General features: G+C 38.5%; 2 protein-coding genes, 1 long non-coding RNA gene, 1 other non-coding gene and 1 pseudogene across 14 annotated transcripts; 2 read left to right on the forward strand and 3 right to left on the reverse strand.

Annotated features, from left to right (window-relative positions):
• Positions 1 to 3,411: 3,411 nt before the first annotated feature.
• Positions 3,412 to 10,901, reverse strand: LOC132681723 (uncharacterized). Of its 7 annotated transcripts, none has more exons than XR_013557652.2 (3): positions 8,448 to 10,901; positions 7,841 to 7,999; positions 3,412 to 6,347 (listed from the first exon to the last, which is right to left on the reverse strand). It is a non-coding gene; the product is annotated as an uncharacterized LOC132681723 (long non-coding RNA). The 7 variants fall into 7 exon arrangements; XR_013557647.2 differs by having other exon boundaries at positions 3,412 to 7,534; XR_013557648.2 differs by having other exon boundaries at positions 3,412 to 5,789; positions 6,148 to 7,999.
• A 73-nt stretch (positions 10,902 to 10,974) lies between these two features.
• On the forward strand, positions 10,975 to 84,783 carry LOC132681721 (uncharacterized). Of its 5 annotated transcripts, XR_013557644.2 has the most exons (8): positions 10,975 to 11,186; positions 12,489 to 16,145; positions 23,786 to 23,882; positions 26,196 to 26,354; positions 67,871 to 68,080; positions 79,607 to 79,775; positions 81,714 to 81,812; positions 84,473 to 84,783. It is a non-coding gene; the product is annotated as an uncharacterized LOC132681721 (transcript). The 5 variants fall into 5 exon arrangements; XR_014138118.1 differs by lacking the exon at positions 12,489 to 16,145 and having other exon boundaries at positions 67,919 to 68,080; XR_013557645.2 differs by lacking the exon at positions 12,489 to 16,145 and having other exon boundaries at positions 23,789 to 23,882.
• Positions 84,784 to 85,006: 223 nt separating this feature from the next.
• On the forward strand, positions 85,007 to 88,358 carry OR2Y1 (olfactory receptor family 2 subfamily Y member 1). Its single transcript, XM_078443055.1, has one exon. It carries the CDS (start codon positions 86,107 to 86,109, stop codon positions 87,037 to 87,039), a length of 933 nt encoding a protein of 310 aa, XP_078299181.1. The 5' UTR covers positions 85,007 to 86,106; the 3' UTR covers positions 87,040 to 88,358.
• An 11,315-nt stretch (positions 88,359 to 99,673) lies between these two features.
• Positions 99,674 to 102,263, reverse strand: LOC132680468 (vomeronasal type-1 receptor 4-like; annotated as a pseudogene).
• A 16,256-nt stretch (positions 102,264 to 118,519) lies between these two features.
• On the reverse strand, positions 118,520 to 119,507 carry LOC132680213 (vomeronasal type-1 receptor 4). The gene has a single exon (XM_060634005.2). The coding sequence runs from the start codon at positions 119,420 to 119,422 to the stop codon at positions 118,520 to 118,522; it is 903 nt and encodes a 300-aa protein (XP_060489988.1). The 5' UTR covers positions 119,423 to 119,507.
• Positions 119,508 to 144,179: the final 24,672 nt, after the last annotated feature.

Raw genomic sequence — 144,179 nt, forward strand, 5'->3', positions numbered from 1 at the left:
CACTGAACAGCCTTTCCTGGGATGTCTGTGGATCCCTTTATCCTGGGCAGTCAAGAGACCTTCTGCTTAGGGCGGGGGAAGGAGGGAGCAAAGGCCTTGTCCAGAGATAGGGTCCTCCTGAAGATGAGCATTCTACCCCGGGGCAGGGATTCAGGATCCACACTGGTGGGATGGTACTCAAGGTTACAGATACCAGGGACTGCCTGGGAGACAAGGAATGCCTCTCTTGAGTCTTGCTGGAGCTGTATTCAGTGGGACAGACCGGCCTGTAACGGGAGATTCAGTTCCAGGACTCCAACTGGGATTTGAGCCTTATCCTGGTCCCTGAAGGCTCACGTATCTGAGGACCCCGCTCCCCCCAGGGCTCCTCCCATCCTCCACCTTCTCAGTGGATTTAACCTCCTGGAACAAAATACTGATGCTGGCAGATACCTTACAGGTGCCTCACTAAAGGGTGAGTAATAATTTTTGCTCTATGGATTCCTGCCTAACTGATGACTCATGCATTGCCAGGATGAGGGGAGCCCCAAGGGGAAGAGGAAGGCTCAGGCTTCTGCCACTGCCTATTCCTCCTCACCTGGAAATGACTGCACGGAGCTAAAGCACCATTGTCTCATGCATGCCCCCAGTTTCTGCTGGTGGCCAACTTACATATCTGGGGGGAGGGGAGACCAAAGTCTCAGAGTTCCTAGGGGGACACCCATGTCAGGTAGCTTTTGCACAGGGACCAGGCCCCTTGGGAGGCTGGATCATAGCAGCAGCCTCATCATTGCCAACCTCACCCCTCCAGGGACTGGCTCCCTTAGGGAAGCCATCTTTAGATGTGGCTGACTGCAGAAGCTGGGTCAGACTGAGGTTTGATTGTTTGCGAAGACAATTTTGTTCTTTGAGTTGTGGCTTCCATCTGGTTGTCTGGTTGTCTTTCTCTTTATGGTGTTGGTGATCATTGGTGATTATTGCTTACATCTCAGTTTTCATGTGTAAATGCAAAGTAGTGATAGTCTATCATTCTTTCTCCAATTATTGGCTGAGATACTGCTATAAATCCAACCATCCCCTCATCAGGTACCTGGCTGCTTTTCTCTTTGTTTCACTCAACTTCACCCTATCTAGGAGTCCTCTTGACTCTCATTTTCTTCACCTTGAACATATAATCTAATGATTTATGATTCTAATAGTCTTATGAATCTATGATTTATGTCAAAATCATAAAATTTGACATTTATGTCTCCTAAATATTCCTAAATTCCCTCAGGTATATCCAGATCTTACACTGCTATGGATATGAATATGGATATGGATATGATTTTTAGATAAATTCCCCTCTGATAATTTCCTCACTAAAATAATAAATGCATGTCTTAAGGTAACCTTGCATATCCTCAGTGGTACCTGTATGGCAAAGTGGGAAATCCAGACTATATGAAGAGTACATGACTTGTCCAAGACACAGCTTTGGAACATACAGTTGATCTCATTTTGACTTCCTATTCCTTCCAGCATGTCCCTGGAGCCAAGGGTCAGTAATGGTTTTCTGTGCTGTGCCTCAAAGAGGGAGATCAGGTTGTGAGCTTACTTGGAATCCCTACTTTATCTTGACAATGTTTTGCTTGTTAATCTCTGATTATTAATTTCTTATTCTTTTTCCCAGAGAACCCAACACCCCATCAATTGGGCCTCACTTTTTAAATAATTTTTAGATTTTTTAATGTTTATTACTTTTTAAATTTTATTTATTTTTATTGTTTAATTTTTTAAATTTACATCCGTTAGCATATAGTGCAACAATGATTTCAGGAGTGGATTCCTTAATGCCTTTACCCATTTAGCCCATCCTCCTCCCACAACTCTTCCAGTAACCCTCTGTTCTCCATATGTAAAAGTCTCTTATGTTTTGTCCCCCTCCCTGTTTTTATATTATTTTGCTTCCTTTCCCTTATGTTCATCTGTTCTGCATCTTAAAGTCCTCATATGAGTGAACTCATATGATATTTGTCTTCCTCTGACTAATTTCACTTAGCATAATACACTCCAGCTCCATCCACATAGTTGCAAATGGCAAGCTTTCATTCTTTTTGATTGCCGAGTAATACTCCATATATATATATATATATATATATATATATATATATATATATATATATATACCACATCTTCTTTTCCGTTCATCCATCGAGAGGCATTTGGGCCCTTTCCATACTTTGGCTATCATTGATAGTGCTGCTACAAACATTGGGGTGCATGTGCCCCTTCGAAACAACATACCTGTATCCCTTGGATAAATACCTAGTATTTAGGGTAGTTCTATTTAATTTTTTGAGGAACCTCCATTTGTTTTCCAGAGTGGCTGCACCAGCTAGCATTCCCACCAGCAGTGCAAAAGAGATCCTCTCTCTCTGCATCTTCGCCAACATCTGTTGTTGCCTGTGTTGTTAATGTTAGCCATTCTGACAGGTGTGAGGTGGGATCTCATTGTGGTTTTGATTTGTATTTCCCTGATGATGAGTGATGTTGAGCATTTTTTCATGTGTCAGTTGGCCCTCTGGATGTCTTTGGAGAAGTGTCTATTCATGTCTTTTGCCCATCTCGTCACTGGATTATTTGTTTTTTGGGTGTTGAATTTGATAAGTTCTTTATAGATTTTGGGCACTAACCCTTTATCTGATATGTCGTTTCCAAGTATCTTCTCCCATTCTGTTGGTTGCCTTTTAGTTTTGTTGATTGTTTCCTTTGCTGTGCAGAAGCTTTTTATTTTGATGAGGTCCCAGTAGTTCATGTTTGCTTTTGTTTCCCTTGCTTCCAGAGATGTGTTGACTAAAAAGTTGCTGTGGCCAAGGTCAAAGAGGTTTTTGCCTGCTTTCTCCTCAAGAATTTTGATGCTTCCTGTCTTACATTGAGGTCTTTCATCCATTTTGAGTTTATTTTTGTGTATGGTGTAAGAAAGTGGTCCAGGTTCATTTTTCTGCAGGTTTCTGTCCAGTTTTCCCAGCACCAGTTGCTGCAGAGACTGTCTATTCCATTGGATATTTTTTCCCGCTTTGTCAAAGATTAGTTGGCCATACATTTGTGGGTCCATTTCTGGGTTCTCTATTCTGTTCCATTGATCCGTCTGTTCTTGTGCCAGTACCATACTGTCTTGATAATTACAGCTTTGTAATACAGCATGCAGTCTGGGACTGTGATGCCTCCTTCTTTGGTTTTCTTTTTCAAGGTTGCTTTGGCTATTCAGGGTCTTTTCTGGTTCCATACAAATTTTAGGATTGTTTGTTCTAGCTCTGTGACGAATGCTCGTGTTATTTTGATAGGGATTGCATTGAATATGTAGATTGCTTTGGGTAATATCGACATTTTAACAGTATTTGTTCTTTCTATCCAGGAGCATGGGATATTTTTCCATTTTTTTTGTGTGTGTGTGTTCTTCAATTTCTTTCATAAGCTTTCTATAGTTTTCAGCATATAGGTTTTTCATCTCTTTGGTTAGATTTATTCCTAGGTACTTTATGGTTTTTGGTGCAATTGTAAATGGGATCGATTCCTTGATTTCTCTTTCTGTTGCTTCATTGTTGGTGTGTAGGAATGCAACCGATTTCTGTGCATTTTATATCCTGGATCAGTTCTAGCAGTTTTTTGGTGGAATCTTTTCTTTATAACATTTATAGTGTGAACATTTATTTTACTTTATTTTTTTAATTTCATTTTTTATTTATTAAAATTTACATCCAAATTAGTTAGCATATAGTAAAACAATGATTTCAGGAGTAGATTCCTTAATGCCCCTTACCCATTTAGCCCATCCCCCCTTCCACAATCCCTCCAGTAACCCTCAGTTTGTTCTCCATATTTATGAGTTTCTTCTGTTTTGTCCCCCTCCCTGTTTTTATATTTTTTTTGTTTTTGTTTTTTTGTTTTTTTATATATTTTTTGTTTTTATGTTTTATATTACTTTTGTTTCCCTTCCCTTATGTTCATCTGTTTTGTCTCTTAAAGTCCTCATATGAGTGAAGTCATATGATTTTTGTCTTTCTCTAATTTCACTTAGCATAATACCCTCCAGTTCCATTCATGTAGTTGTAAATGGCAAGATTTCATTCTTTTTGATTGCCAAGTAATACTCCATTGTGTGTGTGTGTGTGTGTGTGTATATACATATATATATGCATATATATATGTATATATATACATACACATATACACATATACAGATATATACGCATATGCATATATACACACACACACACATTTTCTTTATCCATTCATCCATCAGTGGACATTTGGGCTCTTTCCATACTTTGGCTATTGTTGATAGTGCTGCTATAAACATTGGGGTGCATGTGTCCCTTTGAAACAGCACACCTGTATCCCGTAGCTAAATGCCCAGTAGTGCAATTGCTGGGTCGTAGGGTAGTTCTATTTTTAGTTTTTTGAGGAACCTCCATACTGTTTTCCAGAGTGGCTGCACCAGCTTGCATTCCCAAGTTTTTGGTGGAATCTTTTGGGTTTATCATATTGACTATCATGTCATCTGTGAAGAGTGAAAGTTTGACCTCCTTCTGGCCGATTTGGATGCCTTTTATTTTTTGTGTTGTCTGATTGCTGAGGCTAAGACTTCCAATACTATCTTGAATAACAGTGGTGAGAGTGGACATCCCTGTCTTGTTCCTGACCTTAAGGGGAAAGCTCTCAGTTTTTCCCCATTGAGGATGATATTAGCGTTGGGTCTTTCATATATCGCTTTTATGATCTTGAGGTATGATCCTTCTATCCCTACTTTCTTGAAAGTTTTTATCAGGAAAGGATGCTGTATTTTGTTAAATGCTTTCTCTGCATCTATTGAGAGGATCAAGTGGTTCTTGTCCTTTCTTTTATTGATGTGATGAATCACATTGATTGTATTTCAGATATTGAACCAGCCCTGCATCCCAGGTATAAATCAGACTTGGTCATGGTGAATAATTTTTCTAATGTATTGTTGGATCCAGTTGGCTAATATCTTGTTGAGGATTTTTGCATCCATGTTCATCAGGGAAATCGGTCTATAGTTCTTTTTAGTGGAGTCTTTGGTTTTGGAAAATGTTTATTATTTTTGAGAGAGAGAGAGAGAGAGAGAGAGAGAGAACGAGTGCAGGAGATGCAGAGAGGGAGGATCCAAAGACAGCTTTGTGGTGATAGCAGAGAGCCCAACGTGGGGCTCAAACCCATGAACCATGAGATATGACTGAAGCCAAAGTCGGACGCTTAATAATGAACTGAGCCACCCAGGTGCCCATTAATTTCTGATTGATTCTTAATTATTATAATTGTGAAGTGTAAAAAAAAATGCAAGAAAAGTGAATGAAAGAGATAGAAACAGAGGCAGAGCCCCACTGAGAGAGAAAAAAGTTCAGGGTGTAGTTAAAACAAAGTAGATTTATAGCCAAGAGTTTTCCTAGAGACAAAGAGGGACTCTCCATAATAATGAGTCAGTTCATTAGGAAGATATAGCAGTTTTAAATATATATACATATAATCATAGAGCTTTAAAATACATAAAAACCTGAAAAATTAAGGGAGAAATAAATAAATTCACAATTATAATTGCAGACTTTAAACAGTAGAACAAGGTACAAAACTATGAAGGATATGGTAGGTCACAGTGACAGCATCCTTTACCTGAATTCACATTCATTTCTACAACAATATCTTCAAGGACTGCAGAATACACGTTTTTCAAGTGCACATGTGTCATTCAGCAATACAGACCATATGGCAGGCCATAAACAAGTCTTAAGAGACTCCAAGCAATTGAAATCCTACAAAAATATCCAAGAAAAGCAAAGAACATTTGGAAATTGCAAGACTCACTAGAAAATAACCCATGGGTTGAGGAAGAAATCACAGGGTAAATGAGAAAATAGTTTAGACCCAATGAAAACATAACATATTGAAATTTGTGGAATGCGGTTAAAGCATTGAGGAAAATTTATAACTTAAAGTGCTTATATTGGGAAAAAAGAAATGATCAAAGCTCCCACCTTAGGAAGTTAGCAAAAGAAGGCAAATTAAATGCCAAGCAAGTAAAATAAAAGAAATTATAAAGATTAAAGTAGAAATTAAAAGAAATAGAGATGAAGGATAGAGAGAAAAAACAAATAAAATTACAACTCTTACTTGGAATGTATCAATAAATGTGCCAAGGTGCTGTCTAGATCAAAACTGACAAGGGAGGCCTGGGGGTATCCAACTTTTGATTTTGGCTCAGGTCATGATCACAGGGAAATGAGATCAAGCCCTGGGCTCTGATCTGGGTGTGGAGCCTGCTTGAGATGGTCTCCTTCTCTCTCTGTCCCTTTCCCATGCTTGTGAGCTCTCTTAAAAAAAAACAAAACAAAACAAAAAAAAACCAACCAACTTCAACCCCCCCCAAAAACTGACACAAGGGAAAAAAGAAAAGTCCATATAGTTCTACAATCTACTGAAGATATTACATTTATAATTATAAACATCCTCACAAAATTTCCAGATTCAAGTAGTTTCATTTAAAGAAATAATATCTATCCTACCTGTATTCTTTCCCTCCCCTCTCCCTCCCTTTCCATTCTTTGGCATCTCAGTGGCCAGTGTTGAAGAAATATCCTTGTGTGTACTCCTTACCTATGACTACTATGGAATAGCTTTCTAGGAGTGTGATGGTTGAGCACGTTATTTTCTATATTTTAAGTGTTAATTTCTATTTCCAGGTTGCTTTCCATTTTACAATTGCACCTTCAATGTGGGAGAGTACACTTGACTGCATCACCACTTGCCATATGGGTCTTTATGCTTTTTCATTTTGTATCAGTTTGATAGGCCTAAGTAAGGTGATGTCTCATCATTTTATCCTAATTTCAACTTGCATTTCTCCACTAGTAGGAAAGTCCTTTTCAGATATGTGCTTGTTATTTTGTTGAGCTCCTCTGTGAATAGGATACCCAGATGCTTTGACTGCTTTTCTCTTTTGTTTTCAATTTGAAAGATCCGTATGCTGTATATTATTCATATTATCCATGTACCTGACATACACACATACTCATTTTCCCCAGTCTATCTTTTCTTCCCACGTTATCATATTTTTGCCTCTCATGCTTTTTATGAGTTTAAAAATTTATTACATGGTTAATAAATGGCTTTTGTGTTTAAAATTTGGTTTGTCCTGGGGCCCCTGGGTGGCTCAGTCAATTAAGTGACCGACTCTTGATTTTTGGTTCGGGTCATGATCTCGCCATTGGTGGGTTCGAGTCCCGCATCCAGCTCTATGCTGACAGTGTGGAGTGTGCTTGGGATTCTCTGTCTCCCTCTCTCTCTCTGCCCCTCCCCTGTTTGCACACACTCTCTCTCAAAAATAAATAAACATATAAAGAGTCCCAACAGGAAAAAGAGGGAGGCAGGAGACTGAGGTCAGAGTCAGAGAAGGAGAAGTCACTGGATGACACTGGAAGCAGATGTTGGGGTGATGTAGGTGTTGGGCTTCAAAGGTGCAAGGAGCCAAGAGTGGAGGAATTCAGATAGCCTCTTGAAGCTGGAAAAGGAAATGGGTTTTTCTTTAGATCTTTCAGAAGGAACACAGCCCTGCTGACAACTGATTTTAGTTTTGTAAGACAAGTCTAAGACTGCTGACCTCCAGACTGTGTGGTAACAAATTTGTGGGCTTTTTTTAAAGTTTATTTTGAGAGAGACAGAACGTGAGTTGAAGAGGGGCAGAGAAAGGGAGAGAGAGAGAATCCCAAGCTGAGTCCGTGATGTCAGTGCGTAGAGCCTGACCTGGGGCTCAAACTCACAAACCATGAGACTATGACCTGAGCCAAATCAAGAGTCAGATGCTTACTTAATTATGGAGTTTGCAGAATCCCAAGATCTGCCATCTGCAAACTGGAGACCCAGGAAAGCTGGTGGTGTAATTTAGTTGGACTCTCAAGGCCTGAGAACCAAGGAAGCCAATGGTGCAGATTCCAGTCTAGGTCTGAAGGTCTGTGAACCAGGAGCCCTGAGGGCAGAAGATACATGCCTTAGCTCAAGCAATGTGGTAGAAAAGGGGTGAATTCCTCCTTCCTCTGCTTTTTGCTCCAGCAAGGCCCTGAAGGGATTGTACGATGCCCACCCACATGGGGGAGGGCAATCTACTTCACTGAGTCTGCTGATTCAAATGTAAATCTAATCTAGAAACACACATGTTCCCAGACACATGCAGAAACAATGTTTAATCTGAGCACCCCATGGCCAGGTGAATTGACACATGAAATTAACCATCACCAGGGCTCTTCACTTTTTGGCAGTTGTTCTACAAAAAGTTTATTTTTCTTCAGATTTTTTTCCCCATGGGTGTAGACAGGTGTCATTTATTTTCTGAAAACACATATATCATATATACAAAGATATATGGTGTGGTGCATGCAGAGATGTCTACTACCTATCAAGGAGGACTTGTCACTCACCTGGGAGGAGTTTGTTTAGTGGACAGCCCCAGGCTATGGGTTTCAGCAGTTGGCTTCGGCTGCAGAGAGATGGCTCCTGAGGTCAGGCTCTTCCCTGGCAGCACCTTCCTGTGCCTGGGAGAGGTATGGGTATAAAGATCTGGTCACCTGGTGTTGACCCAGCTAACTCTGATGGATCCTGCTTGTTCTGGAGTCCCTGTCAGCTGGCTGAGGTTTTGTTAGCCCTGCATTATGGTTTGACTTTTCCCTCTACCCAAGCCCACTTTTGCTTGCTTGCTTTTATAGACGTTTATCCCTAATTGCTTCCCCTCCTACCCATGGTCTCGCCATCATCTGCTCTGAAGGACCTTGCCTGTTACAAACTGTATGTATTCTTTTAAACCCTGTTTCCAGTTAATTTAGCCATTTCAATGTTTGTAGCCGTTTCAATGACAAAATACTCACAGCACCATTTTAAATAATTGCATAGTGGTCCATTATACGGATCTTATTTAATGCGTTTAAACAATTGCATGTTTTTCTTAATTTTGCTATGATAACCAATGATTCTGTGTAATCCTTTACTACCCCCTTTCCTGCTTGTCAGAAATTTAAGGATTAATCCCTAAAAAAGGAATAGCTAGATCAAAGTGGTTGCACTTCTAAGCTTTTTGATTCCTTGTTCCAAAAGGTTCCCAGAGAGAGCATCTCATTTTTAATCTCCCATCTGGCAATTTATGATGGGTGTTATCTATTTTTATAACACTTCGCAGTCTGGTAGGAGAAACAATGTTCCATTGTTCTAATTTGTTCCTACACTACTCGTAAACCCAGCTGTTTCTGTGATTCTCCAATTACGAGTTTCACCATTTTGTGAGGTTTTCTCATTATCTTCGAAGTCACCAAACATTAACCACAAGGGGGCGCTGTTCCCCTGTCAATGTCCTGCGGTTGTACACTCTCCAGCTGCCTTTCTGAGCCAGGACTGAAAAGTTCCAAGCAGGGTTTACAGAGAATAAGTTAACAGCATTAATACCCACAGGCGGAGACTCTGGTTTCTTAAGTCGTTTTTTCAACCCTGGTCAGTTACATCTCTGGTCAGTTACATCTCAGGCGGGGACCCTGAGCCTGCAAAGGGTACATGTCCGCGCCTTCCGCTCACGGTCCCTAGAGTACCTAGGGCAAGTCTCAGGAAAGAACCCCAGTACCCCACCCGCCAGCTCTGGGGGGCGCCCCAGGGGTCGTGTGCAGGGCAGCGCTCCAGGAGCTCTGTCTACAGGGCCTCAAGTGGGCCCAGTCAAGGGTGCAGATGAGGCTCTGTTATCAGGAGGTTATGAGGGGCAACCAAAGGGTTGGGGGTCTGCACTCGGACCTCTTCAGTATGGAAAGAGGGCAGCAGGATCTGAGTGGAGCGATCACGCCCCCACCCCCCCTTCCCCGCAGCTGCCCGACCTCGGCTCCGCTCTGCTGTGCACTGGTCCTGGAAGAAATGAAGTCTCCCTGGGGTCCTGCCTGGGTCTGAGTCCGAGGCCGCCAGGTGCGTGAGCTGGGAAGGGCCGGGTGGGGGGGGGGGTGCCAGCGAGCTCTGAGATGGGCAGCATGGCGGAGATCATGGGGGGCATCAAATAGCTGGGGTTCTGCTAATGCTGGACGCAATACGGTTGGAACCACAGATGGTCTGACTTGCCTGCCCTCGTTCCAGGCTCCAGACTCCTCCCATTCTCGCCTCTGTCCCCAGGCTCTCTTCCCTACACATTCTACCTCACCCCATTCTGCAGTGTTGGGTCTCCTCTCAGAGGGCCTGGGCTCAGGCCCCGCTTCGTTCCCTGACCGGTGGATTATCAGAGTGGATAACTGTCTGGCTGAGAGACCGCAGGGACTAGAGGCCGTTCTGAGTCGACTCCGGGTGGGTTATCCCTTTAGGGGCTGTCTTTGTCCAGTACCAATAACCCTGCCTCCAGGCTAATAGGCGGCAAAGGGCCTATAGGCACGACAGGAAGTTATTTCAGGGAAGCTGGCCCTCAGAGGCCCTTATGGCCATTATCCGGGTTTCCCCGAGAGAAGGCAGACCTGGGGTACTTGCATGGATCACCCTCCCAAGCACTGAAGAGAGGACCAGTCTCCAGCTTCGGAATTGGGGAGGGTGGAGGAGGGCACCAGCATAGTCCACTTCTCAGGGAGAGTGAGTCTCCGCTCCCAGAAGCTGGGTTGAGTGGCACCAACAGTGGGTCCTTCGAAAAAACACTTCGCGCGCCAAGAGAGTGGGCTCTTCGTCCTGGGTCTACCTTGTAATGGCTGACCTCGACGATGCAGCTTTACCTTTCCCAACCTCAGTTTCCAGAAGTAACGTGGCAGCCCATGGGGCTAATGGGGAGGTTCAAGACCCACCCCGAGGTAATCCGGAACAAATTTAACCAAACCCGTCACCTTGTTGGAGAAGGCGCCTGCGCAGGCGCGCTGGACACGTCCGCCCAAAGGCTGGCAGATGGAAGCGACCGCAAGGGCCCCTGGGGAGTGTAGTCTGTGCCGAGAAGGGGCAAGAAGAGGCGGAGCTTCACTGGGAGCCTACCCCGGCCGTGTTTAGAGAAAACAGCGGATGAGCCACCAGTGGCTGTGGTTCAGGAGGCGTGGCTTTGTCTTTTCCGCGGCGCCGGCGGCAATCCCTGTGCTCAAAGGATTCTGGGTACTGTGGTCCTGGTCCCTTGGCAAGCAGGGCAGTGATGGGTGCTGGCCCACCCAGCCTTTGGTCGTGTGGCGGGAGTGAGTCTGGGGGAAGGGGAAGATAGTTGGGAGTGGCTAGGGTTGGGTCTCTGGCAAGGCTTAGGGTTGCTTTCCCAAATTGTTCTTTTTATTTGTGGGTGTGGGTGGGTAAACAACTCGCAACTGGAGGAATGAATTTGAGGAGTGAATTAGAGGAATGAATAAGGGGTGATGTGAGGCTCGGCGGTGAATCCTAGGGTTGCAGGGCACGTCTCCGGCCCCGGCAGGGGCCCCAGGATTGCGGAGCCACGCTTTTCTTTTGAGGCCGGGTGGCGTGCGGGACCGTTCTAGGCCACTGTAGTGGTGGCAGTGGTGGCACGTCTCTAGTTCTCTCTTCACGTGGTATTTGGGGCTTAAGTTGGAAGACCTTAGGGGTTTTGTGGTGTTGACATAGTCTTGGTTTGGGAGCAAACATCCCCTGGTGGTGGTTAGGGGCGCTGTGACTCCTGTGGGAGGGGAGGTGCGTGAAACCTGGGCGGTGTGGTGGTGGTGGAGCTCTAACCTGACTGATGTCAAGGTGTTTGGCAGAAGCTGGCTGGGCCCGTCGCACTGGGAAAGGGGTGCTGTTTGGTCATGGAGATTTTGGGATTGGAACAAAGGGGATTTTGGAGAGTGGAACGAAGTTTGGCTTAGAGGAAACTGCTGAATATTCCCAGGTGCGAATGGGTTGGGGTGGGAGTAGGTCCCTTTACACGCGTGTTTTTGGGTGATCAGGGCAACTTCTCTTTCTCCAGGCTTGCTGTCCCATGGTTTGTTGCTGGTGGGGGATATTGGCATGGTTCAAACGTCTTTGGGTTTGGCTGGAAACCTGGATGACGAGTTGGTTTGCCTGGTTCTGCTTTAGACAGTGGCTCTTAATTAACTGGCCACTCCCAGAGTTAGGACTGTGAGGTTGGTGGTGGCTGGGTGGGGGAGGTAGGGTGGTGGCCCCTGGGTCCAGGACTCTTTGTCACAGCCCCTAGGTGGCTGTTAGATGGCACCTGATTTACAAATACAGGCATCACTGGTGACTTCAGGCATTGGAACCTTTATTTTTAACCTTATATTATGGAAAACATTCAAACATTCACTTTAGTAGAGAAAATAATACAAGGTCTCCTTATGACTCTATCTCCCAGACCCTACACTTATCAACTCATGCATGGTCAACCTTGTATCCAAACCCCCAACCTTACTTAAGGACTGGCTCACAGGTTGACAGGTTAAGTGCATGGCCTTTTACAGAGCTCAGCCACTTTTTAGCTAAACTAATTTGAGCAAGATACATGACTTTAACTGTGCTTGGTTTCTTTATCTGTAAAGAGTGGATGGTAAATAGGACTGTTCAGAGGCCTGAATGAGGCAAGCCATGCACAGTGACCAAACAGTCTTTGGTATATAGTAAGTATTCAGAGTGTTAACTTTTTTAAAAAACTTTTTTAATGTTTTATTTACTTTTGAGAGAGAGAGAGAGAGAGAGAGAGAGACAGAAAGAGAGACAGAGTGTGAGTGGGGGAGGGGCAGAGAGAGAGGGAGACACAGAATCTGAAGACACAGAATCTGAGCTGTCAGCACAGAGTCTGATGTGGGGCTCAAATTCATGGACTGTGAGATCGCGACCTGAGCTGAAGTCAGATGCTTAACTCACTAAGCCCCCCAGGTGCCCCCTCAGGAAACAGACTCTTAATTGTAGAGAACAATGTGATGGTTACCAAAGTAGAGAGCCATGGCAGGATGGGTGAAATAGGTGATGGGCATTAAAGAGGGCACTTGTGATGAGCACTGGGTGTTGTATGTAAGTGTTGAATCACTATATTGTACATCTGAAACACTGTACATTAACTGGAATTTAAATAAAAGCTTAAACAAAAGCAAAAGCAATAAACAGAACAGAAACCCCTATTCATCCAATATGAATTGGCACACATTATGACCAGGTTCTAGTCTGGAATGCTGGATTTTTACTTTTTGATTTGTAAAAATTGGAGAAGAGTCTTAGAATTGCTGTGGGCATCTGAAGTCAAATCCTTTCAGTAATCAGGCCCTGGACCATCTCTGTCTTTTGAATGTCCACATGTCCTTAGTGGTCCTCACATTGTTTTGAGGCTGGACACTTCAATTCAGATTTAGTTTACACATTATATTTGAGGGGAGATTGTCCCTCCAGACCAGGCAACTTTTGTGCCACTCAGTCACTGTTTTTATAAGGAAGTTCCCTGTGGACATTTCCACCTATGGTTTGTTATCTTCAATAGGAGAAAACAGTGTGTCAGATATTTATATCATAAAATAAGTGTAGCAGGGCAAAAAGGCTGACTATAATTACAGCCATTTATAGAATGGCTTCTGCTGCTTACTTGAAAGATTCCTAGTCTGACTAACACTTAGAAACTCTACTGGTATGAATTTTCTGGATTTCAGTTATGGGTAAAAGAGGAAAGAAAAATCATTTTTGTAGAGGATTTATTGGTGGGATACAGAGCTTTTGTTGGAAACCTGCCACATGTGTTTTGGAGGGGCAAGTCTTCAGATCGGAGGAGTGGCTGCTTCATCTAGGACCGCTCTGACAAAAACTGCTTTCTCTTGAGCAGAACCAAGCCAGAAATCCATTTCTGTGTTGATTGCCCTCTGGCTTTCTGCAGTCAACCTTTACTCGGCCAACATGTTTGGCTCAGCCATCCCCCTAGGATCGTCCCAGTCTTGGGTGCAGAAAACCACCTTCAGCCAGGGGATATTTGCCAAGAGGATCCAAAGGCACAAGAACAACAACTTTCTGCACAAACCCGCTAGGGTGGCCAAGCAGAAGCACATGAGACAGAAGACACCGAGTCCTTGTTATGGAGGACAAGTAAAAGCAGAGGGTCCTAGCAGCACTTTGCAGCCCAGCCCTGGGACAGCCTCTACACCTTAGGGAAGGAACTAGATAAGCAGTGGCAGGCACAGAGCCCAGCCTGGTAAAGAGGGCAATCCCTGAGGAGACAGAGGGCTGAAGGGGGTAGACTTTTCAGGATGTGGACCAGTCAGTTGGGCAGAGTGTGAGAGGGATCTTAGCCAGCAGTTAAACCTCCCTTGTATGGGGCACACTCAGAGGAGAGGCTCTTATGGGCAGGCTTTGGCAATGAGTCATCCCTCTGGAGACCCCAGGGGATGCATGTGAGGGAGCGGCCCTGCGTGTGCCGTGAGCGTGGGTGAAGCTGCAGTTGGAAGTCAAATCTTTGCAGACATCAGAGGTCACACTTAGGGGAGAAGTGTTTTCTGTGCTGTGAGTGTAGATGGATTTTTACTGAGAAGTTGACCCTCATAGCACATCCAAGGATGCATTCAGGGTAGAAGTCTTCTGTGTGTAGAGGTGTGAGCATGGCTTTAGACAGCTGTCAATCCTTGTGAAACACCACAGAGTACACTTGAAGCAGAAGTCCTTTCTGTGCAGGGAGTATGGACAGGGCTTCTGGCTGAGGTTCGGGGTCCTCAGGCACCAGTACACACATGTGGCTGTGCTGTGCCTTCTGTGCACGGAGTGTGGGTGTGGCTTCAGCTGTAAGTCAGCCCTGGTCAGACCTCAGGGAACACACTTAGGAGAGAAACGCTTTGTGTGCAGGGTATGCAGGCTTCAGCTCTAAAAGGGGGAGGTGTCTTGAGACACCAGAGAACACACTTGGGGAAAGAGCAGTGGCCCTTTGTGTGTAGGGAATGAGTGAAAAGTTTTAGCTGAAAGGTGGCCCTTTCAGACACCAGCAGACACTTAGGAGAGAAGCCCTTTGTGTCTAAGAAGTGTGGGTAAGGCTTCAGCCTGAAGTCAAATCTTGTCACACATCAGAGGAAACACTAGTGGGAGTGTTGCGGAGGCTTTAGACGGAAGCAAGTCTTAGGGCGCCTGGGTGGCTCAGTTGGTTAAGCGTCCGACTTCGGCTCAGGTCATGACCTCATAGTTCTTGAGTTTAAGCCCTGCATCGGGTTTGGTGCTGACAGCTTGGAGCCTGCTTCAGATTCTGTGTCCCTCTCTCTCTGCCCCTCCCCCATTTGTACTCTTGTCTCTCTCCCTCAAAAATAAACATTAAAAAAATTTTTAAAAATTTTTTCTAGGTGGAAGCAAGTCTTTGTCAGACATAGAATGTGCTCAGGGGAGAAACAGTCTGCATGCAGTGTGGATGGATGGGGCTTTATTTAGAAGTCACATCTTAGGATATACAGAGGACAATTTGGTCATCACTACCCCCACTGCAGGATAGAGATGCTTCAGTATCAGTTTCCTGGCCCTCTACATGCCCTGTGGATGTGAACATGGCATGGGAAGCAGTAGAAAAATGGGGTTTTTCTTGTCAAGGAGATAGTCAAACTGTGGTCTGATTTCTCTCTCTGGGTCATTTGTTACAACATGAGTTCTTTACAGAACTGTAAGTGTACAATTCATTTATTTGTCTGTGAGGACAGAAGACATCAGGACTAGCATAGAGGACTCAAACTCAGCCTTTGTTTCCTCCAAGAAATTGAACTCCTGAGAAAAATGAGTCCAGAGTCACATTTGTATATTCGTTATAGGACCCAATAATGCAGAGACATGGAAGAGAGTTCCAGGTGTGGGAGACAGGTCTCCTGGAGGCTCTTGTCTTTCCATTTGGATGAGCTTTTCAAGGTTTGTTTAACAAGCAGCTTCCGCAGAGGTGCCTGTGTGGCTCAGTTGGTTAAGCATCCAACTTCGGCTCAGGTCATGATCTGACAGTACGTGGGTTTGAGGCCTGCATTGGGCTCTGTGCTGACAGCTCAGAACCTGGAGGCTGCTTTGGTTTCTGTGTCTCCCTCTCTCTCTGCCCCTCCCCTGCTCACACTCTGTTTCTCTCTCTCAAAAATAAATAAACATTAAAAAAAATAAAAACAACAAAAAAACAAGCAGCTTTGCAGAGTGTCTTCCTCTGGAGCAGAAAGCAGCTTTGTTTGGTTTCCAGGATAATAGAGAATATCTTTCTCCAGGACAAAGTGTGGGTAGGTTTGCTTGTAGCCCCTGTAAAAAGATTGGGGATTTTCTAGGCTTGGAGATTCTCAGCTGTGACACAAACCCATTGTGACCTATCCACCTGATCCCATCCTCCATGTCACTTGGGGCATGGGGGGGGGGGGGACCATGAGCAGGAAGCTCATGTTGTCTGTTGTGTCATGAGTAATAAAATCTCTTTTCTATGGCCCTGGAGTCTGGGGTCTTCCACCAGAATCCATGAAACTGGCAAGCTAGAGTATGATGAAGTCTGATTTTGCATATACTTTTTTTTAAAGGGGGTGTGATTTAAAAAAAAAAAAAACTTTATTGAGATGTAATTCATAAAAGTCATACCATACCATACCATAAAAGTCACCCTTTTAAAGTGTACAATATTTTCAGTATATTCACAGAGTTGTGCACCCCTGCATCCAAGAAATAAATCCCACTTAATTGTGGTGACTAATTCTTTTAATGTACTGTTGAATTCAATTTGCTAGTATCTTGTTGAGAATTTATGCATCCATGTTCATCAGGGAAATTGGTCTGCAATCTCCTTTTTAGTGGGGTCTTTGGTTTTGGAATCAAGGTAATGCTGGCCTTGCAGAATGAGTTTGGAGTTTTCCTTTCATTTCTTCTTCTTTTGTTTGTTTGTTTGTTTGTTTGTTTGTTTGTTTTTTTGGAACACATTTCAAAAGAATAACTATTAATTCTTCTTCAAATATTTAGTAGCATTCCCCTGGGAAGCGATCTAGCTCTGGACTCTTGTTTGTTGGAAGAATTTTGATTACTGATTCTTTACTGGTTGTGGGTCTCTCTAACTTTTCTGTTTCTTCCTGTTTCAGTTTTGGTAGTTATAGGTTTCTAGGAATTTATTCATTTCTTCCAGGTTGCCCAATTTGTTGGCATATAATTGCTCATAATAGTCTCCTATAATTGTAATTCTGTGGTGTTGGTTGTGATCTCTCCTCTTTCATTTGTGATTTTTTCTATTTGGGTCTTTTCCTTTTTCTTTTTGATAATTCTAACTAGGGGTTTATCAATTTTGTTAATTCTTGCAAAGAACCAGCTCCTAGACTTGTTAATCTGTTCTGGATTTTTTTTTTTTTATTTCAACATCATTTGTTTCTGCTCTAATCTTTATTATCTTCATTCATCTACTGGTTTTGGCTTTATTTGCTGTTCTTTCTCCAGCTTGTTTAGGTGTCGGGTTAGGTTGTGTACTGGAGACTTTTCTTCCATCTTTAGGAAGGCCTGAATTACTATGTACTTTCCTCTTATGACTGCCTTTGCTGCATACCAAAGGTTTTGGACTGTTCTGCTTTTATTTTCATCAGTTTCTGTGTATTTTTAAATTTCTTCTTCAATTTCCTGTTTAGCCTATTCATTCTTTAGTAAGATGTTGTTTAATCTCCATGCATTGGTGATCCCTCCAAATTCTTTCTTGTGATTGACTTCAAGTTTCATAGTGTTGTGGTCTGAAAATATGCATGGTATCATTGCAATATTTTTCTACTGGTTGAGGCTTCATTTGCGACCCAGTATGTGATCTGTTCTGGAGAATGTTCCATGTGCACTCAAGAAGAATGTGTATTCTGCTGCTTTAGGTCGAAATGCTCTGAATATATATGTCAAGTCAATCTGGTCCATTGTGTCATTCAAAGCCATTGTTTCCTTATTGATTTTCTGCTTAGGTGATCTGTCCATTGTTGTAAGTGGGGTGTTAATGTCCTCTACTATTATGATATAGTGCTCTTCTTCATCTCTTATTACAATCTTTGTTTTAAAATCTGGCTTGTCTGATATATGTATGGCTACTCCAGCTTTCTTTTGATGTCCATTAGCATGATAGATCATTCTCCATCGCCCCACTTTCAACCTGGGGGTGTCTTTGGGTCTAAAGTCAGCTCTTGTAAGCAGGATCTTTTTTTTTTTTATCCATTATGATACCCGATGTCTTTTGATTGGAGCACTTAGTCTATTTACATTCAGAATAATTATTGACAGATATGAATTTAGTGCCATTGTATTATCTGTAAAGTTGAATTCTTTTAGATTGTTTTTGTTCTTTTCTAGTCTTTGTTGCTTTTGGTCTCTCTTTTGTTCTCAGTGTTTCTTGTGGAGCTGGTTTAGTGTTGATGAACTCATTTGGTTTTTTGCTTGTCTTGGAAACTCTATCTCTCTTTCTATTCTGAATGACAGCCTCGCTGGATAAAGAATTTTTGGCTGCATGTTTTTCCCATTTAGCCTGTTAAATATATCATGACACTCCCTTTTGGCCTGCCAAGGTCTGTGGACAGGTCTACTGCTAATGTATCTTATGTATCTACCATTGTAGGTTAAAGACCTTTCATCCGTAGGTGCTTTCAGAACTCTCTTTTTAAATTTGTATTTTGCAAGTTTCACTATGATATGTTTTGGTGTTGACCTGTTTTTGTTGATTTTGAGGGGAGTTCTCCGTGCCTCTCAGACTGAATGCCTGTTTACTTCCTTGGATTAGGGAAGTTCTCAGTTATAATTTGTTCAAAGAAAGCTTCTGTTCCTTTTCCCCACTCTTCTTTTGGGACTACTATGATACAGATATTACTGTGCTTCATAGAATCGCTGATTTATCTACGTCTCTATTCATGATCTAATAGTTTTATTTTCCTCTCCTTTTCAGCTTCATTATTTTTTATAGTTTTATTTTCAATATCACCTATTCAACCCTCATACTTCTTCCATCCTTATTGTGATTACATCCAGTTTTTATATTTTATACATTCAGTTATAGAATTTTTTATTTCAGTTTGACTAGTTTTTAGGTCTTTTATCTCTGCAACAAGGATTTCCTTGGAGTCTTATATGTTTCTTTCAAGCCCAGCTAGTATTCTTATGACTATTATTCTAAATTCTTGTTGAGATATATTACTTATATCTGTTTTGAGCAAATCCCTGGCTGTGGTTTCTTCTTGATCTTTCCTTGGTGTAGAATTCCTCTGTCTTGTCATTTTGTCTAGGTGTCTGTATTTTGCGTGTTAAGAAAGCTTGTTATATTTCCTGCTCCTGAGTGTAATGCCATATGAAGAAGGAATCATACACCATCAAGGGCCTGGCACCTCAGAGTTTTCTAGTGTATGCTGTGTGCACTCTGTCCTGTGATTTGGCTGCTCTTTGCCCCAGTCAGTACTCTACAGAGTTCCTCCTTGCACACAGTGAGGAATGTTTGGATCTTTAGGTGTGGTTTGATTTATTTGTTAAAATAAGCCTGATTAAAAAAAAAAAAGCCTTATCCAAGAAAGAAAAGGAGAAGAAACAACAACAAAAAAAACCCAAATATACAAACAAAAACTATGCACTTAATTCCAAAGAAAAAGAACACAAAAAAGAAGAAGAAGCAGGGACAGGGACAAAAAGAAGCCTGTTGCAAAAAACGAGAAAATGAAATAAAAAAACAAATGAACAAAGAAACTGTAAATCTGATTAAAAAAAAATAATAAGCCTGGTCCTATTTCGACCAGAACTGAAGAACTGAAGCTTACACTTTGGAGCACTCTATGATCAGTAGACTTGGTGCATGAGGACGGCTCTTTGTTGGTATGCTGGGGGATAGGCCTGCTGTGCTGGCTCACAGTCAGACCTACTCTTATAAAGATGATCCTGTAGAGTGCAGTGGGGTGGGGCTTGGTGTAAGCAGCTCCAGCCTGGATGGGTGGGCACTCTGTTACTCACTGAAGTCCATCCATTCTGGTGAGCAGGAGAAGGTGGTGTCACCTGCTGTCCCATTCTGGGTGGGGGAACTGGCACCCACCACTGTTCAGGTACCCCTCACAGACAAGTGAACAATCTTTTCTCCTGTGTTCCAGACTTCTGTCAGATCCCTGTCCTTAACCCTTCTGTGCCCAGGACATTGACACACCTGGAGCCTCAGCTCTCTTGTATTTTGTCACTAGCATGTGACGGGGATTCAAAATTCCAAGTATTAAAGGACTTGGCAAGGTGAGGACCTGCTTCCCACCTCTGGAGGAGAGTCTTGCAGCACTAAGCCTAGTGCTATTCTGTCCCAGGAAAGGCATCTCACAGCCACATAGGTGCCTGGAGTTTATGGTGAGCACAGTGAAAAGCTGTGACCACTTTATCAGCCCTCTGTACATGCCTTTGTTCCTTGTTGTTGAACAGCCACTCAAAAGTGCCACCCGGGTCTTTTGTCCTTGGAGAGGCTATGTACCCTCTTCCAAATGCACTCAGGGAAGGGGAACTTTCCCTCCGAGTGTGACCCAGGGGATATCCACATCACACTGTCCCCAATCCACTCCCAGGCTTCCCCTCCTCCCCAGGAGCACCACTCTCCTTGTGGATCTACTCCAGCAGACTTCCAAAAACTCAGAATTTCAGCCCCACTGTTTGCCAAAACTTGTGATATTCAGTTCCTCATGATTCCTGTCGATGGTTTTGGGGGAGTGTTTTTCTTGACAAACCTGACATGCTGCTCTCTCTTCCCCCACCTCTCTCTTCTCTGCAAAAAGGGTTCCCACTCCTCTGCACCACCATGGCTTTTTTCACCCCCAAACCCCTTCCCCACACCATGAACCTGCCATGTTCTATCCCTCAAATTTTGCATATTGTTCTCTTAATCCTCAGATTTATTTCCTAGGTGTTAAAATGATTTGATGTTGATCTAGCTGTGTTTGAGATTAGCCCAGGGTCCCCCTACCACACTGCCATCTTATTCCCTCCTCATAACTTAGAGTTTTTTGAATATACAAACAAAACTGACAAACCTTTATTGAGATTAAGAAAAAAAGAGGTAAGGCTCAAATAAAAAAATCAGAAATAGAAGGTGGGAAGGGGACATTAAAACTGATGCCATACAAATAAAAAAGAATTTGAATACTATAAACAATCATATGCCAACAAATTGGATAACTTGAAGAATGGATGAATTTCTAGTAACAACCCACAAATATTGATTCATTAAGAAATAAAAATATTTGGGGGCGCCTGGGTGGCGCAGTCGGTTAAGCGTCCGACTTCAGCCAGGTCACGATCTCACGGTCCGTGAGTTCGAGCCCCGCGTCAGGCTCTGAGCCCCGCGTCAGGCTCTGAGCCCCGCGTCAGGCGCTGGGCTGATGGCTCGGAGCCTGGAGCCTGTTTCCGATTCTGTGTCTCCCTCTCTCTCTCTGCCCCTCCCCCGTTCATGCTCTGTCTCTCTCTGTCCCAAAAATAAATAAAAAACGTTGGAAAAAAATTAAAAAAAAAAAAAAAAAAAAAAAAAGAAATAAAAATATTTGAACAAATTTATAACAAGTAAGGAGATTGAATCAGTAATCAACCCAGCAAAAAAAAGCCTAGTACCAGATGGCTTCTAGGAGGATTCTACCCAACAGTTGAAGAAGAATTAAACTGATTTGCAAAATCTTACTAAAAATTGAAGAGTAGGGAACAGTCCTAAAATTATTTTATGAGGCCATCAGTACCCTGATATGAAAGCCAGACAAAGACAGTATAAGAAAAGGAAATATGGATTGATGTCCTGGATGAACTGTAATGCAAAAACGTCAACAAAATTCTTACCAAACTGAATCCAATAGCACATTTAAAGGATTATACACCATGACAAAGTGGAATTTATTCCTGGGACATAAGCATGGTTCTACATACAAAAATAAATCAATGTAAATATACCACATTAATTTAGAGAAGCCAAAAACTACATTATCTCAGTTGATGCAGAAAAAAACTTGACAAAATTCACCCTTTCATGATAAAAACACTCAACAAACTAGGAATAGGACACTGTCAACATAATAAAGGCCTTGTATAAAAAGCCCACAGCTGACATCATATACAATGGTGAGGAGTGAAAACTATTCTAAGAACAGGCAACGGTGCCCACTCTTGCCACTTCTGTTCAACATAGTACTGGAAATCCTAGCCAGAACTATCAGACAAAAAATAAAAGGAAATTGGAAAGAAATAAGTAAAATGATCTTTGCAGATGCCACGATCTTGTATGTTGAAAGCCCTAAAGAATCCACTAATAAACTCTTACAACTAATGAACAAATTCAACAAAGTTTCAGGATACAGTACACTCAAAAAATAGTTGTGTTTCTATATACTAAAAATGAAAAATCTGTCGTAGACTCTGGGTCTAAAGTTCTTTCTTGTCTAGCAAGAGAGCAGGATGCAGGATCAGAACATGAGAGATGGCTACTGTCTGGGAAAAGACAAGAGCCCCGAATAAGGGTCCTTGCCCCTTTTTTTATTAGGATCAGAAGGCTTACAAACACGGTGATGGCCGTGAACAAAGAGACAATGAATCTGTGAACATTAACTTGAGGATGTGAGGGAAAGAGGGTCTTGAAGATATTCAGGGTTAGGGGTTTGGGTTAATACAAAACAAATACCTAATGCCGGGCAGTCTGGTGGAAGGTTGTTTACAGCGACATAAGGCACTACCTCTGTTCATCTTAGCTAGTCTAGGGGATGAGACAGGTAGGGGAAATAGCCTCAGAGTTAACAAGGCTCTCTTTCATTAATCATTTCTGCTCTGGGCTGCTTCACCTGCAGTGCAGCGGTCCATAGCCCAATTTACCTGTTTACCTCTCTTGGTCCTTCCTGTGAAAGCAGCTTTCTGCTATAGTACTAAATTGGGGGGTGCTTCCATCCTGAATATCTAATCTTGCTTATTTCATATACCTGTGTTCTATATTGGTGCCTTTGCACCGTCCTATTTTTGGGCCTTTGCCCCTCCCTCTCTATTCTGGGGGCTGTGCACCCCCTTTCTGTTCTGGGGTGCCTTTCACCTCCCTATTCTTGGTTGCCTTGTCTTGATTACCCAAACTCGGGTGTGAGCATCCTATGGCTTTCAATTCTTTATGCCTTGCTAACCCATTGATGTAAGCCCAGGGAATTTGTAAGCTTATTCCCCACAGTTCCCCCTTTTTGTTTTTCTCTTTCTTTCTTTCTTTCTTTCTTTCTTTCTTTCTTTCTTTCTTTCTTTCTTTCTTTCTTTTTTTCGTGTTTGAGGACTGTCACGATGAGCTCCTGGTCCTTCTTTTGCATTTGGATGGCTTGGAGGGTGATTCTGCAAAGACATAAAAAGAGACACAGTAAAAGCATTCTGCTTCCCAAAGTTATCCAGAATTTGAGATGGGTGCTAGCCGTAAGTGAGAAAGGATTTAGGTCGCGCCACATTTCCCAGGAATCAGCCCATTCATTTTTAAGCTGATCCTCTGCGTATTGTAGCTGTTAGCGCAAAGTCATATCTAAATCTTCTATATTGTCAGAGAGATAGGAAGACAGGACACTGCGAAGGTGTGTCTGGACAGCATCCAAAGCTTGGGAGTGATTAGAAGGAATGCCAGTCATGCAGATATGCTGGTAGAATCACAGGGCAGTTTAGAGTGGAGGAACAAGTACTCTTGTCTTTTCCAAATAAATTCCATTGCAGCCTCAAGAGCTTTGAGGTGGGCCAAAGCTTGTTTATCAATGGGAGTTTGGCTTATAAATTCTTTGGTAGTGTTGACTATAAATTTATTAAGGACATGGAACGTTTGGATAGTATGATGCAGATTGACTGCAGTTACAGTGGCAGAGGTGATAATACCTACTGCTGTGAGGATGCCCATGATTAACAGGCCAAAAAAATTTTTTTTTCCTTACAGCAGAGTGCCAGGGTTGAATAAGCTTGGAAAGTGCACCTAGTCCTGATGGATGTATATATGGTACAGTGCTATTAACAGGAACCCAGGTTGAGATGCAGTAAGTTTTAATTGGGTGATGTTATCATTACTTATTTTTAAAAATTTTTTTAAATGAAATTTATTGTCAAATTGGTTTCCATACAACACCCAGTGCTCATCCCAAAAGGTGCCCTCCTCAATACCCATCACCCACCCTTCCCCTCCCTCCCACCCCCTATCAACCCTCAGTTTGTTCTCAGTCTTTAATAGTCTCTTATGCTTTGGCTCTCTCCCTCTCTAACCTCTTTTTTTTTTTCCCCTTCCCCTCCCCCATGGTCTTCTGTTAAGTTTCTCAGGATCCACATAAGAGTGAAAACATATGGTATCTGTCTTTCTCTGTATGACTTATTTCACTTAACACTCTCCAGTTCCATCCACATTGCTACAAAGGGCCATATTTCATTCTTTCTCAATGCCACGTAGTATTCCATTGTGTATATAAACCACAATTTCTTTCTTTATTTCTTTCTTTCTTTCTTTCTTTCTTTCTTTCTTTCTTTCTTAATTAATTAATTAATTTTTTTAATATATGAAATTTACTGTCAAATTGGTTTCCATACAACACCCAGTGCTCATCCCAAAAGGTGCCCTCCTCAATACCCATCACCCACCCTACCCTCCCTCCCACTCCCCATCAACCCTCAGTTTGTTCTCAGTTTTTAACAGTCTCTTATGCTTTGGCTCTCTCCCACTCTAACCTCTTTTTTTTTTTTTTCCTTCCCCCTCCCCCATGGGTTTCTGTTACGTTTCTCAGGATCCACATAAGAGTGAAACCATATGGTATCTGTCTTTCTCTGTATGGCTTATTTCACTTAGCATCACACTCTCCAGTTCCATCCACGTTGCTACAAAAGGCCATATTTCATTTTTTCTCATTGCCACATAGTATTCCATTGTGTATATAAACCACAATTTCTTTATTCATTCATCAGTTGATGGACATTTAGGCTCTTTCCATAATTTGGCTATTGTTGAGAGTGCTGCTATAAACATTGGGGTACAAGTGCCCCTATGCATCAGTACTCCTGTATCCCTTGGATAAATTCCTAGCAGAAACCACAATTTCTTTATCCATTCGTCAGTTGATGAACATTTAGGCTCTTTCCATAATTTGGCTATTGTTGAGAGTGCTGCTATAAACATTGGGGTACAAGTGCCCCTATGCATCAGCACTTCTGTATCCCTTGGGTAAATTCCTAGCAGTGCTATTGCTGGGTCATAGGGTAGGTCTATTTTTAATTTTTTGTTATCATTATTTATGCAGGACATAAACCAGCCTTGGGAGGTAGAGATATTAAATTATTTTCTAGTTGTTGGCTCTGTAAGGTGGAGGTAGCAAAGAGAACGTAGAGAGAAAGGACACAAATAGTGGTCCGTGTAAATCGGTTATTGTACAGGGAGGCCCAAATTAGGTTAGCATGTTGTTTTACATAAATTTCGCTGTGGCTAATAGTACAAATAAAGAAGGGAAGACCTAGCTTCTAAAGATTAACAAACCAAGGCTTTTTTTTTTTTTTTTTTTTTCCAAGCCAAGGTCCTTTTAATTTCCCCTATGTGCAGAAATTATAGGGCCGGACAAGGCTCCGTTTTTCCAAGAATTATCCTCCCTACTAGGCTGGCCAAAGGATATGGTCTTATTGAATATTTTGTTTCAAGATGTCCTCTAGGACCCCTGTCAATAATAGTCCAATTACCCCAGTGAAGATTATGCTCAGTCTCTCCATAACAGGTTGTCCAAGGAGTATTATTCCAGGGGTGGTCTGAATATTTGAGACTAGAGCAAGCTATAACATTAGGAGTATGAGATATGCTTGTTTTTTTTTGAGGTATATCAAAGCTTATGGCTGAGAAAAAGGGAAATTTTTCTGGCCTTGTAGAAGTTTTGGGCTGTACATGCGAAAGCCAGCTGATTTTTAGTTTGAGGCAAGCAGAAAAGTTGTTGAGTTTAGTAACACACATAGGAGGTGCTGAAGTAAGCCACCATTGAGGTCTTGGCATATAAAGTCAATGCTCTTGTTCAGTTTGGAAGGGCGGGTTAAGATTGGCTCCTTCCATGAACTTTGTCATTATTGCTAATAGGAATATCTCAGGCTAGGAGTGTTAAGCTATCAAGTATAGGTGGGTTAAGGAGATGAACCCAATATGAATATTGAGCTTGGCCTGGACAAATGAGGGGAAAGGAGTAGAATCAGGCTTACACATATTGAATTTTTGTTAATGACAGAAATCATGGCTATCATATGTGAATTAGGGGTATATGCAATATCGTTGTGTTGTAAGAGGATGTCGTCTTGGTTAGACATGCATTTAAGGATTCCCCATGTTATATCAGGGGCAAGGACTTGCATTTGTGGAGTGGCTTCAAGATGAGGAGTCCATGAAGAGGCTTCTTCCATCTTGAAAAAAGGGGGCTAGTGGCTGCTCACTCAGAGTCATTCTCTGGAAGTGTTGGTTCATTGGAAGATATCCTGGAGGTCTCCATGACGCCATGGTAAGGCTTCACCAAACAAGAGAAGTCCAGAATCTGAAAGAACAGAAGCATATCTTTGACCCTAGATGAGAAGTTTAGTGGGCCCAGTCCATTAGGACCCCCCTTCAGGGGTTTTGCATGGCACCATAGGGTGAAAGGGTTTATCTTATTTTGAAGAATGTCACTCAACTGCAGCTAGTCCTTGAGTGTTGAGATTTAAAAAGTTAAGAGTAATCCTAGCAAGATCAAGAAGGAGCTGAGGTTGTAATGCAGACAACCAGGGGTATCTCCCACTTTTTGTTTTTTAACATGTTTTTGAGCATATCATGTGCTCATTTTACAACTGTTTGGCCTGGTGGATTATAAGGAATGGTTAATTCTAACCAAGGCTTAAGTAAAACAACTTGAAAGGGTGTGTTGTCCTGTTGTTTTACCCTTTTTGTTAAAATTATTTATTTGCTTATTTATCACCATTAACAATAATGTATTTTTTGTGTGTGTGGTTGTTGTAGGATGTACTAATTTTATTTTTGCTCAGCAGTAACTTACATATTGATCATTGGCCATTGAGGGAGGGGGCTAAAGAGCCAAAGTTAAGGTCTATTTTCCTGTCTTTTTTAGTAATACCCATATAAGTATGTTTCAGTCACGTGGATACCCATTTATGGCATACAATGGGATAAGTTTAGTAAAATGGCTCCCTTGTATCTTAGTAAAAGCCCTTCTTATATTATCCATCCCTTATATGGCATCCATTCTTTTGCCAAACAGGAACCACGCAAATGTGGAGGATTTGGAGGCTGGCATGAAGAGTATTGTTATCATTTTCCCAGCCTTTGGATCAAAGGAGGAGGAATCTTTATCTTAACCCTGTGTACTTTTAAAAACCATTTATTTTAACCTTAGTCCATCCTGACCACACATAAAATTCCTTTTTAAAGATTTTCCCTCATGAACCTTTTACAACTTTTCTTTGCACTTAGATTTTGTCCCAACCCATTTTTCTCAAAATAGCCAGTTTCATTTAAGACAAAATTACTTTATTTTGCCTTTAACAAAAATATATTTCCATTTCTTATATCTTTCTTTTGTATCTCCTACTTTTCCACATAACAGAGTTGCTTTTGTGTTTTTTTTGCCCCAGTTTTAACTACACTTAGCAGAATTTTAACTCTTAGAAACTTTAGTCTCCAGTGAAAACCTAAGTAGTGACCAATTGTGAATTATCTGTTACATGAGAAAAATTTTGGGGGGACACCTGGGTGGCTCAGTCAGTTAAGGGTCAGACTTCAGCTCGTCATGATCTCACAGTTCATGAGTTCAAGCACCACATCAGGCTCTGTGCTGACAACTTGGAGCCTAGAGCCTGCTATGGATTCTGTGTCTCCCTCTCTCTCTGCCCCTTCCTGATCACATTCTGTCTCTCTCTCTCAAAAATAAATAAACCTTAAAAAAAAATTGGGGGCACCTGTGTGGCTCAGTCAGTTAAGCAACTGACTTCAGCTCAGGTCATGATCTCATGGTTCTTGGGTTCAAGCCCCATGTCAGGCTCTGTGCTGACAGGTTAGAGCCTGGAGCCTGCTTCAGATTTTGTGACTCCGTCTCTCTCTGTCTCTCCCCTGTTAGTTCTCTCTGTCTCTCAAAAATAAATAAACGTTAAAAAATTTTTTAAAAAATTAAAAAAAATATTTTTAGGTGGTAGACTTATGAATCCATTAAGCATAAAGCATGGATTTAAATATTCTCAGTTTATTTATTTATTCATTTATTTATTATAAGAAGTCAGAAGCATAAACCTATTTAGTAAGCAATGCTTCAGCATTCCATTAGATTTGAAAGAGGCCTAAATGTCCAAAGAACTTAATTCAATTTACCATTTAAGCAAAACGTTAAAGTTTTAGGTTACCAAAGACCCTGAAATCTGTCTTAACAATTATCCATGAAAACTATGAGGCAAAGGTAACCATTAAGTCATCCGTTTGCTAACAAATTGAAACAGAGATAAAGTGAGCTTATTTGACCTGTAGTCAACCTTAGTAGAATAAAGTTCTATAATTTAAAAGACATGCCTGTCTTAATAATATTTTATCTGTGCCCCCTTGAAAGTTTACCATTGTTAATTTTTCCCCCATGGAACCAGTGAGGAAATTTAAAGTTTAAGGGGGTGTTTTTTGCCTTTTGACAGAGTGGGGAGCAAGGAGCAGCATGTTGTCTGAGGCATTGAAGAGCCAGATTTGCAGGCCACACCCCAGGCAGTGCAGAAACAGGAGGAAGGGGAAGGGAAGGCAGAAAAGGTGAGGTGCTGCCTAGAGGCCAGAAGGCAGACTGAGGCACCGAGGGCAGAGAAAAGAGTTCACGTAGTCCTAAAGCCTATCACCTCAGATAGATGAGCAGATACTGATTCTTGTTTTGTTTTGTATTATTTGTTTTGTTTTGTTTTGTTTTGTTTTGTTGTGTTTTCCACTAGTGGAATTAGGCAGTCCATGTTGGGCCAGAGAAGACAGGGAAGTTCCCTGAAACAAACGGAGTTTCAGCAGCTGCTTGGGAATATTCCTTAAAATCTCTATCCTGAGGTAGACTAGCCAGAGACAGTCGGCTTATCATGGTTATTAATCCAGGGAATGAATGAGGGAGAAGCCCTCACATATAGTTAGAGTAATAAGAGTGTATAGAGAAAAACAGTAAGAGAGAGAGTGTTAGAATCCCCTATATTAGGGATGGCCTGTGTAAAATCCACTGCACTATTTCAGTGCATTGTTTTACTTGACAGTGATTGGAAGTTGGGCTCACTGCCTTGTTTGGGGATACTGCCCCTTGTCAGACAGTTGTTTAAAAGACACCTGAATAGCAGTGACAAAGTTCTGCAAAGCATGAGTCATGCAAGCATCATTAAACTCTTGAGCACAGATAGCATACTGGGGTGGGGTCCGAATGATGCTCATAAGAGAGCCCCAGTCCCAGGCATACATGGAATGAGTGCCACAAATATTTTCTAAAATACCGATTGTAAAAGGGCTGTGATGGACATACAGGTGAACTGATTTTTGCAATTCTTTTACAATTGGAAAGACCAGCCCTTCACGGCCACACTGCCCATTTTGCCTGACAATGGGAAACAGCTGGAATTTACCAGCCTTGTGGGCTTTTTAAATGTACTTTTGCAGTGGGGTGAGGACTTTATCAGAGCTGGTCGGTGAGGTTTTCAGAGGCTCCATATCGTCCCACCCTTCTGGGGGAGGAGGAGTATCTTCTGGCTGTAAAGGAGCCAGAGGCTCTAGTCCAGTCAGTTCAGTCTGACTATAGGGGGAAAGAGGTTTTTCCTCCTTTTTAAATAACTCTAGGTCTTCATATACACAGCCTGAGCTCAAGCAGGGAAGGGTGGTGCGGATGATGGACCGGGTGAGGATTACTTTAGGGGGGACGTTAGCCCCTTTAGAATGCCTGGCCTTTACTGTTTTTCCTACTCATTCTCATACTTTAAGGGAACCAAGGACAATTTTGTTGGTTAGCCAATAATCTAAGGAGAGCCTTATAATTTAGACTAGTCCCTGCTGTCTCCTAGGGACTGAAGAATTTGAATATAGCACTTTTGTTCAGAGGCTAGGGAGTTTCCCATGATAGATCTCTCAAAAGTTCTGCAGCAGCGAATCCTGATATAGTTTCACTTTATCCCTTACCTTGTCAGGTAGAGACTGTACCCAGTGCATTTTTTTCTTGGAGCTCCTTAACCGTTCCCCAGTGTCCTGCAGTCCTTCTGTGGCACCATCTGGCCACATGGGCTCCTTGCCCATTTCAGCCCATAGTCCCCTTTCCTCTGTCACATCGGGGTCACCATCTGTCATAGACTCTGGGTCTAAAAAAATCCAGAAAGTAAATTAAAAAAACCTTTACAATAGTACCAAAAGAATAAAATACTTTGGAATAAGCCAAGCTGGTGAACAATCTGTACACTGAAAATATAAAACATTCTGAAACAAAGGATTTAAGATGGTGAAGTAGGGGAACTCTGGGCTTTCCTCATCCCTCAAACACAGCTGTGTTTAGGTCAGATCACTTGGAACACCCAGGAAACCCATCTGCACACTGGCAGAAGGGTCTCCATGGTTAGAAGGAGACAGTGTGGCAGGTGTGAGGTGTGTGGAAGTGAATTGGGAGAGGAGAGGGAGCCCTTTCTGTAGAGAAGCAAAAGGGAGAGAAAGAGAGAAAGGTGCAGAGAGTGCAGTGTTAACTTTGCATAAGCGGAAAACCTCTTGGGACCACGGAATATGGAGTGAGAGGTACTGAGCATTGCAGGTTTTTTGTTTTTTGTTTTGTTTGTTTGTTTTTTGCAAAGAGCGTGTAGAGCTCAAACTCTGAGGATTTGGAAGGGCATGATTTTCTCTGATATGGAGCTGTGGCAGGAGCTCCTGGAGAGGAGGGAGCAGGCCCCAGAGTGCATAGTACAGTGTAGGAATCTCCTGAGAACACTGGGGGAGAACATTCCCCTTCCTGGAGTACTTTTGGAAGAGAATATATTGCATCTTCAAGGACAAAAGACCCTTTAGGCACCAGCAAAAGGCCTTTCATAAGCAGGAGACAGAGGTGCCCACAGAGGGCAGATAACCTGGTTGCTGCTGCTATTAGCAGTGATACACCATGGATTCTGAGCAAGGCAAAGGTGTGGAAATGTTTTTCTGGGATAAAGGACATCAGAAAGGTGCAGAGTGGCTCTACTCTTGACAAGGGGAGCAGGTCTGCATGGCGCTTGGTCCTTTACAATTTTGTGTTTTGAATCCCAGCCTCTCGCCAAAGAAAGACTCAGGTGAGCTGTGGTGCAGTGGATGCTGCCTGCCATTGCTATTCTGTGAGGGATTTATGAAGGGGGCGGGGGGCGGGGGGAGGTTGTGAAGTCCCCTGTCCTGGAACAAAAGAGTGGGGTGTCTCCAATTTTCCCCTCAACACCAACACAATGGGACTTCAGAGAGCAACATAGCAGCCATGAGTGAAGGCAGGATCCACTTACATTGAATCCAGCCCCCCTATGTCTGCAACTACTTATTTATGGGGACAGGACTGACTCTGAGCCAGTGTAGAAGGCCTTTCATCCAGAAGACCAGTACAGGCCGCACCCTGCATGCACCAAGTGTACTGAAAATAGAGTGCTTCAAAGCCTTACCTGAAATTCTGGTGGAAATAGGACTAGGCTTATGTGTTCCCCTTCTCCCCTCTTCTTTTGTTTCCTTTAGAATCAGGCTTATAGTTTTTTGTTAGTTATCTGCTTTTTCATTTCTTTTTTTCTCTCTATTTTTTTCTTTTTGATCAGACTTTTTTTTTCCTTTTTCTTTCTCCCCACCCCTCCCCCCTTTTTCTTTGGAATCAGGCTTAAAGTTTTTTGATTCCTTTTTTTTTGTTGTTCTTTTTCCTTCTCTCTCTCTCTCTTGAATCAGGTTTTTTTTCCCTCTTTTTTTCCCCAGGCTTATTTTAACAATAAATAAATAAATAAATAAATAAATAAATAAAAGCACACCTAGTTAAAGGTCCAAACATTGCCCACTGCAAGCAAGGAGGAGCTCTTCAGAGGACTGACCAGTGGGAAAGAACAGCCAAAACACAAAAGCACTGTGCACACAGCATATAGCAGAACACGTCCTGGAGTCCCAGGTCCTGGACAGTGTATGACCCTTTCTTAATATAGCATTATCTCAGATGCAGGAAACATAACAAGCTTTCAAAGCATGCAAAAGATAGAAACTTCACCCAAATGACAAGATTGAGGAATTCTTCCCAAAAGAAAGGTCAAGAAGAAATCACAGTCAGAGACTTGCTCAAAACAGATATAAGCAATATATATGAACTAGAATTTAGAGCAACAGTCATAACACTACTAGTTGGGCTTGAAAAAAAGCATAGAAGGCACCATATAAACCCTTGCTGTAGAGATTGGAGACCTAAAAACTAGTCAGGCTGAAATAAAAAAATGCTATAGCTGAGATTCAAAGCCAACTTAATACAGTCATAATGAGAACTGAAGAAGCAGAGGTGAGAATAGGTGATATAGAAGATAAAATTATGGAAAATAATAAAGCTGAATAGAAGAGGGAAAGAAAACTATTAGATCATGAAGAGAGACTTAGGGAACTTAGTGATTCTATAAAACAAAACAATATCTGTATCATAGGAATCCCAGAAGAAGAGTGGGAAAAAGGGACAGAAAATTTAATTGAACAAATTATAGCTGAGAACTTCCCTAATCTGGGGAAGGAAACAGGCATTCAAGTTCAAGATGCACAGAGAACTCCCCTCAAAATCAACAAAAATAGGTCAATATCATGACATGTCATAGTGAAACTTGCAAAATACAAAGATAGAGAATTCTGAAAGCAGCTAGGGACAAAAGGTGCTTAACCTACAAGGTAGACACATAAGGTATGTCCGCAGAAACTTGGCAGGCCAGAAGGGAGTTGTGGGAAGTATTCAGTGTGCTGAATGGGAAAAATATACAGCCAAGAATTCTTTATCCAGCAAGGCTGTCATTCAGAATAGAAGGAGAGAGAAAGAGATTCACAAACAAAAACTAAAGGGGTTTGTGGCCACTAAACCAGCCCTGAAAGAAATGTTAAGTGGTATTCTTTGAGTGGAGAAGAGAATAAAAGGACCAAAGACTAGAATAGACCAGAGAACATCAACAAAGTCTAGAATAGACCAGAAAGAACAACTCTATGGATAACACAATGGCACTAAATTCATATCTTTCAATAGTCTCTCTTAATGTAAATAGACTAAGTGTTCCAATCAAAAGAAATAGGGTATCAGGGATGCCTGGGTGGCTCAGTTGGTTAAGCATCCAACTTTGGCTCAGGTCATGATCTATGGTTTGTGGGTTTGGGCCCTGCATCTGGCTCTGTGTTGACAGTTCAGAGCTGGGAGCCTGCTTTGGAATCTGTGTCTTCCTCTCTCTCTTCTCCTCTCATGCTCATGCTCTCTCTCTCTCTCTCAAAAATAAATATATATTAAAACCAAACAAAACAAAAAAGAAATAGGATATCAGAATGGATAAGAAAACCAAGATCTGTCTATATGCTGCCTACAAGAGACTCATTTTAGATCTAGAGACGCCTACAGATTTAAAGTGAGGAAGTGGAGAACCATCTATCACGCTAATGGACATCAGAAGAAAGCTAGGGTAACCATACTTATATCAGACAAACTAAATTTTTATTTTTTTAAGTTTATTTATTTTGAGGGAGAGAGAGAGAGACAGCAAGCAGGAGAGGGGCAGAGACAGAGGGAGAAAGAGAATCCCAAGCAGTCTCCTCACTGTGCAGAGCCTAACATAGGGTTCAAATTCACAAACATGAGACCATGACCTGAGCCAAGATCAAGAGTCAGACACTTACCTGATTGAGCCAACCAGGCACCCCTCTGACAAACTAGATTTTTACAACAAAGACTGTAGAGGACTCTGGGGGGCTCAGTCAGGTAAGTGTCCCACTCTTGGTTTCGGTTCAGGTCATGATTCTGGGGTCCTGGGATCAAGCCTCAAATTCTGCACTGAGCATGGAGCCTGCTTAGGATTCTCTCTCTTTCCCTCTGCCTCTCTCCCCTGAGTGTGCTCACTCCCTCTAAAAATACTACTAATAAAGTAAAACAAAGACTAACAGGAGATGAAGAAGGGCATTATATCATAATTAAGGGGTCTATCCATCAAGAGGATCTAACAATTGTAAATATATGCCCCCCCATTTGAAACACCCAAATATATGAAACAATTAGTAACAAACTAAAAAACCTCATTGATAATAATACAATAATAGTAGGGGACTTTAACACCCCACTTACAGCAATAGACAGATTGTCTAAGCAGAAAATCAACAAGGAAACAATGGCTTTGAAAGTCACAGTGGACTAGATGGACTGTTTCATCCTAAAGCAGCAGAATACACATTCTTCTTGAGTGCATATGGAACATTCTCCAGAATAGATCACATACCGGGTCACAAATCAGCCCTCAAAAAGTATAAAAATGTGGAAATCATACCATGCATATTTTCAGTTCACAGTGCTATGAAACTTGATGTTAACCATAAGAAAAAACTTGGAAAGCCCTTAAATACATGGTTAAAGAGCATCCTACTAAAGAATGAATGGGTTAGCTAGAGAATTAAATAAACAACAACAACAACAACAACAACAACAACAACAAAACACATGGAAGCAAATAAAAATGAAAACACGGCAGTCCAAACTCTGTGGGATGCTGCAAAGGCAGATCTAAGAGAAAAGTATATTGCAATTCAGGCCTATCTCAAGAGGCAAGAAAGGCCCCAAATACATATTCCAACCTTACATCTAAAAGAGCTACAAAAGGACAAGAAAATAAAGCCTAAGCCCAGCAGAAGAAGGGAAATAATAAATATCAGAGCAGAAAGAAATGAAATAGAAGCAAAACAAAACAAAACAAAAAAACACCCACAGTAGAACAGATCAATAAAACTAAGAGTGATTCTTTGAAAAAAAATTAAAATAAAATTGATAAACCCCTAGCTAGACTTATCAAAAAGAAAAGAGAAAGGACCCAAATAGATAAAATAACAAATGAAAGGGAGGAGATCACAACCAACACGACAGAAATACAAACAATTATAAGAGAGTACTATGAAAATTATATGCCAACAAACTGGGCAACCTGGAAGAAATGGAAAAATTTCTAGAAACTTAGAAACAACCAAAACTGAAACAGGAAGCAACAGAAAATATTAACAGGCCCATAACCAGCAAAGCAATTGAATCAATAATCAAAAATCTCACAACAAACAAGAGTCCTGGGTCAGATGGCTCTCTGGGGTATTCTACTAGACATTTAAAGAAGAGTTAATAACTATTCTTCTCAAATTGTTTCCCAAAAAAATGGGAATGGAAGGAAACTTCCAAACTCATTCTTTGAGGCCAGTATTACCTTAAATCCAAAACCAGACAAAAACCCCACTAAAAAGGAAAATTACAGTCCAATATCCCTGATGAACCTGGATGCAAAAATTCTCAACAAGATACTAGCAAATCAAATTCAACATTACACTGAAATAATTATTCACCATGATTAAGTGGGATTTATTCGTGGGGTGCAGGGCTGGCTTAATATTCACAAATCAGTGTGATACACCACATTAATAAAAGAAAGAATAAGAACCATATGATACTGTCAATAGATACAGAAAAAACATTTAACAAAATACAGCATCCATTCTCGATAAAAACCCTCGACAAAGTAGGGATAGATGGAACATACCTCAACATCATAAAGGCCATATTTGAAAGATCCTAAGCTAATATCATCCTCAATGGGGAAAAACTGAGAGCCTTTCCTCTATGGTTAGGAGTAAGACAGGGATACCCCACTCTTACCATTCAACATAGTACTAGAAGTCTTAGCCGCAGCACTCAGACAACAAAAACATATAAAGGGCATACAAATCAGCAAGGAAGAAGTCAAACATTCAATATTTGTAGATGACATGATATTCTATGTAGAAAACCCAAAAGTCTCCACCAAAAAATTGCTAGAACTAATACATGAATTCAGCAAAATCACAGGATATAAAATCAATGTGTAGAAATCTGTTTGCATTTCTATACACCCATACCAAAGCAGCAGAAAAAGTAATCAAGGGATCAGTCCCATTTATAATTGCACCAAAACCATTAAGATACCTAGGAATAAACCTAATGAAAGAGATAACATACCTGTATTCTGAAAACTATAGAACACTTATGAAAGAAATTGAAAAGGACACAAAGAATTGGAAATGTATTCCATTCTCATGGATTGGAAGAACAAAGATTGTTAAAACATCTATACTACTCAAAGTAATCTACACATTTAATGAAATCCCAATCAAAATAGCTGCAGCATTCTTTGCATAGGTAGAACAAACAATCCTAAACTTTGTATCAAATGAAAAAGACCATAATAGCTAAAGCAATCTTGAAAAAGATAAACAAAATTTGATGCTTCATGATTCAAGATTTCAAGCTATATTACAAATCTGTAGTCATCAAAAGAATTTGATTCTGGCACAAAAACAGACACACAGGTCACTGCAAAAGGATAAAAAACCAGAAATGGACCCACATCTTCAACAAAGTGGGAAGAATAGCCAATGATAAAAAGACAGTGTCTTCAACAAATGGTGATGGAAAAATTTCACGACGTCATGCAGAAGAATGAAAGTGGACCACTTTCTTAGACCATACACAAAAATAAATCCAAAATGGATGCAAGGCTTAAATGTGAGACAGGAAATCATGAAAATTCTAGAGTAGAACACAGAGAACAACCTCTTTGACTTCGGCTGGAACAACTTTTTTTTTTTAAATATAATTTATTGACAAATTGGTTTCCATACAACACCCAGTGCTCATCTCAACAAGTACCTGCCTCAATGCCAATCACCTACTTTTCTCTGTCTCCCACCCCTATCAACCCTCAGTTTGTTTTCAGTATTTAAGAGTCTCTTATGGTTTGCCTTTCTCCCTCTGTATAATTTTTCCCCCTTCCCCTCCCCCATGGTCTTCTGTTAAATTTCTCAAGATCCACATATGAATGAAAACATATGGTATCTGTCTTTCACTGACTTATTTCACTTAGCTTAATAGCCTCCAGTTCCATCCATGTTGCTGCAAATGGCCATATTTCATTTTTTCTCATGGCCAAGTAGTATTCTATTGTATATATAAATCACATCTTCTTTATCCATTCATCAGTTGATGGACATTTAGGCTCTTTTCATAATTTGGCTATTGTTGAAAGTGCTGCTATAAACATTGGGGTACATGTGCCCCTATGCATCAGCACTCCTGTATCCCTTGGGTAAATTCCTAGCATTGCTATTTCTGGGTCATACGGTAGCTCTACTTTTAACTTTTTGAGGAACCTCCACGCTGTTTTCCAGAGTGGCTGCACCAGCTTGCATTCCCACCAACAGTGCAAGAGGGTTCCTGTTTCTCTACATCCTTGCCAGCATCTATAGTCTCCTGATGTGTTCATTTTAGCCACTCTGACTGGTGTGAGGTGGTATCTCAGTGTGGTTTTGATTTGTATTTCACTGATGAGGAGTGATGTTGAGCATCTTTTCAAGTGTCTGTTGGCCATCTGGATGTCTTCTTTAGAAAAGTGTCTATTCATGTCTTCTGCCCATTCTTCACTGGATTATTTGTTTTTTGGGTGTGGAGTTTGGTGAGTACTTTATAGGTTTTGGATACTAGCCCTGTATCCAATATGCCATGTGCAAATATATTTTCCCATTCCGTCGGTTGCCTTTTAGTTTTATTGATTGTTTCCTTTGCATTGCAGAGGATTTTTTTTTATCTTGATGAGGTTCCAATAGTTCACTTTTGCTTTTAATTCCCTTGCCTTTGGAAATGTGTTGAGTAAGAAATTGCTGTGGCTGAGGTCAAAGAGGTTGTTGCTTGCTTTCTCCTCTAGGATTTTGATTTTTTCCTGTCTCACATTCCGGTCCTTTATCCATTTTGAGTTTATTTTTGTGTATGATGTAAGAAAGTGGTCTAGTTTCATTCTTCTGCATGTTGTTGTCCAGTTGTCCCAGCACCATTTGTTAAAGAGACTGTCTGTTTTCCATTGATATTCTTTCTTGCTTTGTCAAAGATTAGTTGCCCAAACATTTGTGGGTCCAATTCTGTGGTCTCTATTCTATTCCATTGGTCTATGTGTATGTTTTTGTGCCAATACCATACTGTCTTGATGATTACAGCTTTGTAGTGAGGATGAAGTCTGGGATTGTGATACCTCCCGCTTTGGTTTTCTTCTTCAATATTACTTTGGTTATTTGGGATCTTTTGTGGTTCCATATTAAAAAAATTATTCACCATGATCAAGAGGGATTCACTCCTGGGCTCAGGGCTGGTTAAATATTCACAAATAAATCATTGTGATACATCACATTAATAAAAGAAAAGATAGGAACCATATGATCCTGTCAATTGATGCAGAAAAAGCATTTGACAAACTACAGCATCGTTTCTTAATAAAAACCCTCAAGAAAGTCAGGATAGAAGGAACATACTTTAACATCATAAAAGCCATTTATGAAAAGCCCATAGCTAATATCATCCTCAATGGGGAAAAACTGAGAGCTTTCCCCTTGAGATCAGGAACACAACAGGGATGTCCACTCTTACCTCTGTTGTTTAACATAGTGTTGGAAGTGCTAGCATCAGCAGACAACAAAAGGATATCAAAGGCATCAAAATTGGCAAAGATGAAGTCGAGCTTTCACTTTTTGCAGATGACATGATATTATACACGGAAAACCCGATAGACTCCACCAATAGTCTGCTAGAACTGACACATGAATTCAGCAAAGTCGCAGGGTACAAAATCAATGTACAGAAATTGGTTGCATGTATACACTGATAATGAAGCAGCAGAAAGTGAAATAAAGAAATGGATGCCATTCATAATTGTACCAAGAACCATAAAATACCTAGGAATAAACTTAACCAAAGTTGTAAAAGATCTGTATGCTGAAAAGTATAGAAAGCTTATGAAGGAAATTGAAGAAGACACAATGAAATGGGAAAACAGTCCATGCTCATGGATTGGAAGAATAAATATTGTCAAAATGTCAATACTACCCAAAGCAATCTACACATTCAATGCAATCCCAATCAAAATTGCACCAGCATTCTTCTCAAAGCTAGAACAAACAATCCTAAATTTTTATGGAACCACAAAAGACCCCGAATAGCCAAAGTAATATTGAGGAAGAAAACCAATGCGGGAGGCATCACAATCCCAGAGTTTAGCCTCTACTGGAACAACTTCTTACTAGACACATTGCTTAACGCAAGGGAAACAAAAGCAAACATGAGCTATTGGGACTTCATCAAGATAAAAATCCTCTGCATAGCAAAGGAAACAATCAACAAATCTAAAAGGCAGCCTAAGGAATGGGGAGAATATATTTAAAAATAACATATTTGATAAAGGTTAGTGTCCAAAATGTATAAATAACTTATCAAACTCAACATCCTGAAAGCAAACATCACAGTTAAGAAATGGGCAGAAGACATGAATAGACACTTTTCCACAGAAGACATCCAGATGGTTAACAGACACATGAAAAGATGGTCAATATCACTCTTTATCAGGGAGGTACAAATCAAAACCATGATGAGATACCACCTCACACCTGCCACAATGGTTAAAATTAACACACAAGAAACAATAGGAGTTGGTAAGGATGTGGAGAAAGGCAAACCCTCTTGTACTGTTGGTGGGAATGAAAACTGGTGCAGCCACTCTGAAGAACAACAGTATGGAGGTTCCTCAAGAAACTAAAAAAATAGAACTATGCTACCATCCAGCAATTGCACTATTAGGTGTTTACTCAAGGGATACAAAAATATATTTGAAGGGGTACATGCTCCCCAATGTTTATGGCAGCACTATCAACAGTAGCCAAAGTATGGAGGGAGGGAGCCTAAATGTGCATCAACTGATGACTGGATAGAGACAAACTGGTATATATATATATATATATATATATGTATATATATATATATATATATATATATATATATATATATATATAACTCAGCCATCAAAAAGAATGAAATCTTGGCATTTGCAACAATGTGAATGGAGCTAGAATGTATTATGCCTTGTGAATTAAGTCAGTCAGAGAAAGACAAATACCATGATTTCACACCTAAGTGGAATTTAAGATACAAAACAGGTGAATATATAAGCATCAGCGGGAAAAGAGAAGAGAGGGAAACAAATTACAAAAGACTCAATAATAGAAAACAAACTTCGGTTGACAGAGAGAGGCTGGTGGGAGATGGGATAGATGGGTGATGGGTATTAAGGAGGGCAATTATGATGAGCACTGGGTGTTGTACGTAAGTGATGGATCACTGACACCAATATTGCACTGTGTGTTATCTAACTAAAATTTAAATAAATTTTAAAAAAGAAACAAAATTGTGTTGTTTTATGCTAAAAAATGTAGGATAAAAAGTATTATGTAAATGTGTCAGATGATTAATAAAACTGCTTTGTTTTTCTGGAAAAATATATTCTTAAATAAAGAAACACAAATAAAGGGAAAAGTATTTGTTGTTCACTGGGAGACTTGCTATTGTTAGGATGTCCATTCTCCCAAAGTGATCTACAGATTCATAGCAATCCCTATCAAATTCCCAAAGGCATTTTTTGTAGAACTAGAGAAATCTCTCCTGAATTTCATATGGAATCTCAAGGGCCTCTGAATAGCCAAAACAATCTTGAAAAAGAAAGACCAATTTGGGAGTCTTCATATTTCAAGATTTCAAAGCATATTCCAAAGCTATAGTAATCAAGAGAGTGTGGTATTAGTATAAATAATAATAATAAAAATAACAAAACATAAATAATAAATAATTATCCATTAGACCAATGGATTAGAATAGAAAGCCTAAAATTAAAACCTGTGAATATGGTCAAATGATTTTTGACAAGGGTACCAACACCACCCAATGGGGAAAGGCTACTGTCTTCAACAGATGATGTTGGGAAAACTGGACAACCACTGGCAAAATAATGAAAATTAGTCCTTAGGTCACATCATATACAAACATTAAGTCAAAACGGATTAAGGACTTAAACCTAAGACCACTAGAAAAGTCTTAGAAGTATATGTAGGGGAATAGCTTCATGACATTGAATTTCACAATGATTTCTTGGATATGACACCAAAACCATAGGTGACAAAAGCAAAAACTAGACAAATGGGACTACATCAAATTTTAAAAATTCTGCACATTAAAGGAAATAATCAAGAGTGAAAAGGTAACATAGGGAATGGGAGAAAATATTTGCAAAGCGTATATCTGAGAAGGGGTTAATATTCAGGATGTATAAAGAACTACAACTCAACAACAAACCAAATAACCATTTAAAAAATGGGCAAAGGATTCGAATAGATATATCATCAAAGAAGATATACAAGTGACCAACAAGGATGTGAAAAGGTGCTTAACATTAGTAATAATTAGAGAAATATAAATCAAACCTACAATGAGCTATTGTCTCACACTCATTGTATGAAAAGAAAAGAAAAAGAAAAAAAACAACTCTTGTTAGGATGTGGAAAATTTGAACTGTTGTGCATTGTTGGTAGGATACAAAATGGTGCAGCTGCTATGGGAAATATTATGATAGGCCCTCAAAAAAGTTAGAAATGAATTACTGTGTGATCCAGCAATCCCACTGCTGTGTATATATCCAAAAGAATTGAAATCAGGATCTTGAAGAGAAATTTGCATTACATGTTTATTGCAGCCTTACAATTAGCTAAGAGGTGGAAGCTAACCAAATAGCCATCTTTGGATGAATGGATAAAGAAAATGTGGTATATACATACAATGCATGTATGTATACCTTGTATAAAGTCTCAACAAGGAAGGAAATCCTGTCACATTCTGCCTTGTGGATGAACCTTGGTAACATTATGCTAAATGAAAGAAACCAGTTACAAAAAGACAAATACTGTGTGATTTCACTTATATGAAGTAGCTAAAGTAGTCAAACTAATAGAAACAGGATGATTTCCAGGGTATAGTGGGAGGAGGAAATGGGGGAGTTTTTGTTCAATTGGCATAGAGTTTTAGTTTTGTGATATGAAAAAATTCTAGGGATCTGTTGCATTATTATGCATACTTATGAACATACTTAACTGTCTAGAACTGTTCATGTAACAGTAGGTAATATGGCGAATTTTATGTTATGTGTTTTTTTAACCACAATTAAACAAAAAAACAAAAAACAAAAAACAAAAACACTACTGAAGCTTGCTCAAGAAGGAATAGATAGCCTGAATAGCCATAAGAAATTAAAATCCCACACAGTAAACTCCAGGCACAGATGGGTTCATTAGTGAATCTTATTAAACATCTCGGGAAGAAATAACACCACCAGTTATGTTCCAACTTTTCCAAAAAAAAAAAAAATTAAGGGAAAAGAGTACTTTGTAACTCATCTCATGAGGCTGGCATTATCTTTGTAAATTAGACAGACTTTAGAAGAAAACTCAGACCAATATCTCTCGTTAACATAGACGGAAAATTCTAAACACAATTTTAGCAAATCAAATCCAACAATATATTAGAAACATAACGCATCATGACGATGTGGGGCTTGTCCCACATTGATTAAGGGTTGGCAGGATTAAAAATCAATCAGGGTGCCTGGGTGGTTTAGTTGGTTAAGCCTCCAACTTCGTCTCAGGTCATGATCTCATAGTTTGTGAGCTTAAGCCCCCAGGTTGTGATCTGTGCTGGCAGCTCAGAGCCTGGAGCCTGCTTCAGATTCTGTGTCTCCCTCTCTCTCTGCCCCTCCCCCCACTCGCACTCCATCTCTCTCCCTCTCTCTCTCTCAAAAATAGACATTAAAAATTTGCTTAAAAGATTAAAATTCAATCAATATAATTCACATTAATCCTTTAAAAATTATTTCAGATGCAGAAAAATCACTTGTCATTATCCAACATCCAATCACAATAAAAAGTCTCAGCAAACCACAAATAGAAGGGAACTTCTTTAATCTGATAAAGGTCATCTGCGAAAAAATTTCAACAATATCATATGTAATGGTAAAAGACTAAATACCTTACCCCTAAGATTAGGGACAATACATGGATGTCCACTTTCACCACTTCTCTCCAACATTCTTCTGGAAATTCAAATTAGTGTAATTAGGCAAAAAAAAAAAATCCATATTGGAAAGGAAGAAGTAAACTATGTTCACAGGAAACATGATTATCTATGTAGAAAATCTAGTGGGTTCCACAAAATAGCTATTGAAACTGAGTTTGGGGAGAATAAAGAATGATATATAAAGTCAATTGTATTTCTATAAAATAGCAACAAACAATAAGAAGTTAAAAACAAAAAATCAAAACCATTTACAAGAGTACCAAAAATATGAAATACTTAGGGATAAATGATAAAAGATAGAAAAGGTTTATATGCTAAAAAAAATAGAGAAATTAAATGTGGGGAATAAGTTTAGGAATCCCTTGGGATTTACACCAATGGGTTAACAAGGCATAAAGAAGTACAAAGCCATAGGATGCTCACACCCAAGTTTGGGTAAAGAAGATTAGGCGAATAAGGATAGAGAAGGGGGGCTTAAGCCCCAGAATAGAGTAAAGGGGGGCTGGAGCCCCCAGAATAAAGTAGGGAGGGGCAAAGTCGCCCAAAATAGGGAGGGGCAAAGGCCCCAATATAGAACATAAGTATATGAAATAAACAAGATTAAGTATTCAGGGGGGAAGCACTCCCAATTTAGTACTATAGCAGAAAGCTGATTTCATAGGAAGGAAGGACCAAGATAGGTAAACAGGTAAATTGGGCTACAGACTGCCATTCTGCGCTGCAGGGTGAAGTTGCCCAGAGTGGAGATGATTAACAAAAGAAAGGTGCCTTGTTAAGTCTGAGGTCACATGTCCTACCTGTCTCATCCCCTAGACTAGCTAAGATAAACAGAGGTGGTGCCTCATGTCCGCTGTAAACAACCTTCTACTGGCTGCCTGGCACCAGGATTTTGTTTTTTATTAACCCAAACCACTAACCCCTAATATCTTCACGACCCCCTTTTCCTCACATCCTCAGTTAATGTTCACAGATTCATTGTCTCTTTGTTCATGTCCATCACCATGTTTGTAAGCCTTCTGATCCTAACAAAAATGGGGCAAGGACCCTTATTTGGGGCTCTTGTCTTTTCTCAGACATTAGCCATCTCTTGGCTTTTCATCCTGTGTCCCACTCTCTTGCTAGACAAGAGAGAACTTTAGACCCAGAGTCTATGACAATTAAAGACCTAAATAAATAGATTAACATATTTTGTTCATGGATCATTAGTTAAGATTATACTTTTCTGCAAATTGTTCTATAGTTTCAATGCAATTCACAAGAAACTTGAATTTTTTTTGGTAGAAATTGAGAAAATGACTTTAGAATTTATTTGGAAAGTATAGAAAGGCAAAGGCACTAGAATAGCCAAAACAGTTCTGAAAAAGTACAGTCAGAGAACTCACATTTCCAAATTTTAAGACTTAATAAGGTACAATAATAAAAATGGTGGGGGTATTGGTTAAAGAATGGGCACATAGATTGGTAGAACAGAAACTTGCACCACTGATGTTTCATAAAGACAATTCAGTAGAAGACAGATAGTTTTATCTGTTCACAAATTGTGCTAGAATACCTGGACACCTGTACTTAAAAAATGAACAATATGTACCTCACACTTTGCATAAAAATAACTCAAAATGAATCAGGCTTAATTATATACAATGACAAACACAATTATATTTACATAAAATTATAAAACTGCTAGAAGAAAATGTAAGAAAATTTTCATGACCTTGACTTTAGATATGAGTTTTTAGGTACAGTAAAAAAAAAAAAAAGCACAATCCATGGAAGAAAAAATAATAATTGCACCTTATGAAAATTAAATCTTAAAGGGAAAAAAAGTCACCAAATGCCAGTGTGTGATCTCTCTCACTCCACCCCACCTACAGCCACCCAACCTCAGTGGTGAGCAAAGTCAGACTGAGAACAACTGAGGGGCAGAAGAGGGAGGCTGGTGAAGGCCCTAAGGTTAAATCTTAATGTCCAAGATATAAAACATCCATGAAATAAAAATATTCTTTAAATATCCCAATATTATATAAATTAATAAGAGAAAATTAAGTTTATCCAGAACTACTTCAGAAAACCAGGAGATAAGGTTTCACATGTATGAAGTGAAGATCCCTCTAACCTCTGAGAAAGTCTATTACAAATGTGCAACATAACCACACTGAAGGGGATCTGGAATAAAAAACAACAACACACACACCTAAGTAAATTTAGAAAATAGTTATTATTTTGACTGCACAATATAAGGCTAAAGACAAAAAGAACTGTATACAAATGCTGTACTTCTCACAGGAGTATGGTTTGGAAATACTATAATTACTTCAGGTGTATTCTAGGGTTGAATAAATAGAGGTGTGTATGTGTGCATGGATTCATAGATATACATTTTCTAGCTCTGTCTGCTGAGAGGGCCTAAGACCAACTCCAACAGCAGTGAGCACATCTACTGACCAGATCTTGGTTTCTATGTTGCATTACCCAGTAAAAGAAAATGGGGTTTGTTGGAGAAGTGGTTGATTCCAGGGCTGGGGCAGGGAATGTACAAAATGATCTTAAAATATCCTGTGGTGCCAGAAAATAAGTACTTGAAAAAGGATGGTAATTTTCAAAGAAACTGAAACTAAAGATTAATGGCTCCTAATTACCTATGAAACAATCTGAGTAACAAAATAAGAGATTATAGTATGGTATTATAACTCACAGAGTAAAATAAACATCACTGAGTCCATGTTGATATAAAAAATTGAATAAATAAATGGGAGAGAGCAGAAGTTTTCCTTACAGGGAAATTTAAATGATACATGTTGAAGAAATGAAAGGCCTACAAAATCATCACTAGACAAAGGCCACAAGATTAATTGTTTCAGGCAAGATCTGGTGATGAATGATGAAACCAGTGAGCAAAAGTTTTAGGAGAAACAGGTATTTTCATATTATCAAAGATATCCCATAATTACAAAGGAGAAGCTATATTTACAGTGAAGAAACCCAGCAGAGGCCACCATAGCCAAGTGAAGGACATCACCCAAAAGGGACATATCATGTACCCCCAGATATGAGGTGCTGAGAATACATCACTTCTGTGGTACTCTTTAAAAAAATCCATAATCTCAGGGTGTCTGGGTGGCTCAGTCGATTAAGTGTTGGACCCTTGATTTTGGCTCAGGTCATGAGATCGAGACCCGAGTAGCGGTCTGTGTTGACAGTGTGGAGCCTGCTTGGGGTTCTCTCTCTCCCTCTCTCTCTGCCCCTCCCCTGGTGGTGTGCAACTCTATCTCAAAATAAATATATAAACTAAAAAAAAATTTAAAAATGCATAACCTCAGGAGAAAACAATTGATAAACTATAATTAAGAGGCACTCCACAAATAGCCAATCAACCAATACTCATCAAAAGCTTCAAGGTCATGAAAAACAAGCAAATACTTAGGAACTGTCATAGACTAGAGGGGATAAAGAAGCCATAATAATTAAATTCATTCTGGAATACTGGATTGGGTCCTGAAACAGAAAAAGAACATTAGGAAGAAAAACTGGTGAAATTTGAATAAGATTTGTGGCAGTAGTAGTGCACCAATATTAATGTCCTGGTTTTGATAATTTTACTATGGTTGTACAAATTTTAACATTAGAGGAAACTGAATGAAAGGCATACATGAACTCTTCACTATCTCTGCAAACTTTCTCTAAGATTGTTGTTAAATAAAAAGTTAAACAGCTGTAAAAAATTAAACCTTAAAAAGTACAGCTAAAAGAATAAAAGATAAGCCACAGACTAGGAGAAAAATTTAACAAATGTATTTAATAAAGGACTTCTGGAATACTAAAATAATGGAAGTCTTGTTTTAATTTAAATTTTAGTTGATTAACATACACTGCCATATTGGTTTCAGGAGTAGAAGTCAGTGATTCATTACTTACATACAAATAACTGAAGTCTTAACAATAATAAAATCTAATCTAAAAATGGGCAAGAGATCTGAACATTTACTACCAAAGTAGATCTATGAATGGCAAGTAAGAGTATAAGAATATGCTCAATATCATTTGTTATTTTGGAAAATTCAAATTAAAACAACAATGAGACACCACTGTCTACCTATTAGAATTGCTGAAATCCAAAAAAATGACAGTATCAAATGTTGGTGAGGGTGCAGAATAATAGGGACTTTCATTCATTACACCCAGAAGGTGGGAAATGCAGAATGGTACAATCACTTTGGAAGACAGTTTGACAGTTTCCTATGAAGGTAAACATAGGCTTATTACATGACCTGACAATCATGATCCTAGTATTTTTTTCCTTAATATATTTTATTTGAAAATTTGACATGTTACTTTTTATAAATTTAAGGTGTACAGTGTTTTACTTTGATATATTTATATATTTAATATGATTGCCATTGAAGCAATATTTGTCACATTATGTTATTATATAACAATATTATGTCTATAATGCTTATACTATCCATTAGATCTCTATGAATTATTTACTACTTTTTATAAATTTGTGACCTTAAATACCATCAGTGTTATGCCCCCACCTCCCATTTCCTGGTAACCACCATTTTACTCTGCTTTTTTCTTTTTTCTTTTTTTATATGTTTTATTTTTCTAGATTCCACATATAAGTGATATCATACACTACTTCTCTTTGTCTGACTTATCTTGTTTAGCATAGATGCTCAAGGTCCACCCATGTTGTCACAAATGATGGGATATCCTTTTTCTCATGACTGAATAATATTCCATTGTGTATATATACCACATCTTTTTAATCTGGTTATCCATTGATAGGCATTTGCATTGTTTCCATATCTTGGCTAATGTGAATAAACACGTGATAAACATGGGTGTGCAGATATCTCATTTAAATTCTGTTTTCATTTCCTTTGGGTATATACCCAAAGTGGAATTGCTGGGTCATATGTTAGATCTATTTTTTAATTTTTTTGAGGAACATTAGGAGTTGAACCAATTACATTCCCATCAACATTGTATAAGTGTTGCCTTTCACCACATCATGGCCAGTGCCTTTTGTTTCTTGTCTTTGTGATGATAGACATTTTAACAGGAGTGAAGTGATATCTTACTGGGGTTTTGATTTGCATTGGTGATTAGTGGTGTTGAGCATCTTTTCATGTGCCTATTGAGCATTTTGATGTCTTTTTTAGAAAATGTCTATTCAGTTCTGCCCATTTTTGAATCATATTGTTTATTTTTTATACAGTTATGTTCTTTATATATATTGGATATTAGCCTTTATCTAATATATGGTTTGCAAAATTTTTCTCCCATTTGGTAGGCTGTTTCATTTTTTAATTGTTTCTCTTGCTATGCAGAAGCTTTTGAGTTTGATGTAGTCCCATTTATTGACTTTTGCTTTTGTTGTTTGGGCTTATGGTACCATGTCCCAAAAAAAATTACCCAAACTAATATAAGTGAGCTTCTTTCCTATATTTTTGTCTAGGAGTGTTACAGTGTTAAGTCTTATGTTTAAGTCTTTGATCCATTTTGAGTTAATTTTTGTGAGTGGTGTGAGAAGTTCCAGTTTCATTGTTCTGCACGTATTTCTCCAGTTTTCACAGCACTAGCTGTTGAAGAGAGTATGCTTTTCCCATTAGGTTCTTGGCTTTCTTGTTGAATATTAAGTGTAGATATGCTGGTATTTATTTCTTGTCTCTCTATTCTGTTCCACTCGTCTATGTGTCTTATGGTATCAGTACCATATTGTTTTATTACTATGGCTTTGTAGAATAGTTTGATATCAGGAATTATGATAAGTCCAGCTTTGTTATTTTTTTTTAAGTTTTTATTTAAATTACAGGTAGTTAACATACAGTGTAATATTAGTTTCAGGTGAGTAATTTAGTTATTTAACACTTATATAAAATGCCTGTGCTTACCACAACACATACAATCCTTAATCCCCATCACCTACCCAACCCATACCCACACCCACCTTCCCTCTGGAAACCATTAGTTTGTTCTCTATAGTTAAGAATCTGTTTTTTTGGTTTGCTTCTCTTTTTATCCTCCCATGATCATTTGTGTTGTTTCTTAAATTCCACATAGTGAAATCATATGATATTTGTCTTTCTCTGACTTATTTCACTTAGCATAATACTCCTTAGCTCCATCTATGTTATTACAAATAGCAAGATTTCATTCTTTTTATGACTCAGTAATATTCCATTGTATATATACACGAGATCTTTTTTTATCTATTCATCAATCAGTAGACATTTGGGTTTATTCCATAATTCAGCTATTGTAGATAATGCTGCTATAAACATCAGGGTGCATGTATTCCTTCGATTTAGTATTTTCATATTCTTTGGCTTAATACTTAGTAGTACAATTTTGCTGGATCATAAGGTAGCTCAATTTTTAACTTCTCCACTGTTCTCCAGAGTGGCTGCACCAGTTAGCATTTCCACCAACAGGGCAGAAGGGTTCCCTTTTCTCCACATCCTCACCAACACCTGTTGTTTCTTGTGTTGATTTTAGCCATTCTGACAGGTGTGAGGTGATATTTCATTATAATTTTATTTGCATTTCCCAGATGATAAGTGATGTTGAGAATCTTTTAATGGGTCTTTTGGCCATCTGTATGTCTTCTTTGGAGAAATATCTATTCATATCCTCTACCTATTTTTAATTGGATTATTTGTTTTTGGGAGTTGAGTTTTAGAAGTTCTTTATATATTTTGGACACTAACCCTTTATTAGATATGTCATTTGCAAATATGTTCTCCCATTCTGAAGGTTGCCTTTTAGTTTTGTTGAGTGTTTGCTTTGCTGTGCAGAAGGTTTTTATTTTGATGAAGTCCCAGTAGTTTATTTTTGCCTTTGTTTCCATTGCCTCAGGAGACATATCTAGAAAGAAGTTGCTACGGCTGATGTCAAAGAGGTTATTGCCTGTGTTCTTTATTTAAGATTTTGATGATCTCCTGTCTCACATTTAGGTCTTTAATTCATTTTAAATTTGTTTTGTGTATGGTGTAAGAAAAATGGTCCTGTTTCATTCTGTTGCATGTTTCTCTTCAGTTTTCCCAGCACCATTTGTTGAAGACATAGTCTTTCTTCCATTGGGTCTTTTTTCTTGCTTTGTCAAAGATTAATTGCTCATATAGTTATGGGTTCATTTCTGTTTTTTCTATTCTGCTCCATTGATCTATGTGTCTGTTTTTATGCCAATATCTTAGTGCCTTGACCTCTACAGCTTTGTAATATTTGAAGTCCAGAATTCTGATGCCTCCAGCTTGTCTTTTCTTTTTCAAGATTGCTTTGGCTATTCAAGGTCTTTTGCTGTTCTAAAATACAAATTTTAGAATTGTTTATTCTAGCTCTACGAAAAATGCTGTTGGCATTTTGATAGGCATTGCATTAAATAGATTTCTTTGGATAGTATAGACATTATAACACCATTTGTTCTTCCAATCCATGAGCATGGAATATTTTTCCATTTCTTTGTGTCATCTTCAATTTCTTTCATCAGTGTTTTATAGTTTTCAGAGTACAGATCTTTCACCTCTTTGGTTAGGTTTATTCCTAGTTATCTTATGGTTTTGGTACAATTGTAAATGGGGGTTGATTCCTTAATTTCTCTTCCTTCTGTTTTATTGTTAGTGTATAGAAATGCAAGAGATTCTGTATATTGATTTTGTATCCTGAAACTTTACTGAATTCATTTATCAGTTCTAGCAATTTTTTTGGTGGAGTCTTTCAGGTTTTTATATATAGAGTATCATATCATCTGCAAATGGTGAAAGTTTTACTTCTTTCTTGCTGAGTTGGATGCCTTTTATTTCTTTTTGTTGTCTCATTGCTATGGCTAGAACTTCCAATACTATTTTAAATAACAGTGGTGAGAGTGGAGCTCCCTTTTGTGTTCCTGATCATAGAGGAAAAGCTCTGAGTTTTTCCCCATTAAGGATGATATTAACTGTGGGTTTTTTGGTATATGTCCTTCAGTATATTATGTATGTTTCCTTTAATCCCTATTTTGTTGGAAGTTTTTATCATGAATGAATGTTGTACTTTGTCAAAATCTTTTTCTGCACCTATTGAAGGGATCATAGAATTCTTATGCTTTCTTTTATTAATGTGATGTATCACATCACATTGATTTATTTGTGAATGTATCACATTGATTTATTTGTGAATTTTGAACCACCCTAGCAGCCCAGGAATAAATCCCACTTGACTATGGTGGATGATTCTCTTAGTGTACTGTTGGATTGGTTTTGCTAGCATTTTGTTTATTAATTAATTCATTCATTCATTCATTCATTCACTCACTCATCTAGCTAGCTAGTATTTTATTGAGAAACTTTGCATCCATGTTCATCAGTCTATTGGCCAGTAGTTCTCCTTTTTAGTAAAGTTTTTATCTGGTTTTGGTATCAGGGTAATGCTGGCCTCATAGCATGAATTTGGAAGTTTTCCTCCCTTTTCTATTTTTGGAGTAGTTTAAGAAGTAGTTTGGTAAAATTCACCTGTGAAGCTGTCTGGCCCTGGACTTTTGTTTGTTGGGAGATTTTTGATTACTGATTCAATTTCTGTGCTGATTATTGTTACACTCAAGTTTTCTGTCTTTCTGTTTCAGTTTTGGTAGTTTATATGTTTCTAGGAATTTATCATTTCTTTCAGGGTGTCCAATTTGTTGGTATATAGTTTTCATGATATTCTCTTATAGTTGTTTGTATTTCCGTGGTGTTGATTGTTACTTCTCCTCTCTCATTTGTGATTTTATTTATTTGCGTTTGTTCTCTTTTTGGTAAGTCTGACTAAGGGGTTATCAATTTTATTAAGTTTTTCAAAGAACCAGCTTCTGGCCCCATTGATCTATTGTTTTTTGTTTTTGTTTCCATATTATTTATTTCTGCTGTTGTCTTTATTATTTCCCTTCTGTTGGATTTAGGCTTTGTTTATGTTCTTTTCCTGTCTCCTTTAGGTGTAAGGTTAGGTTGTTTATTTGAGATTTTTCTTGCTTCCTTAGGTATGCCTGTAATGCTAGTACTTCCTTCTTAACCATTTTTACTGCATCCCAACTGCTTTGGACCATTGTGTTTTCATTTTCATTTGTTTCCATGTATTTTTTTAAATTTCTTATTTGATTTCCTGGTGGACCCATTCATTGTTTAATAGCATGTTGTTTAACCTCCATGTATTTGTGGCCTTTCCAATTTTTTTCCTGTGGTTGATTTCAAGTTTCACAGCATTGTAGTCAGAAAATATGCATGGTATGATCTCACTCTGTACTTGTTGAGGCCTGATTTATGACCTAGTATGTGATCTATTTTGGAGGATGTCCCATGTGCACTTGAACATAATGTGTCTTCTGCTGCTTTAGTGTGGAACGTTCTGAATATATCTGTTAAGTCCATCTGGGCCAGTGTGTCATTTAAAGCCATTATTTTCTTGTTGGTTTTCTGCTTAGATGATCTATCCATTGTTGTAAGTGGGGTATTAATGTCCCCTGCTATTATTGTATTATTATCAATGAGTTCCTTTATGTTATTAATTATTTTATATATTTGGGTGTTTTCATGTTGAGTACATAAATATTTGTAATTGTTAAATCTTCTTATTGGGTTGTCCCCTTTATTATCGATTATTTATCTCTTGTTACATTCTTTATTTTAAAGTCTAATTTTTCTGATATAAGTATTGCTAATCTGGCTTTCCTTTGATGTCCACATGCATGATAAAAGTTTCTCCATCCCCTCTCTTTCAATCTGCAGTTGTATTTAGGTCTAGAATGAATCTCTTATAGGCAGCATAGAGATGAGTTTTGCTTTTTTATCCATTCTGACACCCCATGTCTTTTGATTGGAGCATTTAGTCCATTTACATTCAGAGTACTTATTGATAGATATGTACTTATTTTCATTTTGTTACTTGTTTTGTGGTTGTTTCTGGAGATTTTCTATGATCCTTTCTCATCTTTGTCACGTTTGTTCTTTCCTTTCCACTCAAGGAGTTCCCTTTAATATTTTTTGCAGGGCTGGTTTGGTGGTCATGAGCTCCTTTAGTTTTGTTTGTGAATCTTTTTATCTCTTTTTCTATTCTGAATGCCAGCCTTGCTAGATAGAATATTCTTGGCTGCAGATTTTTCTCAGTCAGCACGTTGAATATATCACACTACTCCCTTCTTGTTTACTAAGTTTCTGCTGAGAGATATTCTACTAACTTTATTGGTCTTCCCTTATAAATTAAAGATGTCTTTTGTCTTGATGCTTTAAAGATTTTTTCGCTATCACTATAGTTTGCAAATTTCTTTATAATAAGTCTTTGTGTTGGCCTGCTTTTGTTGATTTTGTTGGGAGTTTTCTGTGTCTCCTGGACGTGGATGTATGTGTCTTTCCCCAGATTAAGGATGTTTTCAGCTGTGAGTTCCTCAAATAAATTTTCTGCCATCTTTTCTCCCTTCTTCTTCTTTTTCTTCTTCTTCTTCTTCTTCTTCTTCTTCTTCTTCTTCTTCTTCTTCTCCTCCTCCTCCTCCTCCTCCTCCTCCTCTTCCTCCTTCTTTTTCCTCTTCTTCTCCTAGGATTCCTATAATTTGAATGTTATTATGTTTAAAGGAGTCACTGAGTTCCCTATGTCTATTCTCATGTTTCATATTTCTTTTTTCTCTCTTTCGTTCAGCTTTCCTATTTTCCATTATTTTATCTTCAATATCACTTATTCATTCCTCTGCTTCTTCCAGTTTTTTATTCATGCATCAAGGTTGTTTCCAGTCTCAGTTATTGCATTTTTCATTTCTGATTATTTTTTAACTTTTTAAATCTCTGTGGTAAGGGTCTCCCTGATGTCTTCCACTCTTCTCAAGCCCAGTGATTGTTGCTTTATGATTGTTGCTTTAAATTCTCCATTAGGCATATTAATGTCTGTTTTGATTAGATCTCTGGCTGTGTCCTTATCTTGTTCTTTCATTTGGGATGAATTCCTTTATCTTGGCATTTTGTCTAAATCTCTGCCTACTTCTATGTGTTAGAAAAGCCAGTTATATCTGCTGCTCCTGTAAGTGATGGCCTTATTAAGAGGAGATCATGTAGTGTTCAGGGGTTGGCATTTAAGAAAGTGCCTCTGCTGTGTGCTGAGTGCACTCTACTGTTGTTTTTTGGCTGCTCTATCCTTCAGGCCAGTTGTCTGCAGAGGCTCTCCTTGCCCCCAGTGTGTAGTGGTTGGTCTTTGGCCAGAATTTGGTGAGTTTTAGCCACGTTGCTTTGGTTGGCTTGTTAAATGAGTCGTGATACTATTTCTGTTAGAATTGAAGCCCCGTAGAACTCTGTGATTAGGAGACTTGACATGGCAAGGTTTCAGCTTGTCTTCTGGGAAAGAGGCCTGTGGCAATGGGACTGTAGCAAGCTTGACTGAGAGGGGCAGTCCCACCAGAGTGCAGGGGATGTAGGACTTGGTGTAAACAGATTAGGCAGCCAGTGTTGACACTACACTGGTTACAGTAGGTAGCTCTGTGTTTGTGCTAGGGGCGGGGGAGGACAATGGGGTCTGAATGCTACGTCTCAGGGAAGCACTCTGAGAAGAGCCAATAATCTCCCTTCTATGTTTCCCAGGCATTTTTCAGATTGCTGTTTCCACACTGTATGTATCTGGGCTGTTTGCCTGTCCTCTCTTCCGGAGTAGCACAGTGGCCTCCAGGCTCTAATCCAGCCAAGTCTGCTGCTCTTAAAACAACAGGCTTTAGGGACATGGTGTGGACAAGAGCTTGTGCTGGTATTCTGGGGGAGAGGCCCACTGTGCTGGGACAGAGGCAAACTTGTCTGAGAAGGGCAGTCTTGCCAGAAAGGGGGGCTGGGCTTGGTGTAAGCAAGTTAGGCAGCCAATGTTGTGCTATGTTGTTTCCAGCAGGTGGCTCTGTGTTCATGCTGAGTGGTTGGGGAGGGAAATGGTGCCTGCTGGCTTTTTGTCCCCAGAGAGGCCTCTCTGTGAAAGCTGCCTCTCAGGGAGGCACTCCTAGAGGAGTGAATAATCTCCCCTCTGACCCAGGCATTCTTCAGAATGCTGTTTCCAGGCTTCCCCTGGTTGTCTGCCTTCTCTCCAGGAGCAGACTAGTACCCTTTGGACTCTACCCTAGCAAAGCCTACTGACCTTTAAAGCTCCAGTGTTAAGTCCCTAGGTTGCAAGAACTCATGAAAATTATCCCCTCTCATTTCCCCAGCTAATGGCTCTGGGGAAATGTTCTTGTGCATTCTATTGTGTTCTTTTCTCTCCTTTCTCTGCCACCATGGCTCCTTCCCCTCTATACTCTCTCCTTTTGCTGAGACCATGGCTCCATCCCATCTGCAGCACGCAGCCTCCATTCAGTTTCTCTTGTAAACCATGGTTCCACACTTCCTAACTTCTTTGATGTGGCTTCTTCTCTCCCTATTGCTGTGGTGTTTGTTCTGTTAGTCTTCTGGTTGATTTCTGGGGTATTTATTTAGAATTATTTGATAGTTATCTAGTAGTGTTCAAAGGAGGAGAGGAGCCTCGGATCCTCCTAATCTATCGCCATCTTAGCTCCCCTCACTATTATTTTCCTAGGATTGTTGTGGCTAATTGTAGTCTTTTGCAATATGTTCCACACATATTTTAGGATTTTTTCCCAAAACAAAAGGCCCCCGTCTACTTCTCTTCTTCTGGTAGGTATACCCATTATTTTTATGGTAGCTCTTCTTTTAAAAAATTTAAAAAAATGTTTATTTACTTTTGAGAGAGGGAGATAGAATCCAAAGCAGGCTCCAGGCTCTGAGCTGTTAGCACAGAGCCCAATGTGGGGCTCGAACCCATGAACTGTGATATCATGACCTGAGCCAAAGTTGGACACTCAATCGACTGAGCCACCCAGGTGCTCCTTTATGGTAGCTCTTATAATGGAGTGTGATAGCTCTCATAGGTTTTCTCCACTTCTTTGAAATCTTACTTCTCTCTCTTCTTCTTCCTGAATCATTTCTAGATTCTTATCTTCCAGATTACTTTTTCTGTCTTCCATCTGATCTGCTCTATTCTGTGCTTTTGAATGTATTCTTCACCTCATGGATTGAATTATTCAGCTCCAGAATTTCTGTTTGGTTCTTTTTTTTAAATTATGTTTTCAATTTTAATTCCAGTGTAGTTAACATACAGTGTTATATTAGTTTCAGGTGTACTGTATAGTGATTCAACAGTTCTGTACATTACTCAGTGCTCATCATGATAATGTACTCTTTAATGTTTGGTTCTTCTTTAAAATTTCAGTCTCTTTGGTAAAGTACTCCTGTTCTTTATTTATTTATGAGTTCATTGACCTGCATTTCTGAGTTTTCTTGTAGCTCATTCAATTTCTTCATAGGAGCTATTTTTAAGAATTTATTTATTTATTTTGAGAGAAAGAGAGAGAGAGAGAGGTGAGAGAATGTGCACAAGCAGGGAAGGGACAGAGAGAGAGAGAGAGGGAGTGAGGGACAGAGAGAGAATCCCAAGCAGGTTCCCTGCTGTCAGTGAGGAGTCCCAGGAGGAATTCAGTCCCACAGACCACAAGATCATGACCTGAACCAAAACTAAGAATTGTATGTTTAATCAACTGAGTCATTCAGGCACCCCCAGAGCTATTTTTAATACTATATCAGATCCCAATATTCTGTGACTTTGAGTTTGATGGCTGGATAATTTTCTTTCCTTTTTTTTTGTGGTACAGTATTATTATGATTTTTCATGGTGTTTGATGAGATAGAGGTGCCTCCACCAGTGCATTTGAAACAGTGAACAACTTTTTTACTTAGGTAAAGCTTTGTTTACTTTGATTCTAACAGTTCAACAGGTTGGCAATTGGAAGCCTTTCTTTAGTTTTCTAGCAGATGGCACTATAGCACAAGTTTTTGGTTTTTCCTTTCTGATTTGCCTTCTAGCTATATATTTGGGAGCCTGCACTTCCCACCCTCCTCTCTCTTGTGCAGAGGTGTCACTGGTGCTCTTGCAGTCACTGCTTGTGCCCTCAGAGTGGCAGGTGCTGTTGCTGCAGAGGTTGCTGGTTCAGGAAAGGGCAAGGGTCATGGGTGCCACTATTGCTGGAACCTACTGGAGTCATGGTGGCTTCTGTGGCTACTTCCCCAGTTATGTTGCCTTTATGAGATCCAATACACCCACTTTCTGATGTACAGGTGTATGGATATCTCCAAGATCCTGGTGTGTTATGCTGAAGAACCTTCATTGGGTTATGGATGACTTAGTAGTTGTAAATTGAAGAAGAGAGACATAGGAAGCAACTCACATTGCCATGATGCTGAGGTCACTCATCATCCTTGCGTTTACCCAAGTGATGGCCCAGAAGAGATGCTCAACATTCTGCTTAGAGCTCATTGGCCAAAATTAGTCACATGGCCAGGCTGGCTGCAGGGGAGTGCAGACGTGGCCGCCTGTTTTCCCAGGAAAAAACCCGACAGAAACCAGTGAGTGGTAATTGGAAGTCTGTCCAGAAGACAGTGCTGAGGATTAATGCTGAGAGTTCTTATTGTTGATCTGGCTGGGGGAGGAAAGCCTTGATAGGCATATTTTCTTACATTCTGCCTTTCTCCAACATGGTTGGGCAAAGGCCAGAAATAGGCCTATAATCAAGATGTTACAGAAATATCTGGGCACCTGGGTGGCTCAGTCAGGTAAGTGTCTGGCTCTTGGTTTCAGTTCACGTCATGATCTCATGGTTTGTGAGATAGAGTCCCGTGTCTGGCTCTGCGCTGATAACATGGAGCCTGCTTGGGATTCTCTCAGTCTCTCTCTCTCTCTCTCTCTGCCACTCCACCCCCTCTCTCAAAATAAATAAATAAACATTTAAAAAAGATGTTATAGAAATATCATTTCAGGGATGGCAGATTTAAAATTTTTTCTCTGAAAGAGGTATTCAGTTGACACCAAGCCTGCAGGTCTGAGTTGGGATAAAGTGAGTTGCTGAGCCAATGCTGAGAGCATTGTCCACAAGGTGGGACCTTGGTCACAGGCCAAGGAGGTCAGGACACTGGGCACAGTGTTCAGGAGCCAAGGTCTCACAGAGTGGTAAGCAATTGGGAGATTAGCAGACACTATGCTGGAGTTAAAGGTGGTTATAAGAAAAGATGGTGTAAAATAATGGGAAGATGCAGGCTGTGCCCAAAGCAGACTGATCAGACATAATGCTGTGTCTGGGGGATCAGCAGACCTTGTACTGGTGGCTAAATGTGGTGACAAGGCCTAGAGATATGAGCTAATCGTGAGTCAGCACTGGGAGACTTGCCTTGCCCCACTTTGAGCTCTGTCTTCAACCAGATAGATGCAGAGGCCAGGTTTGAAGTGATGAATCCTGGATTCAAAGAGCTCAGGTAAGATCTGTATGTCCTCTACCCCATGGGCCCTCATAAGTGCCTTCAGCTCCCTAGTTGACTCCATCTTTGGCCAATGCCACACTTTCCCATCATTGGAGTGTAGGTGGGATACTCCATCATGTTCAAGCTGGTATCAGTGAACTGTGAGCTAAGCACCTGGGTTCCAAGTAGGGCTTCTCCCTCTGTGGGACTCAGTCTCCCCACCTGAGATAGAACCAGGGGATGGCAGATCCAAAGTTCTTCAGACACTATGTGATATTGCAAGGAGGACCTGGGTCTTCATGAGCTGTCTTTTTCAACCTATTTACCTCTCTGAATGTTAGCATTTTTATTTATAATATAAAAATACTAATAACCCTTATGGTAAAGCGTTGTTAGGAGAATAAGATGGATAAAACACAAAAAGTACCATGTTACATGTCAATTATATTTCAATAAAAATAAATTTAAAAAATAAATGGGATAATAAAGTGAATAATATTCTGATAATGTAGATAAATTGAAGGAAATGTTTTATTTTAGTGTTTATTAATCATAAAATATTTCAGATTGACAAAAGTTATAAGGAGTAAACACCTGTGATGGTTAATTTTCTGTGTCAACCTGAGTGGGCTAAGGGATGTCCAGATATCTGGTTAAATATTATTTCCGGGTGTGTCTGAGAGGGTATCCCTGGAAGAGATTTGCATTTGAATTGGTTGGCTGAATAAAGTTGATGGCCCTCCTCAGTGTGGGTGGCTATCATCCCATACATTGAAGGATACATTTGTGCTGGATAGAACAAAAAAGTGGTAGAAGGTTGAATTTGCTCTGCTTGAGTACTGAAATGGGACATCAATCTTCTGCACTTACTGCTCCTGATTCTTAATGCCTTCAGACTTGGACTGGGCATCTACATTATTGACTCTCTGTCTTCAAACTATGCCGCTGGTTTCCTGGGTCTCTAGCTTGCAGACAGTAGATCATGATACTTCTCAGCCTCCATAGTCATGTGGTATAATACCTTCTAATAAATCTTTTTTATACATAAATATACATATATACATACAAAGATAAATATCCTATTGGTTCTGTTTCTCTAGAGAACCCTGACTAATAAAATATCTATACATCATGATCTAACTTTTTTGTTAATGTGTATTTATTTTTGAGAGAAAGAGCGTGAGTAGGGGAAGGGCAGAGAGAGAGGGAGACCACAGAATCTGAAGCAGGCTCCAGGCTCTGAGCTGTCAGCACAGAGCTGGACATGAGGTCCGAAACCACGAACTGTGAACTCACGACCTGAGTCAAAGTTGGGTGCTTAACCAAGCCACCCAGGTGCCCCATGATCTAACTTCTTAGAATGTAGAACATGAAGTTCCAGATAAATCCCCCTTGTTATCCTTCCTGATCATATCCCCTTTCCACCTCAACTCTAAAGCCCACTCCCAAAAGTAACAACTCCTGAATTTTGTGTTTATCCTGCCCACATTTTTCTTTTTGTTTTTTAATTTTCTTTTTTTCCCAAGTTTTTATTTAAATTCCAGTTAGTTAACATACAGTGTAATATTAGTTTCTTAACATACAGTGTAGTATTAGTTTCATGTGTAGGATTTAGTGATTCATCACTTACATATAATACCCACTGCTCATCACAAGTGCACTCCTTAACACCCACCACCTATTTAATCCATCACCCACCTATCTCCCCTCCAGCAAGCCTCAGTTTGTTCTCTCTAGTTAAGAGTCTGCGTATATGGTTTGCCTTTTTCCCCTGCCCCCATGTTCATTGTTATGTTTCTTAAATTCCACATATGAGTGAAGTCATATGGCATCTGTCTTTCTTTGACTGACTTATTTTGCTAAGCATAATACTCTCTATCTCCATTCACGTTGTTGCAAATGGCAAGATTTCATTGTTTTTTATGATTGAGTAATATTCCAGTGTGTGTGTGTGTGTGTGTGTGTGTGTGTGTGTGTATACATATATACCACATCTTCTTTATTCATTTATCAGTGGATACTTGGGCTGCTTCCATAGTTTGGGTATTGTTGATAATGCTGCTATAAACATCAGGGAGCATTTATCCCTTTTAATAAGTATTTTTGTATCCTTTGTGTAAACACCTAGTAGTGCAATTTCTGGATCATAGAGTAGTTTTATTATATTATATTTATTTTCGTGATAGCTTATGTTTCCACATTAATTTTACAAAAGTATAATTCATACATTAAATTTTATAAATATGTTACACTGTAAGCATTCTTTTAAACTATTACTTTATGCCTAGAAAAAATTTATAGAATACTTCTAAATTGATTCTCAGAATGTTATCTTAGTAAAATAGTGGTTGTAAATAAACTGAAAACATTTCCAAGAACTTTTCCTTTTTTTCCTAAATTATTACAAAGTCTCTTTAGTTGCAGCAGAAGGCTGTGGGATATCTATTACATCACTACTGTCCCTCTGAAAAGGGATTTCTCATCTTTGAATACGCATAGACCAATATGGAGATGGTACTTTCAGTTTTAATCAACATCCAAGGGTGGATGGGTAGCAAGATGAGAGAAAAACAGTGATAATCTCTAGTCTCAGGCTTTTCTCATATATGTATCACCAGGAGTAGGATCATGTGAGTAACCTTGGTTTCAGGAGCACATACAGTCCTATTGTGGAGACTGGTCCTATTGGCATGCTGGATTGCCTTGTGCTCTCTGTAAAAGAGCATCATCATGTGGACACTGATCTAGGTCATGAAGAACATACATAGGAAATCTCATAGGAACATGGCATTTAGGAATGCCAATGCCTGGTAAGGTCCAAACTGCTTGGTTTTACAATAAGTACGGTGATACCAAGGACTAATATTAGTGGTGCTGCTATGGTTACTGTTGTTTTAATCATCTTAATATAGATTGGCATGTTGATGATCCATAAGAAAAGGAAATAGGGCATCCATGTTAAAATTTTGAGCTTGAGATAGGGAATCCATGTTAAGATTTTGAGTTTGAGCTATGCCCACTTACAGTTACTAGGACTGATAGTAATGGTCTGAAAGGTATTTAGAAAATAAATTGTTCACACAGAAAGACCCCAGGAAACTAAAAGAATATCACAGCTTTACAACCAAAATTATTAAAAAAAATATGTCTAATTCTGAAGGCCAACATTCCATCTGTCATGATATTTGGCAAAGTACATGGGTGAGGTCGTGTCTGCAGACCTTTGAATGGCTGTCTTATGAAAGTTTATATGTATAACAAAAAAGCTCATTGAGTTCCCAAGTAACCCAAGGTCAATTTTAGAGATTGAGAAAATCTTCAAAATCATGTCCATTTAAAACATTGTCCTGGGACTCCTGGGTAGCTCAGTCGGTTGAACGTCTGACTTCAGCTCAGGTCATGATCTCACAGTCCGTGAGTTCGAGCCCACATCAGGCTCTGTGCTGACAGCTCAGAGCCTGGAGCCTGCTTCAGAGTCTGTGTCTCCCTCTCTCTCTGCACCTTCCTTGCTCATACTTTGTCTCTCTGTCTCTCTCTCTCTCTAAAAACTAAACATTAAAAAAATAAAAAAAAAACAAAAAAAGCAAAAAAAAAAACACATTCTTCTCATGACTTTCTTATATCTTTAGAGTGCAGCCAGGACAACCTAAAAAGTAAGAAATATATTTTAAGATGAAAAATTAGACATAGCTAAGCCTTGAGAAATTAAAATCATATTTGATGTTTCATTATTGGTGTATAGAAATGCAACAGATTTCTGTACATTGATTTTGTATTCATGATTTTACTCAATTAGTTCTAGCAGGTTTTTTTTTTGGTGGAGTCTTTTGGGCTTTCTATATAGAATATTATATCATCTGCAAACAGTGAAGGTTTGACTTCTTTCTTGCTGATCTGGATGCCTTTTATTTCTTGGTGTTGTCTGATTGCTGAAACTAAGACTTCCAGTACTATGTTAAATAGTGGACATCCCTGTCATATTCCTGACCATAGACAAAAAGTTCTCAGTTTTTCCCCATTGAGAATGACATTAGCTGTGGGTCTTTTGTATATGGCCTATATTAATTTGAGATGTGTTCCCTCTAAACTTACTTTATAATTTTTTTAATGTTTATTTATTTTTGAGAGACAGAGAGAGACAGAGCATGAGCAGGGGAGGGGCAGAGAGGGAGACACAGAATCCAAAGCAGGCTCCAGGCTCTGAGCTGTCAGCACAGAGCCCAATGTGGAGCTCAAACCCATGAATTGTGAGATCATGACCTGAGCTGAAGTCAGATGCTTAACTGACTGAGTCACTCAGGTGCCCCTTCTCTAAACCTACTTTGTTGAGGATGGATAGATGTTGTACTTTGTCTGATGTTTTTTCTGAATCTACTGAAATGATAATAAGGTTCTAATCTTTTATTTTTTAATTGTTATTCAAATTCTTGTTAGTTAACATGCAGTGTAATATTAGTTTTAGGTGTACAATTTAGTGATTCAACATTTTCATATATTAAACCGTGCTTATCACAAGTGACCTCCTTAAACCCTGTCAACTATTTAACCCATGCCCCTCTCTGGTAACCATCAGTTTGTTCTCTCTGTAATTAAGAGTCTGTTTCTTGGTTTGCCTTTCTCTCTTTCTTTGTTTCCTTTTTGTGCATTTGCTTTGTTTCTTACATTCCACATATGAGTGAAATAATATGGTGTTTGTCTTTCTCTGACTTATTTCCTTTAGCATAATTTGCTCTAGCTCCATCCACATCATTGCGAATGTCAAGATTTCATTCTTTTTTATAGCTGAATAAGATCTATATCTATATCTATATCTATATCTATATCTATCTATCTATCTATGCCACATCTTTATCCATCCATCAGTCAGCGGACACTTGTGCTATTTCCATGGTTTAGCTATTGTAGATAATGCTGCTATAAACACTGGGGTGAATGTATCACTTTGAATTAGTATTTTTGTATCCTTTGGGTAAATAGCTAGTAGTACAATTGCTGGATCGTAAGTTAGTTCTATTTTTAAAGTTTTAAGGGACCTCCATACTGTTTTCCAGAGTGGCTGCATATGTTTGCATACTTGCCAACCATGTAAGAGCGTTCCTCTTTCTCCATATCCTTGCCAACACTTGTTATTTCTTGTGCTGTTGATTTGGAAAAATATCTGTTCATATCTTCTGCCTATTTATATTTATATTTATTTTACTTTTTAAAATGTTGATGTATTTTTGAGAGAGAGAGAGAGAGAGAGAGAGAGAGAGAGAGAGGATGAGCAGTGGAGGGGCAAAGGGAGAGAGGGAGACACAGAATCCAATTAAGCGGGGCTCGAACTTGTGAACTATGACATATGACCTGAGCCAAAGTCAAACACTTAAGTGACTGAGCCACACAGGTGCTTCATCTTCTGCCCATTTTTAAATTGGATTATTCATATGGGGGATTATTTGAGTTTTATAAGTTCTTTATATATTTTGGATAATTACCCTTTATTAGATATGTCATTTGTAAATATCTTCTCACATTCCATAGGTTCCTTTTTAGTTTTGTTGATCGTTTCTTTTACTGTGCAGAAGCTTTTTATTTTGATGAAGTCCCAATAGTTTATTTTTGCCTTTGTTTCCCTTGCCTCAGGAGACATATCTGGAAAGACGTTGCTATGACCGATGTCAAAGAAGTTACTGCTGATGTTCTCTTGTAGGATTTTTATGGTTTCAGCTCTCACATTTAGGTCTTTAATCCATTTTGAGTTTATTTTTGTGTATGATGTCAGAAAGTAGTCCAGTTTCATTTTTTGCATGTTGCTGTCCTGTTTTCCCAACACCATTTTTTTTGAAGAGACATTCCCTTTTCCATTGGATGTTCTTTCCTCCTTTGTAAAAGATTAATTGGCTGTATAGTATGGGTTCATTTCTGGGTTTTCTATTCTCTTCCGTTGATCTATGTGTCTATTTTTGTGCCGGTATGATACTCTTTTGATCACTACTGCTTTGTAATGTAACTTGAAGTCTGGAATTGTGATGCTTCCAGCTTTTCCTTTCATTTTCAATATTGCTTTTGCTATGTAGGATGTTTTGTGGTTTCATACAAATTTTAAGATTGTTTGTTCTAGTTCTGTGAAAAAGGTTGGTATTTTGATAGGGATTGTATTAAATGTGTAGATTGCTTTGGGTAGTATAGACATTTTAATAGATGCAGAAGAAGCATTTGACTAGGAAAATATCCATTCATGATAAAAGTCCTCAGCAAAGTAGGGTTAAAGGGAACATACCTCAATATAATAAAAGCTATCTATAAAAAACCCATGCTAACATCATCCTCAATGGAGAAAAACTGAGAGCTTTTCCTTTATGGTCATGGACAAGACATGAATATCACTCTCACCATTTTTATTGAACATAGTACTGGGAATACTAGCCACAGCAGTCAGAGAGCACAAGGAAATAACGGACATTCAAAAATGGCAAGGAAGAAGTAAAATTTTCACTATTTTCAGCTGACATGGTACTGCACATAGAAAACCTGAAAGATTCCACCAAAAAATTAATACAAAAATTTAGTAAAGTCATAGGATACAAAGTCAGTATACAGAAATCTGTTATATTTCTATAAACCAATAATGAAGCATAGAAGATAAGTTAAGGAATCAATCTCATTTACAATTGTACCAAAAACAATAGGATACCTAGGAATAAACCTAACCAAAGAAGTGAAAGATCTGTATTCTGGAAACTATAAAACACTGATGAGAGAAATTGAAGATGACACCAAAAAATGGAAAGATATTCCATGCTCATGAAGAACAAATACTGTTAAAATACCTATTCTACCCAAAGCAGTATTTACATTTAATATAATTTTTATCTTTTTAAAAAATAGGACACACTTCTTAATTTATATTTTATGAATAGGTTTTCCAAGTAGGTTTTCTGTACCATTTTGTTTTAGTATGTAGTACAGTTAAAGGGCTTTCTAAGGCCAATTATTTTTAAGATGCTCTAAGTAAGGTAAAATCAGAGAAATTTATTCATTGAATCATTTGGGATAACTAAATTGTTTAAGGTTATAGCAATCAAAATAAGATATTTTGCAAATGCACAGAATATTATTTATTTTATTTCCCAAAAATTAGTGTTAATTTTCTTTGACCATCATAGTTCAATATGCTTTGGGTAAGCTAGTTAATACCAGATGAACGGGGTTTTCCCATTCCTAGGTTTGAAACTAAGAGTTTGTAACAACATGGATGGATCTAGGTAGAATAAGTGAAATAAGTGAGTCTTATGTGGAATTTAAGAAACAAAACAAATGTACAAATAAAAAAAGAGACAAATAAAATACTAGACTCTTAAAGTAAGCCCCTTCTCTTTAATAAATACTGAACTAAAAATTTGATTCCTGAGGTACCATAGAAATGGCAAACATTATTCTCAATCATTTGGCTACTTTCTACTTAGCTTCTTAGTCTCTTTCCTTAAACATTGCAAGAACTGACTGTGGCTCAGTCAGTTAACTGTCCGACTTTGGCTCAGGTCATGATCTCGTGGTTCATGAGTCCGAGCCCTGAGTTGGGCTCTATGTTGACAGCTCAGAGCCTGGAAGCTGCTTCAGATTCTGTGTCTCCCTCTCTCTCTACCGCTCTCCCACTTGTGCATACTCTCTCTCTCTTTCTCTTTCTCAAAAACAAACATTAAGAAAAAAATAAAAAACAAAACAAAACAAAAAACATTGCAAGAACTGATTAATTCCTTAGGGTAAATATGAATTACTTTTCAGGGTCATCCTACGTTTTGGAATTCCTGTCACTCAAATCCTGGCTGTCTTAGGAGCTTTACCTCCAATTTTGTCTCTTTGGTCCTATGAGGTCACCAAAAGCTCTCCTGGCTTTTCTACTCATTAAAAGAGGTTTTCAATACATCCATAGTTTTTGTCTCATGTCAATGTTTAGAATAATTCCCATGGGGAAAAGTTTCTCATAAGTTATTAGACCATTACCATGCAGTTCTTTCTAGTCTATGATCTTGGTTTTTCAAATACTGGTCATTAACAGTTTTTTCAAAGATTTGTTTTGTTTTGCTTTATTATTAGCTTTACTGGGTTCCAGTATGGCTCTTCTAAAACTACTCTATCATGGCCAGGAGTAGAAGTTTGTATTAATTATCTCTGACAATTACTGATTCTATTTTAGGTATTTTGTTATTTCTTAGTTTTTTACTTCCTTTTTAACAATATCGCCAAGAAAATGATTTTAAGTGATGTGATATTCAGAATTTTTTCTATGCTACATAGTTTTGGTTTTGCGGTAACTCATTGATGCTTATGATCTATACTAATATCTTATTAATTCATGCTTAACAAAGAACTCCACAAATGGGATTATGTGGACCTTGGCTAATATGTTAATTAAAAATTTTAGGAGAACCCAGAGCCAAAATATTCTTTTAGATTACAAAATATTCTGAATGATGGGTATAATATGTTTCCCAAGGGAAAAAAGAATTTTCTATTTGCCCAACATATTTACTGAATATATTCCAGGTCATTACCACCAGTCCCAGCAACTGCCACCTAGCAGAGATCAAATCAAAGCATCGGTTTTTATTTTTCCCTTGTTTCTCTTGTTTTGGGCTATCAATATGCTAACTAATATCCCAGACATACAAAAGAGTGTGGATATAAACATTTTTTGTTGGGTGTAGTTATCTAAGTATTATACATACATCAGCAGGGAATATGGTTCTTGGTACAATTGTAAATGGTTTGATTTCTTGATTTCTCTTTGTGTTGCTTCATTATTGGTGTACAGAGATGCAACCAATTTCTGTACATTAATTTTGTGTCCTGAAACTTTGCTGAATTCATGTATCAGTTCTAGCAGACTTTTGGTGGAGTCTTTCAGGTTTTCCATGTAGAGTATCATGCCATCTGCAAAAAGTGAAAATTTGATTTCTTTTTTGCCAATTTTGATGTCTTTTATTTCATTTTATTGTTTGATTGCTGATACTAGGACTTTCAACACTGTGTTAAACAATAGTGGTGAGAGTGGACATGCCTGTTGTGTTCCTGATCTCAGGAGGAAAGCTCTCAGTTTTTCCCCATTGAGGATGATACTAGCTGTGGGCTTTTCATATATGGCTTTTATGATGTTTAGGTATGTTCTTACTGTCCCAACTTTCTTGAGGGTTTTTATTAAGAAAGAATGCTGTATTTTGTCAAATGTTTTTTCTGCATCTATTGGCAGGATCATATGGTTCTTATCCTTTCTTTTATTAATGTGATGTATCACACTGATTGATTTGCAAATATTGAACCCTGTATCCCAGGAATGAATGCCACTTGATCATGGTGAATAATTCTTTTTATGTGCTGTTGAATTCAATTTGCTAGTGTCTTGTTGAAAATTTTTGCATCCATGTTCATCAGGGATATTGGCCTGTAATTCTCCTTTTTTTGTAGGGTCTCTGTCTGGTTTGGGAATCAAGGTAATGCTGGCTTCATAGAATGAGTTCTGAAGCTTTCTTTCCATTTCTATTTTTTCAGAACAGCTAGAGAAGGATAGGTATTAACTCTGCTTTAAATATCTGGTAGAGATGAGGAGGAGCCAGGATGGTGGAACAGCATAGAAGTTTTTTGTGTGTCTCGCATCCATGAAATACAACCAGACCAACACTAAACCATCCTGCACACCTAGAAAACTGATTGGAGGATTAACACAACAATCTGCACAACCTGAACCACAGAATTCAGCAGGTATGCAGCATGGAGAGGTGAACTTGGGGAGCATGAACTTGGGGAGTGAGAAGCCACGGCAGGCAGTGAGGTGCATTTGCAGGTGGAGAGAGGACAGACATGGGGGGGGGGGGAGAAAATACTGGAAAAGCACCCCTCCCCAAAAACAGCTGGAGAGAAAGTGGAAAATTAGAAACAGCTGCAGGGACTAAACTAAAAAGGGAGAAAGGAGAAAGGAGAAAAGAAAGGGTTTAAATTCCATTAAGACTGTAAACAAGGGGAGCACAAAGGCTGCAACTCTGCAGCTTGATACCTGGTGGTGCTCTGTTGGGAAGGGTGAATCCCCAGGAGCAGAGTGGGGTCCGGGAGGTTATTGGGCCACACAGGGACAAGCGGTTCCACTGCTGGAAGGACATTTGGTAGAGACCGTTGAAGCCACCTGATCCCAGCAGATCCCAGAGAATGGCCACATTTGCTGGTGCTGGAAAAAGGTTGTTAAGGGTGAAGCCTGGTGCCAGATGTGTGTTGTGATTTTCCATAATCCCTGAAAGCTGCTACTACACTATCTCACGAACTTTTTCTGGGGCAGGCTGGCACCTGGCTGTAGTCTCGGGCACTGGCAGCAACAGGGTCCAGCAAGCGTTCCTGGTTGCAGCTGACATTAGGCCATTGCTTGATGAGACCCTCCCACAGAGGGGCGGGACGGGTCAAAGCCGCAGTCCTTCAGAAGTAAGGGGCCGGGGAACACAGCGCATCTGAGACAAAACTCGGGAGACAGGAACTACCTGGGGCTTTTTTTCACAAAACCCGGAGAGTGGATGAAAGCTGAAGACAAAGGAAGGGTGTGCAATTGCTGAGTGGGGAGAGCAGAGTTCCAATACTAGGGACTGGGTAGCTGGGTGGTGCCATTTTCACTGCTTCCGCGCATGTGCTTTCCCACCTACAAATGCCACAACACTCCACCCCAGTAGGCTAGCAGAACCATCTAGTGGAGAAGGGAGCCGTTACACTGAGCCCTGCCCAAATGGGCCAATCTCGATCTTCAAGAACACAAGTCTCACCGCTTGCTTAGTTTAAGGACTATAAAGTGCTTCATAGTCTGACTTCTAGGGAAAACAAAGTAATTTCAGTCCTATTTCAATCTGTTAGCAGGTCCATGTATTCAATTATTTCTTTTTTTTTCTTTTTCTCTTGTTTTCTTTTTCTTGAATACAGAAAAAGAAAAATTTATTTTTATTTTCAATTTTTATTAAAAATATTTTTAACTTATTTACTATATTTTTTACTTTTGTGTAAATTTTTTCAAATTCTATTTTACTTCCATCATTTTATTTTAGTCTACTTCACTGTATTCAGTTTTTCAAATTTTCAAACGATTTCCTTTTTTTTCTTTTTTACATTCTTTTTCTTTTTTCTTTTTTTTCTTGAGGCAGAAAGAGAAAAACTTCATTATTACTTTCAATTTCTATTAAAATATTTTTCTTTAATTTTTTACTATATTTTTTACTTTTATGTATAACTTTTCAAATTATATTTTACTTCCATCATTTTATTTTAGTCTACTACAGAGTACTCACTTTTTTAATTTTCAAATGATTACGTTTTTATTTTTTCTCTTTTTTCTTTTTCATTTCTTTTCTTTTTCTTGAATACAGAAAGAGAAAAAATTCATTTTTTAAAATTTTTATTAAAAATATTTTTCTTTAATTTTTCTACTATATTCTTTACATTTGTGTAAATTTTTTCAAATTCTATTTTACTCCCATCATCTCATTTTAATCTACTTCAGTGTATTCATTTTTTCAAATTCTCAAATGATTTCCTTTTTTTCCTTTCCCCCTTTTTTTTCCTCTAATCTGTCAAACCACTTTCAACACCTAGACAAAAACACACCTAGGATCTAGCATCATTTATTCAATTTTGTGTGTGTGTGTGTTTAATTTTAATATTTTTTTATTTTAATTTTTTTATTTCAATTTTTCTACCTCATTAATTCCTTTTCTCCCTTCAAAATGACAAAATGAAGGAATTCACCCCAAAAGAAAGAGCACAAAGGAACGAGCCAGGGATTTAACCAACACAGATACAAGCAAGATATCTGAACCAGAATTTAGAATCATGATAATAAGAATACTATCTGGAGTCGAAAATAGATTAGAATCCCTTTCTGCAGAGATAAATGAAGTAAAAACTAGTCAGAATGAAATAAAAAAATGCTATAACAGCTGCAATCACGGGTGGATGCTACAGCAGCAAGGACAGATGAGGCAGAAAAAAGAATCAGTGAGATAGAAGACACAGAGAATAATGAAGCAGAAAAAAAGAGGGAGATTAAGGCAAAAGAGCACAATTTAAGAATTAGAGAAATCAGTGACTCATTAAAAAGGAACAACATCAGAATCATAAGGGTCCCAGAAGAGGAAGAGAGAGAAATGGGGGTAGAAGGGTCATGTGAGCAAAAAATAGTGGAACACTTTCCTAACCTGGGGAAAGACACAGACATCAAAATCCAGGAAGCTCAGAGGACCCCCTTTAGATTAAACAAAAACCGACTATCAACAAGGCTTATCATAGTCAAATTCACAAAATACTCAGGCAAGGAGAGAATCATGAAAGCAACAAGGGAAAAAAAGTCCCTAACCTACAAGGGAAGACAGATCAGGTTTGTAGCAGAACTATCCACAGAAACTTAGGAGGCCAGAAATGAGTGGCAGGATATATTCAATGTGCTGAATCAGAAAAATATGCAGCCAAGAATGCTTTATTCAGCAAGGCTGTCATTCAAAATAGAAGGAGAGATAAAAAGTTTCCCAGACAAACAAAAATTAAAGGAGTCTGTGATTACTAAAGCAGCCCTGCAAGAAATTTTAAGGGGGACTTTCTGAGGGGAGAAAAGATGAAAATATAAACAAACAAACAAATACCAAAAGAAACAAAGATTAGAAAGGGCCAGAGAACACCACCACAAACTCCAACTGTACAAGCATCATAATGGCAATAAATTCATATCTTTTAGTAGTCACTCTAAATGTCAATGGACTCAATGCTCCAATCAAAAGATATAGGGCAACAGAATGGATAAGAAAACAAGATCCATCTATATGCTGTTTACCAGAGAGCCACTTTAGACCTAAAGATTCAGATTGAAAATACGGGGATCCTTATCTACCATGCTAATGGTCAACAAAAGAAAGCCGGAGTAGCCATAGTTATAACAGACAATCTAGACTTTAAAGACTGTATCAATAGATGCAGAAGGGCATTATATCATAATCAAGGGGTCTATCCACCAAGAAGACCTAACAATTGTAAACATTTATGTGCCAAATGTGACAGTACCCACATATATAAATCAATTAATCACAAACATAAAGAAACTCATCGATAGTAGTACCATAATAGGAGACTTCAATACCCCACTCACAGCAATGGACAGATCATCTAATCAAAAAATCAACAAGGAAACAATGCTTTGAATGTCACACTGGACCAGATGGACTTAACCAGATATATTCAGAACATTTTGACCTAAACCAGCAGGATACACATTCTTCTCCAGTGCACATGGAACGTTCTCCAGAATAGACCATATCCTGGGACCCAAATCAGCCCTAAGTAAGTACAAAAAGATCGAGATCATACCGTGCATATTTTGAGACCACAATGCTATGAAACTCGAAATCAACCACAAGAAAAAATTTAGAAAGGTAACAAATACTTGGAGACTGAAGAACATCCTACTAAAGAATGAATGGGCTAACCAAGCAGTTAAAGAGGAAATTAAAAAGTATATGGAAGACAATGAAAATGATAACACCACAACCCAAAACCCCTGGGATGCAGCAAATGTGGTCATAAGAGGAAAGTATATAGCAATCCAGGCCTTCCTAAAGAAGGAAGAAAGATCTCAGATACACAACCTAACCTTACACCTTAAGGAGCTGGAAAAAGAACAGCGAATAAAACCCAAAACCAGCAGAAGACAGGAAATAGTAAAGACTAGAGCAGAAATTAATGCTACCAAAACAAACAAAAAAAACCCCAGTAGAACAGATCAATGACACCAGAAGCTGGTTCTTTGAAAGAATTAACAATATTGATAAACCCCTATCCAGTCTGATCAAAAAGAAAAAGGAAAGGATGCAAATACATAAAATCAAAAATGAAAGAGGAGAGATCACAACCAACACAGCAGAAATAAAAACAATAATAAGAGGATATTATGAGCAATTATATGCCAATAAAATGGGCAATGTGGGAGAAATGGACAAATTCCTAGAAACATATACACTACCAAAACTGCAACAGGAAGAAATAGAAAATTTTGAACAGACCCACAACCAGTAAGGAAATTGAATTAGTAATCAAAAGTCTGCCAAAAAAACAAGAGTCGAAGGGCCAGATGGCTTTCCGGGGGAATTCTACCAAACATTTAAGGAAGAGTTAACACCTATTCTCTTGAAACTGTTCCAAAAAATAGAAATGGAAGGAAAACTTCCAAACTCTTTCTATGAAGCCAGCATTACCTTGATTCCAAAACCAGAGACCCCACTAAAAAGGAGAACAATAGATCAATTTTTCTGATGAACATGGATGCAAAAATCCTCAACAAGATATTAGCCAACCAGATCCAACAATACATTAAAAAAATTATTCACCACGACCAAGTGGGATTTATACCTGGGATGCAGGGCTGGTTCAGTACCCAGAAAGCGATCAATGTGATTCATCACATCAGTAAAAGAAAGGACAAGAACCATATAATCCTCTCAAGAGATGCAGAGAAAGCATTTGACAAAATACAGCATCCTTTCTTGATAAAAACCCTCAAGAAAGTAGGGATAGAAGGAGCATACCTGGAGATCATAAAAGCCATATATGGACGACCCAACGCTAATATCATCCTCAATGGGGAAAAACTGAGAGCTTTCCCCCTAAGGTCAGGAACAAGACAGGGATGTCCACTCTCGCCACTGTTATTCAACATAGTATTGGAAGTCTTAGCCTCTGCAATCAGACAACACAAAGAAATAAAAGGCATCCAAAACAGCCAGGAGGAGGTCAAACTTCACTCTTCTCAGATAACATGATACTCTATATGGAATACCCAAAAGATTCCACCAAAAAACTTCTAGAACTGATTCATGAATTCAGCAAGGTTGCAGGATATAAAATCAACACACAGAAATCAGTTGCATTCCTATACACCAACAATGAAGCAACAGAAACAAATCAAGGAATTGATCCCACTTACAGTTGCACCAAAAACTATAAAATACCTAGGAATAAATCTAACCAAAGAGGTGAAAAATCTATACACTGAAAACTATAGAAAGGTTATGAAGGAAATTGAAGAAGACACAAAAAAATGGAAAAAGATTCCATGCTCCTGGATAGGAAGAATAAATATTGTTAAAATGTCGATACTATCCAAAGCAATCTACATATTCAATGCAATCCCCATCAAAGTAACACCAGCATTCTTCACAGAGCTAGGACAAACAATCCTAAAATTTGTATGGAACCAGAAAAGACCCAGAATAGACAAAGAAATCTTGAAAAAGAAAACCAAAGCAGGAGACATCATAATCCCGGACTTCAAACTGTATTACAAAGCCGTAATCATCAAGACAGTATGGTACTGGCACAAGAACAGACAGATCAATGGAACAGAATAGATAACCCAGAAATGGACCCACAAATGTATGGCCAACTAATCTTCGACAAAGCAGGAACGAATATCCAATGGAATAAAGACAGTGTTTTCAGCAAGTGGTGCTGGGAAAACTGGACAGCGACATGCAGAAGAATGAACCTGGACCACTTTCTTACACCATACACAAAAATAAACTCAAAATGGATGAAAGACATCAGTGTAAGACAGGAAGCCATCAAAATCCTTGAGGAGAAAGCAGGCAAAAACCTCTTTGACCTTGGCCACAGCAACTTCTTAACACGTCTCCGGAGGCAAGGGAGACCAAAGCAAAAATGAACTATTGGGACCTCATCAAAATAAAAAGCTTCTGCACAGCAAAGGAAACAATCAGCAAAACTAAAAGGCAACTGACAGAATGGGAGAAGATATTTGCAAAGACATATCAGATGAAGGGTTAGTATCCAAAATCCAAAAAGAACTTACCAAACTGAACACCCAAAAAACAAATAATCCAGTGAAGAAATGGGCAAAAGACATGAATAGACACTTCTCCAAAGAAGACATCCAGATGGCCAACTGACACATGAAAAAATGCTCAACATCACTCATCATCAGGGAAATACAATTTAAAACCACACTGAGATACCACTTTACACCTGTCAGAATGACTAACATTAACACCTCAGGCAACAACAGATGTTGGTGAGGATGAGGAGAAAGAGGATCTCTTTTGCATTGTTAGTGGCAATGCAAGCTGGTGCAGCTGCTCTGGAAAACAGTATGGAGGTTCCTCAAAAAACTAAAAATAGAACCTACCCTACAACCCAGCAATTGCACTAGTAGGCATTTATCCATGGGATATAGGTGTGCTGTTTCGAAGGTACACATGCACCCCAATGTTTATAGCAGCACTATAAAGAATAGCCAAAGTATGGAAAGAGCCCAAATGTCCATCAATGGATGAATGGATAAAGAAGAAGTGGTATATATATACAATGGAGTATTTGGCAATCAAAAAGAATGAAATCTTGCCATTTGCAACTATGTGGATGGAACTGGAGGGTATTATGCTAAGCGAAATTAGTCAGAGAAAGACAAATATCACATTACTTCACTCATATGAGGACTTTAAGGGACAAAACAGATGAACATAAGGAAAAGGAAAGAAAAATAATATGAAAATAGGGAGGGGCACAAAACATAAGAGACTCAAAAATATGGAGAAGAAACTGAGGGTTCCTGGAGGGTTTTTGGGAGGCTGGACGGGGTAAAAGGGATAAGTGGCACTAAGGAATCTACTCTGAAATCATTGTTCACTATATGCTACCTAATTTGGATGTAAATTTAAAAATAAGTAAGTAAATAAATAAATAAATAAATATCTGGTAGAATTCCCCTGGGAATCCATCTGGACCAGGACTCTTATTTGTTGGGAGATTTTTGATAACTGATTCAATTTCTTCACTAGTTATGGGTCTGTTCAAATTTTCTATTTCTTTCTGTTTGAGTTTTGGTAGTGTGTGTGTGTGTGTGTGTGTGTGTGTGTGTGTGTCTAGGAATTTGTCCATTTCTTATGGTTTGTCCATTTGCCAGTTTGTTGGCATATAATTTTTCATAATATTCTCTGATAATTGTTTGTATTTCTGATGGGTTGGTTGTGATATGTCCAATATCATTTGTGATTTTATCTATTTAGGTTCTCTCTCTTTTTGAGAAGTCTGGCTAGGGGTTTATCAATTTGGTTTATTTTTTCAAAAAAACAGCTCTTAGTTTCACTGAACTGCTCTACTGTTGTTTTGGATTCTATATTGTTTACTTCTGCTCTGCTCTTTATTATTTCTCTTCTTCTGCTGGCCTTGGGGTTTCTTTCCTATTCTGCTCATAGGCCCTTTAGGTGTGCTGTTAGATTTTGTATTTGGGATTTTTATTGTTTCTTGAGATAGGCCTGGACTGCAATGTATTTTCCTCTTAGTACTGATTTGCTGCATCCCAAAGGGTTTCGACTGTTGTGTTTTCATTTTCATTTGCTTCCATATATTTTTAAAATTTCTTCTTTGACTGGTTGACCCATTCATTCTTTAGTAGGATTTTCTTTAACCTCCGGGGATTTGAGGCTTTCCAACCTTTTTCCTGTGGTTGATTTCCAGTTTCATATCATTGTGATCTGGAAATTTGCATGGTATGATCTCAATTCTTTTATATTTATTCAGGGCTGTTTTGTGACTCAGTATGTGATCTATCTTGGAGAATGTTCCATGTGCACTTGAGAAGAATGTGTATTCTGCTTCTTTAGGATGAGAAGTTCTGAATATATCTGTCAAGTCCATCTGGTCCAGTGTATCATTCACGGCCATTGTTTCTTTATTGATTTTCTGCCTCAATGATCTGTCCGTTGTTGTAAGTGGAGTATTAAAATCACCTGCAATTACTATATTCTTATCAGTAAGATTGCTTATATTCATGATTAATTGATGTATATATTTGGGTGCTTGCAAATTGTGTGCATAAACATTTATCACTGTTACCTCTTCTTGATGGATAGACTCTAATTATTATATAATACCCTTCTTCATCTCTTGTTACAGTTTTTAGTTTAAAATCTAGTTTGTCTGATGTAAATATGGCTACTCCAGCTTTCTTTTGACTTCCAGTAGCACGATAGATGGTTATCCATCCCCTCACTTTCAATCTGAAGGTGGCTTCAGGCCTAAAATGGGTCTCTTGTAGACAGCATATAGATGGGCTTTGTTTTTTATCCATTTTGATACGTGTTTTTGGAGCATTTAGTCCATTTACATTTAGCGTTTTATTGAAAAATATGGATTTAGTGTCATTGTGTTATCTGTAGGTTTCATGCTTGTGGTGTGTCTCTGGTCCTTTGTAGTCTTTGCAACATTCCACTCACAGAGTCCACCTTAGGATCTCTTGTAGGGCTTGTTTAGTGGTTGATGAACTCCTTCAGTTTTTGTTTGTGTAGGAAAACCTTTATCTCTCCTTATATTCTGAATGACGGCCTTGCTGGATAAATGATCCTTGGCTGCATATTTTTCCTATTCAGAACCTTGAATATTTCCTGCCACTCCCTTCTGGCCTGCCAAATTCAGTTGACGGGTCTGCTACTACCCTTATGTGTTTACCCTTGTAGGTTAAGGCCCGTTTGTCCCTAACTGCTTTCAGAATTCTCTCTTTATCTTTGTATTTTGCCAGTTTCACTATGATATGTCATGGAGAAGATTGGTTCCTGTTGTATCTGAAGGGAGTTCTCTGTGCCTCCTGGATTTCAATGTCTTCTTTCCTCAGATTGGGGAAGTTCTCAGCTATGATTTGTTAAAGTATACTTTCTGTCCCTTTCTGTCTCTTCTTCTTCTTCCAAAACTCCTAGGATATGGATATTATTATCTCTGATTCTCCCTTGTGGTCTACTAGTTTTTTATTTCTCTTTTTCCCTGCTTAATAATTTTCGATAATTTATCTACTGTTTCCCTTAATCTGTCTCTTCTGGAACTCCTATAATATGGATATTATTATGTTTCATTAAATCACTTAGTTCTCTAATTCTCCTCTTGTGGTCTAGAATTTTTTAAGTCTTTCTTTATTTCAGCTTCATCTTTTTCCATAATTTTATCTTCTATTTCACTTTTCTCCCCTCTGCCTCTTCAATCCTTGCTGTGAACACATTTAGTTTATTTTGCACCTCACTTCAACATTTATTTATTCGTCATGACTATATTTTAGTTCCTTGTTCTCTACAGCAATAGATTCTCTTCTGTCTTCTATCCTTTTTCAAGCCCAGCTATTAATCTTATGACTATTAATCTAAATTCTTGCTCAGTTATATTGGTTATATCTGTTTTGAGCAATTTTTAGCTGTCATTTCTTCCTGGAATTTTTTTGAGGAGAATTCTTTCATTTCATCATTTTGGCCTGTTTTCTGTCCCTTATGTGTTTTAAAAACTTGTTATGTGTCCTGCACCTGTGAACACTACTATATTAAAGAGGCATCATAAACTGTCCAGGGCCTGGCCCTTCAGGAGGTGTTTTTTGGAGTGTGTTACTTGCTCTGTGTTGTCGTGACTCTGGTTGCTTTATCTCCCTACTTGTAGTGATTGTTTGGACCCTACACCAGGTGTTTTTTGATTTGTTCATTGAAGTAACCCTAGGGAAAAAAAAAATTAAAAAATGAGGGGGGGTGGTGGTGGAAAAGGCCTTATCCCATAAAAAGAGAGAAATGACAGGGGCTGGAAAAAAGAAAAGAAAAGAAAATTGACCAGGCAGAGAAACTATATGGCTTAATCCAGAGAGAGAGAGGAAAATAAAGGAGAACAGGTGTAAAAAGAATAGATTAAATATGTCTGCTTAAACAAACAAATAGCCAGAATAACCTGACAAGAGAAAGGGAGAAATAAGAAGGAGAAAGGGAGAAAATATATAGTAAGAATTGTCCAAGAATCAGAAAATGCAAAACCTCTGGGTTTCTTGGAACCAGTGGCAGTGCTGGTCTGGAGGAGGGGCTGTCTGCTTGGTCAGCGTGAATCCGGCTCTGGTAGATACACAGTTACCAGCTGTGGAGGGGCGTGGTCTTGTGTAGGCGGGTCCCGCCTACACTGTGCCCCCTTGTTTGTTCCCTGAAGCCCCACCTTGTTGGTGATGGCGAGAAAAATGGCAACACCCCAGTCTCTTCTCCCCAGACTGGGTGTCCCAAACCCTGTTCAGGCCATCCTCACAGTGCCGCACAGGTGCAAGTGGGCCGTGTTTTTTGTTTTGTTTTGTTTTGTTTTGTTTTTTGTTTTGTTTTTTGTTTTTTTTGCTCCAGTCTCCATTGTCTCCCTGGCAATCCTCTGGGATTCAAACCCCGATGTCTTAAAGGATCCTGCTCCATGCACTCCGGTTCCTGGGAAGTGCCACTCCCCCAATGATGAAGGGCCTTTGGCTCCTCACAGTGCCTGGCATGCACAAAGGAGGTGGTTTGTCCCATTCTGTCGACTCCCATGCCTCCCTAGTGCTTGGCTGGGATTCAAATCCTGATGTCTTAAGGGATCCCCCTCCACGTTTCTTGGTTCAGGAAAGTGCTGCTCCACCCCACCAATAAAGGGCCTCTGGCTGGCGGGCACAGGCAGTCTTTGTCCTTTGAATGGTTATTTACCTTCTTCCCACAGCCCTGGAGGGAGGGGATTGCTTTCCCACACTGTGGACTGCATTTATGAGCTAGTTACCTAGCCCAGGGCTGGCTCCCCTCCTCCCCAGGTGCACAAACAAGGCAGCTGGCCCCGTCTGGAGAAAGCCCTGCAATTAGACATTGTATCTTTCTCCATTTTTCTTCCAATTCCTGGTCCACGGTTTTTCTCTTATCCAAATACAATCCTACACTTCCACAGCCTCTCTTTCTCTTCCTTTTGTCTCTCCACAAAAGGGGATGCCTCCCCTCCACGCCTATGCTGCCCATTTTATCTTCCCCAGTTGGCAATCACGCATCATGCACCTACAGCTGACCAGGTTGTTCCCGTGGGCCTCTGGAGATGTCTCTGTCACTCTGCAGCTCCGACTCTTGGAATTCCAAGTCCTCTGTCCTCAAAACTGCTGTGTTTGAAAGGAGAGGGAACTTTGGGTCTCCCTACTTCTCCTCCACGTTGGATCTCTCCAGCCGCTAGCCTCAGTAACCTTGCGGGAACCACAGGCTTAGAAGAAGTGCCCCCCCCCCCCACCGCCCCGCCCGCCCACCATCAACAGAGAATAACGTTCAATTTATGAGAAGTGAAGAAAGCCTCACAAACTATCCTCTGTCTTGGGGCGTGTTCTGTTTTTATTTCTTCAGGCAATTCTTTCTTCATTATACTCTTGGTATTTACACGAGAATTTTACTTGACAGGGCATCAGGGTCTTTTTCTCTGCAGTTACCCAACCCTCTGCTCTTTGATGCTGATCAACAGTAACAGCAGAACTCCCAAACTGTGAGATGCTCTTACTAGGATTAAAACCTCTCCACTTATAAAGTAGTCATGGATGTCACACCCAGACTTTTTGTTGCATCTGAAGATTCTATGAGAAGACTCCCATTTCAAGGTGAGAGCCTGCTTGGAGAATTTAATGAAGACTGGCTTCTTTCACTTAGCAATATTAACTTAAGCTTCATCCATTTTTTTGTTTGGCTTGATGGTCTTAAAAAAAATTGCTAAATATGGATGTACCAGTTTACTTATTATTTACCTATTGAAGGACATGTTGCTTACTTCTAGTTTTGGGTGATTAACAATAAAAGCTGGTATCAACAATCACATGCAGGTTTTTTGCGTGGGTGTAAGGTTTGAAATCAGGTAAATATCTAGTAATGCGATTGCTGGGTCACATTATAAGGTGATGTTTAGCTGGGCCTTTTACTTTTTAAACTGAAAATACTAATTGACTGGATACAACTGATTTTTTGAAAACAAGATGTCTGCATAGTGAGTAAATAGCCTCAATACAGAGGAAATTACTGTATTATTGAAGATCATGATAGTTTTTATTGGGTAAATTGAATAATGTAACAAAACATTTTGCAAACTAGCTTTATTTTATTGTTACTCCTCCAAACTATCTTATTTGTGTAAATGCAACCAAAAAATCACTGCTATAAATACCATAGTTAGTAGTAGTAAAATGACACACTATTACAAATAAGGAATCTGCCTCATTTGATTTTTGGCTTTTCCTTTTCTTTTGTTCCCCAACAGTGTCTGCTTTATTCTTCATATTCAAACTAATAAAATTCTGGTGACTGCATAAATGCACCTAAGCATTTAATAACATGTTTCTTAATATAGGCATTTTTAAACTTCAGTGGAGATGTGGAGAAATAGGCTTTAGTGCCTCAGTAACTCCATCCCCCTATGCTACTTTTACCTTATTCCTAAGCCCCTCACTATCTTACAATAATTGATCACTTTGGGGCTCTTCCTCCAGAGATGTTTCTGCAGAGTAAACAAGTGAAGTTTGCAGTGGCTTTTAAACGTGGGGACATCACATTTCTCAAAGCTCCCTAGGCACTTACTATAGAAGCTGCCTGCAACTACAAACTAAGTCTTTTGGACAGGCAGAAAGAACTCCCAGCCACCAGGTCAAATCAATGTCTTCTGGGTCTTTGGGCACAATGGACAGGCTTTCAGCTGAGAGGTGCCAGAAACCGATTTAGCTAATAGAAACCCTAACCATACTAGATATACATTACCCTTGGTCCATTACAGAACCCCTTTTTTAAAAAAATGTTTATTTAAGCATAAGAGACTGTTAAAAACTGAGAACAAACTGAGGGTTGATGGCGGGTGGGAGGGAGGGCAGGGTGGGTGATGGGGTGGGTGATGGGTATTGAGGAGGGCACCTTTTGGGATGAGCACTGGGTGTTGTATGGAAACCAATTTGACAGTAAATTTTATATATTAAAAAATAAAATAAAATAAAATAAATAAAAATAAAAAAATGTTTATTTATTTTTGAGAGAAGAAGACAGAGGATCTGAAGCAGGCTCCGTGCTGACAGCAAGGAGCCCAGTGTGGGGGTCGACTCACAAACCTTGAGATAATCTGAGCCAAACTCGGATGCTTAAGCAGCTGAGCTGCACAGATGTCCCTTCCTTTTCTTTTTTAAAGACTCAAGATAATTTATTGGCCCCCCCCCCACCCCCCAGTAAGGAAATGAAAAGAGGATAAGTACATGATTTGGGTGCATATAAGCATTTCTGAAAACAGGACAAAACCAAGTAGTTTGTGGGCTAGAGCAGAAAACAGTAATAGTAAGAGAAGCAAAGGAAGGTGCTGGCAGTTTTTGCCAAATCCCACTTTGCATCTTTGGTCCTAACTTGCTGTGTGGCAGATACGTTTTACTCCATCTGAAGGTTTGATAGTCTTGGCAAGGAGAAAACTCTGTTCTGCATCTTTCTGCTTTGGCAGTGATTTTGTTTATAGCAGGGAAAAGGGACCTGTGTGTCTGAGACAGCCCTAACATAGCTTCCCTTCTCTCCCCAAGAATTCAGATCTCACACCCACACTAGGACTTTAAGTGGATGATAAAGAGCATGACAAGAACATGACTTTTAACACACCAGACTGAAATCTGTGTGTGGAGGTGAGTATTGTTTGCTTTCAATTGCTCTGAATGACAGGTTGTAGCTAGTAAGGACTGAAAAGCCAAGACTGTTCTTGTGAGCACCAAAATCAGACTTTCTACATTGGCATAAAACTAGGTTATTAATGCTTTTAAGGTTCTAGGAAGTTTTTTTTCTTAATTAAAAGGACACTTCAGTTTATAAAGATGACCCCTGGGGATGAACCCTCAATCTTTCCTCCCCTCTTTCTATCATTCTGACTGATCAGGATTGGCAGTGGTTTTGTTGAATAACTGGTAGCTCCCCTTTTTCTCTTCACTCAGTAAACATTTAGTGAGTGCCCGGTATGTGCCAGGCATTGGGAGTGATAACTACAAAGGGATTATATGCATAGCTACTTACAATTATACAGGCAGTGTTGTATGATAGTTTAGTGATCATGAACTTTGGAACCAGTGAGTTCTGATTTCAAGTCCTAGTTCTACCATGTATTGGGGATGTGGACTTGGCCTTAGGATTAAGTCATCATAGGCTTTAGTTTTCTACTCTGCAAAATGGGGCAGTGATATTAACGACCTCAGAGATTATATATGAATATAAAATAAGGCAATGCACATAAAGCACTTCATACATTGCAAGCTTGAGAAATGTTACCATTATTCCTATTATTCCATGTTACTATTATTAATTATCTATGGGATAACAGTTTAACTTTTGTATGTATAATCTTTTGTAGTTTTCAAGATAACCCTATGAAAAGAATATTATGATATTGTTATTTTCATATTACAGATGAGTAAACCAAGAGCCATAAAGGTTAAAGACCTTCTCAAGTTTATACATGTAGTAAGTGGTTGATCCACGATTCAGACAGAGTCCTTGATCTCATGTTCAAGTTCCCTGAGTTGATTCAAACAAGAATCACTTAGTGAGTTAATCTATCATCAATTATGATGAATTTAACATCATCATTGGTTCTTTCCTTTATCAATTAAAAAATGCTTATTTATTTTGAGAGAGGGAGAGAGAGAGAGAGAGAGAGAGAGAGAGAGAGAATGACCAGGGGAGAGGCAGAGAGAGAGAGAGGGAATCCCAAGCAGGCTCTGCACTGTCAGCACAGAGCCAGATGTGGAGGCTCTTTCCTACAAACTGAGAGATTATGACCTGAGTTGAAATCAAGAGTTGGACTCTTAATTGATTAAGGCACCCTGGAGCCCCATCCTTTATCAAATTTTAGCAAACCTCTCCAACTCCCTGATGAAGTTGTTCCTCTTACTGCAATTAATTCCTTTCTCTTCACCATTACTGCTTTTCTCTTGTCTCCTTAATTCTCCCAGTGGAGAATTTTAACAGTTTTCTATAAGAAAGACACTGAATGGTAGTTTTTAGTTTGATTATCATGATATCAAAAAATAAAAAGCGACTGTCAGATCATTTTTATTACAGCTGACTCTTGTAATATTTAAAGACTTCAAAACAGTCAAAAGAAAGGAAGAATTGAGTTTTCTCCACCTGTATATGGGTTTTTGTTCCAGGTCTCTGTTTGCCAAGTTAATATTACTCAGATTTATAAGATATGTCAGGCCTGCTTCCAGGAAGAACATGAAATTATTTGCAATTAAAAGCATAACAACTTGCAAAGTCTTCGTGGGCCCTGGAGCTGATTGAGACACAGAATCTCATGATGGCAAGATGCTGGTTTAGACAACAGATGTATGGAATTCAGGCTCAAATGGCTACAGATAGAAGATGGGGTAAACCTGGGTGTGTGAGGCAGATGGGATGCAGTGAAGACTGGGAACTGGAGACAAATGTCTGCTTAAAATTTATCTCCAGTAAATTATCATCTTAGATGAATATTGGCTTGGTGCTACTAGTCACAAACTTTTAAATGAGGTACTAGAAATTATAGTTTAACAAAATCCCCTAATTTAAAAAGTTTTATCTGAGTCAAACAAAATAGGAGTTTCCAGCTTTGGTTCAAAGGTCACACACTTGAGATCTCTGGACAGATATTAACTGACTATACACTTATCACTTGCCAGGCACTTGACAATTGATGGAGATTTAATGATAAACAAAATAAAAGTTCCTGTTTCCTCCCTGTTGCATCTCTGAGCTCCATCCCCAGGGTGTCTGGGAACCCAATCTTTCACTTATAAATTGGCTCTCCCATTACATCCCTTGTGTACCCCCTCTTGCTTCTGTGTAATCCCAAATTACTCCCACTTAATTTTACTTCCCCTATCTCCTCTCTCTTGTTCTAATTTTCATTATGGATTTTTAAATTTAAGTATCAATTGGTAAAAAATTATTCACCCTTACAGTATGTAAAACATTCCCTGTCAAATTTGTGTAACCAGTAATTCTAATGAAGCAAGATGACTGTGGACAAGGACACTAAGGGCTTTGTATATACATCAGGGCCCGGCCCTTACCATCTCAATATGCTCTGTGCAAAGACATGAATAAGAGTGTAGCTAATGATCTGTATACCAATGGAGAGATGAGATACTGTTGCAAGGAGGAAGGCTAGTATCATTAAGAACAAGTCTTTCTGAACACAATGTGATTAGTAGAGGAGAAAATAAAATTTGAAAGACCTGGATATCTCAAAGCTTCTTGAAGTCAGTGGCAATCTATCTCGAAGGTAATCCTATGATGTATTTCTATTTAACAGAAGAGGGACAACTGGAGAAATCACAGAAAGAATCAACATGGAAATTATTCGTGACATGTATGGAAATAACCTTTTGCCTATTTGATTTTTCCTTCAACTTCTATTCAAGTGGAGTGAATTTGTTATCTAATTTTGATTTATTTCTTGGTACCTTTATTTATAACTACTATTTAAGATAAGTGCTTAAATTAATTTACCCTCTTGCTCATTTATTTGAGATTTATTGCCTTATTATCACTTGACTTTCCTGAAAGGTATGGACAGAAGCTACCCCCAAAAAGTGGATGTCCCACAAAATTTTGTCCCACGAAACTGAGTGTCCCACTGCCTCTAGTACATAAGGACCAGTATTTTAAAATGAATCTTTCTGCCTTATATCTGACTCAAATGTTATAGAGGGTGGGAAAGATTCAATCATATGTAGTATTTATAAGAAAATGATTTTTTAAATGGTTGTATGATTCTTGGAGTATTCATCCAGAATAGTTTCATCCACATGAAAAATTAAACAGGTCAGGAGAGTAAAGAGGAGGGGAGAGAATTTGCAAATATTCATTTGAAATAAGCAGTAGTCTGAGTCTGAAACCATCCCCTTCCAACAGGAAAGGGTGTTTTAAAGTACCTGCCCCATCACATTAATAGGTGTGCAGATGGGAGACTTCAACAGAGCTACTTGGAGATTTCACTAATTGCATATTTTAGTTGGGAGTGCAGAGAGTGAACCAGGGGCAGAAAAACCAGGAAATTCTGGGGGATGAGAAAAGTGCCAATAGCTTCTACAGTGGTAGATTCAAGAAAGTCTTGGCTGCTGCAATGTTTTTGAGACAAATGATGGAAGAGACTTTCCTGTGTGTTGGAGGAGGGTGGTGGTGAAGGGAGAGTTAGTGCAGGGTTGTCCTGAGTCTAATCCATTGGAACCACCAGAGGGACAAAGGGAAAAAGTAGCACGATGCTGGGAGAGAATGCTGGATCTCCAGAAGCTGCAAAAGGTGATGTAAGCTTCATGGGAGATGCACCAGTCCAGGCTGGGGACCCACAGGCCCATTGTCCCAGTAAGAAGGCTTATAAGAACCCACCACTTTTCCCATGAGAGAAGAGTCAGCTCTTCAAACACCTCCCAGGCTCAGATTGGAAGAGTAAGAACTTTTTTGTGACTCTTTTCCTTCCCCTTTGCATGGCCCAAACAGGAAGACCCTATGGCCCTACTGTCATGCTGGCAGAGAAAGGGTGGGGAGAGAGAGAAGCTGCCCACAGCCCATCCCTCAAGCACAAGGGGTTACCTGGAAGGAGTGATAGCTGGTGGAGGACAAGACTGAATGCTAAGTGAGGCTTTCAGTTGTTGGTATTCATGGGATTGGGTTTTCAAATTAGTGGATTTAGATTCTGTTTGTAACTGAAATTGGTTGTGATACATTTATTACTGTGGAGGTCATGTATCTGCTGGAGTTTTCATCCAGTTGCAGGGGGAAATAGATGGAAAGGACAAGAGAAAACAAAAATGTAGAATTTAGGTCACATCTAAGGACCCATGCTTGTCCTTTAAATCCATTATGTGTATTAATTACCCACTTATTATTCTTAAATCCCACAACAGAGGGTGTGGGATCTCCTGAAGTGATAGGGCTGAAGAGGAGATGGAAACAGCTAATGAGAGCACAGGTGGGGATTTCATCTTAGTGGGCTTCTCTGAGCGGCCCAAGTTAGAGCTGATCCTCTCTCTCTTTGTCCTGATGTTCTACACTATAACTCTTGTGGGCAATGTGACCATAATCCTACTCTCTATCCTGGACGCTGGACTTCATACACCCATGTACTTCTTCCTCAGAAACCTCTCTGTGCTTGACCTCTGCTTCACCACCAGCATTGTGCCCCAGATGCTGGTGAACATGTGGGGAGGTAACAAAAAGATCAGCTATGCTGGCTGCATGGTCCAGTACTGGGTGGCCTTGGCACTTGGCTCCACAGAGTGTGTGCTCCTTGCGGTGATGGCAGTTGATCGCTATGTTGCAGTTTGCTGGCCTCTACACTATACCTCCATCATGCACCCCAGGCTGTGTCACCTCCTGGCAGCAGCTTCCTGGTCCTCTGGTTTTGCTAACTCCTTTCTCCAGTCCTCAATGGCCATGGTGCTGCCTCGATGTGGAAACCGGCGTGTGGACCATTTCTTCTGTGAACTATTGATCATTGTTAAACTCTCCTGCGTTGATACTGGCCCGACAGAATCTAAAATGTTTATTGCCCGGCTAATCATCCTAGGCATGCCTATCTCCATCATCCTGACCACTTACCTGTGCATCGCCAGGGCAGTAGTAAAAATGCGCTCAGCAGAGGGAAGGAAAAAGGCCTTTAGGACCTGTGCCTCCCACCTAATGGTAGTCTCACTCTTCTATGGGACCATTATGTTTTTGTATCTGCAGCCCAAGGACAACTACTCCCAGGACCAGAGCAAAGCACTGGCAGTGCTTTACATGATTCTTGCACCCACACTCAACCCTCTGGTCTACACACTGAGGAATAAGGATGTGAAGAAAGCAGTCAGGAGCTTGATGGGGATGGAGCAGGTATAGGGAGATCAAGAGTGGGAAGAAAGGTGAGGCAACCACTGGCGACACAACTTGTGGTGTACTTGCTTTAACTGCGCTTGTTTTATGTTTCTGTGAGGGGGTTGGAAAATCTGCTGTGTGCTCTTCTCTAGCTATTCCTGGGATCTTTAGAGGGTGGGGACTCACCAGAAGGAAACCTAACCATCCCTTAAAGGAACCTCTGGCCAAGGCAATCTCCCCTGGCAAGTAATTCTGTGTCCCACTGTTAATGTTTTTCTATTTTCAATGCATGGTTACTAGCTTATTCAAATGCCACCAAACATACTCCTAGATGTTACAATAGCACCGATGATCACTCTGCTACATTTATTAAGCAGCTACACGGCCATAGAAGTTTCTTCATTTTCTCCATCACCACTTTCACTATACCATCATCAAAACAGTTAGGAAAATGGAGGATTTAGTCAGTAACATACAATGCAATACTTGTCCATCAGGAATAAATATATGTGGAACAAGAAAAAAGAATAAGAATCAAGTAGACAGAGACTACACAGTATACCAAGGATCCTGTTTCTTAGAATTGAAAGGAGTACCATGACTTCAAGGCAAGGCTTTAGGACATGTCAAATTTTATCTTATTTAGTGTTTGAATAATAAGAATAAACATGTTCGCTTGCTGGAGCTATAAGACAGTTTGTAAATTTTAAAATCACACACAAAAAAAAACTGAATAAAGAGAACTGTGAGTTAAGTAAAGACAAGGCGACTGATGTCAATGAGATTCTAAACAGAATTCTCTGCTTACTTTCATAGGAGAGAAGTGCAGAATTAAAAAGGACTATTTGAGTACAGAAGTGAAAGCAAAAGGAGTCAGGGGGCTTGATTTGCACTGCTACATCCAATGGTTTTCACACAACAATGATCCGTGGTTCCAAATCCACATTGGCATTAACAAGTTGCTCAGTAATTCTGTGGCCTAATATGGGACCCAAGTGCATCCTAATTTTCTGAAGTTTGTCTCAGCGTATAATGACGTATCCTTGTAAGAGGAAGTCTGCATTAATTAAAACAAGACTTGAGAAAAACACCCTCTCATTTTCAGAAGAGCACAGTCTTTTCTTATGTGGTTCTGGATGTCATGCTATTATGCCCAGCTACGATAGACTGGAGGCATTACTTTCTTAAATTGCTCATCCATGTGCTTAGAAAGGAGCCTAACACTCTGTAAATAATTAATAGGCTGAATGAATGAATGGACTGAATGAATGCATGGATATGGGAAGATGTCAAAGTTTAGAATGCTATATGCAACAGTTCATTCTATAGGATGAGCATTTTGTATTGGCAAGTGACTAAAGGTGCAGATTGAAAATAAAATTATCATATATATGACCAGCTGCAGCCATGTCTACTGAACTCCACTGTAATAACCACACTAAATCACAATAGGCAGGGATTAGTCCAAATAAAAATCATTACTTCAAAGCGAGAAAAAAAACTGTAGTGTTTTAACAGCTTTTCAATTAGAGCAGTGGTTCTCAACAAGAGGCAGTTTTGCCCCACTCCCACCCTTGCAGGGGATGCTTGCAATGTCTAGAGACATTTTTGGTGATCACAACCTAGGAGGGAGGTATTACTGGCATCTCGTAAGTAGAAACCAGGGATGCTGCTGAATATTGTACAATGCACAGGATAGTCTTCTACAACAAAGAACTATCCAGTCCCAAATGTCAACAGCGCTGAGGTTGAGAAGCCCTAAATTAGAGAAATAAATATTATGGATGTTCTGATCAAAGACATAACACTTATGAAGGCCACATATTCATGACAGTAGGTAAATTGATATCATTTGAGTTTTTATGAAGTCAGTGATCACTTGGTGTCAGAAAGGGTCTAACTAGGAAAATAGAAACAACTTTAAATATTTACAATGGAGGCCATTTAATGCAGAGCATTGGTGACACAAGTGATAAAAGAACTGCAAATCCAAACAGGAGATACTGAGGAAACCCTGAGATTAGTAACAGTATGAAGTTGCTAACATCCCTAGACTTAAGATAGAAGGAGAGTTGGTATTAGAAGAACCCAAGGGGCAGGGTCATCTGGAAGAAACCGCAACCAACATGGCAGGCCACTCTTGCAGGAACAGGAGCAGCCTTCCTCTACTACTGCCTGAGGTGCCACCTGAAGTGGACTTGGAGGGGGTACTAGCTCACCTTATCCCTTTATTCTCTCCCCAGATATTCTATGGATATGGGAACCAAGGAAATACAGCCTGCAGGGTCATTATCACCTCATCCCATCCCCACTCTACCCCACCACAAACTAAATAGATCAAGGAAGGGCAATACTGTATCTGGAGACCAATACGCTTAGGGTTGTTACCATTAATCTTTATTACATTCTGCATCCATTCTTACCTTCTATGAATATTTCCTCTCATAGAAAATTCAGGCCCTTACCTTCATAGGCAACTCCCCACCTCTCTCCAGCAAGGGGGCCACATGTCCTGCAAGTTTTGTGTCCATCTCAAGCCCGTTATTTCAGGACTGTCCACTGTACTTTTCATCTCATCTGAGTAACTTCTCAGGGTTGATGGTCTATAAATAGAATAGAAAATAATTGGCTAATATAGACATAAAAATATCTATAACAGCCACAGTCTTCATTCCTGTAATGAGTCATGAGACCACTGCTGGTATTGATTTCAATCACATGATTTTATGATCCAGTTCATGTTATTTTTGCTTTCAAACACTACCTGGTCTACCAACCTTTTGTTTCTGGAAACTATGAGCATTTGTTGGACTGTCATAGTTTTTGAATGACGCTATCAAACATGGCAGTACTAAGACTTACCCAGAGAATTCCATGGGTTCTAAACATAGTGTTTCTTATCCTCATTGTATAGGATGCAACCCATCCTATACATGGGTTGCATACATGCAACCCATATAAAAAACCAATACCCTTAACTAATTGTCAGTTCAATGGAGTCATGGCGTGAGGGCCCACCACACCAGGTGAAGTCATAACCATTGTGTCCTCTTGTTAACACACTTATCTTTTGAGAACTAAGCCCTCAAGAGCAGCACAGTTTAAGGTTGTGAGGATGGAAAGAAAAACTTAAGTGGGATATTAGGTGATGAAAGTATTCACACTCATTTCTGCTCCTTGATTCCCAGACCCATGTATTCTGTCTTTGGGGAAAAAGTATACCAGATATACAAAGCATATAATACATGATATATATACCCATAGGATGTTACATCAAAGCTGATGAGATAACATTTTTTTCAGTAGGTCATCCAAATTGTCTATCAGGGTACTTACTTCTAGATATTGTGGTACACGGAAAGAACAATACCTTTTATGGACATGAAGTCATTGTTACATTTTTGTTATGTTGAGATGAGCTTGGAAGGGTGCTATGTGGAATACCATGATGATGAATGAGGCATTCCTTAAGTCCACAGATAATGATGCAGAAGTATAGCAGAGAAGGAAGGCAAATCCATATGTAGAATATGTCCTGTTACAGTGATGAAAATTTTTATGTTGGAATAAACCTGCCCTTAGAAAGATAGCTTGAGGATTCAGGGAATGACAGATAGTTAGGGCTCCATGTAAAACTTTAGTTTTTGCAGTGAATGCCCTCACATCTAGTGGTAGGCAGATCAACATAGTAAGGAAAAATCTATGCCACTGAGCCTGTGCATAGCTTCCATTCCCAGCCCCCCTGCCAATTTATACACAACCCACTGAGTAACTATTGGAGTGGCTGAAGAAAGAGGCTGACTGATATCCACCCACATACTCAGAAATATTCTCACCTCCTGTGCCTCTTCTTAGAAGCTTCTCTATATATACCTTCCTCAGGGCCCATTAACAATCTGGGATTTGTTTCTTGAAAAGAAAATGTCAGAAGAGGATATGACTTTGCACTAAAACCCTAAGACTTTTTGTGTCATTTACCTATTGGGCTTTTTCAGAGGATCTACCCAGAATCCCTATTTGCCCTAACTTATGAAACATTGGAGTTGGATCTATTAGTCCTTAAAACCCACGTGGAAGACTGGCTTTTACTGTAGCCTATATTTGCCGTACAGCATTGAGACAGTCATGTGGACTAATGGGGGGGGGGGGAGGGGGGAAGCCTGAAGCAACGTAACCAAATGTGGCATATCTTGCATTCCAAATCCAAAGTGGCTCAGCCACTGCTGTGACTCTTTCTTACAGGTAACTGTTCAAGTGTAGCACCTTTTTTTTTTTTTCACTTTAGAAGAGATTTAGGGGATATCTATTCATGCTCTACATGAATGAATGTTGCATTTCTTCCTTGAAATGATAGGCTCATGGGGCCTATCTCCTACCTGTTGTCATGCATGTATTTTATGAAGGCATAAGATACTCACAATTCAATGCACATCAGATCCATCTGGCCTGATGTCTAGTGGACAGCACAATGTACTGTGAGATTTTATTTGATCAGGGTTTCTATGGACTATATTTTGACAGAAGACAGAAGAGTTGAGATACCTCTGAGGGAACATGATAAAAATATACTGCTGTCCATTTCAAGTGAAATTGTACTGTTTTTGACAATCCTTGCTGATTTATATGGAGAAATTCTTATTTTCCACACAAGGAGCTGTGTTGATTTGCTCTAGCAAAGATGCCAAATATTCCACAGAAGCTACAATTTTTGTAACTTCCTGATTAACTTTAGGTAATCTATATTTGTTCCACAAGACCCAGTGGCCTTGGCATTAGGTAAACAAGCAAGTTAAATGGAAACAGGATGGTGATGATCCCTCTCGTATATTTAATGATGGTTGTAATCCCTGCAATTTTTACCAGAGTTGCAATATTGGTTTTCTCTATGATTTTACTATAGAGAAATACTTCTAGGGGCTTCAACTTGGTTTCCTTGCCAAATTAGCTCTCCTTCCATATGCATTTATGTGAAAGAATATTTCCTCCAACTATGTATTCAAGACCAGGAGAAATAAACACAGAATTAATCTATGGATGCACTAGACCAACTTTGACATGGATTTGGCCCAAACTCTATTTATCACATGACTTCTAGAAGTTCCCAGACTGGCCCTTCAAATTTGCATATTTTCCTTTGTCTAATGCAGAGTCACTGGTAAGTAATTGCAGATCCCTTTAAGGAAAGGTAAGAGACCTCTATGCTTCATTACCTTAATCTATAAAATGATAATGCCAATGTTTCACGTTTTTTTAATAGTCTTGAGGTATTTTTTTTAAACACTTACCATGTCATGAATTCATAGGAAGTGGGTTCCAGCAGCTCAGCCTCCTTTAGTTTTCACAAAGTATTCTTCTCTGGATGGAGTAGGCTTGCCCTTCAGTTGAACCCAAGTACCTTTCTCTTTGGCTTCTTCCGATTTCTGATCATTTTCCTTCACATATTTCGGGTAGCTATCTCAGCTCTTTGAGTGTTTAATATGCTCAATATGTACATTAATTTTCTTGGCAAGAATCTTGCCCTTAACTTGTTTGTTTACATCAATGCCAACAGCATCTGGGTGACACTGTAGACTCTTCTAGTTTTGCCATGTTAATATTTGTGAGGCACTCCTTTTTGAACAGTGCCCATTCCCTTGTGTCTACAATATCACTTTTCTTGTAGATTCACATATATGTGGACAAAGGAACAACTCCAACTCTTTTTTCTAAAAGGCCTAGAGAATATAGTGGGTGCCTCCCCTCTTTCCCTTTGTGTTGGTCATTTTGGCGAATTATTGGAAGATGGTGGTCTGGCCAAAAGGCAATAACAATTTATTTTTTTAATTTTTAATTTTTTTGTCTTTAGCATATTCCTATTACAACATTTTAGTAATTATTGCTATAAGTAGTTGTGTTTTTAAATTAAGTTTTTATTTTAATTCCAGTTAGTTAATATTCAGTGTAATATTAGTTTCAGGTGTAAATATAGTGATTCAACACTTCCATACAACACCATGTGCTCAGCACAAGTGCACTCCTTAATTCCCATAAACTGTTTAACCTATCCTCCCACCTGCCTCCCCTCTGGTAATCATCAGTTTGTTCTTTATAGTAAAGAGTCAGTGTTCTAGGGGTGCCTGGGTGGCTCAGTCGGTTAAGCGTCTGACTTCAGCTCAGGTCATGACCTTGTGGTCCATGAGTTTGAGGCCCGCATTGGGCTCTGTGCTGACAGCTCAGAGCCAGGAGCCTGCTTTGGATTCTGTGTCCTCCCCTCTCTCTGCCCTTCCCCCTCTGGCACTCTGTCTCTCTCTGTCAAAGATGAATAAACATTAAAAAAAATCAGTGTTCTATAGTTTTCAGAGTACAGATCTTTCACCTATTTGGTTAGGTTTATTACTAGGAATCTTATGGTTTTGGTGCAATTGTTAATGGGGGTTGATTCCTTAATTTTTTCTTTCTTCTGTTTCATTAGTGGTGTATAGAAATGCAACAGAAATGCATCTGTACATTGATTTTATATCTTGTTATTTTACCTGAAATCACTTACCAGTTCTAGCAGTTTTTTGTGGAGGCTTTCAGGTTTTCTACATAGAATATCATATCACCTGCAAATAGTGAAAGTTTTACTTCTTCCTTGCTGACTTGGATGCCTTTTATTTCTTTTTTTTGTCTCATTGCTGTGGCTAGGATTTCCAATACTATGTTCGATAACAGTGGTGACAGTGTTCCTGACCACAGAGGAAAAGTTCTGAGTTTTTCCCCATTGAGGATGATGTTACCTGTGGTTTTTCATAAATGGCCTTTATGATCTTGAGGTGTGTTCCCTCTAACCCTACTTTATTAAGGGTTTTTATGATGAATGGATGTTGGACTTTGTCAGATGCTTTTTCTGCATGTATTAAAATGGTCATATGGTTCTTATCCTTTCTCTTATTGATTTGATGTATCATGCTGATTGATTTGCAAATATCGAACAACCTTGCAACCCGTTGATCATCTTAAATGTTTTTTTTAATGTACTGTTGGATTGAATTTGCTAGTATTTTGTGAATTTTTGCATCCATGTTCATTAGGGATATTGGCCTGTAGGTCTCTTTTTTTTTTTTTTTTTTTTTTTTTTTTTGTAGTGTCTTTATCTGGTTTTGGTATTAGGGTAATGCTGATCTCGTAGATTGAATCTGGAAGTTTTTCTTCCATTTCTTTTTCTTTTTCTTTTTTTTTTTTTGGAATAGTTTGAGAACATACATTAACTATTCTTTTTTTTAATATATGAAATTTATTGTCAAATTGGTTTCCATACAACACCCAGTGCTCATCCCAAAAGATGCCCTCTTCAATGCCCATCACCTACCCTCTCCTTCCTCCCACCCCCCATCAACCCTCAGTTTGTTCTCAGTTTTTAAGAGTCTCTTATGCTTTGGCTCTCTCCCACTCTAACCTCTTTTTATTTCCTTCCCCTCCCCCATGGGTTTCTGTTAAGTTTCTCAGGATCCACACAAGAGTGAAAACATGGTATCTGTCTTTCTCTGTTTCACTTAGCATCACACTCTCCAGTTCCATCCACGTTGCTACAAAGGACCATATTTCATTCTTTCTCATTGCCACATAGTACTCCATTGTGTATATAAACCACAATTTCTTTATCCATTCATCAGTTGATGGACATTTAGGCTTTTTCCACAATTTGGCTATTGTTGAAAGTGCTGCTGTAGACATTGGGGTACAAGTGCCCCTATGCATCAGCACTCCTGTATCCCTTGGGTGAATTCCTAGCAGTGCTATTGCTGTCTCTTGCCCACTTTTAAATCAGATTTATGTTTTTGTGGTAAGTTGCATAAGTTTTTTGTATATTTTGGATATTAACCCCTTATCTGATATTTCATTTGCAAGTACCTTCTCCCATCCAGAAGGTTGCCTTTCTGTTTTGATGATGGTTGCCTTCACTGTGCAAAAGCTTTTATGTTGATGTAAGCCCAATAGTTTATTTTTACTTTTCTTTCTCTTTCCTGAAAAGACATATCCATAAATATGTTGTTAAGGCTGATGTCTGCAGGAATTTTGTGGTTTCACATATCACATTTAGGCTTTAATTCAATCAGTTTTGTGTATGGCTTGAGGAAGTGCTCCAATTTCATTATTTTACATGCAGCTGTCTAGTTTTTCCAAAACCATTTATTGGAAGGATTATCTTTTCCTCATCATATAGTCTTGCCTCCTTAATTGACCATATAGTTCAGGCTTATTTCTGGGCACTCTATTCTGTTCCATTCATCTCTCTATTTTTCTGCCAGTAGCATGCTGCTTTAATTACTGTAACTTTGTAGTATGTCTTAAAATCTAGAATTGTATGCTGCCCAGCTTAGTTCTTTCTCAATATTTCTTTAGTTATTCAAGGTGTTTTGTGGTTTTGATAAAATTTTAGTATTACTTGTTCTAGTTCCATGAAAAGTGCTATTAGAATTTCGACAAAGATTGCATTGACTCTATAGATTGCTTTGACTAGTATCGTCATTTTATTTATTTAATTTTCAAAGTTTATTTATTTATTTTGAGAGAGAGAGAGAGAGAGAGAGAAAATGAATCAATGAATGAATGAGTGGGTCAGAGGAGCAGAGGGAGAGAGGAAAAGAATCCCAGGCAGGCTCCATGTTCAGCATGAAGACTGATTCTGGGCTTGATCCCTCCAACTGTGAGATCATGACCTGAGCTGAGACCAAGAGTTGGAAGCTCAACTGACTGAACCACCTACGTGTCCCAGTATGGACATTTTAACCATATTAATTCTTCTGGGCGCCTGGGTGGTCAGTTGACTGAGCGTCCTGCTTCGGCTCAGGTCATGATCTCACAGCTCGTGAGTTCGAGCCCCGCATCAGGCTCTGTGCTCGCAGCTCAGAGCCTGGAGCCTGCTTCGGATTCTGTGTCTCCCTCTCTCTTTGCTCCATCCCCACTAATGCTCTGTCTCTCTCTGGCTTAAAAATAAACATAAAATAAATAAATTAAAAAAACATATTAATTCTTCCAATCTATTAGCATGGTGTGTGTGTGTGTGTGTGTGTGTGTAATTTTTTTGAAAAATACACTTATGTTCTCACATTTCTGGAGGTTGAAGGTCCAAGAGCAAGGTACCTGTAGGGTTGATTTCTTTTGAGACCTATCTCTTTGACTTGAAGGTGATCACCCTCTTGCTGCTTCTTCAGATAATTGTCTCACTGTGCATATGTGCCCCTGGAATCTCTTGGACTGTATGTACTAATCAACTCTTTTTAAAAACTTTTTATTTAAATTCCAGTTAACATACAGTGTAATATTACTTTCAGGTTTACTGAAACACTTCCTGCATCACCCAGTGCTCATCACAAGTGTACTCCTTAATCCCTATACACTATTTCGCCCAATCCCAACACCCACCTCCCCTCTAGTAACCATCAGTTTGTTCTCTATAGTTAAGAGTCTGTTTCTTGGTTTGCCTCTCTCTATTTTTTTTAATTGTAGCATTATCTAAAATAGCTCAATGTTGGAAACAGCTCAAGTGTTCATCAACTGATAAATGCATAAAGAAGATGTGGTTATATATACACAATGGAATATTACCAGCCATAAAATGGAATATGTATACATAATGGAATATTGTATATATACAATGGAATATTACCAGCCATAATGAAATCTTGCCATTTGCAATGAGTGGATTGAGCTAGAGAGTATTATGCTAAGTGAAACAAGTCAGTGAAAGACAAATACCATATGATTTCACTCATATGTGCAATTTATGTAGCATGGTATATCTTTCCATTCAACTATGTCATGTTCAATTTCTTTCAACATATTATAGTTTTCAGAGTATAGATCCAGACTTCTGGTTGTTAAAAGTTATTTTTATTATTAACTCAATTTCATGAGTAATAATCAGTCTGTTGAAAATTTCTATTTCTTCTTGGTTCATATTGGAAATGTGTGTGTGTGTGTGTGTGTGTGTATTTACATTTATCCATTCTTTCTAGATTGAAAAGTTTGTTGACATATAATATTTTCTTACAATCCTTTGTGTTTCTGTGTGTCAGTTATTTTTTCTGCCTCATTTCTGATTTTATTTATTTGACTCCTCTGTCTTTTTTTATTGATGAGTCTGGCTTGAGATTTGTCAATTTTGTTGTATTTTGAAAGAATCAGCTCTTGGTTTTATTGAAATTTTCTATTTCTATTTCAGTCCCTGTTTCATTTATTTCTGCTTGAATCTTTATTATTTCCACTTTCTACTAGATTTGGGCACTATTTGTTCTTCATTTTCTACTTTCTTTAAGTGTAAAGTTAGGTTGTTTATTTGAGATTTTTCTTGTTTCTAGAGAAGGCCTGTATTGCTATAAACTTCCCTTTTAGAACTGCAAGGATTTTTGATCATTGAGTTTTCATTTTCATTTGTCTCCACATATTTTTTGGTTTTCTCTTTGATTTCTTTGTTGATCCAGTTATTGTGTAGTAGCATGTTGCATAGTCTTCACATCTTTTTTCCCCCAGTTTTTTTCTTGTAGTTTATGTCTCATTTTATACTGTTATCATCAGAAAAGGTGCTCAACATGATTTTAATCTTCTTAAGTTTATAGGGCCACTGCTTTTGTGGCTTAATATGTGATCTACTCTGGAAAATGTTTCTTGTACACTTGAAAAGAATGTGCATTCTGTTGTTTTTGAATGAAATGTTCTGCATATCTCTGCTATGTCCATCTGGTCTGGTGTTCCATTTATAACCACTGTTTCCTTGTTGACTTTCTGCCTGGAGGATCTATCTGTAGATATAAGTGGGGTGTTGAAGTCTTCTATTATTATTTATTACTGTCAATTTTTCCCTATAAGTCTTTAAATGTTGCATTATGTATTTAGGTTCTTCTATGTTGGGTGCATAGATATTTACAATTGTTATAAACTCTTGTATTGATGCCTTCATCACTATGGAGTGTCCTTCTTTGTGTCTTGCTATAGTCTTTGTTTTAAAGTTTATTTTGTCTGATAAGAATATTGCTAACCTGCCTTGTTCCTTTTTTTTAACTTCCATTTGAATGGAATATGTTTTTCCAGCTCCTCATTTTCAACCTTGATGGTTCTTTAGGTCCAAAATGAGTCTCTTATAGGCAACACATCGATGGGTGTTTTAAAAAATTCATTTAGTCACCTTGTATCTTTGATGGAACAGCTAGCTCATTTACATTTAAGGTAAGTATTGATAGACATGTACTTATTGTCATTTTGTTCATTGTTTTCTGGTTGTTTGGTAGCTCTGCTCTGCTCTCTTCTTCTCTTTCTCTCTTCTTTTGTGGTTTATTGGCTTTTCTTATGTTAAGCTTGGCTTTCTTTCTCTTTATTGTTTCTGTATCTAACACAGGCTTTTGATTCATCATTACCATTAGATTTATGTGTAACACCTTATTTGTATAGCAGTCTATATTAAATTGATGGTCACCTAAGTTCAGAGTCTAAAAGAACTAAATTTTTATGGAGTTATTATTCTAACTGTATTCAATTTTAGGGCAGATATTTCTTCCGAGTTAATTTATCCCTTTATCATTATTATAGTTACCTCCATCACAACCACATAATTTTGTCTCATATTTTATATGTTTAATTTAGCTTTATGTCAATTAGCCTACTGTAGTTTTTTTTTCCTTTTTAATTTCAATCTTTGAGTGTCTTCATGCATTAGTTATTTCTATTGTAAAAAAGAATGTAGTTGAATTGTGTTACATCATTAGTAAATCTTTGTATTCTGGCTCTAACCCCCAGTTTTCTCTTTCCCAAGGAGCTTTGAAGCACAGAGGTCTGTGCTGTAAGAGTCACAAATGTGCTGAGAGCAGCTGCACTTTTAGCATGAAGCTTACTACTTTTTCTTCATCAGATTAACTTTATATTTATTTGAGGCAGTTATTAAAAATTGTTTATAAGAATTTTACTGAGAATTTTGACTGCTTTCAAGAAAAAATTAATTTTCTAATTTATCATTCTGTGATATATGAGAATTGCTAAATACTTTGATAAAAGTACAACACTGTCCATATGAAAATATTAGCTATTGACACAACAATATACTTATACAAAATAGAATGTGTAAGAATTCAAAAAATACTTCTAGTGATGTAAATAGATACAAAATTGTGCACACACAAGGTAACATAAGTTACCTTATGAAGTATTTGAGAATGGGCAATACTTTTGTGCTCTGGGGAATGGTGATCAGTATTCACAGAGTGAAGAGAGCATGGTTATATGTACACTTATATATCACACTCCATGATTAAACTAGACATAATCAGCAGCATATGGTAAATTCAAGCATTGTTTGGATCCAAAACATACAACAGTGCAGATATAAAATTTTTTGTCTAGTGAAGGCAGTCCAGCATAATCCAGCAATTGTAGTTACCGTACTTTAACTGATAGATATGTCTCATTATGGAGGAACTCTTAGAAATAAGGGTATCCAAGTAATCATAGGTATGAATTTTTGACAATAATTTTAGGAAAGGACAAAGAGTGCTCTGGCTAGGTGCAACAATTCCAAACATTTCATTACATGTATCTAATCATTTATTTTCTCTGTTCACTTCGATGATTTGAAGAAATTCCCAAAGTAAAAATTATTAATGCATTCTCAGAATTTTACCTCACTAAAATTGTGGAGTGGGAACATCTAATCACATGCCCCTTTGTATCTGAGAAGTGTGTGAGGGTGTTCGAGACTCTGAGAGAACTGTCTCATATTTACAAAAGCACAGTTCAGAAATGATCATCTGTTATTACTTTTGAGCAACACAAATGGAAAAATCGCTGGCAAACAACAGGAGAGAAAAATAATGATGTTCTGTAATCCTTGTACATTATAGCTGTACATTATGTAAATAGTAAGGCAGCTGATAGTGCAGTAAAAGAAAACAAAGCAGCTCACCAGTGCCAGGATTGTGTGGGTGGCCTTGGTTTCAGGAGAGAGTCTTGGGCAGAGGCTGGTCTTGTGGAGATGCTGGACTACCTTGTGATGTGTGAAGAGGAACTTTACCGCTACACATTTGAGTAGATCATAAGGAACATACACAGGAAATCTCATAAGACCTTGCCCCCTAGCAAAGCAGTCTGTGGAAGGAGATCAGACTTTTTTCCACTACAGTATGTCAGAGAAAACACTTGTCCAATTCCAGTAGTGTTGTACGGGGCCACAGCACTTATGATGACATGGATGTAGATTAACATGTTGGTGATCCAGAAAGAAGAGAAGACAGGAAAAATGTATGAGGAGATTTTGGGTTGAGCCCTGCCCACCTAGAGTTGCTGGAAATGATAATTATGGCTTGTAAAATACTCAGGGAAGATGTGGTGCAGAGGGAAAGACCCCAGGTGACTCTGTATAGATACAGCACTGCCTTGCAACCAATGTCATCCAGAAATTTCTTACTCCAAAGGCATTCATTATTTCTGGGATTGCACTGAAAAGAATTGTCATGACATTAGATAAAGTTAAATGGGTAAATATCAAGTTTATAGGTTTCTTTGTATGGGGCTGGGCAAGAAAGTGTTGATGAATAACACCAGTAGCAATGTATTTCCAATAAAACCAATTCCAGTTTGAGACAGAAAGAACATTCCTAAAATAGTCTTATTTGAAATCATTATAATAATTGGCTCTTATACTATGGATCGTCTCCTCCACAACTCAAGAGGGCACTGAAATGATTTTTAAGCCTAATGGAAATAATAGAACTCTAAGAAGATTCCATGATGTATGATCACCCTGAGCAGAAGATTGTGTGAATGCTCTGTAACAATATTGAGGAAATTAATAATCAGTTTTGGAGGTAAATGTCAGGAATTGTTAAAGTCACTTCACAGAAACATTAGGGTTAAGACAAACATGCTTATTTATAAAACAAAAAAAATTCTCAAAAAAAAACTTCTCAAAAATAACTTGAATTTCCCAAGGGAAAATATTTATGCATTAAAAACAATATTTATATGATTTTATGTTCTATGTATATGTTCTGAACTTCATTTCTATATTTTGAATGCGTTTCAATCTATTGTCATGAACAACAGAAAATTTTAATGTATTTTAATGTCAACTATTATGTTGCTACTATAGTTGGCATTCGTCATTTTTTATTATTATTTTTTATTTTGTATTAGTTTTCTTTATTTTTGAGAGGCAGAGAGAGACAGAGCGCGAGTGGGGGAGGGGCAGAAAGAGAGGGAGCCGCAAAATCTGAAGCAGGCTCCAGGCTCTGAGCTGTCAGCACAGAGCCAGATGTGGGCCCAAACTCACTAACCGTGAGATCATGACCTGAGCTGAAGTCGGTCGCTCAACTGACTGAGCCACCCAGGCACCCCAACATTCATCATTTTTGTCATTCATCAGAAGAAGACTCCATCCCCAGAGTCACATCCTACCATCAGGCTCTGTAAATGCCTTTTTCTGACCCTACTGCTCATGTTTCTGCAACTCCAATATCCTACCAATGTACACAGTAAATATATTTCAGTACATGGGTCAATTCATTGCATCCTGAAAATTCACTTCATTTCTTCATTCTACCCTGAAGCCACTGCTTCAGTTGAGACTCTCTCAGGTAGTGGAATCTTTGTCTCCCCTCCGCTCCTTTTTACCAGGCTTGTATGTGACAACATTCTCTTTGATCACTAGCATTTGCAGATAATTTTCCATCCCTCCAGCTTTGAAACATTTGCTATCAGTCTATATCCATCACAGTGCCTGTAGAAATAATCTGCTGACTCAAGTCACCCACCTCCATGGCTCCTGACTTAGTGTGATACTTCCCAACTCAACCTATGTTATGTCTTAGTGATTGTAGATCCACACCAATGGGTTAGCATGATAGCCTCAGTCTCTGACATTTGTGATCTCCTCTCTTCCAACACTCTTGGCTCACCTGCGACCCCCTCCTCTCTCTTTTGCTTACACACTAGCTGTTGTCATTACCAATATAGTAAACTTATTATGTCATTTTCAAGCCTCACATTGTCCTATTAGCAGCTATTTCCACTTAGTCTATCTAATCTTTGACTTTAATATTACTTTGTTATCATCAGGGTCTGAAAATCTCGACTCTCCATAACTTTGTCACAACTTCTCCTTACCTAAACTTCCACAAGCCAGCATTATAATCACTTCCTGCAAAAATATGTGATTCCATCCCTTTTTTCCCCACTTCACACTCCTCATCACATGAAAGACAACTTGCATTAAGTCTAGCATTTTTCCTCGTCCATGGCATCCTGGTCAGATAAACATGGATGGATAAAAACATAAAACAGTGTACGTGAAGTTATACCAAATTCCTCAATACTAAGTCCGGTGGGCTTCTTTCTCTTCCCAGAACACATAGAAATTTTTAATGGCATTTCTACTGTATTCACTTTCTCACTTCCCTTGATCACTATTTAATAACATTTTCTCTATTCTCAAAACACCAACATATGCTCTGCCAGTGTCGTTTTGATGCCATGTTGCATATTTTTATCGATATATATTTGATGTGTAGTAGTATGACAGTGTTGGGTGTACTACATAAAATTTTATATTTGTATATATCACAAAAAGATCACCACAGTAATTCTGGTTAACATCCATCACCACACATAGTTATAAATTTTCTTCCTTGTTATGACAACATTTAAGATCTACTCTTTTAGCAGCTTTCAAATATACACACTATACTAACTATACTAACTATAGCCATAACTATTACTATAACTATAGCCATACTAACTATAGCCATTACTAACTATAGCCATAACACTGCAAATTATAGCTCCATAATTTATTTCTTTTATAACAGGAACTTTGTACCTTTTTACCATGTCAGCTATTTCTCCAATCTCCTGAACCTCACCTCAGGCAAACACCAATCTGTTCTTTTTATCTATGAATTCAGTGGGATAAGTTTTAAATTTTTTGATTGCACATATAGATGAGATCATACAGGGCTTGTTTTTCACGCTCTGACTTATTTTATGTGGCATCATGTCCTCAAGGTTCATCCAGGTTTTCACAGATGCAAGAATTCTATTTTTAATGGCTGAATAATATTCCATTGTATTCAATGAATTCCATTGATCATATCTATCTATCTATCTATCACCTATCTTTTATCTATCATCTATCTATATCTATTTAACTTTATTTTATTTATTCATTCAACCATTAGTGAACTTCATATTTCATTTAGAAAAGAAATCAGTGAAAAGACTCCTTCAAAATAATCCCACCACTACATCATACCTTTTTTATATCCTTGCTGAGAAAAGCACCCTTCTCCTCTGGTACTGTGAATGAATTGTCTATGTTTCTAATTACAGCTAATCCATCCACTTGTGCAATAAATCTGTAACTCTCCTTCTTGCTAAGACCCTCTCTTCTGTTATTCCTTTCCCTCATGCATTATAAAAAAATGTTTCCCTCCACATGCAAATGTACTGCCTTTCTTGCACATTTCTTAAGTCATTGCTCTCTTCCTGTTGAGGGATACACCTCTAAATAATCATCTTTACTCCCTGTCTTCAGTTTCTCACATCTCAGTTGCTCTTGATCCCGGGAAGTGCTGGACTAGAAAAATGTCTGTAAGTTCTTCCCTTCCTTGTAATGGGATGTGTGGTTCTAATCAAGAGATCGCCTTTTCCTTTGCACCTTGAATATAGGTTGGCCTTTGACACACTTTGGCAAGTCAGTGTGGGGTAAATGTGACACAACCATGCTCTTGATAAATGCCTGCAGGCAAGCCTTGCTCTTTGCCCATCATACCACCTTGTGAAACAGCCTAGCTTATTAGAGGATGAGCAAGACATATGGAAGATATTTTCAGCTAATTTCCAGAATTTTATGTGAGACCATTGCATTCTAAGGAAAATTAGAACCCATATGGGACACCAGTCATTCTCTAGTCAAGATATGCCCACACTCTCATGAGAGAGTTCAGCAAAGAAGTGAAAGGGGTGAGACACAAAAGTCACACATGGTCTGATTCCGTTTATATGAAATATCCAAACATGCATAAATCTGTAGACAGAAAGCAGACATTGGTTTCCAGGGAATGGAGGGAGGGAGGAGAGAGGAGTGACTGGGGATTCTGTGGTTTTCTTTGGGAGTGATGAAATGTTTCGAAGCTTAATGTGAGCTGTGGTTGCACAACATTGCAAATGTAGGTTCCACTGAATGGCACAAAATAAGATGGCTAATGTTATGTTTTGCTAATTTCATCTCAATAATGTATATAAATATACATATAAATAATGTAAGCTATATGCACCAAGGTATAAAGAGAATAATATATCATAAACAGTTTAAATTTCTCAGATATTCTAAGATGCCTTATATTTAAGAAATCTATTAACATAATTGTCCATACTAATGCCTGAAACATGAAAGGCACATGATATTTTAGCAGGTAATAAAGGTACACTCATATATATTTAACATGCATTTATGACAAAATAAAACCCTATTGTATATTGTAAATACAAAGAAGATTTTAAATTTATGCAAGAAAGATAGCTAATATAAACATAGAACAAACAATAAATTATGGTACCCAACTAATTCTCTTTTAAGTGAGAAGTGTAAGTGCACTGCCTATTATGTCCCCGTTTTTTATTGCATTGGGGCTCTTAACATATGTGGAAAAGAATTAAAAGAAGGATAAGCATTCCAAAAACCAAAAATGTGATTGTTCTTATTCATTGATGATAATATGGTCTACACTGAAAATAAGTTTAAAACTCTAGAGAAAAATATTACAGTAGGTAGCACAGCTACTTATTTTAACAGGTATTTCCATAGATAGTGTAATTTTAGAAACTATAGGATTTAGGATGACAATAACAGTGTGAGGTAACTTCAAATTTATGTGAGAATTTCTATAATAAACTGCAGAAGTTAATTGAAAACTGTTAAGACAGAAATAGTAGTAGCACATAGGATGTTTATAAATCAGAATACCCAATATCATGAAGTGCCACATGTCAACCATATTTAAAACTCATTGCAACTGCCCACAAAATCTAAATCACTTTCTTACATTGACTTGGAGAATTTGTATGTAAATTTTGTTTTTGAGATCAGAGACAAATGAAGAGACAAGAAACATGAACAGGAAAACAAGGCAGTAAAAATTGCACATATTTTTGTGGTGAACACTGCATTTTGTATGGAAGTGCTCAGTACACCTGAAACTAATATTACACTGTGTGTTAACTAACTTGTGTTAAGATTTGTTTTTAATGTTTAGTTATTTTTGAGAGAGAGAGAGAGAAAGAGAGAGAGAGCGCGCTACCCAGGAGGGGCAGGGAGAGAGGGAGACACAGAATCTGAAGCAGGCTCCAGGCTCTGAGCTGTCAGCACAGAGTCATGATGTGGGGCTGGAACCCACAAACTGTGAGATCATGACCTGAGCCAAAGTCCAACGCTTATCTGAGCTACCCAGGTGCCACAACTAATTTGGGTTTAAATAAAAACTTCTAAAACATAAAAAATAAAAATAATAAAAATAAAATAAAAAAGAAATGTTTAAATAAATTAATAGATCAGTGGAGGAGATGAAAGAAAATGAGAGAGAAAGGGAATAGAAATTAGGAGACAATGTTTAATCAAGGTGGAAAGGTAAAGAGAAATAATAAATATGAAGGTACAAGTAGAATTAAAAAAGACAAAAGGATGAGAGTAGTGGCATGCCAGCAGGGAAATCAGCTAAAGAAAACAAGGGAAGGAGAGAAAAAAATACAATTGAAAACAGGCAAGAAAATAAAGAAAATTGTGCAAATAAGCACAGAGAAAGGATTGTAGAAAAAATGAAGCCTAATAATAAATAAAAAATATTAGGATATATATCAGAATAATTACAAATATGAAATGGGGAATTTTAGGAAAGCAAGAAAAAAGAATAATGTGTGAGAAGCTTTGGTTTATGAGTAAGAATTTGATATGAGAATAATTTAGATAGTATTGTGGAGACCCGTTGAACTCCCCGAGTTAATGTGATTTTATTTTTATTTTTATTTTATTTTTAACTCCCAAGTGAATATTACTTTAGAGCAAACACATTTGAGATTCAATGGCTGCAGGAATAAGCCTCCTAGAGGCTTTCCTTTCTCACTAAATTCAGGAACGACTGAGAAAGAAACTTTTATAAATTCCCTTCTCTGATGGTGTTTTATGGTCCTGAGAAAGAAAGAAAATACTGCTTGCACCTGCATAAAAAGTGATTATACAAATTTCTTATCTTTTATTTGTTCTCTTCAAAACCCATTTATTCTTACCATAGAAGCCTTTTCTCTCCCCTCTTTCTTTTTTTGAGGTTGAGTATATAAACTCCTAATTTTAGCCATTTATGAGCTACTTCTTTTATGAACTCCCATAAGCATGTGAATAAATTTTTTTTTTTACTTTTTCTCTTGTTCTTCTTTTATTGATTTAATTTGCAGGCCCTCATAACCAACATAAGAGGGTAGAGGAAGAGGTTTTTCTCCTCAGTATGATCGGTAAGAAATAGTAAAATTCAAAAAGGATATAAATTTATGTAATCTAAAAATCAGAAGGCACTCACAAGTGAGAGAAATATTATGACAAAGCAATGGAAAGTAGAGAAATGACACCAACACAATAGAGACAAGAATGAGAAAATAAAAGGAAAGGAGGTTTTTACCATATGAGGAAAGCAATGGAGAAATGAATTAAAAAAACTAATATTCAGTTAATGTAAGGAGTCATGAGTTTTAAAGGAAAGAGGAGGCAAGAAGAGAAGAGGGCATGATATAAAGAGAGAGGAAGAAAGGGAGACACCAACAGCAGACACTAAAGATGGGAAAGGGTAGACTGAAGTAAGATGAGAAAAAGAAAGAAGAATGAATAAACACAACATAACTTTATACTAACTTGTATAAATAAGAATGAGAGAAGAAAACTTTTACTGGAAACACATCTTAAATAAATGCAGCTGTTTATGTTTCAAGTTAGTTTATGAATCTGAATTTTACATAAAAAAATATGTGAGGTCTGGCCTGAAGTAAAATCCTTGATTTTCATACATCTTCATATTTTTTGCCATACAAAATGGGTTATACAATTATTTTTAGTGACTTAATAAGTTTTCCAAAAGAGATTCAGAAGAATTGTGATTGAGAGGGACAATACACAGGACAGATTCAGAGTAAAAAAACTTAGTTTGAATATTCACAAATTTTGGATCTTAGAATATTAGCATATATGTCAGAATAGACAGAATAGGTATGAGTGGTCATTCATACTCTGATGGAGATGGTAGTAATGCATGAAATGGTTTCATGGAAAAAGGAAAAAACATTATAGAAAACTATGTTAAGAATGTAAATAATTATAGAAAGGAATATAATATAAGCACTTAAGATAACAGAAGGGAGTGAAAGAAGGAAGAAATGAAATGTCAAAAGTAGAAGAGAAGAGGAAAAGCAGGGAGCAAGTCAGGAGTACATTTAAAATAGAATTGCAAAATGGGGCGCCTGGGTGGCTCAGTCGGTTGGGCGTCCGACTTCGGCTCAGGTCATGATCTTTCAGTCTGTGAGTTCGAGCCCCTCATCGGGCTCTGTGCTCAAAGCCTAGAGCCTGTTTCAGTTTCTGTGTTTCCCTCTCTCTCTGACCCTCCCCCATTCATGCTCTGTCTCTCTCTGTCTCAAAAATAAATAAGCGTAAAAAAAAATTAAAAAAAATAGAATTGCAAAAACAATAAATAAATTAATGATTGAGGGGTGCCTGGGTGGCTCAGTCAGTTAAATGTCTGACTCAACTTCAGCTCAGGTGATGATCTCATGGTTTGTGAGTTCCAGCCCCCCATCAGGCTCTGCACTGACAGCATGGAGTCTGCCTGGGATTCTCTCTCTCCCTCTCTCTCTGTCCCTGTCCCCCACTCTCTCCCTCTCTCTCTCAAAATAAATAAATAAACTTAAAAAAATTAATCAAGGGGTGATAAATGAGAACTTTTGAGAACAACCACGAAAGATGGAAGATAGTAAAGGTATAAACAAAAAAAATATTGATTAATTAAAAAATACAAATATTAACATAAAAGATAAGTTTGAAGACTGTAAGAGAAATAATAAGTAATTTTAATCACAACACTGAGAATTATAAAGGAAGAGCAATGACAGGAGAATTCAGCAAAATAAAAAGAGGAATAAGAAAGACTGATGAGAGAGATGGAATAGTAAAGAAATGATAAGAAAAAGAAAAGGATACAGGAGTGTGGGTGCAGAAACACAGAGAAAGGAGACTTACCTTTAAGCACAGGCAAAGTATTCAGCAGAAAATGTACTTGACATAAGAAAGGATTAGGGAACCAAAATTCCTGCAAAGAATGGCCAGGTCTCTCCCTGCATGCAAGAGCTGCACACAGGGAGGGGACTTACTGAGTCTGAGCTCCTCAGCAGTTTAGGAGGCACCTCTGATGGGCTCCAGCTGGATGCAGGTGCCTGGATCCAGGGCTATGAGGGGCGGGTTGCTTCATCCCCAAGGACTGAAAAAACCCATTTGTGCACAGTGAACTTTCTGATTTGTCCAGAGGAATCACAAATTACTCTGTGAGTTGCAGAGAATTCTCTTGATAAATTTGGAAGTGTTTTTAATCATAGCACCTGAGGTCACAAACATCTGTTCTTCTAATTTTCAAAGAAGTTATTCTGAGGAGTTCTAGAAGACTAGAGGAGAAAGTAAACTCAGAGTGTTCATTGTTTTCACCCGCTAGAAAGCAGGGTGTTTTTGTTTGTTTAATCTAGTCAAAGTACAGCCATCCAGAGAGTAATTCCTTTCCTCAGACACTTTAGTATTGATCCATAATTTATGTTGGAGCATCCAAACCTCTATTGATTCAATTAAAAAGAAATATAAGTGCTAAGGTTCTGGGGCTACTAAACCAACTGAATTTTTAATTGAAAACCTAATACATATAAGTGCTTTAATTAATGTAACTATATAATTAAAGTAATTTATTGTTTTTTAAAAATTTTTCCTTGTGGAAATTTGTGCAATTTGTACAGTTGTCAAAATCTTGCATTTTGTAATAAAGCAATCAGCCTGAAAAATAAATGACCCTGAAATTCATGTTGTGTCTAGTTTAATGAGATAAAGGCTGAGCTCAGAATTTTTTGTACAAAACTATCAACACAGGAGGGAGCACCTGGGTAGCTCAGCAGGTTGAGTGACCCTCTCTTGATTTCAGATCAAGTCGTGATCCCAGGGTGGTGGGATGGAACCCTGTGATGGCTCTGCGCTGAGCATGCAGTGCTTAAGATTCTCTCTCTCTCCCCCTCTGCTCTTCTCCCACTCGCATGCTCTCTGTCTCTCTCTAAAAATAAAATTATATATATATATATCAACAGAATCAGTGAGTTCCTATTTTGGAAGTGAGTTTAACAGAATTTTATTCTAAGCTAATGTTGTGACTTCTGGGAAGGTAGAGCTTCTTTCCTGTTCCCATCCCTGGAGTGTACCCCCTTCTTTAGTAAGACAGGCACCTGACTCCAATATCAGACCTAAAAATGCCATCTCTTATCTCTATTAATCATTTGACAACTATTTACTCAGTGTTCAGGTTTCAATATTCAAGGTTTTTGTTTAAATTTAATGTTTATTTATTTTCAAGAGAGTGTGTGTGCACAAGTGAGGGAGGGGTAGAGAGAGTGGGGGACAGAGGATTCGAAGTGGGTTCTGCACTGACAGCAGCGATGTGGGACTTGAACATAGGAACTGTGAGATCATGTCCTGAGCCAAAGTCAGATGCTTAACCGACTGAGCCACACAGGCATCCCTTAATATCCAAGGTTTTAAAAGTCATTGATAATTCATGTGACTAAATATTATTTATAAGCCTGTACTTCCAGATGTAGGCCATACATCAGTAAACAAAGGAGACACAATTAATACTTCAAGTGTGATCCTATTTTTCATACAAGCAGCATAATAGCATGCTGGAATGTAAATGAAGGATAAAAGGTTTGCTGGTGGAGGTAAGACGCTAGAACGTTGAAAGTAGTGGTCAGGAAGGACACTGTCTTGGAGATGAGGTTTCCGCAAACTCTTAAGGAAGTCAGGAAAAGGGCATAAGGGAATCTGCGAGGGGAGCACTGCAGCCAGAGGGAGAGACACATCAGCTGGTAAGGGCACAGGGGGGATGTGAGGGCATGGGAAGGGTTCAGCAGGCCAGGTCATGTCTGGTTTAGTAAGCCATTAAAAGGCTTACTTTTGCCATTATCCTGAGAAAAATTGATGGACATACATAATTTTTGCCAATTGTGACCTGGGCTGGGATGGTGCTAGTCTTCTCTTTTCATGTTGTCATCCTTTAGATTATAAATTCTGTGGTCATTTTACAAGCTTCAGTCCCCTACGTAGTGCCCCCTAGATGGCACAGTCCCTTTAGCTCAATGGATTTTTCAAGAATCACTTAATGGACCTCTCCCCTCATTTGCTACCACTACTGAGCTTGCATTATTTGTTCCAGCAACAGATCTACTTGAGGATCCAAAGACAGATGTACCTAACTGCTTCATTCTTTTGTCTTTGTTCATGATCTTCTTTTGACCTGGAAGGCTTTTCCTTCTTCCAATTTGCCCAGATCATTCCAACTCATCATTCAAGCCTCACTTAGACCTCATTTCCTCCATGAAAGTCTTTCATGGTAACCCAGACTGGGCCATGGAGCTCTAGCTTGTACCCCAGCATCAGAACAACTCTTTGTGTGACATGGTAGTTTGTGACACTAACCAAGTGGGCAATTTTGAGCATTTGAGCATCTGACTAATGTTTGAGTAGCATAGACGTGGGTGACTCCCTGAGGAAAGGCTGGTGCTCCACTCTACAATTTCACTCCAAGTCCGGTTTGAAGGGGAAAATAATATCCCCTGCAAAGTTTTGGGAATTTGGGAGTGTGCCACAGCATGAAAGGAAGATACCGTGCAACACAGAAGAAAGACTAGGTTGGTCTTGTTTCTTGTTTCCAGAATGTCTTGGGATGACAGCCAAATTGCCAATGTGCCTTCCAGGAAAGCACAATAGTAGCTGATAGAGGGACTTTCATTATGAAATGAGAGATGATGGCTGTGTCCTGTGTGGTCTGTGGCCAGAATCTGACACAACAATACACATCTTGGCAGGTGCAGGCATGGACAGGTAACAACACCTGGAGATCAGCCTGGCCAACATCAAGATATTACAAAGTCTCTGAAAATTTAGGCCTAGTCATGAGGGTTAGGAAAAGAAAAATCCTGAGTATGCTAAGATTACTTGGAATTTCCTTATGGAATATGAACTCAGAATGGAAATTAAATTCAGTAATGAAAAAATAGTAACTCAATCTTCTTCACACATCTGAGAAGGCAGCCTCAGATTTATAATGATTTTCTTTTCATATTTATGTCCCAGAGCCTATGGCAACACCAGGTACATCAAAATCACTCATCAAAGTATCTTAAATGCACTGTCCACATGCCTCCAGAAGACAACCTCTCCCTGAAACCAGTTAGTGTTCAGAATAGGAGAGGAGGATGGGGAGACTCTCTATCAGCATCATCACAGAGTGAGGGAAAGAAATGGAATTTCAGGGGAGGGAAGCAGGGAGATCTGCACACTTGAAGCCCAGGGAGGTGGAGCAATGGCAGTGAATAGGCTTTCTATGTGAGTGGGAGTGATCTTGGGCATCTTACATGATATTTTGTGGGGGGGAAAAGTTTGAGCAAGATCAGCGTTCTTGCAGGCAGAAGAAACTGTTACTTTCTATGGAATTAATAATCTGCAATCCTAAAAACACTTTAATCCAACCACAGTTAAATATAAAAATTGAAAGAATAAAATAAAATATTTTAAGGGAAATTTGAGATGGAATAAACTTTTACTGACATGACCTTTTTGAAAATTCAAAGTTCTGTCCTAGTTATATCTTAATGAAATAAGAGAAATTGAATTAAACAGTTTTTATATTCAGTAACTACAAGGGTATAATGGACAAAGGTCTCTCAGCCCAAGTTCTTCTTGAAGTAGAATAGTAAGCACCCCCATCTGTTGTAAATTAAGTATCATTCTGATTAAGTATGGGCCAAAGACCATCAAGATGTCTTTATAATTATTATCATTGTTATTATCATTTTATTATCATTATTATCATATCTCAGTATAGTTAACATACAGGTGTACAGTATAGTGTTTCAATACTTCATATATTAGGTGGATACTAATTCCAGGTATAAAATATAGTGTTTCAACACCTCTGGACATCACCAGTGCTCATCACAAGTGCACTCCTTAATGAGCTGAAACCAAGAGTCGGACTCTTAACCAACTGAGCCACCCAGGCACCCCTCTTCTGCCCATTTTTAATTGGATTATTTGTTTTGGGGGTGTTGAATTGTATCAGTTCTTTTTATATTTTGGATACTAATATTTTATCGTTTAAAGCCACTGTGTCAGTGTTGATTTTCTGTTGAAATTATCTGTCCATTGATGTAAGTGGGTGTTGTCACCCCCTACTGTTATTGTATTGCTATCAATTATTTCCTTTGTATTTGTTATTAACACTTCTATTGTAGGGGATAAGCTTAGGAATCCCCCGGGCTTACACCAATGGGTTAACAAGCATAAAGAAATACAAAGTCATAAAATGCTCACACCCGAGTTTGGGTAAGTCAGATTGGCACCCCAAGAATAGGGGGTGCAAAGACATCCCTAGAATAGGGAGGTGCAAAGGTTCCAGGATTAGCGAGGTGCAAAGGCACCCCAAAATAGAGAGGGGTGCAGAGCCCCCAAAATAGAGAGGCAAAGGCCTAAAATAGAAATGGTGCAAAGTACCATCTATCCAGTACATAGATATATGAAATAAACAAGATTAGATATTCAGGGTGGAAGCACCCTTAATTTAGTACTATAGCAGAAAATATGCTTTCATAGGAGAATAGGGCCAGGTTAGGTAAATTGGTGAATTGGACTATGGACTGCTGCACTGCAAGCAAAGCAGCCCAGAGCAGAGATGGTTAACAAAAGAAAAGGAGGCTTGTCAACCCTGAGTTTATTCTCCCTATCTGTCTCATCCCTTAGGCTAGCAAAGATAAACAGAGGTGCTGCCTCATGTCCTCTGTAAACAACCTTCCTCCCCATTGCCTGGTTCCCGGATTTTATTTTGCATAAACCCAAATCTCTAACCACCAATATGTTCAAGTTTTTATGTTTTTGGGTGCTCCTAGATATATATACCTAATATAGGTTATGCTTTAGTGTTGCATTGTCCCCTTAATGATTATATAGTGTCTTTAGTTGTCGCTTATTACAGTATTGTTTTAAAATAAAATTGGTCTGTTATAAGTATGGCTACCCTGGTTTTCTTTTGACTTACATTTCCATGATAAATGTTTCTCCATCCCCTCATTTTCAATCTTTAGGTGTCTTTAGGTGAAATGAGTCTCTTATAGGCAGCATAAAGGTGGGTGTTTTTAAAAAAATCTATTTCGTCACTCTGTGTCTTTTGATAGGAGCATTTAGTCCATTTATATCAAAAGCAGTTATTGACATGTATATATTTATTGCCATTTTGTTACTTGTTTCTTCCTTCCCTTGCTCTCTTCTCTCATCATAAGTTTGCTTTCTTTAGTGATATACTTGGATTTCTTTCTCTTTATTCTTTGCATATCTATTACTGGTTTTTGATTTGAGGTTAACATTATGTTTTTGAATAACATCTTATGCCTATCTATCAAAAGTTGATGGTCTCTTAAGTTTGAAAACATTTTTACTTGCCCCCTCCCCATTTTAGGCATATGGTGTCATATGTTATATCTTTTTTATTTTGTGAGTCCCTTGACTGATGTTTATAAATATGCTGTACTTATTTTTACTGCTTTTATGCTTTCTACTTTTCTTACTCTTACTTATGGTCTTTTCTTTCCACTGAAAGAGTCCCCTTTAACATTTCTTTTTGGGCTGCTTTGGCCATCATGAACTCCTTTAACTTTTGTTTGTCTAGGTAACACTATTTCTTCTATTCTGAAAGATACCCTTGCTGAACAGGGTATTCTTGATTGCAGATTTTTTTGTTCAGCACTTTGGATATATCATGCCACTCTGTTCTGACCTGCAAAGTCTCTGATGAAAAAAGTGCAGAGAGCCTTTTGGGGTCTCCTTTGCATGTAACTGTTTTCTTTCCACTTGCCTCTTCTTTTTTAAGATTATTCATTTATTTTGAGAAAGGGAGGGGAAGGGAGAGTGAGGGAGAAAGGGAGAGAGAGTATCCCAGGCAGGCTCCTTGCAGTCAGTGCAGAGCCTGACATGAGGCTTGAACTCACAAACCATGAGATCATGACCTGAACCAAAACTAAGAGGTAGCTTAACTTACTGAGCCACCCAGGTGTCGCCCTCTTGCTGCTTTTAAAATTCTTTTTACTACTGATTTTTTGAATTTTGATTACTATGTATCTTGATGTGTACCTCCTTTGGGTTGATTTTGTTGAGGAAATCTCTGTAGCTCCTGGATCTGAACCTCCTTCCCTGGATTCAGGAATTAAAAAAAAAATTATGTCTTAATTCTACTTTGAAAGAGAGACAGAGTGCAAGCAGGGGTAGGGTGTAGAGAGGGGGAGACACAGAATCTGAAGCGGGCTCCAGGCTCTGAGCTCTCAGCACAGAGTTCAACATGGGGCTGGAACTCACAGACTGCGAGACCATGACCTGAGCTGAAGTTGAATGCTTAACCGACTGAGCCACCCAGGCACCCCAATTCACGAATTTTTCAGTTATTATTTCTTCAGATAAATTTTCTGCCCCATCTTCTCTATCTGCTCCTTCCAAGATCCCTATAATGTGAATGTTATTATGGTTGATGGTGTCACTGAATTCTCTAAATCTATTCTTATCTTGCACATTTTTTTCTTTTTGTCTTTTGAATTTATTTTTATTTATTTATTTAATATTGAAAATAATTTATCGTCAAATTGGTTTCCATACAACACCCAGTACTCATCCCAACAGGTGCCCTCCTCAATGCCCATCACCCACTTTCCCCTCTTCCCCATCCCCCATCAACCCTCAGTTTGTTTTCAGTATTTAAGAGTCTCTTATGGTTTGCCTCCCTCCTTCTCTGTAACTTTTTTTCCCCCTTCCCTCCGCCATGGTCTTCTGTTAAATTTTTCAGGATCCACATATGAGTGAAAACATATGGTATCTGTCTTTCTCTGCCTGACATATTTCACTTAGCGTAATACCCTCCAGTTCCATCCACGTTGCTGCAAATGGCCAGATTTCATTCTTTCTCATTGCCAAGTAGTATTCCATTGTATATATAAACCACAACTTCTTTACCCATTCGTCAGTTGATGGACATTTAGGCTCTTTTCATAATTTGGCTATTGTTGAAAGTGCTGCTATAAACATTGGGGTACATGTGCCCCTATGCATCAGCACTCCTGTAGCCCTTGGGTAAATTCCTAGCAGTGCTATTGCTGGGTCATAGGGTAGCTCTAGTTTTAATTTTTTGAGGAAACTCCACACTGTTTTCCAGAGCAGCTGCACCAGTTTGCATTCCCATCAACAGTGCAGGAGGGTTCCCATTTCTCCACATCCTCACCAGCATCTGTAGTTTCCTGATTTGTTCATTTTAGCCACTCTGACTGGTGTGAAGTGGTATGTGATGTGGTTTTGATTTGCATTACTCTGATGAGGAGTGACATTGAGCATCTTTTCATGTGTCTGTTGGCCTATTTTTTTTCTATCACTTGCTCACCTTGATTACTTTCACTTACTCTGTCCTCTAGGTCACTGATCTTTTCTTCTGCTTCCTCTGGTCTACTATTTATTCCATCTAATGTATTTTTAATATCACTTATTGTGTTCTTCATCTCTGATAATTTTTTTAAAATCTGTTTGTTAAGGGTTTCATTGATGTCCTCTACTCTTTTCTCAAGACTAGTGAGTATCATTTTGATCATTCAAATTCTTTATCATACATATTACTTATATCCATTTCATTTAGCTCTCTTGCTATGATTTTGTCCTTTTCTTTAATGTGGGTTATATTCCTCTGTCTCCTCATTTTATCTAACTCTCTGTCTATTTTTATGTATTAAGAAAGTCAGTTTCATCTCCTGTTCCTGAATATAGAGGGTGGGGTGCACAGTTTTAACAATGCGGTGCTCATTCTTAGCCACAGGGCATGTCCCTATGTTGCTGAGAACAGGGTTGGCCAAGGCCACTCTTCAAAGCATGCATGCATGGGGTGTGCAGTTTTAATGAGGAGCACTTCCCCTAAACTACACAGTAAGGAGATCGTGTTTACAATGTTTGCACTGGTCTTCTGGGGGAGGGGCCCACAGCAGCAGAACTGAGGCATGCCCAGCAGTAGGCACTGGGCACAGTGTAATATGTTAAGTAGTGAGTGACAGCAACAAACTAGTGCCACACTTACCTCCATGTTTATGCTTGGGGGCAGAGGGCGAAATGGCACCTGGCAGCTCTTTTGTTCCTGGAGTTGTCTCTCAGTGATTTCTGGCCCTCTTGGACATGCTCTGTGATTAGTAAATATCTGTCCCTTCTGAATGCCCCAGGTTTTGTTCAAATTGCTGTTTATGTGCTGTATCAGCATGGGCTTGTATTGTGCTATCTCTTTCTTTCTTTTTTTTAATCTTTTTATTTATTATCATTTTTTAATTTTAACTTGTTTTATTTTTTATTTTTTAAAATTTACATCCAAATTAGTTAGCATATAGTGCAACAATGATTTCAGGAGTAGATTCCTTAGTACCCCTTATTGTGCTATCTCTTTAAAGGTGGACCTAGTTTCCTATTGCCCTCTCAGCTCTCCCAGAGCTGAGCCTGGTGATTTTTTAAAGTTTCGGGCTTTAATCCTGCTGGTTGTAAGGACTCGGAAAATTTGGCCTAGCTAGTTTTCAAGAGATTCTTCTTCCTGGGGTACAGGCTTCCTGGTGTGATAGTCTGTTTCTCACCCCTCTCCCCACCTGTGATTCCTTCCCTCGAAGGCATGGCCATGGCTCATTTAGCTCCCCACCACATCTCTGCTCTTCCTATCCCCTTCAATGTGGCCTCTTCTCTACGTTTAGTTGTGGGGTTTGTTCTGCCAGTCTTTAGGTCATTTTCTGGGTTATTCACACTGATTTAATGTTATCTAGTTGTATCCACAGGATGAGGTGAACTGAAGGTCTTCTTATTTCACCATCTTCCCCAAACAAAGCTATAGATACTTCAAGTTTTTAGTAAATTATTAGTCTAATATAAATGTTTCCTTTTTAGTTTCAATCTTTTAGTGCATCAGTTCTTTCTATTGTAAAAAGAATGTGAGTGAACTGTGTTACCTCATCAATCTCTAATCTGTGGCTTCAATTTTCAGTTTATCTTTCCCAAGAAGTTATGAAGTGCAGAGGTCTGTGCTGTAAGATTAATACATGTGCTGAGAGCAGCTGCATTTTCAGCATTCATTTTTTTCTTGTTTTCCTAATCAGAAGTTTCCTTAAATTTTTTTTACTTTTTTAACATTTATTTATTTTTGAGAGACAGAAAGAGACAGAGAGAGACAGAGCATGAGCAGGGGAGGGGCAGAGAGATGGAGACACAGAATTCAAAGCAGGCTCCAGGCTCTGAGCTGTCAGCACAGAGCCTGATGAGGGACTTGAACTCACAAACTGTGAGATCATGACCTGATCTGAGGTTAGACACTCAACCAACTGAGCCACCCAAGCACCCCTCCTTACATTTGTTTAAACACAGTTCTTAATGAAAAAAAAGTTTAAATATTATCCTGAGATTTTAGCTGTTTTCTAGCAGATTTTTTCAGGTTTTCTAATATATCATAGTGTTATGTCTCAGAAGTGCTAAATATTTCTTCATAAAAGTGCAAAGCTTCAAAAAAAATCTGCTACAATATAGAATGTATGTCTTCAAAAAACAAAATGTACATTTAAGGAATACTTCTAATGGTGCTAACAGATACAAAGATGTACAAATAGAAAGCCAAGTGTGTTTCACCAAGCATTTGAGAATAATACATTTGGCTTTGAGGACACCTGGTTATTCAGTGGAGTAGGGAAAGTATGGTTATATTTAGTTACATCATTATCCATGATTTAACCAGATATAATCAACAGCATATAGTAGCCTCAAGTATTGTTGGCTTCTAAAGTACACAACAATGTAGATATAACATAATTTTGTCTAATGAGGGCTGTCTAGCATATACCAGCAAGGGTAGTTGCTATAACTCATCTAATACCTATGTCATATTAGGGAAGATGTCTCAAACTGGAAGCATCCAAATAATGTGAAGAATAATTTTTTTTACAATCATTTTAGAAAAGGTAAAATAGTGCCCCATTCAGGTGCAATATGTTTTATTTTATGAGTGTGGTCATTTATCTCCATATGTTCATTAAGCTGGATGGTTTGAAGAAATGGCCAAAGTAAAAATTATTTATACCCTTGCAGAATTCTACCTTACTAAAATCTTAATGTGGGAAAATGTAATCACATGGCTCTTATGTCAAAGAAGTTTGTGAGGGCATTCAAACCTCTAAGGGACATAGACTGTGGTGAGGACTTTCTCATTTTTGCAAAGTTACAGTTCAGAAATGATCGTCTATTATTATTTTTGATCAGCACAAAAGGGCAGATTGCTGGATAACAAGAGGAGAGAAAAATAGTAATGTTCTCCAACCTTTGTACATTATGTCTGTAAATTATGTAAATGGTAAGGCAAGTGTTGGTCCAGTAAAAGAAAACAAAGCAGCTCACCAGTGCCAGGATTGTGTGGGTGGCCCTGGTTTCGGGAGTTGGTCTTGGGCAGAGGCTGGTCCTATGGACATGCTGGACTGTCTTGCGATGTATGAAGAGAAAGTTTACCATATACATACTGGTCCAGATCATGAGGCAAATACACAGAATATCTCGTAAGACCATGCCCCCTAGAAAAGCAGCCTCCTGAAGTTTATCAGGTTCTCTCCCGCTACAGTATGTCAGTGAATACACTTGTCCAACTTCACTGATGTTGTAGGGGCCCACAGCAGTTATGATGACACGGACGTAGATCAGCATGTTGATGATCCAGAAAGAAAAGAAGGCAGGAAAAAGGTACATGGAGACTTTGGGTTTGAGCCATGCCCACCTAGAGTTGCTAGGAGTGATAATTATGGCCTGAAAAATACTCAGGAAAGACGTGGTGCAGAGGGAGACACCCCGTGTGACTCTGTAGATGTACAGCACTGCCTTACAACCAATGTCATCCAGAAAATTTCTTACCCCAAAAGCATTTATTATTTCTGGAGTCACACTGGAAAGAATTGTCATGATATTAGCTAAAGTTAAATGGGTGCATATCAAATCTATAGGCTTTTTGGAGGGGGGCTGAAATAAAGTGTTGATGTTTAACATGAGTAATAATGTGTTTCCAATAAAACCAATCCCAAATTGAAAGAGAAAAAATATTCCCAAAATAGTATCACTTGAAACTATTATATTCATGGCCTCTTCTACTCTGGATAGACTCCTCAACAGCCTAAAAAGAGGCAGAAAATAATCTGTAAGCTTGATAGAAATAACAGGACTCTATGGAGAGCCCTTGAGATATGATCAATCTTGGCAGTAGGTTGTGCAAATATTCTATAAGAGTATTCAGGAAATTAAGAATTAGTTCTAGAGGCGTATGTCAAGGATTATTGATGTCACTTCAGGGGAGTATTAGGTTTGAGACAAAACATGCCTTATTTATAAAAACATTACTCAAATTCTGAGAAATAAACTGACTATCCTGAAGGATAATTTTTTATTCATGAAAAACAATATTTCAGATTTATGGAGATTTTATTTAAGTTCTGGGTATGTATTCTGAATTGCATTTTATAATTTTAATGCTTTTCAATCTTATGTCATAAACAACAGAAAATTACTAATGTATTTTAATGTTTATTATTACATTTCTACCATATTTAACACATATTATTATCACCATATTGTTATTACCATATTGTTACACTTCTGGTGTAATTATTCACCAGAAGAACTCCATCCCTAGAGTTTCTCATGACCATCAGGCTCTGTAAATTCCTTTTTTCTGGCCCTTTCAACATGCTTCCCCAAGTCCAAGACCTTTCCAATGCACATGATGAATATCAGATCAGCTCATGGGTCAGTTCATTGCATCTGCCATCTCTGTACTGAAAATTCACTTCCTTTGTTCTACCTGGAAGTCACTGCTTCTCCAGCATCTCTCTCAAGTAGTGCGATCGTTCTGTCCTCTGTCTCCTATATCACTAGTCCTGTAAGTGAGAATGTTCTCTTTGATACCAAGCATATTCAGATAATTCTCCATTATTCCAGTTTTGAAACATTTGTCATCATTCTTTGTGGAAGTAATCTACTGACCCAAGTCACTCCCCTCAGTAGCTAGTGACTCATTGTGACTCTTCCCAACTCAAATTCTGTCATGTTCTTGGAGATTTCCCATACAGGTGATCAGTGCAATATTCCTAGCCTCTCACATTTGTGATCTTTCTTCCAACACTTTTACTGCCCCAACCACATCCACTTTTTCTCCTGTTCAAATACTAGAGTTGTCATTACAAATATTGTAGACTCATTGTATTTCTCATTCTCCTACTACCAACTATTTGCAGCTTACTTTATCTAATCTCTAACTCCAGTATTACTTTGACATCATCAGTGTCTGAGAAACATTGATCTCTTTACTCTCCACAACCCTCCCAGAGCCTCTCCTTCTTACCTGAACTTCCACAATCCAAGGTCATCATCACTTCTTGAAAAAATAGCTGATTCCACTGATTTATTTTTCCTACTTCATAGAACTCACCATGGAAAAAAATCAACTCCTGTTAAATCTAATATTCTGTCTCATTTATGGCATCATGCTCAGATAATCAAGGCTGGAGTAAAACACAAAATATGTTAACTACACTAATGTCAAATCCTTCACTACTAAGATCCAGTGAACTTTTATTTTCAGCAGGAATCACACTAAATTTTCTAGAGTATTCCTTGGGTATTCACTTTGTCACTCATCTTGATGACTACTTCATAACTTCTTTATTTTTAAACTGCCAACCTATCCTCTCCCAATCTCACATTCAATTGATGACAAATTGCACATTTTTAATTGAGATATAATGGACATGAAAGTTTATGTTAGTTTCAGATGTACAACATGTGACTTGATATTTTTATATACAGTTGACTCTTCAAAAACAGATTTGAAATCCCTGAGTGCACTTATATGTGGATTTTTAAAAGTACAATACTGTGAATGTATTTCTAGTTTTGCAAATGTATTACTAATCATTTTCTTAATAACATTTTTCTTCTCTAACTTGCTTTATCATAAGAATACAGTATATACTGCATGTATGATACAACATATGTGTTAATTGATTGTGTTATCAGTAAAGCTTCTGACCAACAGTTGGTGACTAACAGTCAAATTTAGGGGTGTCAAAATTTGTATGCATATTTTCAACTGCATGGGGGTTCAGTGACCTAATCACTATGTTGTTCAAACATAAATCGTATTGCAAATTGATCACTACAGCAACTCTAGTTAACATTCATCATCACATATAGTTACTACTTTTTTCTTGTGATGAGAAATTTTATTATCTACTCTCTTAGCAACCTCAGATATACAATATATTATTACTAACTATCATCACCCCCTTGCTGTACACTGCATCCACAGGACTTATTCTTTTATAACAGGAAGTTCATACCTTTTGTCCCCCTTCACCCATTTTACCTACCCTTCAACCCCTTTTATAGCAGCCACCAATCTGTTCTTTGTATCAATGGATCTTTTTTTTATATACCACATATATAAAAAAGTGAGATCACACAGTATTTTTCTTTCCTTATCTGACTTACATTAGGTTCTATTCATGTTGTCTTAAAATTTTTTTAACATTTATTCATTTTTGAGAGATAGAGACAGAGCATGAGCGGAGAAGGGGCAGAGAGAGGGAGACACAGAATCTAAAGCAGGTTCCAGGCTCTGAGCTGTCAGCACAGAGCCCGACGCGGGGCTTGAACTCACGAACTATGAAATCATGACCTGAGCTGAAGTCGGATGCTCAACTGACTGAGCCACCCAGGCACCACTCTATTCATGTTGTCTTAAATGGCAAGATTTCTTTTTTACTGACTGAATAATATTCCATTGTGAATAAGATCCATTTTTATAAATATTTGTACATAAATGTACATATGCATTTTTATTCATTTATTGATACACTACATATTTAATTTAGAAAATTAAAATAAGCAAAAGATTATTTCCCAAAAAACTTGCCACTACATTAATTTCTTTCTGTGTATATTTGTCATTCTACCCTGGTGCTGTGAATGAATTGCCAAGGCTCTTTATCATAGCTAATCCATCCATTTGTGCAATAAATCTGAGGTTCTCTTTTCTGCTTAAGACTCCAATCTTTCATTATTCTTCTCTCTTACACCCATTATCAAAATTTCCCTATCAACATGCAGATGTAGTGTATATCTTGCACATTTCTTGAGTCATTTCTACCCTTCATTTGAGCAATATTCCTGCACGTAATTATCTCAGTTTGTCTCCAGTTTCTCACATCTCATTTGCTCTTGGTCCCAGAATGTGGTAGACTGCAAAAATACCTATGAATTTTTCCCTATGTAGACATTGTAATGTGTTTTTCTCCATCCCTTGAATATGGTTTAGCCTTTGACTTGCTTTGCCATTCATTGTGGAGCAAACATAACACAAACAGAATCTTGATAAGTGCCTTCATGTGGGGCCTTCTCTCCTGTGAACGTATGAAGCATCCTAGCTTATTAGGTTATTAGAAAATGAGCAGGGGCGCCTGGGTGGTGCAGTCAGTTAAGCATCCAACTTTAGCTCAGGTCATGATCTCATGGTTGATGGGTTCAAGCCCTGCATTGGAATCTCTGATGATAGCTCAGAGCCTGGAGCCTGCTTCAAATTCTGTGTCTCCCTCTCTCTCTGCCCCTCCCCGCTACTTTCTCTCAAAAATAAATAAACATTTAAAAAATTTAAAAAAAGAAAAATAAAATAAGCAACCTCATGGAGGAAATCTTAAGCCAAATCCAGAATTATATGTGAAGGTATTCCACTCCAAGCAACATCAAGACCCATATGAAACACTAGCCATCCTCCAGCCTACTACCTACATGACCGCATTTGCAAGACCAATCTGAACAAAGCAAAAGAAGCTAGAATCAAAAACTCACGTATTGCATAAATTCATTTATATGAAATATCCTAAAATATATAAATTCCTAAATCTGTAGACAGCAGACTTGTGGTTGCAAGGGCTAAAGACAGCGAGGACAAAGGAGTGACTGTGGAGTCTAGGGTTTTCTTTTCAGGTGATGAAACGCTTTGAAACTTAATAAAAGTAGTAAAACATTTAAAATGTTATGAATCAGACCGAATAGCACACTTAAACATGGTTTATTTTTATGTGATGCTAATTTAATGTCAATAAAATATATAAATATACATATAAATGATTAGAAACTATGAATCAAAGTATAAACAAGTACAATATTTTGTGAACAGTTTGGATTTTCTCCAAAATGTTAAAATGTCTTAACTTTAGAAAATGTATTAAAGAAAGTCTCATATTAACATCTTTTTTTAAGTTTATTTATTTATTTATTGAGAGAGAGAGGATCCTAAGCAGGGACACTGTCAGCATGGAGCCCAAACCCAAAAGTAGTTGCGGGGGCGGGGGTACTGGACCCACCAACCATGAAATCATGATCTGAGCTGAAACCAAGAATCAGGTGCTCAACCAACTGAGCCACCTAGGCAGCCCCTCCATATTAATATCTTAGAGAAGAAAGGCACATGACTATCTCATTAAATGGGTAAGAAACATTCATATATATTTAATATTTGTTTATTATAAATATATAATTCCTTAGTATATTATAAATATAAAGGAGTTATTGACTTTATGCAAGGTAGTTAGCTAATATAAACATAGAACTAATAAATGAAGCCCAATGCTCTTTTAAATCAATAGTGTTAGAACTGTACAACTGTCATGTCCACACATTTTATTGCATTTTAGCTCCTAATATATGTGGTAAATAAACAAATGAAAAAGAATAAGCATTCTAGAAAATTAAAAGATGTAACTGTCATTATTCACTGATTATAAGATGGTCGACACTGAAAATAAGTTTGAAAACCTAGAGAAAAGTATTAAATTGGTAACAGCTCATTATTTTGGAAGTTAATTTCTTTATACAGTGTAATTTTAGAAAATTTAGGATTAATAATAATACTATGAAATAATCTCAAATTTGTGTAAGAATTTCTTGGATAAAATTATACAAATCTGTTGAAAGTTGTTAAGAAAGAAAAAATTCTCCATAGAACATTTATAAATCATAATACCCTACATCACAAAGTGATGGTTCTCAGCAATATTCAAAATTTAACACAATTTTCAACACAATCTAAACTCTTTTGTTACATTGAGCTTGAGAGGTTGTTTCTAAAATCCTGTTTGTTAGATCAGGAGAGGATGAAGAACTAAGAAAGAGAAACAAGGCTTTATTGAAGAGAATGTTTAAAATAAATGAGAAGGAGAATTAAAATCAGGAGACAATTGTTAATCAAAATGGAAAAGAAAAGAGGGGGACAATGAATATGAAGGTACAAGTGCAAATAGAAACAGAACAGGAGAGAACAAAGGTATTGCCATCTCAGCCAGGAAATCAGCTGAACATAATGAGCAGGAAAAGAGAAAGAAAAGCAAGTGAGGGCAGTCAAGAACCTAAGGAAAATTGTGGAAATAAAAAAAGCACAGGTGAAAAAAAAAAAAAAAGATTATGGAAAAAGTTAAGCCTAACATGACATAGAAAATATATAAGGATATATAGCATTATATAGGCATTGTATATAGCATTATATATATCTATATCTATATCTATATCTATATGTAGCATTAAATTAGGGATTTTAGGAAATCAAGAAAAAGAAAAATTTTTTAGAAGCATTGGTTTTCTAAGAAATTGCTACCAGACTATTAGATAGGATTGTGGGGACCCAGCTGACTCTCAGAAAATTACTTTAAACTAAAGACATTTGAGATTCAACAGACATAGGGGTGGGGAAGCCTGCTAGGAGCTTCTTCTATGTAACTAAAACTAGAAGCTTCTGGGAATGACACTGTTATAAATTCCCTTCTCTGGTGACTTGAGAAAGATGGAAAATGGCATAGACCTGCATAGACAATGATCACACCTGCATAGACAATGATCATCACAAAATTTCTTGTCTTCTGTTTGTTCCCCTAGAAACCAATTTGTTCTTCTCATAGAAGGCTTTTCTCCCCCTTCCCAACTTTTATGAAGTTAGTTATATAAACTCTTGATTTTAGCCATCCATGAGCTAAACTCTTGTGAGCTCCCACAGAAACATGAATAAATTTGGGGTTTCATCTCCCATTCATCTGTCTTTTGTCAGCTTAGGTTGCATGCTCCCATATCCAACATAAGGGAGTAGAGGAAAAAGATTTCCTCCCTAAAAGGAATAACAAAAAGTCTTAAAACTTAGACATAAATTTGTGTAATTTAAATAACAGGAAGCCTTTACAAGTGACAGAAATTGAAAGGCAGAGCAACAGAAAATAGAGAAATGAAAAAATATATATACCAAAAGGAGAAAGTAAATAAGTTATTACAGTCAGTGGAAAAATGGACACATGAATTAAAAATCAATGATTTAATCAACAAAAGAGTTGTAAGGATAGAGGAAGTGAGGAGGAAAGAAAAGTGGACATGATAAAAAAAAAAAAAGAAGCCATAGTAACAGAAACAAAAGATGAGAGTCGGGGAGACTAAAATAATAAAGAGAAAAGAAAAAAAGAATATCCTTGAATATTATTAAATTAGAATGTTTTCAAAATATTTTAGAGTGAAAACATTCACGGATGAATAAGGAAAAGTAATTAATTTGGACAGAGGAAAAAGGATTTAAATACTGAAATGTGAAAAAAGAAAAACCTGAATAAATGATGAATGAATTGGATAGTGAATAGAAGCCAATGAATGCCAAGTTAATAGAGAAGACAAAAACACACACGTTAGGGATGAAGAGTAGAGGAGACATGATTAAAAATCTATTTGTGAAGGCAGATTACTTTAAATAAATAAGATACAGGAGTCTGAGAGCAGAAGAGATAACAGGAAACAGGAATGGTGTGGTAAATAAAATGAGTAGTAGGAAACTGCCAATGATTAACAAAAAAATAAGAAATTGAACAAGAGTAAGAATTTCACAGCTATGAGTAGGAGTATACACTGAAGAGAAGAGGGTGAACAGGACAAGAGAAAGATGACACGAAAGGAAGCAAAGTGTATATAAAACGATCAAACAATTTTATCCACTGGTAAAGCTAGAACTCCCTGGGCTGTTATCAGACATCAGCAAAGCATGCAGATCTTCAAGCTTTCCTGCTTGTTTCCAGAAACTTCTGGAACTATCTGTACCCAAGTTCTCGCTGGCCTTCACTCCCTGGGGACTTAGGTCCACAGTCCTCTGAGGGAGCATTGGTTCTCTCTCACTACTTTGCAATTATGGCCTAGAACTGGGGGAGCTTTCTGTAGGCTCCTCTTGTCCATTTTTCTAAGTCAGTCTCCCAATCCCTAAGGTGATGTCATGAGGCCATTCTAAGAACCTCATGTTTGCCTATAATGCATTAAAAGAAATAACCGCTCACAAGTTATTACACTGATGTAAATCTTTAAGTATTCTTTTAAATAGTTAATTCTGACATGGTGGTATTTGACCTGTTACATAATACATTGTATGGTCTCCCACAATTGAATGCATTTGTGTATGAATTAAATATTTTACTTCATTCCTTTTACTTGTTAACATAAGCACAAACTTCCCTTTCATATTTCCAGTAAAAGGTTGACCTAATGTATTGACCTACGTTAGGTCAACATTAGTTGACCTAATGACTGAAATCATCATTGATCACTCTATTTTCCTCTTAAGCAAAATGTGTTTGTGTAATATCTTTGAGTGTCTATGATACAGTTAAGTGATTGCTTTTGAACTGACTCTTAGTAATATTATCTGTAATCCTGATAAAAAGAATAAATTTATTGAAGCTAGTATAAATCAGAATCATAGAAGCAAAATTATATTGGAAATGCACTTTTTTACAGCAGTTGTTTATTTTTCAAATAAGTTTATGAACCTGACCTTGAGAATACTGCAGTATGTAGAAAATAATACACACACACACACACACACACACACACACACAAACACATAAAGTTTGAAATAACTTAAAATTTTTATAGCAAATTTCCTTGGTCTTTCTTACAGATCCAAATTGTATGCCACACAATATTGGTCCTTAAAATTGTTTTTAATAACATTAATTAAACTTTCCAAAGAGAGTTTTAGAAGAATTGTACATAAAAGAAAAAATATACAAGAAAGAATCATAGAGAAAATAAATTTCTTGAAATTTTTGAGTTTTAGAAATCAAAAGATGTGCAAGAGTAAACAGAATACATATGAATAACACAAAATAATGGTGAGTAATATGTGAAAGGCATTATAAAAGGATGAAAAAAGATTATGGAAAACTCTATAAACTATGGAAAGAAATGACAGAAAAGAATGAAATACATATTTTTAAATTGATAGAATGGAGGCATGGAATAACGAAAGGGCTGGCAGATAAGAGGAAAAATAAGATGGAATTAAAGAGGAAATTAAAACCGGAGTTTCATAAGCAATAAATAAATTAAAGGCAGAGAAAGGAAAAACTGGTAAGATCATGGAGGGTAGAAGATTAGTTAGGATATAAACAAGTATAAAAAGCTTATAAATTAAAATTAAGTATAAATGAAAAGAAATGAAGGGAGAAAACAGCAGAGTAAAAGGAGTAACACAAAAGAAAGACAACAAAAATGTAATAGAAAAAAAATAATAAGGAAAAAGGAGTACAGGAGTATGGGTGCAGAAACACAGAGAAAGGAGACTTACCTTTAAGCACAGGCAAAGTATTCAGCAGAAAATGTACTTGACATAAGAAAGGATTAGGGAACCAAAATTCCTGCAAAGAATGGCCAGGTCTCTCCCTGCAAACAAGAGCTGCACACAGGGAGGGGACTTACTGAGTCTGAGCTCCTCAGCAGTTCAGGAGGCACCTCTGATGGGCTCCAGCTGGATGCAGGTGCCTGGATCCAGGGCTATGAGGGGCGGGTTACTTCATCCCCAAGGACTGAAAAAACCCATTTGTGCACAGTGAACTTTCTGATTTGTCCAGAGGAATCACAAATTACTCTGTGAGTTGCAGAGGGTTCTCTTGATAAATTTGGAAGTGTTTTTAATCACAGTCAGCACCTGAGGTCACAAACATCTCTTCTTCTAATTTTCAAAGAAGTTATTCTGAGGAGTTCTAGAAGACTAGAGGAGAAAGTAAACTCAGAGTGTTCATTGTTTTCACCCGCTAGAAAGCAGGGTGTTTTTGTTTGTTTGTTTAATCTAGTCAAAGTACAGCCACCCAGAGAGTAATTTCTTTCCTCAGACACTTTATTATTGATCCATAATTTATGTTGGAGCATCCAAACCTCTATTGATTCAATTGAAAAGAAATATAAGTGCTAAGGTTCTGGGGCTACTAAACCAACTGAATTTTTAATTGAACCCCTAATATGTAATAGGAACTTTAATTAATAGGAATGTGTAATTTAAGCAATTTTTCTACGGTTTTTATTTTTCTTTTTGCAATCAGTACACTTAATGAAATATTACATTTTTAAATTAACCAATAAGCCTGATAAACAAAATGAAGCTGACATTCATGTAGTGCCCAGGCCAATGAGAAAAGTGCTGACCTCAGATTTTTTTTTTTTTTTTTTTTTTTTTTGTACAAAAATATCAAGAGAATAAGTGAGTTCCTTCTTGGAAAGTGAGTTTAACAGAGTTTGATCCTATGCTTCCCATGCTGATGTTGTGCCTTCTGGGAAGGTAGAGATTCATTCCTATTCACATTCTTGCAGTGTACCCTCTTCTTTAATAACACAGGCACCCGACGCCAAAGCATCAAACCTAAAGCACCATTCTCTTGTCTCAGTTAATCATTTGACAACTATTTCCTGAGTGTCCAACTCTCAATCTCTGAGGTTTTAACAGTCATCAATAATTCATTGTTAGATATCATCCATAAGTCAGCAGTCCTCAGCTTTTGGTCATGTACCAGTGATCAAAAGTATACAAATGAGGGTTAAATGTGCTCATATTTTTCAGTGAAAGAGGCATAACATTTAGCAGGTTAGAAAATAAATGTAGGATAAAATGGTTTCCTGGTGCAGGCAGGAGGATTTGTATTTTGAAAGGAGTGGTCAGGAAGGGACCTGTCTTGAAGATGAGGTTTCAGCCAAGACTGAAGGAAGTCAGGAAAAAGGAATCAGGGAATCTGGATTCTGGATTGTTTTAAAAATGCAGCCGGTTGGTCCGGAAGATGGCGGCGTAGGAGGACGCGGGGCTCACAGCGCGTCCTGCCGATCACTTAGATTCCACCTACACCTGCCTAAAGAACCCAGAAAACCGCCAGAGGATTAGCAGAAGGGAGTCTCCGGAGTCAAGCGCAGACGAGAGGCCCACGGAAGAGGGTAGGAAGGGCGGCGAGGCGGTGCGCGCTCCACGGACTGGCGGGAGGGAGCCGGGGCGGAGGGGCGGCTCGCCGGCCAAGCAGAGCCCCCGAGTCTGGCTGGCAAAAGCGGAGGGGCCGGACGGACTGTGTTCCGACAGCAAGCGCGACTTAGCGTCTGGGAGGTCATAAGTGAACAGCTCTGCTCAGAAAGTGGGAAGGCTGGAGGACAAAGGGAGGGAGAGCTGCTGAGCCCCCGGACGGCAGAGCTCAGCTTGGCGGGGAACAAAGGCGCACGCCAGCGCCATCTCCCCCGCCCATCCCCCAGCCAAAATCCCAAAGGGAACCAGTTCCTGCCAGGGAACTTGCTCGCTCCGCGCAAACACCCAACTCTGTGCTTCTACGGAGCCAAACCTCCGGCAGCGGATCTGACTCCCTCCCGCTGCCACAGGGCTCCTCCTGAAGTGGATCACCTAAGGAGAAGCGAGCTAAGCCTGCCCCTCCAGCCCCCGTGCACCTTGCCTACCCACCCCAGCTAATACGCCAGATCCCCAGCAACACAAGCCTGGCAGTGTGCAAGTAGCCCAGACGGGACACGCCACCCCACAGTGAATCCCGCCCCTAGGAGAGGGGAAGAGAAGGCACACACCAGTCTGACTGTGGCCCCAGCAGTGGGCTGGGGGCAGACATCGGGTCGGACTGCGGCCCCGCCCACTAACTCCAGTTATACAACACAGCACAGGGGAAGTGCACTGCAGGTCCTCACCACGCCAGGGACTCTCCAAAATGACCAAACGGAAGAATTCCCCTCAGAAGAATCTCCAGGAAATAACAACAGCTAATGAACTGATCAAAAAGGATTTAAATAATATAACAGAAAGTGAATTTAGGATAATAGTCATAAAATTAATCGCTGGGCTTGAAAACAGTATACAGGACAGCAGAGAATCTCTTGCCACAAAGATCGAGGGACTAAGGAACAGTCACGAGGAGTTGAAAAACGCTTTAAACGAATTGCAAAACAAAATGGAATCCACGATGGCTCGGCTTGAAGAGGCAGAGGAGAGAATAGGTGAACTAGAAGATAAAGTTATGGAGAAAGAGGAAGCTGAAAGAAAGAGAGATAAAAAAATCCAGGAGTATGAGGGGAAAATTAGAGAACTAAGTGATACACTAAAAAAAAATAATATACGCATAATTGGTATCCCAGAGGAGGAAGAGAGAGGGAAGGGTGCTGAAGGGGTACTTGAACAAATTATAGCTGAGAACTTCCCTGAACTGGGGAAGGAAAAAGGCATTGAAATCCAAGAGGCACAGAGAACTCCCTTCAGACGTAACTTGAATCGATCTTCTGCACGACATATCATAGTGAAACTGGCAAAATACAAGGATAAAGAGAAAATTCTGAAAGCAGCAAGGGATAAACGTGCCCTCACATATAAAGGGAGACCTATAAGACTCGTGACTGATCTCTCCTTTGAAACTTGGCAGGCCAGAAAGGCTTGGCACGATATCTACAGTGTGCTAAACAGAAAAAATATGCAGCCGAGAATCCTTTATCCAGCAAGTCTGTCATTTAGAATAGAAGGAGAGATAAAGGTCTTCCCAAACAAACAAAAACTGAAGGAATTTGTCACCACGAAACCAGCCCTACAAGAGATCCTAAGGGGGATCCTGTGAGACAAAGTACCAGAGACATCACTACAAGCATAAAACATACAGACATCACAATGACTCTAAACCCATATCTTTCTATAATAACACTGAATGTAAATGGATTAAATGCGCCAACTAAAAGACATAGGGTATCAGAATGGATAAAAAAACAAGACCCATCTATTTGCTGTCTACAAGAGACACATTTCAGATCTGAGGACACCTTTAGATTGAGAGTGAGGGGATGGAGAACTATTTATCATGCTCCTGGAAGCCAAAAGAAAGCTGGAGTAGCCATACTTATATCAGACAAACTAGACTTTAAATTAAAGGCTGTAACAAGAGATGAAGAAGGGCATTATATAATAATCACAGGGTCTATCCACCAGGAAGAGCTAACTATTATAAATGTCTATGCGCCAAATACCCGAGCCCCCAGATATATAAAACAATTACTCATAAACATAAGCAACCTTATTGATAAGAATGTGGTAATTGCAGGGGACTTTAACACCCCACTTACAGAAATGGATAGATCATCTAAACACACAGTCAATAAAGAAACAAGGGCCCTGAATGATACATTGGATCAGATGGACTTGACAGATATATTTAGAACTCTGCATCCCAAAGCAACAGAATATACTTTCTTCTCGAGTGCACATGGAACATTCTCCAAGATAGATCATATACTGGGTCACAAAACAGCCCTTCATAAGTTTACAAGAATTGAAATTATACCATGCATACTTTCAGACCACAATGCTATGAAGCTTGAAATCAACCACAGGAAAAAGTCTGGAAAACCTCCAAAAGCATGGAGGTTAAAGAACACCCTACTAACGAATGAGTGGGTCAACCAGGCAATTAGAGAAGAAATTAAAACATATATGGAAACAAACGAAAATGAAAATACAACAATCCAAACGCTTTGGGATGCAGCGAAGGCAGTCCTGAGAGGAAAATACATTGCAATCCAGGCCTATCTCAAGAAACAAGAAAAATCCCAAATACAAAATCTAACAGCACACCTAAAGGAAATAGAAGCAGAACAGCAAAGGCAGCCTAAACCCAGCAGAAGAAGAGAAATAATAAAGATCAGAGCAGAAATAAACAATATAGAATCTAAAAAAACTGTAGAGCAGATCAACGAAACCAAGAGTTGGTTTTTTGAAAAAATAAACAAAATTGACAAACCTCTAGCCAGGCTTCTCAAAAAGAAAAGGGAGATGACCCAAATAGATAAAATCATGAATGAAAATGGAATGATTACAACCAATCCCTCAGAGATACAAACAATTATCAGGGAATACTATGAAAAATTATATGCCAGCAAATTGGACAACCTGGAAGAAATGGACAAATTTCTAAACACCCACACTCTTCCAAAACTCAATCAGGAGGAAATAGAAAGCTTGAACAGACCCATAACCAGCGAAGAAATTGAATCGGTTATCAAAAATCTCCCAACAAATAAGAGTCCAGGACCAGATGGCTTCCCAGGGGAGTTCTACCAGACATTTAAAGCAGAGATAATACCTATCCTTCTCAAGCTATTCCAAGAAATAGAAAGGGAAGGAAAACTTCCAGACTCATTCTATGAAGCCAGTATTACTTTGATTCCTAAACCAGACAGAGACCCAGTAAAAAAAGAGAACTACAGGCCAATATCCCTGATGAATATGGATGCAAAAATTCTTAATAAGATACTAGCTAATCGAATTCAACAGCATATAAAAAGAATTATTCACCATGATCAAGTGGGATTCATTCCTGGGATGCAGGGCTGGTTCAACATTCGCAAATCGATCAACGTGATACATCACATTAACAAAAAAAAAGAGAAGAACCATATGATCCTGTCAATCGATGCAGAAAAGGCCTTTGACAAAATCCAGCACCCTTTCTTAATAAAAACCCTTGAGAAAGTCGGGATAGAAGGAACATACTTAAAGATCATAAAGGCCATTTATGAAAAGCCCACAGCTAACATCATCCTCAACGGGGAAAAACTGAGAGCTTTTTCCCTGAGATCAGGAACACGACAGGGATGCCCACTGTCACCGCTGCTGTTTAACATAGTGCTGGAAGTTCTAGCCTCAGCAATCAGACAACAAAAGGAAATCAAAGGCATCAAAATTGGCAAAGATGAAGTCAAGCTTTCGCTTTTTGCAGATGACATGATATTATACATGGAAAATCCGATAGACTCCACCAAAAGTCTGCTAGAACTGATACATGAATTCAGCAAAGTTGCAGGATACAAAATCAATGTGCAGAAATCAGTTGCATTCTTATACACTAACAATGAAGCAACAGAAAGACAAATGAAGAAACTGATCCCATTCACAATTGCACCAAGAAGCATAAAATACCTAGGAATAAATCTAACCAAAGATGTAACAGATCTGTATGCTGAAAACTATAGAAAGCTTATGCAGGTAATTGAAGAAGATATAAAGAAATGGAAAGACATTCCCTGCTCATGGATTGGAAGAATAAATATTGTCAAAATGTCAATACTACCCAAAGCTATCTACACATTCAATGCAATCCCAATCAAAATTGCACCAGCATTCTTCTCGAAACTAGAACAAGCAATCCTAAAATTCATATGGAACCACAAAAGGCCCCGAATAGCCAAAGTAATTTTGAAGAAGAAGACCAAAGCAGGAGGCATCACAATCCCAGACTTTAGCCTCTACTACAAAGCTGTCATCATCAAGACAGCATGGTATTGGCATAAAAACAGACACATAGACCAATGGAATAGAATAGAAACCCCAGAACTAGACCCACAAACGTATGGCCAACTCATCTTTGACAAAGCAGGAAAGAACATCCAATGGAAAAAAGACAGTCTCTTTAACAAATGGTGCTGGGAGAACTGGACAGCAACATGCAGAAGGTTGAAACTAGACCACTTTCTCACACCATTCACAAAAATAAACTCAAAATGGATAAAGGACCTGAATGTGAGACAGGAAACCATCAAAACCTTAGAGGAGAAAGCAGGAAAAGACCTCTCTGACCTCAGCCGTAGCAATCTCTTACTCGGCACATCCCCAAAGGCAAGGGAATTAAAAGCAAAAGTGAATTACTGGGACCTTATGAAGATAAAAAGCTTCTGCACAGCAAAGGAAACAACCAACAAAACTAAAAGGCAACCAACGGAATGGGAAAAGATATTTGCAAATGACACATCGGACAAAGGGCTAGTATCCAAAATCTATAAAGAGCTCATCAAACTCCACACCCGAAAAACAAATAACCCAGTGAAGAAATGGGCAGAAAACATGAATAGACACTTCTCTAAAGAAGACATCCGGATGGCCAACAGGCACATGAAAAGATGTTCAACGTCGCTCCTTATCAGGGAAATACAAATCAAAACCACACTCAGATACCACCTCACGCCAGTCAGAGTGGCCAAAATGAACAAATCAGGAGACTATAGATGCTGGAGAGGATGTGGAGAAACAGGATCCCTCTTGCACTGTTGGTGGGAATGCAAATTGGTGCAGCCGCTCTGGAAAGCAGTGTGGAGGTTCCTCAGAAAATTAAAAATAGACCTACCCTATGACCCAGCAATAGCACTGCTAGGAATTTATCCAAGGGATACAGGAGTACTGATGCATAGGGGCACCTGTACCCCAATGTTTATAGCGGCACTCTCAACAATAGCCAAATTATGGAAAGAGCCTAAATGTCCATCAACTGATGAATGGATAAAGAAATTGTGGTTTATATACACAATGGAATACTACGTGGCAATGAGAAAAAATGAAATATGGCCTTTTGTAGCAACATGGATGGAACTGGAGAGTGTGATGCTAAGTGAAATAAGCCATACAGAGAAAGACAGATACCATATGGTTTCACTCTTATGTGGATCCTGAGAAACGTAACAGAAACCCATGGGGGAGGGGAAGGAAAAAAAAAAGAGGTTAGAGTGGGAGAGAGCCAAAGCATAAGAGACTGTTAAAAACTGAGAACAAACTGAGGGTTGATGGGGGGTGGGAGGGAGGGCAGAGTGGGAGGGAGGGCAGGGTGGGTGATGGGTATTGAGGAGGGCACCTTTTGGGATGAGCACTGGGTGTTGTATGGAAACCAATTTGACAGTAAATTTCATATATTAAAAAAAAAATAAAATAAAAGAAAAGAAAAGAAAAAAAAAAAAATGCAGCCAATCAGGTTTTCCTGATGGAGTAGATGTGGAGTGGATGAGTGGATGGAGGATGGTTCCAGTGTTCTTCCCTGGGTGCACTGAAGGAAAGGATTGCCACAGTCTCTAATGGGGAGGTGAGAGGAGCAGGTGTAGGATGTGATATCCAGAGTGAAGTTTGGGACCAGTTCAGTTTCAGACGTCTAATACAGATCCTCATGGAGATGTCATATAGGCGGTTGGATATATGATTGTTGATGTGGGTAAAGCGTGTGGGCAAAGGCAAGTCAGTGTGGGCCTATCAGTTGTAGTTGCTGTAAAACCACATTACTGGATGCAAGCGCCAAGGAGTGACTGCGGAGAGAGCAGACAAGGGTGTGAAGAGGTCAGCAGAAAAGAGGGACCCAGCACAGGGGCCTGAGAAGGAGTGATCGGTGAAGAATGTTCTTCCAGTGGAAGGAATGAGCAGGAGTAAACGGAAGAAGAATATAGAAAAACATGCGGGGCGCCTGGGTGGCTCAGTCGGTTAAGCAGCCGGCTTTGGCTCAGGTCATGATCTCGCGGTCCGTGAGTTCGAGCCCCGCGTCCGGCTCTGTGCTGACAGCTCAGAGCCTGGAGCCTGTTTCAGATTCTGTGTCTCCCTCTCTCTGACCCTCCCCCGTTCATGCTTTGTCTCTCTCTCTCTCTCGAAAATAAATAAACATTAAAAAAAGAACAAAAAAGAAAAACTTGCAGTTAAAAATTACATTGGGATTAGCAACATACGCTTTAGAGTGATTATAAGAGCAGTTTTGTATTTTGCTGATATTGTAAGAGTGAAAGGTAAGGAATAGAAACCTGGAGTAGAAACAACTTTCAAAGGATCTTTCCTGCACCTGTAAAGGGGAGAAGACATATTGGATGGCATTTGAAGAAGAAGAGAAATCTAGATAGTACTTTTTTACACTTTATTTTAAAAACAAATGTAAATTTTTGAAATTCCAGTATAATAAACATTAGTTTCAGGTGTAAAATATAGCAACTCAACAATTCAATATATCACCCAGTGATCTTCATTACAAGTGGACTCCTTAATCCCCACCACCTATTTATTCTGTTCCCCCACCCAACTCCCCTCTGATAAGTATAACATTTTTCTCTATAACTAAGAGTGGGTTTCTTGACTTGGGTCTCTCCATCTCTCTCTTTCCCATTGCTTATTTGTTTTGTTTCTTAAATTTCACATATGAATGAGACCATATGGTATTTGTCTTTCTCTGATTTATTTCACATAGCATGATATTTTCTAGCTCCATCCATGTCGTTGCAAATGATAAGATTTCATTTTTACTATGACTAATATTCCATTGTGTATATATACCACCTCTTCTTTATCCATTCATCAGTCAATGGACATGGGCTGATTCCCTAATTTGGCTGTTGTAAATAATGTTGCTATATACATAGGGGTGCACATATCCCTCTGAATTAGTGTTTTTGTATGTTTTGTATAATTATCCAGTAGTGAGATTGCTAGATCACAAGGTAGTCCTATTTTTAACCTTTTGAGAAACCTCCATTCTGTTTTCCAGAGTTGCTGCACAAGTTTACATTGCCACCAATAGTGCAAGACGATTCCTTTTTCTCCACAGCCTAGCCAACACTTCTTGTTTCTTGTGTTTTTGATTTTAGCCATTCTGACAAGTGTGAGGTGATATCCTATTGTAGCTTTGATTGCCCTTCTCTTAGGCTAAGGGCTGATGAACTCTTTTCATGTGTCGGTTGGCCATCTGGATGTCTCCTTTGGAGAAATGTCTGTCCATCTGTCCAGCCCATTTTTTAATTGGATTATTTGTTTTGGTGGTGTTCTGTTTATAAGTTCTTTATATATTTTGGATACTAACACTTTATCAGATACATCATTTACAAATATATTTTCCATTCCAAAGAATGCCATTTAGTTTTGTTGATTGTTTCCTTTGCTGTGCAGAAGTTTTTTATTTTGATGAGGTCCCAATAGTTTATTTTTGTGTTGGTTTCCCTTGTTTCAGGGGACATATCTAGAAAGAAGTTGCTACATCCCCTGTCAAAGAAGTTACTGCCTGTGTTCTCTTCTAGAATCTTTATGGTTTCAGATCTCACATTTAGGTCTTTAATCCGTTTTGAATTTATTTTTGTGTATGGTGTAAAGAAAGTGGTTTCTTTCCATTGCATGTTGCTGTCCTCTTTTCCCAACATCGTTTGTTGAAGAGACTGTGTTTTTCCATTGGATGTTCTTTCCTGCTTTGTTGAATATTAATTGACCATATGGCTGTGGGATCATTTATGGGTTTTCTATTGTTTCATTTATCTATGTGTCTGTTATCATGAATGGATTTGCACTTTTTCAAATACCTTTTCTGCATATTGAAAGGATCATATGGTTCTTATCCTTTCTTTTATTAATCAGGTTTATCACTTTGATTGACTTGTGAATATTGAACTACGATTGCAGCCTAAGAATAAATCCACTTGATCATAGTGAATGAATCTTGAGTGTGCTGTTGGATTTGGTTTGCTAGTATATCACTGAAAAAAAATTTTTTAATATATGAAATTTATTGTCAAATTGGTTTCCATACAACACCCAGTGCTCATCCCAAAAGGTGCCCTCCTCAATACCCATCACCCACCCTCCCCTCCCTCCCACCCCCCCATCAACCCTCAGTTTGTTCTCAGTTTTTAACAGTCTCTTATCCTTTGGCTCTCTCCCACTGATGCATAGGGGCACTTGTACCCCAATGTTTATAGCAGCACTCTCAACAATAGCCAAATTATGGAAAGAGCCTAAATGTCCATCAACTGATGAATGGATAAAGAAATTGTGGTTTATGTACACAATGGAATACTACATGGCAATGAGAAAGAATGAAGTATCACTGAAAATTTTTGCATGCATGTTCATCAAAGATATTGGCCTGTAGTTCTCCTTTTTAGTGGCATCTTTGTCTAATTTTGGAATAGGGGTAATGCTGGACTCATAGAATAAATTTGGAGGTTCTCCCTCCTTTTCTATTTTTTGGAATAATTTGAGAAGGAAGCGTATTAACTCTTTTTAAAATGTTTGGTAGAATCCCCCCATGAAGCCATCTGGTCCTCAACTTTTGTTTGTTGAGAGTTTTTTCATTACCAATTCAATTTTTTGCTGTTTATTAGTCTGTTCACATTTACTATTTCTTCCTGTTTCATTTTTGGTAGTTTATGTTTCTAGGAATTTATCCATTTTTTTGAGGTTGTCCAATTTGTTGGCATTTAATTTTTCATAATATTCTTTTATAATTGTTTCTATTTCTGTGGTGTTGGGTTTTTTTTCCCTCTCTCATTTGTGATTTTATTTATTTGTGTCCTTTCTCTTTACTTTTTGATAAGTCTTGTTAGGGGTTTATTAATTTTATTACTTTTTTCAAAGAACCAGCTTCTGGTTTCATTTTTCTGTTCTCCTCTTGGTTTTAGTGTCTATATCATTTATGTCTTCTCTAATCTTTATTATTTCCCTTCATCTGCTACCTTTAGGCTTTGTTTTTTATGCTGTTTCTATCTCCTTTACGTGTAAGGTTAGGTTCTTTATTTCAGATTTTTCATGCTTCTTGAGGTAGACCTGGTTTGCTATATACTTCCCTCTTAGGACTGCTTTTGCTATATCCCAAAGGTTTTGGACCATTGCATTTATATTTTCATTTGTTTTCTGCTATTTTTTTTTAACGTTTATTTATTTTTGAGACAGAGAGAGACAGAGTATGAACAGGGGAGGGGCAGAGAGAGAGGGAGACACAGAATCTGAAACAGGCTCCAGGCTCTGAGCTGTCAGCATAGAGCCCAACGCGGGGCTCGAACTCACGGACCGCAAGATCATGACCTGAGCCGAAGCCGGACGCTTAACCGACCAAGCCGCCCAGGCGCCCCTGTTTTCTGCTATTTTTTAATTTCTTCTTTGATTTCCTGGTTGACCCATTCATTGTTTGGTAGCATATTGTTTACCCTCCATGCATTTGTGGTCTTTCTAAATTTTTTCTTGTGGTTTACTTCAAGTTTCATAGCAGTGTTCAGAAAAGATGCATGGTATGATCTCAGTCTTTTTGTACTTATTGAGACCTGATTTGTGACCCAATAAGTGATCTACTCTGGAGAAAGTTCTATGTGCACTTGAAAAGAAGATGTATTCTGCAGCTTTAGAATGAAATTTTCTGAATATATTTGTTAAATCCATCTGGTCCAGTGTGTCATACAAAGCCTTTGTTTCCTTGTTGATTTTCTGCTTAGATGATTGGTCCATTGTAAGTGGGGGGTTAAAGTCCCCTACTATTATTGTATTATTATCAATGAGTTCCTTTATGTTTGTTATTAATTGATTTATATATTTGGGTGCTTACAAGTTGTGAGTATAAATATTTACAATTGTCAGATCTTGTTGGATAGACCTCTTAATTTTGATACAGTGTCCTTCTTCATGTTTTGTAACATTCTTTGGTTTAATATCTAATTTTCTGATATAAGTATGGCTACTCTGGCTTTCTTTTGATATCCATTTGAATGGTAAGTGTTTCTCCATCTCCTCACTTTCATTCTGGTGTTTTTATGTCTAAAATAAATCTCTTGTAGTCAGCATACAGACGGGTCTTGTTTTTTTTACCCATTGTGATAACCGATGCCTTTCAACTGGAATATTTAGTCCATTAAAATACAAAGTAATTGTTGAGAGTCCTGCTATAAACATTGGGGTACAAGTGCCCCTATGCATCAGTACTCCTGTATCCCTTGGGTAAATTCCTAGCAGTGCTATTGCTGGGTCATAGGGTAGGTCTATTTTTAATTTTCTGAGGAACCTCCACACTGCTTTCCAGAGCGACTGCACCAATTTGCATTCCCACCAACAGTGCAAGAGGGTTCCCGTTTCTCCACATCCTCGCCAGCATCTATAGTCTCCTGATTTGTTCATTTTGGCCACTCTGACTGGCGTGAGGTGATATTTGAGTGTGGTTTTGATTTGTATTTCCCTGATAAGGAGCGACGTTGAACATCTTTTTATGTGCCTGTTGGCCATCCGGATGTCTTCTTTAGAGAAGTGTCTATTCATGTTTTCTGCCCATTTCTTCACTGGGTTATTTGTTTTTCGGGTGTGGAGTTTGATGAGCTCTTTATAGATTTTGGATACTAGCCCTTTGTCCGATATGTCATTTGCAAATATCTTTTCCCATTCCATTGGTTGCCTTTTAGTTTTGTTGGTTGTTTCCTTTGCTGTGCAGAAGCTTTTTATCTTCATAAGGTCCCAGTAATTCACTTTTGCTTTTAATTCCCTTGCCTTTGGGGATGTGTCGAGTAAGAGATTGCTACGGCTGAGGTCAGAGAGGTCTTTTCCTGCTTTCTCCTCTAAGGTTTTGATGGTTTCCTGTCTCACATTCAGGTCCTTTATCCATTTTGAGTTTATTTTTGTGAATGGCGTGAGAAAGTGGTCTAGTTTCAACCTTCTGCATGTTGCTGTCCAGTTCTCCCAGCACCATTTGTTAAAGAGACTGTCTTTTTTCCATTGGATGTTCTTTCCTGCTTTGTCAAAGATGAGTTGGCCATACGTTTGTGGGTCTAGTTCTGGGGTTTCTATTCTATTCCATTGGTCTATGTGTCTGTTTTTATGCCAATACCATGCTGTCTTGATGATGACAGCTTTGTAGTAGAGGCTAAAGTCTGGGATTGTGATGCTTCCTGCTTTGGTCTTCTTCTTCAAAATTACTTGGGCTATTCGGGGCCTTTTGTAGTTCCATATGAATTTTAGGATTGCTTGTTCTAGTTTTGAGAAGAATGCTGGTGCAATTTTGATTGGGATTGCATTGAATGTGTAGATAGCTTTGGGTAATATTGACATTTTGACAATATTTATTCTTCCAATCCATGAGCAGGGAATGTCTTTCCATTTCTTTATATCTTCTTCAATTACCTTCATAAGTTTTCTATAGTTTTCAGCATACAGATCTTTTACATGTTTGGTTAGATTTATTCCTAGGTATTTTATGCTTCTTGGTGCAATTGTGAATGGGATCAGTTTCTTTATTTGTCTTTCTGTTGCTTCATTGTTAGTGTATAAGAATGCAACTGATTTCTGTACATTGATTTTGTATCCTGCAACTTTGCTGAATTCATGTATCAGTTCTAGCAGACTTTTGGTGGAGTCTATCGGATTTTCCATGTATAATATCATGTCATCTGCAAAAAGCGAAAGCTTGACTTCATCTTTGCCAATTTTGATGTCTTTGATTTCCTTTTGTTGTCTGATTGCTGATGCTAGAACTTCCAGCACTATATTAAACAACAGCGGTGAGAGTGGGCATCCCTGTCGTGTTCCCGATCTCAGGGAAAAAGCTCTCAGTTTTCCCCATTGAGGATGATGTTAGCTGTGGGCTTTTCATAAATGGCTTTTATGATCTTTAAGTATGTTCCTTCTATCCCGACTTTCTCAAGGGTTTTGATTAAGAAAGGGTGCTGGATTTTGTCAAAGGCCTTTTCTGCATCGATTGACAGGATCATATGGTTCTTCTCTTTTTTTTTTTTTTTGTTAATGTGATGTATCACGTTGATTGATTTGCGAATGTTGAACCAGCCCTGCATCCCAGGAATGAATCCCACTTGATCATGGTGAATAATTCTTTTTATATGCCGTTGAATTCGATTTGCTAATATCTTATTGAGAATTTTTGCATCCATATTCATCAGGGATATTGGCCTGTAGTTCCCTTTTTTTACTGGGTCTCTGTCTGGTTTAGGAATCAAAGTAATACTGGCTTCATAGAATGAGTCTGGAAGTTTTCCTTCCCTTTCTATTTCTTGGAATAGCTTGAGAAGGATAGGTATTATCTCTGCTTTAAATGTCTGGTAGAACTCCCCTGGGAAGCCATCTGGTCCTGGACTCTTATTTGTTGGGAGATTTTTGATAACCGATTCAATTTCTTCGCTGGTTATGGGTCTGTTCAAGCTTTCTATTTCCTCCTGATTGAGTTTTGGAAGAGTGTGGGTGTTTAGGAATTTGTCCATTTCTTTTAGGTTGTTCAATTTGTTGGCATATAATTTTTCATAGTATTCCCTGATAATTGTTTGTATCTCTGAGGGATTGGTTGTAATAATTCCATTTTCATTCATGATTTTATCTATTTGGGTCATCTCTCTTTTCTTTTTGAGAAGCCTGGCTAGAGGTTTGTCACTTTTGTTTATTTTTTCAAAAAACCAACTCTTGGTTTCGTTGATCTGCTCTACAGTTTTTTTAGATTCTATATTGTTTATTTCTGCTCTGATCTTTATTATTTCTCTTCTTCTGCTGGGTTTAGGCTGCCTTTGCTGTTCTGCTTCTATTTCCTTTAGGTGTGCTGTTAGATTTTGTATTTGGGATTTTTCTTGTTTCTTGAGATAGGCCTGGATTGCGATGTATTTTCCTCTCAGGACTGCCTTCGCTGCGTCCCAAAGTGTTTGGATTGTTGTATTTTCATTTTCGTTTGTTTCCATATATGTTTTAATTTCTTCTCTAATTGCCTGGTTGACCCACTCATTCGTTAGTAGGGTGTTCTTTAACCTCCATGCTTTTGGAGGTTTTCCAGACTTTTTCCTGTGGTTGATTTCAAGCTTCATAGCATTGTGGTCTGAAAGTATGCATGGTATAATTTCAATTCTTGTAAACTTATGAAGGGCTGTTTTGTGACCCAGTATATGATCTATCTTGGAGAATGTTCCATGTGCACTCAAGAAGAAAGCATATTCTGTTGCTTTGGGATGCAGAGTTCTAAATATATCTGTCAAGTCCATCTGATCCAATGTATCATTCAGGGCCCTTGTTTCTTTATTGACTGTGTGTTTAGATGATCTATCCATTTCTGTAAGTGGGGTGTTAAAGTCCCCTGCAATTACCACATTCTTATCAATAAGGTTGCTTATGTTTATGAGTAATTGTTTTATATATTTGGGGGCTCCGGTATTTGGCGCATAGACATTTATAATTGTTAGCTCTTCCTGATGGATAGACCCTGTAATTATTATATGATGCCCTTCTTCATCTCTTGTTACAGGCTTTAATTTAAAGTCTAGTTTGTCTGATATAAGTATGGCTACTCCAGCTTTCTTTTGGCTTCCAGTAGCATGATAAATAGTTCTCCATCCCCTCACTCTCAATCTAAAGGTGTCCTCAGATCTAAAATGAGTCTCTTGTAGACAGCAAATAGATGGGTCTTGTTTTTTTATCCATTCTGATAGCCTATGTCTTTTGGTTGGCGCATTTAATCCATTTACATTCAGTGTTATTATAGAAAGATACGGGTTTAGAGTCATTGTGATGTCTGTATGTTTTATGCTTGTAGTGATGTCTCTGGTACTTTGTCTCACAGGATCCCCCTTAGGATCTCTTGTAGGGCTGGTTTCGTGGTGACAAATTCCTTCAGTTTTTGTTTGTTTGGGAAGACCTTTATCTCTCCTTCTATTCTAAATGACAGACTTGCTGGATAAAGGATTCTCGGCTGCATATTTTTTCTGTTTAGCACACTGAAGATATTGTGCCAATCCTTTCTGGCCTGCCAAGTTTCAAAAGAGAGATCGGTCACGAGTCTTATAGGTCTCCCTTTATATGTGAGGGCACGTTTATCCCTTGCTGTTTTCAGAATTTTCTCTTTATCCTTGTATTTTGCCAGTTTCA

The sequence above is a fragment of the Panthera onca genome, chromosome A1 (genome assembly GCF_046562875.1).
Source record: "Panthera onca isolate mPanOnc1 chromosome A1, mPanOnc1 haplotype 2, whole genome shotgun sequence".
Lineage (NCBI taxonomy): Eukaryota > Metazoa > Chordata > Mammalia > Carnivora > Felidae > Panthera > Panthera onca.

Bases quoted from the DNA above. Each gene is read 5' to 3' on its own strand.
- OR2Y1 (XM_078443055.1), top strand. From the start codon at position 86,107: ATGGAAACAGCTAATGAGAGCACAGGTGGGGATTTCATCTTAGTGGGC.
- LOC132680213 (XM_060634005.2), bottom strand. From the start codon at position 119,422: ATGTTAAACATCAACACTTTATTTCAGCCCCCCTCCAAAAAGCCTATA.